At 50.9% G+C, this 139,674-nt stretch overlaps 4 protein-coding genes and 1 long non-coding RNA gene across 15 annotated transcripts in view; 4 read left to right on the top strand and 1 right to left on the bottom strand.

The window, feature by feature from the left end:
* SEZ6 (seizure related 6 homolog) overlaps positions 1-41,821 on the top strand; it is a 72,208-nt gene extending 30,387 nt beyond the window's left edge. The window contains exons 2-17 of one of the 2 annotated variants that reach the window (XM_038376137.2): positions 7,225-8,052; positions 9,155-9,285; positions 23,148-23,340; positions 28,504-28,689; positions 29,118-29,286; positions 31,111-31,277; positions 31,421-31,615; positions 31,897-32,035; positions 32,413-32,609; positions 32,864-33,058; positions 34,039-34,230; positions 34,633-34,830; positions 35,380-35,418; positions 36,315-36,432; positions 36,770-36,872; positions 37,348-41,821. In XM_038376137.2, coding sequence (XP_038232065.1) covers positions 7,225-8,052; positions 9,155-9,285; positions 23,148-23,340; positions 28,504-28,689; positions 29,118-29,286; positions 31,111-31,277; positions 31,421-31,615; positions 31,897-32,035; positions 32,413-32,609; positions 32,864-33,058; positions 34,039-34,230; positions 34,633-34,830; positions 35,380-35,418; positions 36,315-36,432; positions 36,770-36,872; positions 37,348-37,380 — 3,083 coding nt within the window. In that variant the 3' untranslated portion in view covers positions 37,381-41,821. The remainder of the gene's footprint in view (positions 1-7,224; positions 8,053-9,154; positions 9,286-23,147; positions 23,341-28,503; positions 28,690-29,117; positions 29,287-31,110; positions 31,278-31,420; positions 31,616-31,896; positions 32,036-32,412; positions 32,610-32,863; positions 33,059-34,038; positions 34,231-34,632; positions 34,831-35,379; positions 35,419-36,314; positions 36,433-36,769; positions 36,873-37,347) is intronic. The other variant, XM_038376138.2, reaches the window with a different exon arrangement.
* A 4,353-nt stretch (positions 41,822-46,174) lies between these two features.
* PHF12 (PHD finger protein 12) lies at positions 46,175-91,319 on the top strand. 2 transcript variants are annotated; one of them, XM_038375490.2, is made up of 15 exons: positions 46,177-46,340; positions 46,572-46,753; positions 66,631-66,703; positions 71,433-71,820; positions 72,632-72,752; positions 73,919-74,051; positions 74,821-74,985; positions 76,358-76,519; positions 78,290-79,100; positions 82,059-82,187; positions 83,623-83,766; positions 86,174-86,272; positions 86,985-87,067; positions 88,521-88,659; positions 90,155-91,319. In XM_038375490.2, the coding sequence occupies exons 1-15, from the start codon at positions 46,275-46,277 to the stop codon at positions 90,487-90,489; spliced, it is 3,030 nt and encodes a 1,009-aa protein (XP_038231418.1). In that variant the 5' UTR covers positions 46,177-46,274; the 3' UTR covers positions 90,490-91,319. The 2 variants fall into 2 exon arrangements, with proteins under 2 accessions (XP_038231419.1, XP_038231418.1); XM_038375491.2 differs by lacking the exon at positions 83,623-83,766 and having other exon boundaries at positions 46,175-46,340.
* Positions 91,320-94,388: 3,069 nt separating this feature from the next.
* On the top strand, positions 94,389-99,037 carry DHRS13 (dehydrogenase/reductase 13). Its single transcript, XM_038376175.2, has 5 exons — positions 94,389-94,768; positions 95,863-95,981; positions 96,775-96,898; positions 97,143-97,454; positions 98,264-99,037. The coding sequence occupies exons 1-5, from the start codon at positions 94,642-94,644 to the stop codon at positions 98,524-98,526; spliced, it is 945 nt and encodes a 314-aa protein (XP_038232103.1). The 5' UTR covers positions 94,389-94,641; the 3' UTR covers positions 98,527-99,037.
* Positions 99,038-100,408: 1,371 nt separating this feature from the next.
* Positions 100,409-135,574, top strand: FLOT2 (flotillin 2). Of its 9 annotated transcripts, none has more exons than XM_038376174.2 (12): positions 108,477-108,524; positions 111,919-112,000; positions 113,809-113,890; positions 119,558-119,648; positions 127,402-127,525; positions 127,946-128,064; positions 128,561-128,674; positions 128,785-128,904; positions 130,413-130,627; positions 130,889-131,072; positions 131,389-131,538; positions 132,049-135,574. In XM_038376174.2, exons 1-12 carry the CDS (start codon positions 108,492-108,494, stop codon positions 132,085-132,087), a joined length of 1,353 nt encoding a protein of 450 aa, XP_038232102.2. In that variant the 5' UTR covers positions 108,477-108,491; the 3' UTR covers positions 132,088-135,574. The 9 variants fall into 9 exon arrangements, with proteins under 9 accessions (XP_043355140.1, XP_038232096.1, XP_038232098.1 ...); XM_043499203.1 differs by lacking the exon at positions 119,558-119,648 and adding an exon at positions 117,304-117,394; XM_038376168.2 differs by lacking the exons at positions 108,477-108,524; positions 111,919-112,000 and adding an exon at positions 100,478-100,624.
* LOC122456951 lies at positions 106,903-112,991 on the bottom strand. Its single transcript, XR_006276146.1, has 3 exons — positions 112,951-112,991; positions 111,955-112,115; positions 106,903-107,461 (listed from the first exon to the last, which is right to left on the bottom strand). It is a non-coding gene; the product is annotated as an uncharacterized LOC122456951 (long non-coding RNA).
* Positions 135,575-139,674: the final 4,100 nt, after the last annotated feature.

Below are 139,674 nucleotides of genomic sequence, written 5' to 3'. Positions count from 1 at the left end.
CCAGGCCAGCGTTACATAATCGGCGCCTGGCTGGCCCCATGTCTCTGCTGACAGCCTCTGGTACACAGGATCCGGCGCTGATGAGGTTGCAGGGGTCACAGAGTGAATCTCTCCTGATGGGGTATTATTAGCATTTCAATTTATTTACACATTTTGCTGGAGCACAAAACACCCATTGAGAAGTTACATCTCATTATCAGAGCCATCCAGCGAGCAGCAGGAGCAAAGTTATCGCAGCCATTTAGAGCGGTGAGGAGAAAATAACCCACTCGGAGAGAGCTGAGCCGAGCAGCCAGCTGATTCCGGAGCTGGGGGCAGCATCCACGGGGTGGAGTGCCAATGCTGGCACCAGAGCCCTCTCCCTCCCTAGGGCTGGCACCGCCAGGACAGCACCAGTGCACCCTGCTGCCCGCTCTGCAAGTGTGTCCCCTGCCCTGGGGAGATGGGGCCGTGCAGCTGGCACCCCTATGTTGGCACTGGTCACTGCACAGCTGCTCCATGGTTGCTGCTGGGCTCCGAGACCCCATGGGACACGGCCTTGTTTTCTGCCCATCTCCCCCAGGTTTGGTCACACCCCGTGCAGGGCTGTGGCCACACAGCTCTCTGAGCCTGGGGTCACTGCTGAATGCCCGGCCCGGGACAGGCAAGTTCCCAGAAGCTTTTGCAGGTGGCTGAGTCCCATGGGGCCACTCGGGGCCCGGTGACAAAGGGGAATCTGCGTTGGCAGGCTGTGTTCACGAGCATGCCAGGAATCTCTTCCCCATAGATCCTACCCCCTGGAGTGGGGAGCCATTGCAGGCAGCAGTTAATGAGCTGGTGTAGGGCTTGGGCTGGAGTGCTAATCCCCTATTAAAACCTAAAAAGGGATTCTGGCGCCCTTCAGTATAAACTCATTAACTTTTATGGTATAATAAATGGATCCTATTAAAAAATAATTCTAGTCGTGCTGGGTGCAAGTTAACCTCTTAGAACTTCTGCAACAAGGCATATTTCTCCCTGCTCAGGTGGAGAGATGGGGAGCAGGACCTCTCCCGTCCACTACTGTGCAGCGAGGCTCCTCTGGTGCTTTGGGGACACGCCCGTAGGGCTGCCCGCCGGCCCCAGGGGCGCATCCCCGCCCCCGGTCCTGGAGGCCGCAGATCGGGGCTCCCTCTTGCTGCTACCCAGCCCTGCTCTACGTGCACGTGGTGCTGGGGGCCAGCATGCCAGCAGGTGGCCTCCGGACACCTGGGTTCATAGGGGGCCTTGCCATGGGTAAGCAGAACACCTGGTGCCATTCAGTGGGTTAATGATAAAGTAGGAAGGGATGTAAATCTGGCTGTACCAGGGCAGGAAATGGCCCTGCGCTAGCTGCTCCTCATGTCTCCTTTGACAGAACTGGCAGTGTCAGGGCCTGGGCTGGGCAGGTCTGGCGAGTCCTGTGATCCCAGAAGTGCCTGGAATAACAAATGAAAACAGGGACCTGGGGGGAACCTTGACGCGTTCTGGCCTAGGGAGATGTTCTCCACAGCCAGCATCTCCTGCAAGCCCTGAGTGCTGTGGGTTGAGGGGCGCTAGCTGGGGTGAGGGTGAATGGGATTAAGATAGCATGAGGTGCTGAAGGACTGCATTGAGCGGGGAAGCCTGGGGCTGTGATAGTGGGGATGGGGCCGTGGGTCAGGAGTAAGGGGCACATGCAAAGCTTCAGGGCGGGGAGCCTTTTGCTGGCAGCCCCCACCCACCCTCTGAGCATCAAATTCAGCAGGACTCAGGAACTGGAGCAATAACTTTTTTCCCAATCTTTGAAGCTAAAGCCTCTTCAGTCCCTTCAATGTGGCAGTCACATGGGGATTAATCCTTGAAGGACCCTGTCCTTGGTAGCTTTCAGTATAATTACCTGCTAATTGACAGTATCGTGTCATCAGTGCTGCTGCGTGGTGTAAGCACTCTGCCAGGATGTGCCCTGTACGCTAACGTGGCCTGTCTTGGTGCACATGCCACCTGGCCACCTTGTGCCAGCCTGCCTCCGGCAGACACCAGCCGTGTGCCACGTGCCAGGCCCAGAGCAAGGGGCACCTGACCCTGCGGCAGGGCCCTCGGGACATGGCTGATCCCTGCTGGGCACGTCCTTGGCTCTCTCCGTCCCACCTAGGGATGCCCTCCCTGGGAGCTGAACTCTGATGCAGCCGTTAGCTGGCGTCTCCTGCTCCCCTCTGGCACATGGCACAATGGCCCCCCGCCACGCCCACCCTGGCGTGCATCTGCCACTTCTCTGGTGCTGCCAGGCCTGAGGGAGCTGCGCTAGGCAGTGAGGGGGGGGCAGGAAGTGGCTGAAGGCTGCCTGCTCACTCTGGCGTGGGGGTGAAGGGTGTGGGAGCTCCCCGTGACGTGGCACCAGGAGCTCCCAGCACCAGCGTTAGCTCCTCGAGCAGACCTCTTCATCCTCCTGGAGTTGGCATTCAATGCTCCTGACCAGTGTTAACACCCTCACCGGCGTGCCTCAGTCATTGCCCCGCACTGGGGACCTGAGAGCCACAGCAGGCCCCGCTGCATCCCTACTCCCGGCCTGAGCAGGGCAGCTGCACTCCCCTGCCGGCTCTGAACAACCCAACCCAGGCGTGACCAAGGAGCAGGCGAGAGATCGCTGAAGACAGGGCCTGAGGCCTGGCGAGGGCCCATCTCACCCCGAGCAGCCGGCCCTGTGTGAGAGGGGCTGGGCTGACCTGGGCCTCAGGCAGACAGTGCAATGTGGTTGTGACCCCCTTTAGCGCATGATGAATGCCCTTCCTGTTGGGAAAATCAAGTGTTCTCTACTCCCCAAAGCAATCTCCCTGCTTGTCTGGAAAGAGGAAACCATTCAGCCACTGTTTACGTAGGCCCTACAATAAGTCTAGTGTTGGGTGCTCTCCGGGCGGCACTGGTGTCACCAGGGACCACACGGCTGAGCTGTGATGTCTTCTGTAACGGGGGAAGGGGCATTCTGAGAGCTCTGCCCCCCCACCCCCGGTAAGGTGGGGCAGGGCATGTGTGGGAGCCGTCCCCAGGAGATGGGGTCACACGGCAGCTCTCAGGGCACAAGCGGTGGGGGGGGGGGGAGACACAGGGAGAGCGAATTCGCCAGGGAGCCATGTTCAATGGCTCATTAGACTGATGAAAGCCTTTTCTCATTTAGTCTAAATACTTTAAATGGCTTCACACACAGGTTATTTGCATAACTTAGGAGATAATGTGCAGGGAGGGCCGCTAATGAGGCTGCGGTGCTGGCGGGAGGGGAGCACACCTGCCACACAGCCGTACGGGCTGCCCTGCCCGCCCTGCCCCATGTGGCTGGTCCGGCATGCAGGCCTGCTTGCCTAATGTCCCAGCTGCTGGAGTCAGGTGACGGGGGGAAACCTTGGCTGGCATTTTGGAAATGAGTGCGTTTCCAGCCCTAGTGCTGCGGGACAGCTCCTGGAAACAGGCCCTGAGGCACCAACCCAGGAGCAAAGAACCAGATGTGGTTAGAGTTAAAATCTCCTGACATCAGGGCTCAGCTCAGGATCTGTGCAGGTGGGGGCTGGTGGTGCCGGGTAGGAGTGGAGGGCAGGTCAGCCCATTAAGAGCCCCAGCTGCTGGAATAGGCTATTTGAAGACATGGGCATAGTTTGGGGAGGGCAGGGGGAGTTGCCCCCCCCAACTGCAAGCCTTGGGCAGGTGTGGAATTTGCTCCCCCATGTGTGGCCCATTGGCCTGACTGGAGCTGCCCCCCCAAATATAGAAGTCAAACGAGGCCTATGCTTGAAGGCCGCTGCTCCCCTGGGGCTCCTCTGGAGGGGTCAGAGGGGAGCGGGGTAGAAAGCCCTGTGTGAAATGTTGGCCCAGCTGCGTTCCAGCGGCCCAGAGCTGTGTGTGTGTCCGTGTTTCCCAGTCTGTGGCGGGGTCCACCGAGTTGCACCAGACCCAGCTCTGCCCACAACAGATGCCCTGGACATCAAGCCGGAGGATGGCGGGGCTGTGGTGGGGCCTGTGAGCAAGCCGGAGGGCAGCGGGGCCATGGCAGGGCTGGGAGAGAGCAGGAGGGCGGCGGGGCCGTGGTAGGACTGGGAGTGAGCAGAAGGGCGGCAGGGCCATGGTGGGGGCTGGGAGAGAGCAGGAGGGCGGCGGGGCCATGGCAGGGCTGGGAGCGAGCAGGAGGGCGGCGGGGCCATGGCAGGGCTGGGAGAGAGCAGGAGGGCAGCGGGGCCACGGCAGGGCTGGGAGAGAACAGGAGGGCAGCGGGGCCATGGCAGGGCTGGGAGAGAGCAGGAGGGCAGCGGGGCCGTGGCTGGGGCTGGGAGAGAGCAGGAGGGCGGCGGGGCCGTGGTAGGACTGGGAGTGAGCAGAAGGGCGGTAGGGCCACGGCGGGGGCTGGGAGAGAGCAGGAGGGCGGCGGGGCCATGGCAGGGCTGGGAGCGAGCAGGAGGGCAGCGGGGCCATGGCAGGGCTGGGAGCGAGCAGGAGGGCAGCGGGGCCATGGCAGGGCTGGGAGCGAGCAGAAGGGCGGCGGGGCCATGGCAGGGCTGGGAGCGAGCAGGAGGGCAGCGGGGCCATGGCAGGGCTGGGAGCGAGCAGGAGGGCAGCGGGGCCGTGGTAGGACTGAGAGTGAGCAGAAGGGCGGCAGGGCCATGGCGGGGGCTGGGAGAAAACAGGAGGGTGGCGGGGCCGTGTGCGAGCAGGAGGGCGGCGGGGCCATGGTGGGGCTGGGAGCAAACAGGAGGGCGGCGGGGCCGTGGCGGGGCTGGGAGCGAGCAGGAGGATGGTGGGACCATGGTGGGGGCTGGCAGGCACAGGCGTGAGTGCATCCCGCTCCGGCACTGGGGCTGCCGATAGTCAGGGTCTCACCGCTGCCGTTAGATGTAAGTCTCCGCTCAGAGGCTGGGCCAGTGCATTTGTTAGCTCCCGGGCCCAGCCCCAGCTGTGACATGGGCTGCTTCATATTCCCCTGCCTGCAGGCTGCAGGCCCCTCTCCAGAGCAGCCTGCCTGGCATCCGACTTTCCCGGCACTGGCGTCTCCGTGGCCCCCTGTGCTGCCCGCCCTGTGCTCCCTCTGCCTGCAGCAGTGAGGCCTTCATGAGGCTCGCCCCAGACTGGGGTGAGGAGCGGGGCCCTTGGGAGAGGAATTCCTGCCCCAGGCTGGGGGTTGGGCTGCAGAGCTTTGGCCCGCCTTGCCGGCTACAGTGCCGCTGGCTGCACCTTGGGGTCGGCCCTGCCCCTCCTCTGGAGCTCCCGGGGGCCCAACCTGTAGTGGGTGAGACAGGCAGGACTCAGCCCCTACAGGGCCCCCAGCTGTTGAGTGGTGACGCACTGGGCCTGATCCTGCCAGGCACTGCAGCTGGGAGTAGGGGAAACCTCATGGCCCATGAGCAGCAGCTGGGCCCGGGAGCTGAGGCTAAGCCAGTCTCAGCTGGGAGTCACCTCCCGTTGCCCTGGGCTGGCCGGGAGCCCCCTCCGTAAGCCAGTAGTGCTCTCCTGCCCCTCTTTGCTCTAACCTTCAGCACAGCAGGGCGAGTGGGGAATGGGAAACACCCATGCCCCTAGATGTGGAACAAGCTGCAGCGTCCCATCCATTAGCAAGTGTTGCACTGCTGGGCATGTCCCCCCGGAACAGCCACATGCAGGGTAAGAGTCCCGAAATGCTGGCCAGAAGCGCCATCTCCCCAGAGCCGTGGCAGCACCCATCGGCCGTGTGGCAGGGCTGCCGAGCCAGCTGCCGATTGCACAATCAATGGTGTTCCAGCTCCAGTTCTCTTTACCCAAGAACACACGTCCCCCAATAAAGTCGTCAGCTTTATCGAAAGCGATTGGCATCTCCTCTTAGATACCGTTCTGCCTCGCTGCTTCCGCTCCTCTGCCGGCTGCCAGCCCCTCCTCGCAGGAAATGGGGAGGTCGTCTTCACAGTGCCCCTGCCTTGCCTGCATGGGGAAGGGGCTGGCTCGCAGCAGGGCTTGTCTCAGTCATGGGGGTCAACTCAGCTCCTGTCCCTGGCCCCTGCAGCTGGCCTGGGACGGTAAGGCCTGGAGCCTGTCTTGGGTAGGAGAAGGAGCGGTGTGGGCACAGTTCTGGGACAGTTACTCAGCTGCCTGTCCTCTGTTGCCAGTGTCCTGTCCCCTCCATTCTCCAGGTCTGGGCTCAGGATACCAGCCCCATGTAGGTCCCCCAGCCTGGCTGCACGATGGAGCTGCTGGCTGTGTGCACCAGGGCGATAGTTTGGGTCTGCAGGATACCGGTGCCAGGGCTAAGGGCTGAGCACCTGAGGCCCCTGGCACCATTGCAATATGTGGGGCACTGGCTTTGGGCTGGCCCAGCTTCAGAGACCAGGCTGGGCAGGGCACACAGCCAGCGGGAGAGTGAATTCTGGGGAGCCTTCAGGAGCCTCACTCGGGGCCTGCTCGCGGGGGGAGCTGAGATCCAGGGTCCTGCCGGGCTCCAGCTGCACAGGAAAGAGGTGTGCTGGCTCTTAGAGAAGCTGGGGCCTTTGGTGTTCCCAGCAGGGCTTCAGTTCCCCTCCCCGGGGGCCCTGGGCACAGTGCAGAGGCCAGTAGCTCAGTTTGTTTAGAAGCTGGCAGCCCAGGGCGTGTGGTGTTGAAGCCTTGACTGCAGGCAGGAGCAGGGCAGTGCAGGGCCTTTTGGTGACCAGGGGGGCAGCTCTGCAGACCCCCCCATGCCTCTGGGAAGGGGAGCAGCGAGGCAAAACAGTATCTAAGAGGAGGCGCCAATCGCTTTCGATAAAGCTGACAACTTTATCAGGGGATGTGTGTTCTTGGGTAAAGAGAGCTGGAGCCAGAACATCATTGACTGTGCAATCGGGTGCAGTTCTGAGGGCACTGCGCTAGGGGGGGACCTGTTCCCCTCCGAAAATGGCATCTGTCCCCCCACAAGCTTGGTGGAGGCTTGTGGCTGTTGGCAGCTGCTGAGGGAATTGGCAGCCGGTCTGAGAGCACCACCCAGGCCAGCATGGGGACCTGGAGGACTCAGGGTGCTGCCTCAGGTGGCAGCCAGTGTCCTGGGGGTCTCCTGCTGGCTGGGCGGGGGTGTTCTGAGCACCTGGGTGCCTCCGAAGCACCAGCTGCTACCCTGTGACTTGCCACAATTGAGCCCCTTGGGGGTGGTGGGGCATGATGCCAAGGTTCATATTGCCAGGCCTCTGACAGCCCAGCTCCCCGCCCCTCCCTAGCCCCTTCCCCCTTGGCCACCCCTGTTCTCAGCTACCTCTCTCCTCCTTCCAGACTTTGCCTCGGAGGAGCCGAACGTGGTGGGCCAGAAGGCAGCCGGGAGCTCTGAGGCTGAGGGGGACCAGACAGTGCCCCCCACTCCAGACGAGCTGGAGGGCGAGGTCCACTTTGTCACCACGGCTCCCACGCTGACGCTGCTCAACCATCACCCGCTGCTGGAGGAGTTCCTGCACGAGGCCCTGGTGAAGAAGGACTATCTGAGGCAGGTGCCCTTTCTCACCTGGGGCCTGCGGGGGCCAGGCCCAGTCCTACCCGACGTGCCAGGGCGGATCACCCAGACCCCCAGGGCCAACCTGCCAAACCAAGATGACCTTCCAGTGTTTTCTGACCTGACCACATCCCTCATGGTGCCAGCCACAGCCCCCGTGACCATGACCAGCCCCACGGCCCTAGTGGGAGAGAAGGCCAAGGCCAGAGATGCGGAGAGGACCCCAGAAATGGTCAAGCCAATGTTCACCGAGGAGCTGCTGACCGCGGCTGCAGGCCGCGTGGCCGCATGGGCAGAGCCCCAGCCAGCCGGCCCAGAGACCAACTCCGCCTCTGTCCTCACGGAGCCTCCCGGCACCCCTGCGCCTGCCATCTCCCAAACCGCCCTGACCAACCCCGGTCTAGCCACCACCGACATGGTGACCAGCAACACCACAACCGCCATCACCCCCACAGCCTGGTTTGTCTCACCGCAGGCACCTGGCCCAGCGCTGCCACGGGCCAAGGAGCCCGAGACGGAGGCTGCCACCACAGCCACGGTTTCTGGGGATGACGAGGAAACCACCACAACCACCATCATCACCACGACGACCATTACCACGGTGCAGGTACCAGGTGAGGGCACTCCCACCCCAGCGGTGACCAGGGGCACCGGGCCAGATCACCTGCTAAAGCAGGGGTGGGAGTGGGTGCAGGGTCTTCAGAGAGAGCTGGACCCACTTTTGAGGTGAGGCTAAAAGGGGGCTGTTGGCAGTGGGCTGTCCGCGCAGGGCAGTCGCGATACATCGGTGACACAAGGGAAGCCGAGGAGGAGTTGGGCACAGGTCTGACTGGCGGCATCGTTCCACACCCAGCGCATGGCAGGCACACAGCAAGTGTCTCACCACATGGCGGGGAGATGGTCACGGGCTGCCGGAGACACCAGCTACCTCAGTTGGGAGCCAGCTCCCACTGGGACGGGGCTGGTGGGCACCCATAGGCTGAGCTGGCGAGCACCCCGTTGGGGCAGCCAGGACAGCTGCTGTCCAGGTATGGAACGGCTCTAAGGATCGAGCTCAGCTGCTTTGACCTCTCCACTAGCAACACTCAACCCCCAGGTTCCCAGGGTGCGCGGCCCAGTGGGAGGGGGCGGCTGTTGCTGTGGCATGCAGCCCCTCCTGGGTGGTGGGCCTGTGACTGTGGCCCCACCAGGAAGGGGGCGGTGGGAGCTGTACTGGAGATGGGCCCCACAGCAAAGCAGGATTAGACGAGACCTGTGCCCAGTCCATGCAAGTGCTCCCGCCTTTGCACCCCTGCTAGACCTGGGCCCAGTTTAGATGCACTCTAGATGGAGGCCAGTTTAGCCCATGGCCTCTGGCCCAGCGCAACAGTGTGAGTGTGAAATGGGGCGTGATGGCAGCAAACCCAGAAGCTGGGGACTTGTCCTGGGAAAACTCGTATCTAAGGAGATGGGGTTGGTGGGGGAGGGAGGGTACAGGCTGCTTCTGGCCCTTGGTGGGGTACTGGGGATGAGGCTAACCAGGGGTTCCACTTCCCTGGCTGGGCGTGAGACCATGAGCCACCCTCTCATCAGCACCAGGTGTCCCAGAGACTGGGCTAGCGAGAGGAGGGGGCGAGGATGCTAGACCCCATCTGGGGGAGGAGGGGTGGAATAGGCTGGTGGGGCAGGGAGCAGGCATGAAGTCTGTCTGATCCCATGGTTTCCTCTTGTCCCCAGCTCCATGCAACTGGAACCTCACTGGCCCCGAGGGTTCCTTGGAGTCTCCGGAGCCAGTCAGTTCTCCCTACGACAGCCTGGACTGCACTTACACCATCTCCGGGTACCCCGGCTACGGTGTGGAGATCAAGGTCGGTACCGTGGGCTCCTGAATGCCGCATTGCCAGCTGGGGAAGCTGTGGGAGACCCTGCAGCCCCCAAGTCCCTGAGTGGGGAAAAACACCCACATGCTCGAGGCCGGGCCACGCAGGGGACGGGAGGGGTTTCTAGGCCGTGTGCGTCTCACTGCGCGAATGGAATCCTAGTGAAGTGCCTGCAAACCGCCAACCCCCCAACCCCCACCGCCGCCTTTCGCCCCACTGAGCCTTGTGCTGGGAACGCCCCGATGGAGCCCGCGCTGAGCACCCTGCAGCTCTCCTCCCCCACAACAGATGGCACTGGTGATACCGGGCAACACTCAATATGCAAATCTCTCTGCGCAAAGCATGCTAGGCCTTCCTCCTCACTACCTGGCAGGGGGCATCTCTAGCTGTGGGACAGGGAGTTGGGCCATGGTGCCAGGTTGGAGGGGCAGGGCAGGCCCTGCCATGGCTGCAGGAGTGAGTAGCATGGGCACCATTGCAGGAACCAGGGTCACCCAAGGCTGTGTGGGTGGGGAGGATTTTCACTCTGGGGGTTAGGGAAGTTGTTTCTTTTGGAACTCTTGCCTGGGCACTGATTGCAGCTGAGCCCTGTGATGCCAGGCAGGCAGGCAGGCAGGTGAGGGAGGGTAGAATCCCGGGCAGTCCCTGGGCAGGTGTTTAGTATTTCATAGGCAGGCCGACTCTCCCCATTTTGAGTCTGAACGGAGCAGGGTCACTTAACCAGTGACCTGGAGAAGTTCAGGGCCCCCGCTCCATGATTCATAGATACTAAGGTCAGAAGGGACCATTATGATCATCTAGTCCGACCTCCTGCACAACAGAGGCCACAGAATCTCACCCACCCACTCCTATGAAAAATGAAAAACCTCACCCATGTCTGAGCTATTGAAGTCCTCAAATTTAAAATGTAAAGACTTCAAGGAGCAGAGAGAATCCTCCAGCAAGTGACCCGTGTCCCATGCTACAGAGGAAGGCGAAAAACCTCCAGGGCCTCTTCCAATCTGCCCTGGAGGAAAATTCCTTCCCCGACCCCAAATATAGCGATCAGCTAAACCCTGAGAATATGGGCAAGATTCACCAGCCAGATACTACAGAAAATTCTTTCCTGGATAACTCAGATCCCACCCCATCTAACATCCCATCACAGGCCATTAGGCCTATTTACCATTAATATTTAAAGATCAATTAATTACCCAAATCATCATACCATCTCCTCCATAAACTTATCGAGTTTAATCTTAAAGCCAGATAGATCTTTTGCCCCCACTGCTTGCTTTCCGTTGGAAGGCTATTCCAAAACTTCACTCCTCTGATGGTTAGAAACCTTCATCTAATTTCAAGTCTAAACTTCCTGGTGGCCAGTTTATATCCATTTGTTCTTATGTCCACATTGGTACTGATCTTAAATAATCCCTCTAATATATTTATATAGAGCAATCATATCTCCCCTCAACCTTCTTTTAGTTAGGCTAAACAAGCCAAGCTCCTTGAGTCTCCTTTCATAAGACACGTTTTCCATTCCTCAGATCATCCTAGTAGCCCTTCTCTGTACCTGTTCCAGTTTGAATTCATCCTTCTTAAACATGGGAGACCAGAACTGCACACAGATTCCAGGTGAGGTCTCACCAGTGCCTTGTATAATGGTACTAAAACCTCCTTATCCCTACTGGAAATGCCTCTCCTGATGCATCCCAAGACCGCATTAGCTTTTTTCACGGCCATATCACATTGGCGGTTTATAGTCATCCTATGATCAACCAATACTCCAAGGTCCTTCTCCTCCTCCGTTACTTCTAATTGATGCGTCCCCATCTTATAACTAAAATTCTTGTTATTAATCCCTAAATGCATAACCTTACACTTCTCATTATTAAATTTCATCCTATTACTATTACTCCAGTTTACAAGGTCATCCAGATCCTCCTGTATAATATCCCGATCCTTCTCTGAATTGGCAATACCTCCCAGCTTTGTATCATCTGCAAACTTTATTAGCTCACTCCCACTTTTTGTGCCGAGGTCAGTAATAAAAAGATTAAATAAGATTGGTCCCAAAACTGATCCCTGAGGAACTCCACTGGTAACCTCCCTCTAGCCTGACAGTTCACCTTTCAGTAGGACCCACTGTAGTCTCCCCTTTAACCAATTCCTTATCCACCTTTCAATGTTCAGATTGATCCCCATCTTTTCCAATTTAACTAATAATTCCCCATGTGGCACGGTATCAAATGCCTTACTGAAATCTAGGTAAATTAGATCCACTGCGTTTCCTTTGTCTAAAAAATCTGTTACTTTCTCAAAGAAGGAGATCAGGTTGGTTTGGCACGATCTACCTTTTGTAAAACCATGTTGTATTTTGTCCCATTTACCATTGACTTCAATGTCCTTAACTACTTTCTCCTTCAAAATTTTTTCCAAGACCTTGCATACTACAGATGTCAAACTAACAGACCTGTAGTTACCCGGATCACTTTTTTTTCCTTTCTTAAAAATAGGAACTATATTAGCAATTCTCCAATCATACGGGTACAACTCCTGAGTTTACAGATGCATTAAAAATTCTTGCTAATGGGCTTGCAATTTCAGGTGCCAATTCCTTTAATATTCTTGGATGAAGATTATCTGGGCCCCCCGATTTAGTCCCATTAAGCTGTTTGAGTTTCGCTTCTACCTCAGATATGGTAATATCTACCTCCATATCCTCATTCCCATTTGTCTAGTTACCATTATCCCTAAGATCCTCTTTAGCCTTATTAAAGACTGAGGCAAAGTCTTTGTTTAGATATTGGGCCATGACTAGATTATCCTTAACCTCCACTCCATCCTCAGTGTTTAACGGTCCCACTTCTTCTTTCTTTGTTTTCTTCTTATTTATATGGCTATAGAACCTTTTACTATTAGTTTTAATTCCCTTTCCAAGGTCCAACTCTACTCGACTTTTAGCCTGTCTCACTTTATCCCTACATGTTCTGACCTCAATAAGGTAGCTTTCCTTGCTGATCCCTCCCATCTTCCACTCCCTGTATGCTTTCTGCTTTTTCTTAATCACCTCTCTGAGATGCTTGCTCATCCAGCTTTGTCTACAACTCCAGCCTATGAATTTTTTTCCCCTTTCTTGGGATTCAGGCTTCCGATATCTTCTGCAGCTTTGATTTAAAGTAATCCCAGGCCTCCTCTGCCTTTAGATCCATAAATTCTTCAGTCCAATCCACTTCCCTAACTAATTTCCTTAATTTTTGAAAGTCAGCCCTTTTGAAATCAAAAACCCTAGTTGCAGATTTATTTTTGTTAATCCTTCCGTTCAGTTTGTACTGAATTAGCTCATGATCACTTGAACCAAGATTATCCCCTACAACCATTTCTCCTATGAGGTCCTCACTACTCACCAAAACCAAATCTAAAATGGCATCCCCCCTAGTCGGTTCAGCAACTACTTGATGAAGGAATCCATCAGCTATCGCATCTAGGAAAACCTGAGCCCTATTATTATTACTAGCACTGGTCCTCCAGTCTATATCTGGGAAGTTGAAGTCTCCCATGATCATGCAGTTTCCATTAGTATTTACTTTATTAAAAACATTAAAAAGGGCTCTATCCATATCCAAATTGGATCCCGACAGTCTATAGCACACCCCTGCTTGGTCCAGACCACCTTGTCTGGCTTTCCCTTCCTACTAAGCTCGGTGAGGGGAGATGCCAGGGAGCTAAAGTGGGGCACAAACCTCTGGTAGTACCCCACCATCCCAATGAAAGCCTGGACCTGCTTCTTAGTCTGGGGAGCGGGCCAGTCCTTGATTGCCTCCACTTTGCCCGGCTCCAGCTTTAGCTGGCCACCCCCTACCTTGTGGCCCAGGTAGGACACCTCTGCCATCCCCACCTTGCATTTTTCCGCTTTTATGGTCAGGCCTGCATCCTGGAGACGACCTAGCACCCTCTTCACCTGGGACACATGTTCTTCCCAGGTCTGGCTAAAGACACAGATGTCGTCAATTTACGCCCGAGCAAAGCCCTCCACCCACCTGAGCAACTGACCCACCAGGCGCTGGAAGGTGGCAGGTGCCCCTTGAGGCCGCAAGGCAGGACCAGGAACTCAAAGAGCCCTATTGGGAGGATGAAGGCAGACTTTGACCTGGCCTCTGGGTCCAAGGGCACCTGCCAGTAGCCTTTGGTAAGATCCATGGTAGTGAGGAACCGGGCGCCTCCCAACTTGTCTAGGATCTCATCGGTCCTAGGCATGGGATAGGCATCAGCCATGGTAATGGCATTTAGCTTCTGATAGTCCACAAAGAACCGGATTGCCCTGTCCTTCTTGGGGACCAGCACCACGGGTGAGGCTCAAGGGCTGGAGGATGGCTGGATCACCCCTAAAGCCAGCATGTCACTGACCTCTCTCTCTAGCTCCTGGGCTGTTTTCCCAGGGACCCTGAATGGGGAACACCTGATGGGCGGGTTGGCTCCCGTCTCCACCCAGTGGACGGCCCGGTTGGACAGTTCCACTACATAGTTCATGTCGTTTACCTGTCTGATGACCTTGAAGGGGCTGTTCCAGGCAGCTTGTTCTTCCTCACGGGGATGAGGAGCATCACCTGGTCCCCAGTGGCATAGGAGCAAGCACGTGCTGAGCGGTCGTACCAGACCTTCTGCTTCCTCTGCGCCCTTGCTAGGTTTCCCCTGGCCAAGACTATGAGCTCCACAAGTTTTTCCCGGAAAGTCAGGACATGCTCCACCACTGATTCTCCATTGGGAGAGGCCTTCCCCTCCCACTTGGCCCTCATCAAGTCCAGGGGTCCCCTCACTCTCCTCCCATACGGCAACTCGAACGGGGAGAACCCTGTGGATTCCTGGGGCACTTCTCTGTAGGCGAACAGCAGGTGGGGTAAATACTTGTCCCAATCCTGCGGGTGCTGGTCCATAAAGGTTCTCAGTATCATCTTTAGGGTCCCATTGAACCTCTCCCCCAGGCTATTGGACTGAAGGTGACACGCCGAGGCCCAGGTGTGTTGGACCCCACACTTCTCCCACAAGCACTGGAGCAGTGTTGACATGAAGTTAGACCCCTGGTTTGTAAGGACCTCCTTGGAGAACCCCACCCTGCTGAAAATGGTCAGCAGCGCATCCGCCATGGTGTCTGCCTCGATAGAGGACATGGCCACCGCCTCGGGGTAGCGTGTAGCGAAATCTACCACCACCAGAATGTATATCTTCCCCGACTGGATCACCCTGCTGAGGGGCCCCACTATGTCCACGGCCACCTTCTGGAAAGGCTCCTCTATGATGGGCAAAGGTCTCAGCAGGGCTTTACACTTATCCCGGGCCTTCCCCACCCTCTGGCAGGAGTCATAGGACCTGCAGTGCTAATGGGCTGCATCAGAGACCCCGGGCCAGTAAAAGTCCTGCAGCAGCCACTGCCTGGTGCGCTGGATGCCCTGAAGCCCCGCAAGGGGGATATCGTGGGCCACGTACAACAGTATGCGGCGGTACCTCTGGGGAACCACCAACAGCCTCCTGGCTTCCCAAGGTTCAGCTTGCCCTGAACCAGCCCATTCCCGGTACAGGAATCCCTTCTCCCATAGAATCTCTCCCGGCGGTTCTCCCCCTGAGATCTGGCACTGCTGTGGCCAGCCAGGGCCCTCAGCTTCTCCAAGGAGGGATCCTCCTGCAACTCCGTCTGGAATTCAGCTGCTTGATTTAAGGGCACAGCCCTGGTTGGTGATGCCTCAGTTTCCCCAACTTGGGACGGAGGATCCAGTCCGTCCCGGTTGAGCCCTACCCTTGGTACCTTGGTCCCCACTTTTGGGATGTCCTGCGTCCCTTGCTTGCTCTGGCTTTGGGTAAGGACCAAGGTGCTCTGAGTGCCATCCGGACAGTTCTCCAAGTCATTACCCATTAGCACCTTGATAGGCAGGTGATCGTGCACCCCGACCTCTTTGGGTCCCTCCTTAGCCCCCCATTTCAGCTGTATCCTCGCTACCGGCACCTTGACGGGGGGCCCGAACACTCCCCTCAGGGTCATGTAGGCATCGGGCACTAGCTGGTCTAGGCTCACCACCTCAGACCGCGCCAGTGTCACCTCAGCACCTGTGTCCCAGAACCCCTGGATGCTCCTTCCTCCCACCCTCATGGGATGATGTGGCAATCATCCCCCGGGGCTTGTCCCACGCTCACCCGGTGGATGGAGTACGGGTGCTCTGGACCTGGAGCCCCGCCTTCCCCTGCGGGCCTGGCCTGGCCGTCCCCTCCCCCTGGCACAGACCTTTGATTGCGGCCCCCGGGCCCGGTGGTGCTCCCTCTCGGTGGACTCCCATCAGTTGACACCCCATGGGTTTTGCTTGGCTGCCATTTCCTTCATCTTCAGGCATTATGCCATCTTGTATCTCTTTTGGCCACAGTAATTACATTTCAGGTCCCTCAAGTCCCACGAGGGGGGTTGGCCCGCCCTGGCATTCCCGGGCACCCCTGAGTTGGGCTTCCTAAAGTCCCACCTTGGAGAGGGCTCTGGGTGACTCCCCTTCTGAGTCCCCGATATGGGTCTCCCTCCTGCCCCTGATCTGCTGTCCACAAACTCTTCTGCCAGTGCCCCCACACTGTGCAGATCTTTGGGCTTCCGGTCCACTAACCACATCTTAAGATCTGGAGGGCAGATGTCGCACAGCTGCCCCAATCCCACCAGGTTATACACATCCTGTGTGATCGTGGCTCCTGCGCCAGTCCTCCACTTGAGGAGATGTTCCCCCAGCAGGTTGGCGACCTCCTCGTAGGTGATGCCTGAGGTCTTGCATACACCCCGGAATCGTTTCCTGTACGCCTCGGGGGTCAGGTCAAATTTCTGCAGCAAAGCCTGTTAGAACAGGTCATAGTCCCCGTCTCAATACCATCCATTTGGCTGAATGCCTCTATGGCCATGGGACCCAGAAGGGGGGTCAGACAGCGGAGCCTGTCTGCAGGGTCAGTCTGTTTCAGCTCACAAGCCTTCTCAAAGGCTGTGAGATAGGCATCAATAGCCCCCCCCTCCTTAAACCAAGGCAGCAATTTGGTGTCTAGATTCCCCACAACACTGGCATCTCGGGCCCTTCCCCACTTACCCCCTGGCAGGCCCTCTTAGCCTGCCACTCCTCCAGCGCCAATTCGTGCTTCTGCTGTTCTGCACGATTCTCTTGTTCTTTCTTTCTGTCCACCAGCCTCCACTCCTCCAGCTCTAGCTCCTTTGCTTTCAGCCCCAGCTCCAGTCTCCGCAGCTCCTCCACGGAGGAATCCAACTGGGGTCCCCCTGTGCTGACTGGGTCTGACAGATTCCTGCTTGCTACCCAGACTGCCCCCACAGCTGCTCTCCAGCCACCCCGGGAGATCTCTGGGGTCTGGAGCCTGTTCCTCAGACTGGTCATTTTCTAAAAGCTGAGCCATCAGCTGCTCCTTAGTGAGCCTCCCGATGCTCAGCCCTCTCTCCCTGCACACATCTGCCAGCTCCTCTGGAGCTGGTTATAGGCCATTTCCAGGCCGGTCCCTTTCAATACCCTCGTTCTATCGCTGGCAGCCACTCACTGCCAGGCGCCTGTGCTCGCAGCTCACCGTCTACAGGGTGCATCCGCGAGCCATCCGCTGCTACCACGTTGTCACGGACTTGGCCCCATGCGGTCCGTAGGGGGTGCCCCTTTCAGTGCGACAGCCCTTCTCCGGGGGCTCCACTCGCTCTCGGGGTTAAGCCCCTCCACCTCCTGGAGCCACACCGCTCTGAGCCTTAGCACACCTGTCTCTCACCATGGGCCCCCTCAGGGAGTCCACTCGCTCTGGACCCTCGGGGCCTCCACCCCCTGCACCCCGAAGGGGGTGATTCAACCCTGTTCTCTAGACTAGAGTGACTTCAGCCAGCATAAAACAGGAGGGTTTATTGAGCATTGAACACGTCACTGGAAACTCTCCGGGCCTCAGGCCTGGCCTCCCTCAGCCCAGCATGTCCAAGTCTCCCCTGCATCCAGCTGGGCTCTGCCTGCTCCCTCCCTCCAGCCCAGAGCCCCCCTGCTTCCCAGCTGGGCATCTGATGGCACCGGCTCCAAGCCCCCCTCTGTCCATTGTCTTCTCTCCAGGTAAACAGGGTTGTAAACAGGGTCGCCTGGGCCCCCTCTCCTCTCTCCGCAGCCCATTGACCTCCCACTGGCCAGACCCGGCTGGGACGCCTGAGCTGGGCCTCCCGGTCACCAGGTCACCTGTCGCTGGGGTCTCCATTCTCCACGCCAGTGGCCGGGGTCCCAAGTTCCCTCGCCGGTCCTCTGTACCAACCAACTCCCTCTCCCATCCCCTCGTTAAACCCGTAGCACCTAGGGAAACTGAGTCCCACCGTCTGCATGCAAACCATAGGAAAACCAAGAAAATCCCCCACAGGAAACAAGGAAAAGCAAGAAACTCCCCCACTGCATCACAAGGCCGTTAGGCTGCCGCAGGTCTGTGGAACGGAGACAGCAGCAAAGGCCAGCCCTGCTCTGATGGGGTCTGTGGTGGGCCCATGGCCCAGCGCTCCAGGACTTGCTCTCTTGGCTACGCAGAACCACCTGGGAGGGAAACACTGGCTGGCGAGCGTGAAGGGACCCCCAGGGGGAAGAGCAGGGGACCTGGGGTGCAATTGAGGAGCTCGGCCAGCAGGAGGTGGCTGCAGGGGGGCTGGAAATGCCACTGAGGAGCAAACCCTCTACCGAGGGGCATGCGAATGCTGAAAGGCCGCAGCCGTGCTGCAGAATGTCAAATCAATGCACGTGGTATTTGGCGACATTTGAACAATGTACCCCAGCCCCCATCCAGCCCCCCTCCTGGGGCCTAATTAGATCTCGGCAACAGCAGAGCTTTCAAACTCCATATTAATAAATAAATAACCCCGCTGCCTCCACCGGCCACACAGGCTCCATCCCTTGAGCCAGGGTGGTGCCGCGCCGGCTGGCCAGGCTGAGCGGGCAGGGCGGCGGCACCCGGAGGAGAACAAGGCAGGCTCTGCTTGCCTGGGGCTGGGCGTTGTGGACCTGTGTCGCACTCCAGCTCTAAGCCAGGCTCTGGTTTCACATCCCACAGACCCAGGCTGAGTCGGCCCACAATCAGCCAGCATCCTGAGGGGCTGGGGAGGGAGATCAACCCGTGGTCTGGCCCTGGCCCGTTATGGCAGGGTGAGCCCAGTGCAGCACTGGGGCTAAGCCGTGGGGTTGGGAAGCTGATCGCCATGGAGCCAAGTGAGGAGTTTCCCACCTCCCCGTGGTTCTCCATCCCACGGCAGTTTAACAGCCTGGCAAGGAGCTCGGCACGGTGCTGGCCCACACACGGCTGTCCAAACCCTTGCCACCCGGCAGGTACCTCACAGTAATTAGCGGCACAGAGCGAGAATGTGCGTACCGGCACTGCTCTCCATTACCGTGTAGCGTTGCTTAATTAACATCATTAATATCCGATCACCTCCTAATGAGACAAGACAACAGCTTGGGGTTTCTCAAGATAAGTGATGATGTCATCCCAGCAGAGAGCTGCCGGGAGCCAGGCCTCGGGGCGTGGAACCTCCCCGCTGGCCCCAGGGAGGTGGGGATGGACACTAGGGACTGGGGGCTGGTCCTTGCAATGTGTGTGTCGGGCTAAATGGCTTCCCCCCAGCCACAGGCCTCGGGCTTTCCGTGGCTACTGAACGGGATGAAATGCCACCTCTACTCCCCAGCCACCTGCGCCCCACCCCCAGGCCCTACCGGGGGGGCGAGTCCCAAACAGGCGGGGGTTGTTATATTTTATAACGATCCATTCAAATATAAACTGTAGCCAAGCAACCTCAAGGTTAAACCTTCCCAGGATTCCCAGCAAGCTGGGAGCCTGAGCCCCCACCCCTGTGAGTGTGCAGATGCCCGCTCACCTCCAGCAGCAAGCGAGCAGCTCAGAGCTGGGCCGGGTGGGACTTAGGATGGCTGGGTCTAATTCCTAGCTCTGGGAGACCTTGGCTGAGTCTCTCTGAGCTGTGGTGCCCCCCTGTAAAGCAGGGGTGATCCTGACTCCCAGAGCAGGGGGATGAGGCTTGGAGACTGCGGCCATAGGGCTATGGGGGTACGCGGAGTGAGCATGTGGCATAGAAGAGGGGCAGTGGGGACCGCTCTGCTCTCACTGCTGGCTGGAACAGGCCCAGGGATGTAAACGCCCAGGGATGCTGAAACCATTAAAGGGAGAATGGAGCAGTTACCTGCGTTCGCCCGGACGAGGCCGGAGGCGGTAGTGCTCCACCTGCGTCTGCCCCAAAGCTTGTCTATGTGTGGGGCGGATTGGCTGCTGCCCAGGGCCCCTGTCCAGGACACTGCCCACCCCAGCTGGAGTTTCTGAATTTGCAGAACAATCACGAGAGAGAATTCCATTTCCTCGCCCGTGCTGGGCAATCTGTCTGCATTTCCACACTGCGTGGCTGAGTGGCAGCCATGACCGCGCCTGCTGCAGGAATCCATGGTTGCTCTAAGTGAATGCGATGCAGCTTGACTGAGAGCGCTGGACAGGGCCTGGTCTGTTCTGCCTGGGAGGGCAGCCGCGTTCTCGCTCTCTTGGGAGGACCGGGGCTGCCTTAGCCCTTGGAACTGGGATGGGGAGGTGCACGGAGGCTCGATGGGATCGCACTGGCCCAGAGGCAGCTACGAAACCCAGGCTGAGGCTCTCTGTGCCCTCTGGGTGCCCTGCCCCAAAGGTGGACAGCTACTTGCGGGGAAGGCATCACATGCACTAAACCAGCGTGAGCTTGTGCCCTGGCCTGCACCCAGCTCCCATTGCATAAACCAGCTTCCAGCTGTCCTCCCATCCGGGCCACCTCTGCACCAAACGGTGCCCAGTGTGATCCAGACCGGTGTGAAAGCAGTTCAGTTAAAGCTGGGCTTAGACCATTGTGGGAACACCTCATGTGGGTGGGCTGCAGGCTCTAGCCCGGTAGCAGCCCCCTGGGGCCGGGGGCGAGCTGCTCTACTTTGACTGCTGCTGAGTCACGTGGCACTTGCACGGCACCGCTGGGGTTGGCAAGCAAGAGCCCTGCAGCAACCTGCAGACATGCAGCCAAGCCCAGGCTGGCCTGCAGCTGCAGCATCCTGCCACGGAACCCTCTCCTGGGCTCCTCTCATTGCTGCTGAGTGTGTGTGTGCACATGTGTAGGACTGTGTGCGTGTGCACATGCATGGGGGAGTGTGTATGAGTGTGCATGGGGGGGATCTATGAGTACGTGTGTTTTTTGTGCATGGAGTTTATGAGTGTGCATGTGCCCCTGCCTGGGGGATCTCTGAGTGTGTGCACACGGGGGAGGGGGTGTTTGTGTGGTGCCCATGCATGGGGGAGTGTCTGTGTGCTGCGTGGATCCTGCTGGAGGCTCCCTGCTCCGCTAGCTCGGTGGCTGGGCCCCTCTCTCCAGCTGGCTGCATCTCTTCGCCATCTGGAGCTCGTTGGGCTGGCGGTTCTCCATCTCCTGCTGGCCGGGATCCATCATGCCGTGCCCAGAGCCTCTTCCCCGGTTCTCATTGGCTCTCGCCTGCCTGTTAAGGCCAAGGGAGTGAATGTGCATGTCCCCCATGAGCCGTGTGAGACTGACACGTGCCATTCCCAGGGCTGCCTTCCTGCCTGGCATCTGAGCTGCTGCCCGCAGAGCCCCCTATTCCTGGGAGCACCTGCAGAGGCTCTTCTGGGCTCTGCCCACACTCTGTCCCTGCATGCTGGCTGTGGGTCCCCTGTACTGCTGGCACGAGCAGTCGTTGTCCCTGGGAGCGGGGGCTGCAGGCACCAGCTCCACTCCCGACCTTGGCCTCCCTGGGGTTCCAGTCTCTGGTGCTGCTGCCCCAGGAACCAGTGACGGAGATGTGGTTTGCACCCGGGCAGCTCTCCCTGCTTTCACTGGGCCCGTGCAAATGGTGTCTCCACTAGGGGTTTGCAGCAGGCGGGTACCATCTGTGACCCGTACCTACCGTGCATGCGGGCACCACTGCAGCCCCAGTGACTGCCCTCTCCCAGGGCCAGGCCCAGCATGAGCCACTGCGTGTTTTGTCTTCAGGTGCTGCATGCTGTGGCTGCCCCGGCTGCAGGGTGTTCTGTGCCCGGGGGATGGGCCCCGTGGCCTCGGCAGCCCGCGGAAGGGCCTGGAACCACTGTGCCCCGTTCCAGGGGTGACCTGGAGTCTCCAGAGGGACAAGCCACCCTCCTGTCCATCCAGCCACACCCCTGGGCCTGGGGCACCCAGCAGTTCCCTTTGGGTCCTGTCCCTTCACCCATCCCCCAGCTGCCATGCTGGCTTAGGCCCCGATCAGGGAGATCCAGGATCTGCCCCCAGCAGTAGCTAACCCCGCGTTCTCAGACAGTGCCCGGGGCCAGTCGCCAAGGGCTTCCTGGAGGGGCAGGGTAATGGAGGGGCCCATAGTGCTGCCCCCTTCCGTGGCCAAGCAGAGGGGGCCCTCGGAGGCCGGCTTGGCGCTGTGCCCCATGCACTGTCAGTGATCACAGCTCCAAAGCTCTCCGCTGGGACAGCCGCCAGTTACCATGGCAATGGAGCGAGGGCGTATTGCCACTGAAAGGCTGCTTGCGGGAGCTGGCGCGTGTGCCCCTGGGGAAGCTAATGGCAGCGTGGGCAGCACCTGCCAGGGAGCAGCACCCACGTCCTCCTGGCCAGGGTCTACTGCAGCAATCGGGCCATGACGGGGCCTAGCCAGGGCTGGGCCAGCTCCAGCCCTGCCTGCTCGGGGTTGGGAGAAACAGCCTGGGGGTGGCATGGCTCAGCATGGAGCGGGATCCGGAGGTTAGAGTCGGGGTGGGGGGACCGGGAGCCAGGACTCCTGGGTTCTGTCCCCAGCTCTGCTACTGCCTGACACTGTGTGGCCTTGGTGAGTCCCTGGTCTCTGTGCACTGGGATGGTGGGGCTGATCCTCTGGTGGGGCAGGAGGCCCCAGAGGTCTCCAGCACTCTGAGACCCTGCAATTAAAGATGGCTCAGTCTCTCCCCCCCCCACCAATGCCACATGGCAGGGCCGTTCTGTCCTGGCTCCCTGCCAGGCATCTCTCTGGCCCGTAAGCCCTGGGAATCACTAGCCCTGCTGCCACGGGTCTCTGCCCAGCGCTGCCATGGATACCGATGGCTCTTCTCAATCGCAGGAGCTTCGCCATGGTGCCGCTGGAGCGTTGCCCACTGACCTGGCCCAGTCAGAGCCCAGTGTCGGGGCCGGGGCCCGCTCAGCATCGGAGCAGGGCACAGCGGGCAGCTCTCCTGCAGGCTCTGCCCCCTGCCCGCGGGCCCGGTTCCAGCCCACGCAGGAGCAGCACTTCGAGCGCCACCTGTCCAAGACATCTCCCAGCACCGAGACTTACGGGGCTGCTAAGTATGTTTGAAAGCTGCTGGTGCCATTGGCCCTGCGCAGACAGACCTCACCGCTCGCTTACTGACTGTGGGAAAAGGCGCTGAGAGAGACATGCCTGCCTGGCACTGGGGTTCTGGGGGGCAGCGGGGGTGGGGGGATGTGTCGGGGGAAGATCTGGGTGGGGATAGGCACATCCCCTTCCAGAAGAGGAGACAGGCCCCCTGGGCGTGAGCGCCGGCCTCTCTCGGGGGCAGTCTGGGTGACTGCCCACCCCATGGAGCTGGCAGACCTGGCGCAGGAGACGGCTGTGGGCTGTCTCTGGAGCCCGGCAGGTGTGGGGCAGCTGGCCAGGTGACTCCCCCCAGGCTCTCAGATTTAGCTGGGGGGGGGGCAAGCCAGCCCCCTGCTGTGCCAATCGCCCAGGCGGGACCAGCGGAAATGCCAATGGGGGAAGTGCCCCTGCTCTGCCCTTGGGCCAAGCACATGGGCTGGCAATAACCTGGTGCCCCACTGACAATGCCCCTTCCTCCCATAGGTCCTGAACATCAGCCTGTCGGAAGGGGAGACGGTCACCGTGGAGACCTTTGGGGGTGCAGAGCCTGTCGTCCTGGCCAACGAGTCCTTCCTCATGAGGGGCCAGGTGATCCGCAGCCCGACCAACCAGGTCAGCGTGCGGTTCCGGAGCCCCGAGCCCACCAGCCCCGGCACCTTCCACTTCCACTTCCAAGGTACGGGCATGGCCTGCAGAGCCACGGTCCCTGTGCCATCCTGCCCCCAACATGCGCCAGCTAGACATGGCCCTGCCCTTGGTGCCCTCCTGCAGGCTCACCTCGTTCCTTGGTGGGGCGCAGCAGGTGACACAGCTGCTCCCGCACTGGTGGGCAGAGCCCTGCCAGCCGAGAGCTCTGGTGCTGCAGCAAGGCTGGGGGGCATGATGTGGTGCCCTGCGCCATAGACCCAGTGCCCCAGGAGGCAGCCCCACACCCGGGAGAGGAGTGCTGCTGCACAGCAGTGTGGGGGCTGCTCCCAGGAGCTGATGGGCCTGGCAGGTTTGGGAAGGGGACTGGCAGCCAGTGTCTGGCGGCTTGTAGCTGAGAATCCTTCGTCTCCAGGCCATGTGCTGGGGCCAGAGGCTACCTGGCTTAGCACTGGGCCAGGCATGCCCCTGCCCCTGGCGAAAGGGGGCCTGGCAGCTGAGGCTGGGGAGGGGCCCTTTCCCCTCCCATGGAGCCAACCTAGAGTCCCTTTGTAATGTGGGCGCACTGGACATGTAGCACGGCACCCCCCGTGGCGCGTGACTACACAGAGCACAGCCTGGCATCCCACCTGGGCCCTTGGCACTTCATCTGGGCTAGGAGCGGCCAGGTAAGCTCTGGATAAGTGTGGGTCATATACACTCCCACACCCGTTCCTCCCAGAGCCCCCTCCTCCTCCTCCCAGGCCACCATGTCACCCTTCTCCCCCCACAGCCTGGGGCACCCAACAGCATCTCCCTCCCAGGATTTGGGGAGTTAGGCCCAGCCCTGGTCAGAGTGCGCACCCATCTCACCCGTGCCCAGTGCACAGCATGGCACCATCCTGCCAAGAGTGTGTCCGCAGGGCGGCCCCTGCCCACTCCCCTGTAGGTGAACCCCTGTTTCCCTGGCACAGCTGCAGCCAGCTAGGGCCAATTAGCCTGTTTAAAGGTCTGGAATTGCTGGCAGAGTTAATCTGCGACATCGCCAGGTTAAACGGGCACCAACCAGAGAGACGAGCTAATGGAGAGATAATTGGTGTGAGCAATTATGGGCTCATTTAACATAATTACCGGCAAAGTTAGGCCCCTTGTTGCTGATAGCAGGGCGGAGCCTCTCCTCCTGCACGGCGCCCACATGCCACAGGGCCAGCCAAGGGACATGCCTCCGGGGAGCCTCCTGTGGGGCTCTGCAAAGGTGCTTGTTGGCGGGGGAGCCAGCCACACACCTACAGGCTGGCCTGGAGCTCAGGGACTTTCTCCCCTGCTCCCCACCCCAGGCTTGGAGTCCGGCAGTGCCACTATCCTGCCCTGAGCACCTGTCTCCTCCCTTGCCCTGACCTCTCTGCCACATTGAGCCCCCAGTGTGAATCCCCCCCACACCATATGCAGCCCCCTCATCCCCAGGCTCAGCATCGCTCCCCACCCACCAGGTGCTCCGTGTCTCGCCCCTGCCTGGCTGATGGCAGAGCTGGGCCATAGAGCCCGAGGGAGCCAGCGCTGAGACAGCCGATAAGGTGGGAGGCTCCAAGGAACATGGGCTGAAGGCGGCTGGGCTGCATGGCTCACTAGGGGTTCCCACCATTGACATGGTGCCCTGGCCTGGCTGGTTGCCACGCGGGGGCCTAAGGGAGAAGCTTGGGGGCTCTCGGCTCTGGCGCTCATGTCACAATCCCCTGACTGCCCCCTCGCTGCAGGCTGGTGCTGAGGCCATGGCCAAGGGAGCGCAGAGGGGTCATGCCCTTCAGCACCAGGCTCCCGGCACCTCTCACCAGAGCAGCATTCCCATGGGGGTGCCACCCCGCAGCCCTCCTGGAGCTGGATCCCAGCAGCAGGGATGAGTCAAACATGCCAGCATTGGCTGGGGGACAAGGGCAGTCGTAGGGTAGGCCATGGGGCATTGCAGGGCAGAGGGGTGGGTGGGGGCTGGGCAGGCTTGGGGCAGAGTCTCTGTTGTTTGAGCTCAGCCCCCCCAAAAGCAGCCAACCCCCAGGTGGAGATGCTGTAGTGTCATGGGGTTGTAGCTACCAGCATAGATGTGGTCATGCAGGAGTCACGCAGATGGCTCTTTCTCTGGGTTCAGGCAGTGCAAACGCTGGGCAGCACGACAGGGGCAGGGTCTGGCAGAGAGTGGGGGTGCTGGAGTCCAGACCCCTGGGACGTGTTGGATCTGGGGGGAGCCCATGGCTGGGCTATCAGGGGGCTGCAGGTCAGGATTGAGGGGCACTGGCAGAGCTCAGTGGGTTTCGGGGATGGGGGAGCCCAGGGCTGGGCTATCAGGGGGCTGAGGGTCGGGATTGAGGGCCACTGGCAGAGCTCAGTGGGTTTCAGGGATGGGGGAGCCCAGGGCTGGACTATCAGGGGGCTGAGGGTCGGGATTGAGGGGCACTGGCAGAGCTCAGTGGGTTTCGGGGATGGGGGGTGCCTGCTTTCCCATTTCCCATGGTCCTTTGTCTCCTTAACCTGCCCAAAGTTCCTCAGCAAAGCAATACCCCCCAGGAGCGCTCAGCACTGGGCTGGGGGGTCTCTGTCTGCACCAGAATCTCCTGGGAGGGATGTGCTGCCCCCCCGACCTACCCTTACTCACCCACATGCCTGGTGCCGCCCTGACGCTATTAATGGGAAAATAACGACAGATTGTGCCGAGTGCGTCCCTTGGCCGGGGTCGCCATGGCAACGTGCAGCAAATTAATGGGAAAAGCTGCACTTCACGCTCCTTTATTTTCTTGTCTGATGGACCCAGCCCCCTCCCCACCCCGGATTCAGAGGGATTCTGGGTACAGGTAGGGGCTGGGCATGACTCAGTCACTCCCTCTGGCCAGGTTGTGGTACCGCCCAGCCAGATGCCCAGGTACCCCAGCCCCCCTCCGCAGGTGCTTATGGCCGCGATGCAGGGACTCCATGAGCTGAGAGTCACCCTTGACTCCCTGACAGCAGGGTCAGGCCCTTGGCTACTGAGAGCCCTGGGCTGGCTACCACTGGCCATGGCGCCCATCCCTGCTCCCTTCCCCTGCTGATTCCCACGTGGGGAGCTCCTAGGGAAGGTGCTGGACTGCTTGTGACCCCCCCCAACAGTATGGTCTCACCCCCCCCATCACCCGCAGACACTGCACAGTCAGGGGCAGCCCCTGAGTGCGGGAGTCTGGGCTCTGCTGGGCTCGGTCTTCACCTCTGCTGGCTGCCAGGGTGTGCAAAGGGACACGGGGTCCTGTGGGGCATCACGCTGGTGTGCAAAGGGGCCCTGGCGGGGCATCACACTCGCATGCAAAAGGACCCAGGGCCCTGCCCTTCCTCTGCACTAGAACTAGACTTTGCTCTGCCTGGCGCTGGTGCTGGCTTGGTGGAAGAGCTGCTCTTGGTGCTCTTCCTGGAGTGCCCCCGGGATCCTTCGCTCTTCCAAATCCCGCCTCCGCCCCAGCTGAGGTCAGGCTCGCCTCTTTGTGACATCACAGCTTGCTGCTGCGGAGATGGAGTGACGTCACAAGCAGAGGCGGTGAGCTCACTGGCGGTCAATGTGTAGCCTTGAGCCACAGAGGCAGGTCTGGGAAGCAGCGACTGCCCGTGGCAGGAAGATTTATGAGCAGTGTCCCCTCTGTTACACTGTGGCTGTGCCCGGGTGTGTGGGCAATGTGAGCTGGGTACCAGAGGGGGAGGGGCGCTGCATCTCCAGCCATGTTTGTGGTCCCCCAGGGCAGCAGCGTGTTCCCTCACTGTCAGCTGCCTTTCCCACCCCGCTTGTCCAGCACCCTTCGGCCAGAGTGGAGATGCGAAGGTGCTGCCAGCCCCCCTCTGCTCCTGCCCCAGTCATTCCCTGAGCACCCCTGGCCTGCACAGAGCATGGGGCTGGGTTCCCCTCTGAGACCCAGTGTGACCTGGGCAGATTTCACCTGCATTCCCCCACCCCTGCCCACGCCGTGCAGCACCACCTTCCCTGGGGCAGCAGGGACTCTGGCGATGCCAGCAGCCAGGCTGTGCAGCCCCATGGGAGCAGCCCGCTTAGTCTGGACCCATGGCTCCTGGGGTTCCCAAGGCATCAGAAGGGGCAAAGGACTCCTGGCGGGGTGGGGAATACCAGCTCCCCTGGCAGAGGGGCAGCGAGGAGTCTGGCTCCCCGCCTGCAGCCTGGCAGAGCGGTGTTCCTGGGCAGGCAGCACCTGTGGGCAGGGCTGGGCCTGGGGGCTGCACCCCTCTGGCCAGCTGCCTGGCCATACAGAAGGATTTGCTGCCACCTGCCAGCTGGGATCAGGGACAACACCCGTGTCCGACCCATGCCTCTGTAACTGTGCCCACTGGGTGCTGCCTGGGCAGACAGGGCAGGCTGTGTTTCCAGAGGCTCTGGGTCTCCATGCAATGGGGGGACAGGAGAGAAAACAGCTCAGCAGCTGGGTATTCCAGGAGGAAAAGCCGACCTCCTTCCACCCCGAGTTCCTGCCTGTGGCTCTCAGAGAGAGGGCATGACACCCACACTGTGGGGCAGGATCCCTCTGATGCCCAGCTTGGCATAGGTGCAGGAACTAGGGGTGTGGAGGGTGCTGCAGCACCCCCAGGTTTTATGCGAGGCTCCACTTCTGGCCCCCCCACCCAGGGTCCTGGCTGCCGGCCCCACTCCCAGGGGCTCCACTCCTGGTCCTGCGCCCGTCCCCAGCTGTGGTCCTGGCCTCGGCCCCCTTACTCCTGTCCAGGTCCCCCCCTCCCAAAGACATGGCCCTGCTCCCGGACCCAGCTCGGGGTGGGAGGATTTGTGAATGGTAAGGGGTCTGGCTTTTAGCACGCCCACTATTAAAAGTGTTCCAGCATCACTGCAGCCTGGCATGGCCATGTGCTGCAAAACACCCAAGTGCTGTGGTGGCACCCTCTGCCCTGGGTCAGTGCTGTGTGGGGCAGTGGGGGGGTGACAGCTTGGTGCCCTGGGGGGACTGGGGTCAGTGGGGTGCAACCATGAAGCAGGGACATCCATTCCTCCCCACAGGCACCAGGCGCCCGCCTCCATGGGCACCAGGCATCCATCCCTGTGGGCACCAGATGCCAACCCCCACTGGGACTGGGCACCCACCCCCCAGGCATCAGACATGCCAAGCCAGGGAGCACATCGCTCCAGCCATTCAGCCTGCCAGGCCCTGCCATTAAATGCCCCTCTTTCTCCCTTCCTCCCTACCAGCCTATCTGCTGAGCTGCAGCTTCCCCTCCCGACCGGCCTACGGTGACATCTCCATCACCAGCCTGCACCCTGGGGGCAGCGCCCACTTCTACTGCACCACAGGGTACCAGCTGCAGGGCTCGCCTGTGCTCACCTGCCTCAACGCCACCTGGCCCTTCTGGAGCAGCCGGGAGCCCATCTGCGTGGGTGAGTTGGGGGGAGGGGCTGCCCAGTGCTGCCGGATGCCCCACTGGCTGGGCACAGGCCTTGCCAGAGCAGACTTAGGCTGCTCACAAGGGACGTGAGTTTGGCCTTCTCAGCCTGAACCTGGCCCCAGACCCCAGCTCCTGATTGGCTGTCTCCTCCTAAGAGAGGGTTCTGCACCCCAGCACCTTCCCACAGGCTATGGGGTGCCCCCTAAGCACTGGGCATGCTCCAACCACTGCCCTGCAGCTGCAGCCCGGCTCCTGGCACTGCCCTCTGCCCAGTGCTGCAAGGCCAGGCAGTATCTGGCCAAGGGCGTTCTGATGGGGGCAAGCCAATCGGCCTGCCCCATCTACGATGCCCCCGCCTGTGCAAGCCGTTGACTGGCAGCCATGTCCCCAGTGCTCCTAACCCTCAGCCTCCCCTTGCAGCGGCCTGCGGAGGGGTGATCAGAAATGCCACCATTGGACGCATCATCTCGCCCGGCTTCCCAGGCAACTACAGCAACAACCTGACTTGCCACTGGCTGCTGGAGGCCCCCAAGGGCCAGCGCCTGCACCTGCACTTTGAGAAGGTCTCGCTGGCTGAGGATGATGACAGGTGTGGGGCAGGGAGTGGGGCCCGTACAAGGGAAGGGCCTATGAGGGTGCAGCCTCAGGGGAGCAGGGTGAACATGTCTGTGAGGTCTGGGGGGCTAGAGCTCCCCTGCAATACTGTGTAGGACCTTGCAACATGTGTTTGCAAATGATGTTGATTCTGAAACCCACCGATGGCACATGCCAGAGCAGCTGTGCCATTGAGGCTGCCCTGCTCTCTGGTTGGGGCTCTAGCCAGCCCTGATGGACAGTGACAGGTGTTGGGGCTTTCACCCCAACCAGGGGCTCCCCTTCGACTCTCCATGCCTGAGCCGGCCTTCCCACTGAGCCCCCTTCTAGGAGAGGGGACAGAGGAGATAACCCAGGGCACCACAGCTCCCCTGTGTGATGGATTACCCACCCTCCAGGATGCCACCTGATGTACTGAGGTACCACTGAGCCCTCCTGTTCCACCAGCCTGGGCTCCCTTACACTGTCCTGCTGAGCCAGGCCCTCAAGCTTCCTTAAGCACACACAGGTAGGGACACACCCACGTGCAGAAGGACACAGATGCTGAAATCAGCACAGCTAGGGAATTGCCCAGCTCTCAAGTGCACACCCCCTCTGGAGCGCAAACCCAAAACTATAGCGTCTTGTGCAGCGCAGAGAACTATAAAGCGTAAGCTCATGAAATTTGCTCCCTTCCTTTACGTGGAGAGAGATATTCAACAGTTTTCCCCCACCCCCAGTTATGAATTCCACAAACTGGTTTTAGTGAAAACAAAAACAAGTTTATTAACTACAAAAGATCAATTTTAAGTGATTATAAGGGGTAGCAAACAGATCAAAGCAGATTATCCAGCAAATAAAACAAAAACAAAGATAAGCTTAAAATACTAAAGAAGCTGGTTACAAGTAATAATTTCTCACCCTAAATGTTGATTTAGGTAGTCTGCAGAGGTTCTTGAAGGCAAGCTGCTGTTGCTTGCAGTTTAAAACTCCAGGTATCCCTTTCACAGGCCAAACACCTTCTTTGCCTGCGCTCAGTCCTTCTCCCCCGTGTGTTTGTTGCTTAGGTGTACGCAGCAGTCATGCTGGGCATGGATTCAGTGAGAATGACCCTGATTATCTCTCCCTTGCCTTAAATAGATGTTACGTATGGCAGGAATCCTTTGTTTTCCAATGTGGTTCCCCCCTGCCCTGCCCCATCCCGTCCAGTCCCTTCGGTGGGAAAATACTGGTATTCTATCATGGAGTCCAGTACCAGGTGACTTAGTCACATGATGCTGCAGTGTCAAAGCAGCCATGAGTCAGAGGTTGTTTGTAGCATCCCAGGAAGGTGGGAGATTAGATCTTCAAAGACCTATTGTTCTCCCTAATGGTCCATTGACTTGTCCCCAGCTAGCCAGCCAGACTGATTGCATTCTGTCTGGGGGGGTGTTCCCTAGGTGTAAACATTTTTGTAGTACAGATGTATAGTCAATATTCCTAACTTTAGATACAAAAATGCTCCATGCATACAAATAGGATAATCATACTCAGCAAATCATAACTTCCACTGACATCTCACATGCCTTATCTTGCACAAAACATATCTTAGTGATGCTATAATCATATGATAACAATATTTCTATAAATAATATGGGGTGTAGTGTCACCCCTGCACCTGTGGTTTTTGCCCTCCTGCCTCCAGGCATCAGCCGTGCCCCTCGTCTCCCCGCGTTCTCCCGATGCACACAGGGGCCTCCTGCAGGCCAAGCCACAGACCCCTAAACCCCAGCGGCCACACCGCAGGGATCTTCCAAGACCTGTGCCCCCCGCAGCTGGTACTGTGACCATTGCTGTGCAGGCTCATCATCCGGAACGGGAACAACATTGAGGCGCCGCCGGTGTATGACTCGTACGAGGTGGAGTACCTGCCCATCGAGGGGCTGCTCAGCACCGCCCGCCACTTCTTCCTAGAGCTCACCACCGACAGCAACGGCGCCTCCACCGGCGTGGCGCTTCGCTACGAAGGTAAGGCCTGAGACCCCCGCAGGGAGCATGGAGAGACGCCTGGCCCAGGGTCCTGGAGAACGAGCCCTGTGCTGCCAGGGAGCCGCGGACACTGTGATCCCGGCCCCCTTTGGCAACGTTAACCCTCTGCCCCCTGCCCCCAGCGTTCGAGCAGGGGCACTGCTATGAGCCCTTCGTCAAGTATGGGAACTTCACCACCAGCGACACCACCTATGCCGTGGGCACCACCGTGGAGTTCAGCTGCAACCCTGGCTACACCCTGGAGCAGGGCTCCATCATCATTGAGTGCGTGGACCCCAGCGACCCCCAGTGGAACGAGACGGAGCCGGCGTGCCGAGGTCTGTCAGCTGAGGCCAAGCCAGGCTGCAGGGGAGGGGGCAGGCAGGTGCCTGGGGGGACAGACCAGCTGAGCCAGGGCAGAGGCCCGCCCAGCCAGAGCAGGCAGGGCGCTGTTTCCCTGGGCTCCCAGGCCTGTGCAGAGCGGGGGCCCAGGCCCTCCACTCCTCCTCCCTGTGCTGCTCGCTGAGAGGAAGGGGGGCTGCTGTGAGGCCTCCCGCCCCGCAGTTCTGGGCTGCGGGGGGCAGAGGGGGCAGGAACTCAGTGTCGTGTGTCCCTGCAGCCGTGTGCAGCGGGGAGATCACAGACTCAGCGGGCGTGGTGCTGTCCCCCAACTGGCCGGAGGCCTATGGCAAGGGCCAGGACTGCATCTGGGGCCTGCACGTGGAGGAGGACAAGCGCATCATGCTGGACATCCAAGTGTGAGTGTCAGGGAGGTACTGAGCCAGGCATGAGGGGGAGCAAGGGCCTATGGATTGCCCCTGGGCGATCACTGGGTGTCCTGAGGATAGCTGGCAGAGGTGTGAGCCCTGTGGGGAACCCCTCGTCCCCTGAGTCTGCAGCCAATTCTCCACTGCTCACAGTGAGAGTCTGGCTGCAAAGGGGCCGGGGCCGGGGCTGGGCTCCCTTTGCCCCAGGATGGTCTTGGCTGAAACCCTCCTAAGTGAAGTCCACATCCACACAGCCCCACTCATCCGAGGGGGAGAGTCCCCTCTAGGGCCAGGGCCAGGACCAGCTAAGCAGGGCTCTACAGGTCCCCTCCGCAGGGCGTCTGCCCCAGCCCCCTCTCTCTCCCCAGGCTGCACATTGGGAAGGGTGACGTCCTCACATTCTATGACGGGGATGACCTGACAGCCCGGATCCTGGGCCACTACACGGGCGCCCACCGCCGCTTCAAGCTCTACACGGCCATGGCTGATGTCACCATCCAGTTCCAGTCAGACCCCGGCAGCGCTGTCTTTGGCTACCAGCAGGGCTTCGTCATCCATTTCTTCGGTGAGGGACCCCCCACCAGCACTGGGGAGAGAACCCAGGAATCCTGCCTCCCAGTCCCCCCTGCTCTAACCACCAGCGCCCCCCCCCAGAGCTGGGGATAGAACCCAGGAGTCCTGCCTCCCAGCCCCCCTGCTCTAGCCCCCAACCCCTCAGAGCTCTGAGCACCACTTGCTGTGCCCTGCGCCATGCCCTGCAGCCAGCCTGTGGGGCCAGGCTCCTGTGCTGGCAGCAGTCTCACTTGGCTCTCCCTGCAGAGGTTCCACGCAACGACACATGCCCCGAGCTGCCCGAGATCCCCAATGGCTGGAAGACCACATCCCACCCTGAGCTGATCCACGGCACCATGGTGAACTACCACTGCTACCCCGGCTTTGAGCTCGTGGGCACGGACCTGCTCATGTGCCACTGGGACCTGACCTGGAGCGGGGACCTGCCCACCTGTGAGAGAGGTGAGCTCAGGGCCCGGGCCATTGCTGGGGCAGGCTGCACCACACAACCGCATGCCCCAGAGACTGCCCCGGGGTTCCCCTCCCCGCCTGCCCTGCCCTCTGGGGCTGCCCCCTAGCGCATGCTGGAGTTCTGGCCCCTTTGCACCAGTGTCGGTTGGTCGGGCCCCCTGCTATCCAGGGGACAATCAGCTGGCCCGTCCTGGGCCTCCCTCAAGCACTGGCTGCTGCTGCTGGAGCATAGGTTGGGAGGGACCCCCCGTCTTTCCCAGTGACAGCGCCTTGTCTACCCCGTCAGCTCCGAACCAGGCTCCCAGCTGGGAGGGGTGAGTGGTGCTGCCTCCCAGGCGGCAGGTACTCATTAGGGTGGGGCTGGGTACAAGATCCCCCAGACCAGAGCCCTGCCAGGATGCCAACAGTCGCCTCCCCCAAACAACCCTGCACCCCTTTGTGCCTGGCTGCCTTGCTCAGGCCGGCTGGGACAGGCAGGCTTTGCTGTGCCGAGAGCTCCCCCTGCTGGAGCTCTGTGCCCTCAATGCCAGCCCCATAGGCCGGACTCTCACCTGCCCATTGCAACCCTGGGGCAGGGCTCCGGGCGCCCGGGGGTCTGGCTGTGTCCCTCTCTGCGGTGAAGAGGGGCTGGTGGCCTCGCCCTGCCGGGCATGGGTGGCAGTGCTGGGAAGAGACTCTAGGTGTTTGTGCTTCGACCACTAGCCACGCTGCCTGCCACGGCATAGCTGGGCAGGCTGTGTGGGCTGCAGCCTCCCCCTCCCTCCCAGCAGGAGCAGTAACCAGTTCTGGGCTGCCACCCCCACACCCCACCCCCAAGCAGCTTCGCTTCCCCTCCCCCCACACCCTGCAGAGCTAAGGGTCACTGCTCCACTTGGCTCCAGCCCTCCTAAGGCCCTGAGCCGTGCGGGGAGGCGCCTCCCCCTTGCCCCTCAGCTTGGTGTGAGTCTCGCTGCTCTCCCTCCCCTGCACAGTGACCTCCTGCAAGGACCCCGGGGACGTGGACCACAGCCGCAGGATCATCTCCAGCTCCAAGTTCTCCGTGGGCTCCACCGTGCAGTTCGTCTGCGACAAGGGCTACGTCCTGACAGGGGGCGGCCTGCTGACCTGCCGGGACCGCCAGGCCGGGGGCCCCAAGTGGAGCGACCACCTCCCCAAGTGCACCCGTGAGTCCGAGCTCAGCCAGCGGCTTCCGTGGGGTCCTGCTGCTCCAACTGGCTGTCTGGGAACCTCTCCGCAAAACTGGTCACAATGCATCTGGCTGCTTGTCTCCAGGGTCGGGGAGAGCCCTGGCCCTGCAGTCTGTGCTGGCACCCTGAAGCATGGGATGCTCGGGAGGGGGGCACTGCATCCCATTGGGCTGTCCCCCAGGGCCTGGGCCACAGCCTGGCAAGGAACTGCCCGCCTCCCAGCCCTGGCAAGAGTTCCCCAGCAGTTGGGCCGGGCTGAGCCCCATGAGGGAGGCTCCCCACAGCCCCCAAAGGAAGCTCCAGCCCCACACCGAGCCCCTGTGCCCGCGGTTGAGCTGCAGGTGTGTGTCTCAGTCCAGCTCCATTCCACGTTTGCAGCGGAAATATATGAGCCTTGCCACAACCCGGGCGCCTCAGAGAACGTCATCCAGACCCCGGAGAAGAGGCTGTACCAGGCCGGGGCCACCCTGCGCTTCTCATGTGCCACGGGCTACGTGCTGCTGGGGGAGGGGAGCCTCCACTGTGTGCCCGGCCACCCCTCACAGTGGAACAGCTCTCCTCCCATCTGCAAGGCCGGTGAGTCTGCCCTGGGACTGGCAAACAGTGTGTGTGGCCCAGCCAGTCCCCGAGCCCCTGGCCTCTGGTATCTCACCTTCCCTGCAGGGCCCTCCGCTGTGGGGCACAGAATGGCCCTCTCCGGCAGGGATTGCCTTGTGGTCACTGTGCCCTGGGCATGCCAGCTCCTCCCCCGCCCCTTCCACGACTCAATGGTGAGTGTGCAAGGGACACAGCCACCCCCTGCCACTGCCAGCGCTAGCTTCTCCCTGGCATTGCAAAGCTGACTGTCCCTTCTCCAGTCTGACTCTAATGCTCCCGCCCCACGGCGCAAGGAGTATGTGTCCATGTCAGCCCCACGCTGGGCCAAGCCGTTAGCAAAGCACTGGCCACAGGCTCACACTTAATAACCACTCTGAGCTTCAGCTGCCCTGCCTGGGGCCAGCACGTGATGGGGCCCTTAGCTCTGCCCTGGTCCCCAGCAGTCCATGCGCTGGACTCCTGCCCCCCTTGCTCGACCCAGCTGCTGGCCCTCCTTCCCGCCTTTCATTCTTCCCTCTCTTCTTCCAGCTGCTTATGATGAATTTTACAGCAACCGCAACCTGGACGGTAAGAACACAGCGAGCAGCCCCCTCTAGCCAGCATGCAGCCGGGGTCCTGGTACCCTCAAGCCCTCAGTCTGGCTCTCAGGCTGCCATGCAGGAGGGCCAGGGGGTCCCTCTGGGGCAGATATAGGGCAGGGGCCTGAAGGGGGGTAGCCTGGGAGCCACTGGGGCCGGGAGACTGGTGGGGAGAGCAGATGACACTGAACCATCGGGAGTGGTGGACATGCAGAAACACAGGGAGTGATGGCACTGGTTGCGGGGGGCAGCTGGGTTGGGCTCACTGCTGGGGCCTGCTGGGGCAGCTCTGCCCACAGGGATGGCTCACCCAGCAGGGGCCGGCCCAGGGAGACTTGGCAAAGGAGGGATCAAAGAGGGGGTTTGGGTGCAGGTGGGGGTGCGGCTGGGCTTGCGGGTGGGGGTGCCAGTGGGACTGGGTGCCCATGGGGGAGGGATGGGGGTGCCAGTGGGAGTGGGTGCCCATGGGGGTGCTGGTGGGAGTAGGTGCCCATGGGGATGCGGGTGGGAGTGGGCGCCCATGGGGATGTGGGTGAGAGTGGGTTTCCACGGGGGTGGGGATGCAGGTGGGGGTAGATGCCCATGGGGGCGGGGGTGGGCTGGGCTTAGAGTGAGCGCAGAGCCAGGATGTGGCTGCCCAGCAGGAGGTGCCGTTTTCCCTGGGAGCGGGGGGAGGCACACCAGGCTGGGTCCAATGTCCGCGCAGGGCACCTGTCACTGAAGCACATGGGGGGCGGAACCCCAGTGCCCTGAGAAGCGGGGTGCAGGATCCCCACCGAGCTGCCCAAAGAGTCTGGTTTCATCCCTGGTAAATTCTCTTCTTCCCTTGCCCGCTGCCCTGGTCTCTGTACCCCTCCCCGATCCCTTTCCCCGTCTCTCCCGCAGTTGCAAAGGTCTCGCCCTCGGGGAACCCGCAGGAGGGCCCCAACGTCGCCATCGCCATCTTCCTGCCAGTGCTGGTCGTGGCACTGCTCATTGGAGGCATTTACCTCTACTTCTCCAAGTGAGTGCCTGGGGTGGGGGATGTCTGCCTCCTGCCTGGCCCCATCTGTCCCAGCCCTGTCTGCCCCGGGTCCCTCTGCCCCCTGTCTGGCCCCATCTGCCCCGGCCCCGTCTACCCCCGGCCCCCATCTCTGGCCCCGTCTGCCCCTCACCCAACCCTGTCTGCCTCCTGCCCAGCCCTGTTTGCCCCTGCCCGGCCCCATCTGCCCCCCAGCCCTGTCTGCCCCTGCCCCCCAGCCTGGGTCCCATGTTCTCTTGTCTTCCCCCTGCCCAGACCTGTCTGTCAGTGCCAGCCCTGGCAGCTTGGGTCACTGTCTCCTCGTCTTTTTCCCCTGCAGGCTCCAGGGGAAACCGCCCCTGCAGCTGCCCCTGTCTGGTTCTCACCCCTACGATCACATCACCGTGGAATCGGCCTTTGACAACACCGCCTACGAGACAGGAGTAAGTACTGAGCCCCGCTCAGTCGGGCCCCTCCAGCCCTCGGGCCACACAGGGCTGTTGGCAGCTTGGCCCCAGGTAAACCCAGGTGCTTGGGGCATTGCCGGGAGCTGGGGGTTGGCTTGGCCCTGATTAGAGGGCTGAGAGCAGCTGTGCAAAGGGGCAGCCCCATGCACCTCCACTGGGGAGTGCCCTGGGCCCTTGCTGGAACTGCCCCCAGCCCCCCTGTATGGGTGTGGAGCCGGAGAGGGGTCATTCTGTGCAGCAATACCCAATCCCAGGAGGGGGCTGCAAAGGGAGCCCCAAGGGTGGGGTGGAAAGGTGGGGGGAGAGGAGGGTCGCTGCCCCCCAGGAAGGGGGCGGGAGGAAGGGAACGCGTGAGGGGGATGGGGGGGGAACGAGTGTGGAGACGCTGCCCCCTAGTGGGGGTGGGTGGAGAACGCCCTGCCAGTGCTGGCAAGTGTCCAACCCCCTGCAGTCTGTTTCCTTTCCAGGACATGAGGGAATATGAGGTTTCCATCTAGGCCGAGCTGAGCTGAGCCGGGAGGAGGGGCAGCCCCAGCAGCACTGTCCTCTGCCCCCCACACCGACTGGCCCCTCTGGACACCCCGACCGCGTCCTGCGGGAAGGGACTGTAAATATTGTCCCCAAGAGACTCTGCCCAAGCGCTTTCTGGGAGGAGCCAGCAGCCCTGCTCCCCTCCCTGGCCTGGTCCCTTCCTGCCGGCGCGGCCCCACCCAGCCCCAGCCGCCAGCCCAGCAAGGTCTGTGCACAGAGAAACTGGGGGGCTCTGGGCTCCACGTGGGTGTGATGGGACCCGGACTCGCGGTCACACCACATGGAGCCGTGCACAGGACCGGCCAGGCCAGGCCAGAGGCAGCCACACAGCCTCCTGCACCTGCCCACAGTGGCCGGGGATAACGCTGCACCCAGGGGCCTGGGCGCTGCAGCCTCCTTCCCATCGCCAGCCTGGCCCAGCCCAAGGAGACTCTTTCTTCCCATGAGCCTGTTCAGCCCCTCATGTCCCAGGCGCTGAGCTGTAGCTCGTGGGGTCTGAACCGGGCCCTGCGTACTCCAGGTGTGAGGAGCCCGCTGCCGAGTCGGCTCTAGGGCCTCAGCTTCGCCCTCACGCTTGTGGAGAAAACTGAAAATCTGAACGAGTGTCAGTGCCGCAGCATCACCTCCCCGAGTGTGCAGCCAGCCTGAGCTAGCTGTGTGCAGAGCTGTGCGCTGCCCCGTGGTCTCCGCCATGTCCTAGGACTTCCCAGCTGGCAGTGTGCATGCCATGGAATTGGACGTTCTGCAGCTGCTGTCTCCTGCTCCTCAGATGGGGCAGGACGGGATTCCAGTACCTGCTCCCCGTACCGCTCCCTGGAGCCAGAGCCGAATCCTGCCTGCAGCTAGCCAGCCTGGATAACAGTGCAGCACCCTGGGTCTGCGGAGCCAGGGAGATGAGCTGCTGAAGCCAAATGCAAGTTTGCCCTCCTCTGGCACATACTGGATGGTGCAGCAGATGGAGGCTCTGAGCCTGGCGCATGGGAGCAAAACACCCAGCCCTGGAGCTACTCAGAGACACATTTTGTACCTCAATGAGTATTTGCAACTCCCCACCCTCCCTCTGTGTGCATAGCAGGGGTAGCTGAATGCAGGGTATTTCATTAGCTCATGGTCGTAGGCTAGAGGAATGCTGGTATGGCACTATGTCCCTGGGCACACGGTGCCCTGAATATCAAGCACTGTGTCTTCCTGTGTGAGACACCTAAGTCACCCCCCAGGAACACAGCCCGCCCCTGCTGCCAGCCTCCAGGGCCAGGGTAAAACCGACATTAAAATTAGAATTCTGTAAAATCAACCTGGCCCACTTCCCATGGACTAAAAGCTGGTAGGTAATAGGTCTCCAGATGTCACTGTAGGTGGGGAATCGTCATCAAGCAGGTGTGTCCAGTGGGGCAGTTCTTGGCCCTGCGCTATTTAACATCATCAATAGACAACATCAAATCATCACCAATGACGTTTGCAGATGACACACAGCTGGGGTGTGGTACACACTGAAGAGGCCAGGTCACTGCTACAGAGCAGTGTGGTGTGCTTGGTAAACTGTTTGTGAATACGGCTACATGTCAGCATAGAGGGACAGAGCCTGCAGGCCGTGTACAGGCTGGAGGACTTGTCATGCCAAGCAGTGACTGAAAAAAGCGTTTACCTCTGTGTGTGGCCCTGGTGCGACTGCTACTGGAATCCTGGGTCCAGTTCTGGGGCCCACAATTCAAGAAGGATGGTGATAGCTTTGGGGGGGCCTCAGAGAAGAGCCCCAAGAACGTGGAAAGGATTAGAAAACCTGCTTCATAGAGAGAGACTCACAGAGCTCAGACTATTTAGCTCAGCAAAGCAAAGGTTCTGGGTGACTTGCTCCCCGTCTAGAGGTATCTATGTGAAGAACAAACGTTAGATCTTCTGTGTAGCGGAGGGGCGTCTAACCCGGGCCAGTGGCTGGAAGCTGAAGCTAGGAAGTTCAGACTGGCACAAGTAAGGTGTAAATCATTAGCAGTGAGAGGAATTACTCATTGGAACAACTGACCCAGAGCTGGGGCGGATTCTCCATCACTGACCGTTTTTAAATTAGGACAGGCTGTTTTTTTAACAGCTCTGCCCGAGGGATTACTGGGGGCGGGTCTCAGGCTTGTGCTATACGGAGCTCAGACTGGTCACAAGGGACCCTTGTGGCCTTGGGATGTAGGAGAAAGCTCATATGGCCGGGCCCAGACACCCCTGCACTCCCTTTGCGTGAGCAGCAGCAGGCCTGCATCTTAGCTGAAGTGTGCAACAAGCTGCCATTGCAGCGGGGTTCGTGGAGGAACTGTACGTGGCTTAGAGTGGGGGCATCCCCAGCCCAGGAAGCAAGCCCCCTGCCCGCCACCCGGTTTAAAGGGGAGGCCTGAGCCAAGCAGGAAGTGGCTGCAGCCCAGATTCCAGTGGCCCTGGCTAGGGCCCAGCCTGGACAGAGATGGGTCCCAGCCCAGTGCAGCATGTGCCGGTACCGGCCGTCCTCTGGGCACAACGGCTGCAGTACTCCTGCCACGCAGGTCATAGACGAAGTGGCGGTAACATGGGCCTGGGCCAAGGACCCAGCAGCTGGGGCAGGGACAGCTCGAACATGCTCTGGCCTAGCTGTCCTGTGGTCTGGGGAGGGCATAAAGCCTCAGCGAATGCTGACCAGCAAGGGGGTGGCCCAGGTGGGTTTGAGTGGGCAAGCACAGGGCAGGTCTCTTGGCCTGGCCCTCTATGGGATCCGCAGGACTACAAGGCTCAGGGCCTGCAGAGGGGGCAGCAGCGACCCCAGGCTGCAGCTCAGCCCCAGAGCTGGGTCTCATTGGGGGGAGCCCCCAGCTGCCCAGCAAGTGTGGGGCACTGGAGAAGCGTCTCCCCCACAGGCAGCCCAGGCTAGGTCCAAGCCTCTCCCAGGTTGTGAGTGGCAGGCAGGGTGTAAACTCTCCCACCCAGCCCCAGAGGGGGCATGTGATTCCAGGGGCTCAGCAACGGGCTGAGAACTGACAGCCCCACCCTGAGGTGGCATCTCCATGCAGTTGGGCTCCACTGTTGGCGTTGGTCTGCCAGCCCCCAGCGGGTCACACTGCTTCCCCTGCTCACACCAGCGCCTGCCCCCAACTAGCGCGGCTGGGGACGGTCACAGACGAGGGCAGGTCACTCAGCATGCGGTGGCTGCTGTGAGCATGCTGCAGCAGCCAGGCCTGTGGCCCTGCGGGGGGCACTGTCCAGCTGAATGGGCAGCCATCCTGCCTGGACGTGAATCCTGCTCCGTGGGCTTCGGGGCACCTTGGGTGCCCACGTGAGGCAGCCTGAGGGACCCCCCCTAAGCCTGCCACTAAGCTCCCAGGACGGTGACCTCCAGCCCCACGCATTGTCGGTCACTCCCTCCCCTGCCTGGCTCTGGGCAGGGCTGCCTGGGGCATGGGAAGCAGTGAGGGCAGGCATTGAATATTGAGCTCCCCAGAGCCAGCTCAGATCCCTGCCAGTTAGCCGGACCCTGGCTATGTGCACAACAAGCCCTGGGCTCCACCAGCCACTGCCAAATGCCCGGCAGGAGGCAGATGGGGTGTGGCACCACCTTGGTCCCATGTGGCCCAAGGAGACCCCTGGGGAGGTCTGGGCCCGGGCAGGCGCTGGTGCGGCAGTGTGGTCTCTGGATCCAGGCCCAGGCCCTGCAGGAGGCAGGGGCAGGGAGACATTTTCTCCCACCCAGGTGCACCTGCCCAGGTCCAGCTCCCATTACTGTGCCCAAGATGCCATTCTCCCTGAGGTGGTGGCCACAAGTCTCAACCAGCTCCAGCCTTCAGCCAGAATCCTCCTGGCCCCCCGGGGATCTAGCCCAGCCCACCCCCCTCTGCCTCACGGGCCCTTCTGAATCGCTGTCCCATTGCTGCAGGGATCCTCGCATGGCGTCAGGACAGGAGGGAGTGTTTGGCTGCAGCAGCTGCTTCTCAGAGAGCCCTGATGGGGCTTTGAGCAAGAGGCCAGCCCAAGCGCCAGGGCCCCTTGCCCACCAGCCCAGGCGCAGGGCGTGCCATGCTGTTCTCTGTGAGAAGGGAGTGAGAAGCAGGCTAGGCTGGGGAGACGGACAGGACAGGGCGTCCCACCAGCAAGGGGCACCGGTGCTGGAGGGATGGGGAGCCCCGCACGGTCTCCATGAGGGGCAAGAGTGCTTGTGCAGGGCAGTGAGGTCTCGCCCCTTGCTAGGGAAAGGAGGGCTTAGTGCTGCTGACCACCGACCCAGCCAGAGCCCCTGGGCCTGGCGAGCCCCAGCCTGGGCAGGAAGCTTTTCATGTGTAAAATGTCATGTAGAGTCGGAGCTTTCTGCCGCCCAGTCCATCTTGGGGAGAAGAGCCAGGCTTTTCTTTCAGTTGTTTCCTTAATAAACTGGTGTTTTAGAAGAACCTGCTCTGTGTGGTGGTGCCTGTGTTCCTGGGGCCTGCAATCCCTGAGCACAGGGAACCTCCTCGCACCTTCTTCCCCTGGAACGAGAGCGGCAGGCGGCCTGAATTCTCTGCCTGAGCTGGGGCGTCCTCACCCGTCAGCGCACCCCCATCCCAAAGAACCACCTGTGTGCGTTGAGGGCAACCGCACTGAAACCCCCCGGGGCGATGTCTAAACCTCACTCCCTGCTGCAGACGTACTCAGGGTCCCACCACACCAACCACCCCTGGCTGGGGAAATTGGGCAATGTCCTGGATGGAGCAGGACGGTGTGAGCTGAGCTCCGGGGGGAGGGAATGGGAGGACACAGGAGAAGGACAGCCCCATGGGACCTTTCCGGACCCCCTTGTGTCCCTGTAGAACATGCACTGGACTCAGCTGGGAGTGCAGCCGCCTGCTTCCACTATGGTCAGGGCTGCCGTGAGCGTGTCAGGCCCGTGCTCCAGCTCTTCATTGGCGCCCAGTCAGCTGCCGATGCCAGGGAAGACTGCCCCAGCTCCATCCACCCAGAGTCAGATTTCAGGCTATGAACCACGTGCCAGCAGCACACCTTTGGGAGCATGCAGATCCCAAAGGCCGGGGGAAGCGCGTGAGTGCTGGAGACCTGGGTATGGACAATCTTCCAGAGGGGATCAGGCGAATCCAAGCCTGTCTGCAGGAAACGCTGCAGAGCATTCCTTGTCGAAAAGCCCTTTCCACGGATGTAAAAAGGCCCCTTGCAGCCCCCCCATCTGCCAAATTAAATAAACCACCCCCAAACACCCTCCCCCAAGCAGAGGTTTTTCTCCAAAAAGGCCAGCATGCCAGAGACTCCATGGAGTACAGGAGATCAGTTCTATGGACCGGGGCTTGTACCATGGGCTGGACTGCAGGAGAAAGGCCAAAGACAGCTAGCTACGGCCAGGCCCCTGAATTGGGCAGGGCCTGCTCAGCACCTGGACGAGCCCAGCTGGGATGGCCAGAGGGGTGCTTACCGGGTTCCCACTGTTCCAGCACCAAGTGGCTGCCCTGCAGCCCGAGGCAGTGGGAAGCTGAGCCGAACCTGCCAGGAGAAGCCAAGCCGATGTGTGGGATGGGGGGGGGTCTGTTTGATCCCGCACCCTCCTCTTGGCCATTTGCCCCGCTACACCGCTGCCCCCATCCAGCTGCCAAGTAGGTAATATTGCTGCACCCCCATGTCACACCAGGCTGTGACTTGCCCCACCTTCGCCCTCACCACCCTGGACTTGGCCCATAGCCTCCCACAGGACTGGCCCAAGATTTCTCCAGGGTCCACCTGGCTCCTGAGCTGTTTGAGCAGCTGCTCGCTGAGCGCCTACCCTGCCTGGCCTTGGCAAGGGTGCCACTCCTGCGGTGCCCATCAGCGTCAGAGAGAGCTGAACGGCTCATGGGCGTTGACTCCCCGTTGGCAAGCACACTGGCCTCCACGCACAGGTCGCTGAATTGCCTCGCTGCTGCCTGCCAGGGAGTCACTGGGGATCCTCAAGAGCACAGACCCCCGGGTCGTCCTTTCAGTCCCCAGAGCTTTGCCTGAGGTGGGTGTGTGGTGCAGGGGCTGCTTCATTTGATTTCTCGTGCCTGGAGAACTGAAACCGCACGCTGAGGAAGAAAAGCAGGTACAAGCATTCCTGGATCCTCCCTGGCGCCATCACAGAAGCCAGCGGCCAGGCCGTTTGAGTTCAAACAATAACTGGGGGGGTTGGAGCCTTCTCACCAATTCATCCCTTTCAGGGAGATAGCGACTGGCCCAGTGCTAATCACAGAGAGCTTCCTGATAACCACAGGGAAAGGCAGCTCTTGCCCACCTCTTGCCCCTAGCCACAGCCCTAGCTGTAGCAGCCAGGTGCTCGGAGCAGGATGCAGCCTGTATTGCTGCAGTCCAGGCCCGCACTGTGCAGTGCAGCACCCGGGGAGGTCACACCCCGCAGCAGGCCCAGACACAAGCATGTACCAGAAAACCTGCTGCACGCAAGCACAGCTGGGCTGCGGGCCACCCACAGCCACGCTTCCTGCTCAGGCTGCTCCACTCCATAGGTTGCATTTCTTTAGGCATAGGCAGAAAGGTGATGAACCCACCACAGTGACCGCCCCGGGGTGACACCCTGTATGTAGCAGCAGGAAGGAGGAGGGCAGTGGAAAGGAGCGAGATTCTGCTTATACCTACGGATCCTGGTGCTTGGCGTGCTGGGACGTTAAATGGGCTTGTGAGACAATATTGCACTGTATAGTCTCCCTGCTGGAGTGTGACGGTGGCTCAGTAACGCTGATGCCCCAGCACTCAGTCGAAATGACAGCCCAAGGGAATTCAGAGGCCACAAAGCACAGCATTCCAAGGGCTTTTTGGCCCATAAGCATTTTAATCTGAGGAATCTTCAGAGCAATGACATCCGTAGCGCTTAGCACAGAAATCACAAGCATGTTGTGCAAACTCTGCTAGCAGCACCTGGCTCCAAAAAGGCAGCAATTCCCCAACATGTGGTGTGGGGTGCAGCTACAACTGTGTGGCATTTAACTCATCACAGCTGCAAGCAACACAAACTGAAGCTACTTCTGCTGCTACTGTTAGTCAGTGGAAGCCACTTCCTCCTGCAGGCACGCACGGACAGGAAGCCATGCAGGGCTCAGAGCCCAGGCCTGCTGCTGAAACTCATCAGAGCTGACAGTGGAAGAAAGTACAACAGCAAGGCCAGGGGGCCATTCCCCAGCAACTCCCCTGGACATGACATTCCATGTCAGGCACGCTGAGATCACTGCATGTGGTTGTGGGTAGGTGAACAATGAAACCAGGACACAGCCATGGAAGTGGGATTACACACACACACACCAGGCCGCGCAGCTTATTCATGCTTTATCCACACGCTGTCATTTGGTGGGCAGGAGGAAGTCTGAAGCCACATTAAAAAGAAAGACGGCAAAGGGCCGGGCTGTAGCCCAGCTGGCTGTGGCTGGCTCAGCCCAGGGCTACGTATCGGTCCACGGCTGATGTCACTGCCTGCCCTCACCAGGGCAACTCACCTGCCCTCCCCACTACAGACGGGCTCTCAAGCACAGGGCAAGGTTGCTCATGATACACGCTTGCTGCCCACACTGGAGCGGTTCTGCGATAAAAAGACGGTTTCAAACTCTCTCCCCCTCCCCTGACATGTTTCTATTCCATCTTCAACCCCCTCCCCTTGGACACCAGCCCATCTGCACTAGTCAGCGTTGGGGCCCAGGCCAGCGTCTGACGGGCACGGGGGGGGCAGTGAATACAGACAGGAGTGGTCCCTACTTGCACCATGCTCCCCAGTGCTGCCAGGCTGGCAAAGCCATGGGCACCCCAGCCCCAGGGCACTGCTGCCATTTGTGCCAGCTGCCCGGGCTGCGTTTTTCAGACACAGGCCCCATAGGGCGAAGGATGGGACCGGGCACCCCCCAGAAGAGAGAGGCCGGGTGCGAGGTGGGCACATGCCAGGGCGATGAGACAGCAGGGCGGCAAGAACACAGCTTTATGCTTCGCCTGTGGCTCCACCCTGAGAGCTGGCTGGGCCCCTCTTTGTACAGCGCCGAGCACAGCGCTCCGCCCCCTGCCGCCCTGCGGAGCGCGCCGCCTGTCGGCACGCCAGACCCATTACAGCTGGGCCGAGCTTGCCCACAAACGGAGAATTTACGCATGCGCGTGGAATGCATGGGCAGTCTGAACTGCGCTTGCGCGGGGATAGAGCGGGGCGAGGAAGGGTTCCTGGCCGGGCCGGTCAGACTGAGTCTGCGCCGGAACTGGGCTGGAGGGGGGTCCGGTGTGCGCCTGCGCGGGAATGGCGCCCCACTGCGTCACGCCTGGGCGGATGGGGGCGCCTATGCCACCTGGGAGGCGCCTGCGTGGTGGTGTCCGAGCCAAGCTTGGCTGCGCCTGCGCGTGGAGTGGCGAGGTTCCGGAGCCCGACCCGGGCGGGCTGCGCCTGCGCGCCGGTGTCCGGGCCCGGGCGGGCTGCGCCTGCGCGGCGGGGGTGTCCGGGCCCGGGCGGGCTGCGCCTGCGCGGGGTGCGCGGTGGCGGGGCCCTAAGCAGCCAGCGGCGCCTCCTGTGTGTCTGAGGCGGAGGGAGCGGAGCCCAGCCGAGCCCGGAGCCCCTGCGCAGGTCCCGCCCGACCCCCGCCCGTCCCTTCCCCGGCATGGCACTGGGCGCGGGGCCCCCCGCGGCCTCCCCCGGGCCCGGCAGGAGGAGGACGGGGAAGCAGCAGCGGCCCGTCGGATAGGCCGAGCGCCGCCGCCTCCCCCGGGGCGAGGGGCCCCCGCCCGCCCGCCCCGAGCCGCCCCCCGCCCGCCCCGGCCTGAGGACCCGCCCGCCCCCGGAGAGCGCGCGAGGAGCCGCCGCTGCCCCCGCGGAGGGGCCGGGGCCCGTGGGGCCGGGCCCCCCGCCGCGCCCGGGCTGGATGAATGTGGGGCAAGATGGAGACCAAGACGATCGTGTACGACCTGGACACCTCCGGGGGGCTGATGGAGGTGAGCAGCCGCCGGGCCGGGGGCGTGGCGGGGGCCGCCGGGAGCCGGACCCCCCGGCGGGGCCGGGCCGCCGGGAGCCCCCGCTGCCCCTACAAGGACGCGAGGAGGGCCGGCGCCGGCGCCGGGGCCGGGCCGCCATGCCCGGGAGGAGCCGCGGGGGCTCGGGCGGGGTGGGGGCCGCGTCCCCGGGCTGGGCCCAGCCCCTCACCGCCCCTCTGTTTGTATGTGCAGCAAATCCAAGCCCTGCTGGCTCCCCCGAAGAGCGAGGACGGGGAGAAGAGGAGCCGCAGGCCCGAGAAGGAGGCTCGGCGCAGTGGCCGGGCCACGAACCACGATAGCTGCGATAGCTGCAAGGAAGGAGGGGATCTGCTGTGCTGCGATCACTGCCCGGCCGCTTTCCACCTCCAGTGCTGGTAAGGCCCGGCCGGCTCGCCGGAGCCGTCGTGTGCGAGAACAAAACCCGGCGAGGGCTGGGCCCGCGGCCGCCAGCTAATCCGGAGCAGCCGAGGCGAAAAGTCCCCGAGCGCCCTTTCCACGGGGCTCAGCGGCTCGCTCGGGTGCCTGGGGGGGGGAGGAGGAGGCGGCGGCGGCTCCTCGTCTTTGTGGGTGAAGTGCCGAGGCGCTGCGGAGCCGAGCGGCGGTCGAGGAGAGGCGAGAGGAGGAGCCGTGCTGTTGGTCTGCGATTTGCATTGCCTTTATTGCATGCCCCCGGGGCTTCAGCCTTGAAGTTTCTCTTCTTCCCGCTCCATCTTCAGGGCTGCCTTGCTTGGGGATCCCTTTGGGGCTGCGATGGGTGGGAAGTCGCCTCTGCTTCTCTTGGACTGGCCTGACATCGCTGAGCGCCTCAGTGCTGCTGCGGCTGCTGGGAATAATGGAGGTTGCTGTCTCTGTGTCTCCCTGCTTCACTGTTTACAATATGGCGACCTGCCTTTAAATTATATTTTTATTCTCAGCGCCATTTTGGCTGCATATAGCACTTCCAAACCCTTGCACCGTTACTGTAGTATTTTGAATACAGAAGTATCTTCCCAGCGTTGATCCAGAACTCTAAACTGGAAAATTGACACCCCCTTCCCCCCCCTTTATTCCTTTTTCCTTCCTCCCGTCCTTTAGACCTGCCTGTTCCATCTTGTAGGAGTGACCAATACGAATTCAGGGACAGCTTGCCAGTAGTTTTGTGCTCTTGTTGCTAATCCTCAGTGGTTGTTTGGAAACGTGTGCTTTAAAGCATAGTGGCTGCTGTTTGGGGGTGGGGGCTGGACCTTTGGTGCATTACCGGGAAGCCTCCCAAGCTAGTAATGAAAAGCAAACCAGCAAAGTCAGGAGATGTCTGAACTTCAGTTTCTGCCCTGAGAAGTTATTTTTTGCTTCTGTGTGAGGAGCTCAGGTGCATCGAAAGCGAATTTGCATATATCTGTTCAGCAATTGACTCAGGCTCATGTGAAATTCAGACAGCCAAAGTGAATAATGGGATGGGGGCGGGAGCAGGGCAAGTCAGAGCAGTGAAGTTCTGGTGAATTGGTATTCTTCCTTGGAGAGAGATTTTTAACCACATTCCTTATTGTCTTTCATGCCTCGGATCTTTGTTTGCTAGTTGTTGCTACTCGGCTACAGTTGTCTCCTTGTGATTTTAGCTGAATGGTTGTACTTTTTTATACGGTAATTGCAGGTCTTAGAGCACTTATTACAGTGATTACTGATACGGGGGAAATTAACCATCTGGTCAGAATTCTGTAGGGAGTGTCCTGTTACCATTCTGTAGACCTGTCTACCCAAGACAAGAAGCTCCATTTTTATAATTCATGATACCATCATTTCTACCTGGAAGAAGTTCCCCGGGTAGTTTTATTATATAGAGCACTTAAAATCTGCTGGACAACATTGGTTTTGGTTTTTGTTTTAATCTGTTTACTAATTAAACAAGGTAGGTGAGGTAATCTTTTATTGGGCCAACTTCACTTGGTGAAAGAGACAAACTTGGGAGCTTACACAGCTCTCCTTCAGATAGGTGTCGTTTTAGGATGGGATTGTTTTATAATGTAGGGCTCAGTAGTTCAACACAAACAAGTTTAATGTTTTACGTTAGGATGCTGTTGATATAAACTGACCCTGGTAAAATTGAATAAAGTGCCTAAAATGTTAAGCCTCCATACAGTTTTGAGTCTCATTTGTTGAAGCAGGATAGTTGCTAGAAACCTTGAGAATTTTTGGGAGAGAAAATGGTCCACACGCAGTTTCTCACTTACTTAAAAGCTGGTTTCTGTTTCATAAGTCAATATCTCCTTTATAGTCATGGAAATATTAGCTATGCATATACTTCATGATTTAATTTGGCAAAAGTTTGGGTTTTTTTAATCTTCATGGAGAAACCATGGTAATTTTATTCAATTTAGAGACTTTTGTGAAGTGACCTTTTTCCTACAATTGACAGAACTAAATTATCCCCAACTGATTAGCTACTATTTTCATGATACAAATACAGGGCCCTATCCTTTAAGCCCTTTCTCACTTAAGTGGTCCCGTTGACCTCAATAAAACTGCTCTCCAGGGTAAGGGGTTTGAAAGGTCAACCCCACAGTTTATGCAGCCACAGTATTCAAATAATTTTTGGCTTAAATTTGTTTTAACTGGCTTTTTCTTCAGCAGAAGTAAAGGATGGGCTGCTTTCCTGTTCTCATTTCCAAAGGCTTGCATACCAGTTGGTAAATGCATGCAAATGAGACAAGTTACCTCAAAAGGACACTTGAGTTTTGTCTTTACCTCATACATCTTGCTTAAAGTAAACTTCCATTCCATTGGGCATGAATGCAGTACATGCATTTCCTTGTTGTTCTGCAGTGTTTCAATAATGCTTCCTTTAAGTAAATTTAAACAGTGAATATAAACTTAAATATACCAATTTATAGCCAACTTGTGAATTCTGCTAACTGTTTGAGGCATCTTCCAGGCATTTACCTCAATACTGTTTTCACTGTTCTAAAACTTTCTTTTGTGACAGTGAGGAAAACAATATTTGACAATACCTAGTTTTTATTTAGAGCTCTTCAACAGTACACCCTGAAGCACTTCACCAAGGAGATCAGTACCATCTATAAAGGATAGGGAGGGGAAGTGGCATAGCTGAGAACCTGTCTCCCTAATTCCAGTCCAGTGCACTGTCTGCTAGGTCACACTGCCTCCCACATATACAATACTTGTAACTTGCTTGCTACATTATTGTACCTTGATTAGGTAAATACGTGTATATCTCCAAAGCAACAATCTACATGTTTTAATTTAATTAGGAAACAAAAATTATTCAGTGTGGTTATCTGCTTCCATAGTCCATGTTAGTCTGGCGGGTGAATTTTTACCCATGTTTATTGAAATTAATTCTGTAATCTATTGTGTGCGCTTCGAAGATACGTTCCACTAAGCAAGTCTTGAAATATAATCCAGGCAGGTATTGTGGTTCCATTTTTGGTTTGGTTTACAGTGTCTGGGTGTTCACGGGAGTACTCCAGGAGAGAGAAGTCCTTTGTTTTGTTCTTAAGCATATCTTGACTTCTACAGTATTTCCACACATTTGGAAGCCAACTGAAAAAAGATGATCGCTTTGAATATTTCCAGGTCGAATTACAGTATATTTACCTGCCAATAAAAGAGTAGTTTTACCCAGTTCTTTACAGTTACAAGTGGGTTGTCAGCCCCAGAATGACTTCATGTGGATGGAACAGTTTTCTGATTCATCTATTATGAATTTGTCCACTCTTGTAATCTTGTCCAAGAAAGATCATAGTTTGGGGAAAAACCAGATAAAATCTATATTTTCTTTGCTTACATCGGAGTTCAACAGCTTTGTTGCAAATAATTTGGATGGGATAATAGTTATGGAAAATTTTGTAGTGGCCTTTTCGCTAGATTACCAATGACACTGCATCTTCTGTATTCAGATATGTTGACTGTTCTTCAGATTTTAAATTTTGCATAGAATGCTTTTTCCACTCACCAGCTTTTTCCAAGGAAGTTTTATTGGCTTTTAGCTTTTAAAACTCTGGTTTTGGTTATGAAGCTTGCATACTAATTTGTCACACACTAATATGATTGCTATGAATGCAAGTTATTGAACAATTCTAGAAATAATGCAGTAGAGTCTTTTCTTGAATCTTATCTCACAATTCGATTCCAAGGGGGCTTTTGAGCTGGGATAAACTATTTTAAAATGATCCAAAAGCAGTTTTCTTGTTTAGTAACTTTCTGTACTTATCTTACCCCCTTCTTTTAGATGCATGTAGCTATTATAGCTTTTTCTATCTCCTCTTTCCTGCCTGATCCGTCAGTAAACTCATGATCCTGTGCTTAAGATCAGTCTACAGAAATGATTGTGATGTCAAAAATGCCATATGGCTTTTCTGAAGGATTAAGCAGAAAGTGATTGAGAGGAAAAGCGCAGGTTTAAAACAGGTAACTAGTAAAAAAAAAAAAAAAAAAAAATGGCAATAGAAGTTACAAAACAAAGCAGGTGAACTGACTTTTTAAAGCAGTGCTATTAATTTTTCCTAGTGTGAAAGGAGCTCTCAAATTACTGAGCCATAACATTCAGTTAGATTCTCATTTACAGTTGCCTGTTTGTCTGGCTCCTGAGTACAAGGTTGTTAGTATACTGAAGCAACTTAAGTTGTCTTAAATTAATCAACTTCCTTTTGAAGTGAATACGGCTCTTTACATAACAAAACTGACACATCAAAATTGTGAATCTCTTGTGCCCCCTCCCAAGATTTCCCTTCATTGACTATTGTTCTGAACCAGATGAATTTTGTGGCTGTCACAGGATAAGAGCACTGTCTGCTAGTTCCATCAAACATCTTTGCAACACTTGCCTCCCCATGTTTACATTTGGAGTGTTTGGCTCCATTTCCCCTTTCTGACTTGGCAGTCCTCTGGCGTGCTGTTGTTGAAGAATTGGAGTAACAGAGCTTGCTAAGAGAGGCAGATGAAACTAAACTAGCCTCAGTTTTGCATATTTTATTTTCTGAGTCACATCAGTTGACAATTTTCCATTCTACATGTGAAATCTTTGTTCAAATGCTATGACATGAATAACTTTCTATACCTCATTCAGATTTAGAATTCTCTTGGCCTATCCCAAGCTACCATTCAATCTAGTTGATCATTTAGGAGTTAATTTTGATTTTTCACTTTTGTGTCTGATTCCTCCCCTTCTCTTGTTTTGTGTTCGACTGAAGAAATCTTTGAGGCATCCAGATTCTGAGCTGCTGCCTTAATTTCAGTGATTTAGTCTTTTAATGGCCATAAAAATAGGTGCTCTTGACATCCTGCCGTAAGGTAACTAACTCTCAGCTAGGTAATAGTGAATTGGACAAAGTTTAAATACACTTCAACGCTCCATGTAAATGAATGAAACACCATACTGAAATTACTAATAATTTTAAAAAGGCTTAAAAAATTGGCTCTTAGTAGGTTTAAAAGAACTTAACATTTAAGTTTGAATGTTTACTATCAAAACTAGATCCTCCTTTTATGTGAACAATATACTGGCAAAATCCATCGTTTAAAAGGTCCTTGAAGTAAGCCTGGAATACAGAGACTTGGACTTTAAATTAAGCTTCTTTTTGAGCTCATAACTATTAGAAGAGACCATAATATTTTAAAGTTACGTAAGAAAACAACTCGTGCTATTAACACCTGTTTATCTTTAAGTTAATAAAATATTTTAAATTAATTCACTGCTTGCCAAATTTTATGCTTTAATTGCATTTGGTATTTGGGTGGTGTCAGAAGCAAAGTGGAATGTGAGATATTAAAGTTAATGAAAGAAGCAATTGCACTGGTCTGGTTACTTAATTAAAAAAAAAGTCATTCTTTATGTGCCTTTAGACACAGTAACATGATCAGCCATAGCAGCTCTGCTAAGCTCCCTTGTTCAACTTTGGTTTTGCTTTTTTAATTTACACTGAGGCTCTGAAATGCAAAGCCATAAAAGTTCAACTGTAGGAATAATGCTGTGTGCAGAACTTAGAATTTTCTGGAGTTTGGTTTGTCACAACTTAATAAACTGAATTTTTTTAATGTAATTCAGGACTCTTAAGGTATCATTCTCTTCAGTATGTGGGTGCATGCTCTTGTAAAATCTTCTTATGGTTGATTTAACATGCACACAGTGAAGTGTGCCTGCCAACCAAACCATTGGTTGCTGCTACTCTCAGAACTGGACCATAGTAATCAGGTTTCCCAGTCATCAGTGGGGCTCTGTCAAAAATCAATAAGATGTGCTATAATAGCTGAACTTAAACATGGTTCCTTCACCCGCCTCTGTATCAAATGGACTAAACTTATTAGAAAAGGTATTGAAATTACAAGTAAAGTTGTTTGAAAGGTACAGGATAAGATCACTGATAAAAACTAAAAAGGCCTGTTACCCTGCCTAGGGAAAAATATGCTTTGATTTTGAACTGTAACTCTTAAACATTTTGAAAATTGTGATCATCCCTTTTTACTGCTGCAGTGAAATCTGTGTTTTAAAGATGCTGCATCTTGCTGAACTATTCGGTTTAGTGAAGTTTTTTTTAAAGTAACTCTGTGACTTAGTTTTAATCCATTGTTCTGCTCAGTAGTCACCCATTATGGTTTTACCTTCTAGCTGCCGTCTTCCAGCATGTTATCGCATCTATAGGTGTGGCTCATGGGAGCGTTTCAGAATGTGGAAACATCCTCCCAAAGGATTTCTACTACCTAGAGGCACTTGCTTTAGCAAGGAGATTTTAATTGGATTTGATTTCTGATCGATAATGTTCACTGGTTAATGACGGCTATGCAGATCTTAAATATTACCTATAAAAGTTCTTTGACCTTAATTTTTGTTACCTTGTGTTCTATCTGCTAGACTATATACCTAGGCTCAACACTGCTGGGGAAAAATATCAAGACGGTACGGTCGCCTGCAAGTTTTATATGGCTTGTTTTACGCCCCACTCTCTTAGACTCCCGCAAAAAGGAGGGAGGACAACTGGTTATGGCCCAATGCAAATTCATAGAGGCCACAGAAATCATAAAAATACCCCCAAACTATGATCTTTTAAATATTTTTTTTTTTAAATGGAAGATGTCTGCAATGAAGTCTTTAATACAAAGAAAAAAAAAAGTACCCTAGCTAGTCAATTTCAAGGACAGAATGAATTTTCCTAACACTTCTAAAATTCATGCTGGACTATAAATTAACTAAATTAAGATGTAAAATTAATTGCATGCAAACCATGTGAAATCCAATACTTTGCCATTTATACTCATGAATTTTTTAAAAAGTTTTTTATACAAGGCCCTAGTTATATAATAAAGGGTTCCTCTGTTTGGTACTGATTTAGTAAGGGAGAAAATGAGGGGAAAAACATCATTTGCTTTCTTTAGAGGTGGGATAGTACATCAGAAGTTTTAATTCTAGGCACTTTTAACAAAATATGCATGGTGCTATCACTGTTACAGTCTGTACTGGGGAGCATCTCAGTTTGGGGAACCTGACAGGGATGTGACTGAGCCTGTTACACCAGTGTGTGCCTCAGGCCTCTATAAGTGAATTGTAATTAAGAAACTGTGGTTGTGTTGACTAGAGCAGAAGACAGGATATTGGGCTAGATGGACCATTGGTCTGACCCAGTATGGCTGTTCTTGCGTTCCTATCTGTGTGTAATACCCTACACCTCATTTGCAGGGTACCAAGCATGTGGTAAATTACAAGAAAAGCATATTGTCAGCCTTCAGTTGTAAGAGCCATTCAGCACAGGTATTGACGTAATAAAGGCAGCAGCGTTGGTTTTGCTGCCCTTCAAGACATCCCGTAAGCACACACACACATCTTATAGTTTCTTTGTTTCTAGACTGAGTCAGTATGTGATGCTTTCTTGACTTTTCCTGTGTTCTAGGAAACCTGATCCTTAATCCTTAAGTCAATAATGACTAGCAGAAACCTACTGTGAAGAAAGCAGGCATTAATTTCCAGAGTAGGAAGGAAAGTGTATCTTTTGAAACAAAGTCCTCAGTGCATTAGGAACCTTGTGGTAGCAAGGGATCATAAGAACAGCCATACTAGGTCAGACCAAACTCCATCTAGCTCAGGATCCTTATTCCAACAGTGGCCAATGGCAGATGCTTCAAAAGAAATGAGCAGAACAGGGCAATTATCAAATGTTCCATCCTCTGTCGCCCAGTTCCAGCATCTGGCAGTCGGAGGCTTTACACAATAATACAATAGAAATTCATGTAAGATCTAGCAGTTTAAAAGACCAATCCAGGAAGCAAGTTTAGGCGTGTGAAAACATTAAAGTAATTCAGAATATAATGTGGCTTTGTTCTGGGGATGTGAAATTCTTGATCTGGCCTATGTTTAAACTTACAAACTCTAGAATGGCACAGCTACAGCTATGAGAGGCAGTAGTAAATCCACCCCCTTTGACAAAAGAATTCTTTTATCAACATAGTGGTGTCGACACCAGGGCTTAGTCTGGCTTAACTGTGTCTTGGGGATGTGAAGTTTTCACAGCCGTGAGTCACATATGTTGGTCGACCTAAGTTTTACGTGTAGATCCGGGCCCAGAATAAGAAAGTGTAAGCAAGCATCTTGCCACAGTGAGTTATTGGCTAAACTGTATGTGACTGAACTATGATTCTGGAGTACTTGGCACAGTCAACCTATCAAAGAGCTTCTTGTGTTCTTCCCCAACCAGTAGTTCTCACCATGGCTTTTGCCCAACTTCCCTTGTAGACTGCTGTGTGATGCCGAGGGACTGTAGAATTAAACACCACTTAGAGAGAAAAATACCTTGCATGTCACCATGGATCATAATCTTGTCAGCACACTTGAATGCAGTTGTAGCTGTGCAGGTTTGTGTCTTTGCTGTGTATAACTAGTTCTGGTGGGGGGGTTTTCCACCCTTAACATACTTTTTACAAATTGACTTTCCTGGGAGGTGTTCAGTGTATCATCTCAAGAGTATAAAAGGCAAATATTTTAACAGCAAGTTGGGAGGAAATCTAGTGCCTGAACCTGACTTGAGCCTTTTCCACTGATGTCTACTGTGCATGAGTCACTTTTTGAAATAAACTAGAATGAGCTAGAGATTGAATTTAGCAGTGGCCTGAGGACACAACAGGCCAAAAATTTCCCTGAGCAAGTAGCCCTAATCATTATAAAATATGTGCCTATACAGGCTGACTTTCTGCTGTGTATTTTTTTGGGAGGGGGGGGAAGAGATACTGTGTTAACTACCCTTAGGATTTCCTTCCACCAGGAATAGTAACAGGAGCAGGATGTGAAAGGGGGGTAGGAGGGGGAGGTTTGTGCCTATGTTTGTATCTTTTTGTTCTTTTTTTTAAAAAAAAAAAAAATCTGAATGTCTGGGTGGATTTTCAGTTTTCCTTTTTTAATCTGCTTGGGTTTTTTAATCTAGTATTTCTACCTGGAAAAATTCTGTGGCCAGCTGAAGGTCTGAAAGAATATAAGAATGGCCATACTGGGTTAGACCAAAGGTCCATGTAGCCCAGTATCCTGTCTTCTGACAGTGGCCAGTGCCAGGTGCCCCCAGAGGGAATGAACAGAACAGGTAATCGTCAAGTGATCCATCCCCTGTCACCCATTCCCAGCTTCTGGCACCAGAGGTTAGGGACACCATCCCTGCCCATTCTGGCGAATAGCTATTGATGAACCTATCCTCCATGAACTTACCTAGTTCTTTTTTGAACCCTCTTAGGCCTGGTCTACACTGGGTGGGGGGGATAGATCTAAGATACATCGACTTCACCTATGCTATTCTTGTAGCTGAAGTTGCATATCTTAGATCGATTTAGAATCACTCACTTCATGTCCTCGCAGCGCGGGATTGACGGCCGCTGCTCCCCCATCGACTCCGCTTCTGCCTGTCGCCGTGATGGAGTTCCGGAGTCGACAGCAGAACGATCAGAGATCGATCACTACCCGCCGATCCGGCAGGTAGTGTAGACGTGGCCTTATAGTCTTGGCCTTCACAACTTCCTCTGGCAAAGAGTTCCGCAGGTTGACTGTGCGTAGTGTGAAGAAATACTTCCTTTTGTTTGTTTTAAACCTGCTGCCTGTTAATTTCATTCGGTGACCCCTAGTTCTTGTATTATGAGAAAGAGTAAATAACACTTTCTCCACAGTAGTCATGATTTTATAGACCTCTGTCATATCCCCCCCTTAGTTGTCTCTTTTCCAAGCAGAAAAGTCCCAGTCGTCGTCGTCTTCTCTTCTCATATGGCAGCCATTCCATACCCCCCATCATTTTTGTTGCCCTTTTCTGAACCTTTTCCGATTCTGATCTTTTTTTGAGATGGGTCGACCACATCTGCATGCAGTATTCAAGATGTGGGCTTACCATGGATTTATATAGAGGTGATATATTTTCTGTTCTATTATCTATCCCTTTCTTAATTATTCCTAGCATTCTGGTCACTTTTTTGACTGCCTCTGCGCATTGAGTGGCTATTTTCAGAGAACTATCCACAATGATGCGAAGATCTTTCTTGAGTGGTAACAGCTAATTTATATATATGTTGGGATTATGTTTTCCAATGTGCATTACTTTGCATTTATCAACATTGAATTTCATTTGCCTTTTGGTTGCCCAAGTCTGTTTGGGACTTAACTATCTTAAGTAGTTTTGTATCACTGCAAATTTTGCCACCTCACAGTTTACCCCTTTTTCCAGATCATTTATGAATATGTTGACTAGGACTGGTCCCAGTACAGACCCCTGGGGGACACCACTATGTACCGCTCTCCATTCTGAAAACTGACCATTATTCCTACCCTTTGTTTCCTATCATTTAACTAGTTACCAGTCCATGAGAGGACCTTCTCTCTTATCCCATGACAGCTTACTTTGCTTAAGAGCCTTTGATGAGGGACCTTGTCAAAAGCTTTCTGAAAAATCTAAGTACACTCTTATCCACTGAATCCCTCTTGTCCACATGCTTGTTGATCCCCTCAAAGAATTCTAGTAGATTGGTGAAACATGATTTCCTTTTACAAAAACCATGTTAATATGGATTGTGACATGTTGTGGTGACGCCTGAGAGAATTTTGCTTTTATTCAAGTTTAAATAAAATAAAACAAGTTCTAAACATCTAGCTAACTAAAATACTTTGGAGAAAAGCTCTATAAAAATTCAACATGTCTGCTTCATTGTAAGGGCTCAGAACACTCAATATACACTTCTGTCTTGTTAGCAAAACAGAAGTTCAGACTTGACATTCCTGGTATTTCTAAGGCTAAAAATCCTCAAGCAAATTAAAATATTCCCACCTTGAAGATGTATTCCCTTGATCATTCCATCTGAGAAATGTTGAGCAGATATAGAGGCCCAGAGATGAGCAACAAAATATTAGAAAGATGGAAAGGTTTCTGTGTGCGGAGAGATTGAAAGTTAGACTAAATAATTTTAAATGTAAATTAATAATCTCTTCTAGAGATGAGGCGAGGGAACATAACTTGAGGTATGTAAAACAACAAATAGTTTAGCGAAAGCTAAACAGACACAGCTGTTTACTTCTCTCCTTGATTAAGAACAAGGGAACATACTTAAAAGCAAACAAATTTAACTGGTAAAAAAAATTTTACATAATCTGTGGAATTAATTTCAGTAAGAGATCATCATGTGCTTTGTAGTTTTCCCAAATGTCCTTGATATGTATATGGGTAAGCAGAGCATCCACAGTTACATTGGCTAGGATGGCCATAGCCTCATGCCTCACAATATAAGCCATCAACCAGAAAGACATTTCATAGGAATGGCAATAGTGGACAAACCAATGGTCTACCTAGCTCAGTATCCTGTCTTCCAAAAGGGGGCGGTGCTAGACATTTCTGAGGGAGCAAACAGAACAGGGCAATTTGGGTGATCCATCCCATCACCAGGCCCAGCTTCTAGCAATCAGGGGTTTAGGGGACACCCACAGCATAGGGTTGCATCCCTGACCATCTTGGCTAATAGTCATTGATGAACCTATACTCCATTAACTTAGCTAATTCTTTTTTGAATCCAGTAATATTTTTGTCCTTCACAGCATTTCCAGGCAATGAGTTCTACAGGTTGACTGCGTTGTGTGTAGAAATATTGTTTGTGTTCTGATGAATCTGTAGATTAGATACTGTCCTGTCATTTTGGAGTTTGGGAATTTTTTTAGTGTTTTTTTTTTTTTTCCAATCTGTGCAATATTGATGGGTGTCTTCTTTTCTTCCCTTTCCCCTTCCCTTTCTTCCCTGACTTGACTGTTAACCTCTTTAGGGGAAAGAGCACCTCATCACGCTGTATGGAGTTTTAAGTTCATCACAAACATTAAGAATCTTATGAAACAGCGCATTTATTTGCATGTGATTCTGTAGGCTTGATCAGCACACTGTTTAGCCTTCTGTATGCATATGCAATATTGTATATCATATTACATTACATCTGTGTGTCACTTTTCATCTCAAAGGATTTCCAATCACTTTGAAAACTATGTAGTGATAGCTTCATATAACACGCAAGTGCACCCTACTCTGATAATATTAAACACTAAACAACACTTCAGGACAAGCGGAGAAGAACACTCCACGTCTCTGAAACAGCAGAGTGAATTTTACATAGCCAGAATGTAACTACCTAAGTCGGAATTTTCCTGAAGTAACCCTGTACGTTTATTTTTGCAATAAGGTGTTCCTGAGGCTTAACCTCCGGAGTGCCTGTCCCCTGGGTGCTTTCTCCAGACTTTGTCACGGAGTTTAACCATCTGCATTAGTTGAGAGTTTAAATCCTTGGAAGGCCTGCACCAATCCAAACTCTGCTAATAACTCAAGGTGAGGAATGGGGGGAAGCAAGGTGTTATAGTTCCCGCTTCTGTCATTGAAAACCTTGCATTCATATCTTCACAAATGAAATGATTGTGGGACCATACTCCAGTGGATATCTGTCCACACCCAATATTTATCAGACTATTTGATATTAACAATTGCTCCCAGGAGCGGAAGGAAGGATTGGGATGTTTGGTTAAAGCAAGAGCTCATGTTATGCCAGTAGTTAGCCAGCACTACTAGTCCCTTGCTTTCATGAGCACAGGAATTACAATATCAGATCAGACCCGCAGATGGTGTTTTTTGCTCTGTGACAGTGGCAAGTGTTGGATATTTCAGAGGAATGTGCAAGAAACCCCATAGTAAACAGTAATGGAATCATGTGTGCGTAGTGAAGCTTCCTCCTAAACTCTTACGTTCGCCCTCTGAACTAAATGGTCCAACTCTCTTCTTTCTGTTCACATGGAAGTGACCCCAGGCTTCTGATCTTTGTCCATTTCTGAATCTTTTGTTTTCTGCTGTACCTTGCAACTGTGTGACCCAATTGAAAGCAGGACTCCAGGGGACGGGATAATCGGTGTAATATTTTTAGTCTTCCTTATACAATTCTCTTGACTGCCGTTGTCATTGAGCAGAAGTTTTCATTGATATATCCCCAATGATGCTTAAGTCTCCTTACTAACTGGTATTGATTTAGAGCCAGCAATGTGTACAAATAGTTTAAATTTATTCCTTCAAATTATTCCTCCCAATGCATATTACCTTACACTTGTCATGATTGAGCTTTTTAATTTTCCCCAAAGTATTAAGGAGGGAAATATGCAGCTTTTCTACAGAGGAAAGTACCCAACCTCTCCAGTGGCTGTCCTTAAAATCCTGTCAAATAAAACATATTGAAAAATGTGGTGGTTGGATTTAAATTTTACAGACTTTACCATATCACGTTTGATACAAAAACATCCACTTAAAGTCTGATCAGGCCCAAAGAATACCTTGTTCCTGAAACTGTTATAGTAAAGATATGTTGGAGCTCTGATAATTCTTAGGAGGAAATCGGTACTGTGTGTTTTATCCAAAATTTGGGATGCACTCTACATTCTGACATTTTGTTTGTGGGAATTTTGGATTCACTATAAACATCAGGAAGCTGACAGTTTAAAGAGAGCCCAAACTTAGATCCTACATGCCAAACGTCGTCTGTGTTTAAAAAAAACAGGTGGATCTCCATCTTGGGGTTGGAATAGCTTAGATATGCTGTTTAATAGCTCGATGTAACACTTTTATATTGCTGAATCATCTCCTCTCATACTTCCTGTTGGAGAGATTCTGGCATTATTGGGGTGGAGGGGAGGAAGGGATTGCAATATTTCCTAACTATGTCTTAAAGATACTCGGTCTCCATTTCCTTTTTTTTTCCCCACAGAAGATAAATCAGCAAACTGTTCCTTGGCACAGAAGGTCTATAGTAGGATGGTAAGAGAGCTAAGATGGGCAGGGATTTTGACTAGCTGCAGTTGTTGACTTGTTTGTTCTTTGTGTAATGTATTGGCTTCAAACGCTTTGCTCCAGGTGTCCTTTCCCTGGAGGGCTTTGGGGAGCAGCTGTGAATAGAAGTGTGTAACTTGGGCACAGTAAAACTGTTTCAAAGAATTGCAAATTTGTAAATGATGCAACTTTCTATATTTCTCAATGGGGCATTTGTAATAAGCTGGCACTCTGGCTAGTTTCCTTGTTAGAGTTTTAGTTATGGCCATATATTGGGAAGCCAATAAACCTTGTTCTCTATGATGTTCTTAGAACAGCTGTAGCTGCATCCATCATTAGAATAAGTCAGAGTCCACATAAAGGCTTTTCACTCTTCTGCGTTTTATCTTGCTGGCAAACCTACCCACCAGTGTCTTCCAATATAAGCCTGTCAGTAAATCCTGCTACATAACTGGGAGGCTTTAGGAAGCGACATGAGTGAGCTGAATGAAGGGGCTGCTGTGAATTTTTTCCTTTTGTGCCCAGTTGTTTCTGTTAAGTTCTGACTTTTCCTGTGCACAAGAGAAAACTCCAAGTATGTCTTTACACAATTCATCAACATAAAAGTCTTGCAAGAAAGTTTATTCAGACATTGAATTCCAAAGTTCTCCACTCCGTTATTAAAGCATGATGGAAACTGGCATCTGTTCTCTGCCATCAGCAGACAGGGAGCACCCTCACTGCAGGTTTCACAAATGGTCTTTTTCAGCAAGGTGCCCACCAGGAATGCCAATTGTAATTAACTTGTGTTTCTAATGCAGTCACAATCGGTTCCTTTTGAACCAAGCATCTTACACTTGCACCGTTGAAATGGCAGATCAGAGAGGGTGCCATTCCTCTGAGCATTTGTTTTCTTTACTTTTGCTGACCTCAGGAAGTGACAGTAAGCATAATTACAGGATTTAGTCTAATACCAGCATCAGATGTATGTGAGCTCCAGAGTGTGAAATTGAAAAATAAAACAGCTTCATTGCTTGATGAAAACTCCTAATATACAGATCACTTTGGGGGTTTGTTTGATTTCATGATATCCATTTAAATAATGATTTCACCTTCGTAAGTGAGGGTTTGCATCATGTACAGTATATGGGAGATAGTTTTAGAGACTGGTAAAATGATTCTTGTATAAACCTTATATTGTGAAAATGGGTTTCAAAAAAGATACTTAGTATAGAAAAACCATGAGATTACTATCTGTATAAACAATATTTAACACCTTTTTCTGTGGCTTGTGTAATCTGTTCTTTGCAAAGGTAGAGCCATGAAAATCTTTAGTTCTCTGTGGGACTGACCTTTCAGGTGCGTTTAGTCTGTTAACTTTGAAAGTCAGATTTTATATTTCTCAGGGCTGTCTTCCTTTTGTCTTAAGTTCTAAAATGTACATGTTACACTGAGCAGACAGATGCAGGTCGCACATCAATAACCTTCCACGTTATGTCAGTGTTGCTGCACCATTTTGCTTGCATGTCATGATAAAAAGGAAAAGTCTCTGAAATGGAGGGCAGGCTCTTGTATAACTATATGTGGTACAATTCCATATTGAAAAGCAAATATATTATGTGTAATTGATAATTAAGTTGGTGCTGTTCAGCAACAGATCCTGCTGGCAGCGGCTTCATCTGTAACAAATATTAATGCTCTTGAGGTTTGTGTTAATAAGTGTATGAAAAATAGAAGGCAGAAAGCAGCCATGCTGTGCACAGCTCAAAGTAGAGTTTGGTGATATGGCAAGAACACTGACTGCTGTCTTGCTTAAATATCTTACTTCTTGTATGCCTGCTGTAAAGGGGTGGGGAATATGGTCATAACTAGTTAATTAAAATTGCACACTTAACTAAGGTACATTTCCTTTGTGTTAACCTGGTATAGTGGCTTTTTCCTGGCTCAGAATACAGCAGTGCAAGAACAGTATTCATCCATCTTGGTTAGTATAGTGTTCTGTCTTGATGAGCAGTAGTTCATTAACCTCCAGGACCAGAATCCGGCTTTGGCGCATTGATTGCCGTAGCTGGGCCCCATTGGAGGGCAAAGTAAATTCAGGAGTAGTTTGATATTGAAATGTTGCAGTTGATCTGAAATGGCAGCTTTGTTCAGAGCGCCTTAAAATGAGCATTCTGTTCTAAAGTATTGTTTTAAAACTAGTGGTTTTACAGACTAATGCAAGATGTATTAAGTGACTTTTTAAACAAAACTTGTATATCCATATTCATAAATACATACATGAAATATTTTGGTTTTTGAAAAATCATAAAATGAAATCTATTCAAAATCATTTGTCCTTTCTATCACTCCCTGGGATCCATTGCACTATTCACTGTTCCTTTGTAAAAATATCTAAGATCAGGATAATGAGTTAAAATAGCCTGAAGTGTGTCTGGCAAAATGTGTGTTTCTGAATTGGCATACTAAACGTATCTTAAAATGGGGACAGGCCTGTTCTGTGGCAGAGTTGGGCATGTCTGTAAGAGTGCTTTTTACCACCTTGTAGTTTTGGAACTGCTAATTTAGTTTTGTTCTTTTGGGGGGGGCAGGGAATCAGCAAGATGCCCCAAAATAAATCAGTGGCTTCTAGCTATGTTTTTTAAAGAACTCTTAAGCCAGTGGGAATAAAGGATCCGAAGCTGTTGCTGAGGTCACCTCAGAACTTGCAATTAATCCAAATGTTAAGAAGCATATTTGAGATAGTTGTTGCTGTTACTAAGGTTCCTGTTAACAAAACATTAGTTTATTTTGTAAAAAACTCATAATTTCAGCCACAAGTCTGACACTCTGTCACATTGTCTGTGGTTGAAAGAGAGGTTTTTGGTGCATTGTCTTCCAAGGAGCTCGATCATCTGTTCACCTGAGACCTCCAGGAAATGGAAGAACAAGGTCTAGGTGTGTTTCACTGTGCATTCTAGAAATATAGTACTCTAGGTACCTGAAGCATAGGCCACTAGGAATGCTTGACTTTTGTTTCTCAAAATGGCTGCCAGATGTGTTGCCTCTACTGAATCCCCCTGTGTTTTTTGAGACCAGAAATGGTGGTTACCACCACTTCGGAAGACTGAAGGAAAAAGGCAATAAAAACCATCTTAGTACCTGTGCAACTAAACATACAGAATGTGAACCTGACAGCGTCAATGCCTGTGGAAGACTGTGTGTCAGGATGTTTGTAAGCCTTACCCAATGTATGCTACGTCCTTGTTTGAAAAGAGGAAGTCTGTTTTATAGGTCAAACTTAGAAGTTGAGGCCGGACCCTGTGCCTGGGACCCGCTGCTAGCACTGGGGTTCTCTATGGAGAAAATACCTACAGCTTCAGAACGTATGGTGGCAGACTCACTGAAGAAGCTGATATCCAAGACATCTTTAAAAAAAATTTGTTTGCAAAGACTAACTTATAGTAGAACATCTGTGACTTTGCTAGCTTTATATTGGCTTGTCTAAGTGATGTCACTGAGCCTTGTAGTAAAAAGGACTTTCATGAATTATAGAAGAACAACTTGACTAGCAGTCACTCATTTCAGGCCTCTGCTATTTAGTGATTGGTATTTAAAGGCTAGTTAATACTAATGTAGTAATTGGCTCTTCTGTATTGCCTTGTATCAAAAGCTCTCAAAGCACTTGACAAAATAAGGCGCCAGTCCCTTAAGTTCAGGTACTTATCTGGCCCCCATTACTGCAGTAGCTGAGCTCCTCAGTCTTTTAATGGGTTTATCCTCACCAGACCCTGGAAGGCAGGGATGTGCTATTCTCCTCGTTGTACAGATGCAGAACAGGCACAGAGGCTAAGAGACTTGCCCAAGTCTCCCACTTCCTATGCTAGTGCCCTAACCAGTGGATTTACCCTCTGTAGGAAAGAGGGATCCCTGGGCTGAAGTACGTATTGCATCATTGGAGTTTGGCTAACAACTGCAGTAAACTTGTACAGAGTTAAAATACAAATAAATACACTTTGAAAACAAACTACATGGAAACAGTCCTCTGTTTATCTGACAGCAGTTCGGTTTCCTCTGTGACAGTTAGTGATCTGATTAAACCATAACTTGTGCAGGAAAAAAGATCTGTTGAAAAATTACCTTTTTAAAAACATTAACAATATAAATGTCTTGGGGGGGAAAAAAGATTTTAAAAAAACAACAACCCTCAGACATCTCTTATGCTGTTGTAACACTGAGAGAAGGCTGGAGAAGGGCCAGATTTCAAAATCCCACTGTCCGTGGGGGTGGATGAACTTTGCCCCCATCACCCCTTGAACTGGTTTGGTTTAACTTGAGTTTCTCATTTAGATGTGGGGTTTTTTTTGTTTTTTTCCTGTGCCGCCTTATGCTGATTTTTGTCAACAAATCTTGCAAGGGCAACTTTTATTTCAGTTCAGTTTTGATATGTATTTGTAATTTATAAATTTGTTCACATTTATTACTGATGTGAGACTAACTTCCACGCCCCTAAAATCTTCACAGTTTTCCAAATTCTCTGCCACGTTTCCTGCTTCAGCCAGCCTGTCTGCTGGTTCTTCTGTATGCTTTCTACTGGAGCTGCTCATGGCCACAGTCCAGGATCCTAGCAAATACTTTTATACAATTCTGTTGCTTCCAGAAAACTGAAAGAATTGTAGTTAAGCCATATGAAAAGGGTTTCCACTCTTCCCAATCTGTGATCAAGCAGTAACTTTGTAATTCTTTCACCCATGGCCTTATCACATAGACAGGAAGGAGGAGTGGACGAAGGAGATTAAAATATAGTGGGAAGGAAGGCACAGAATATGCTATTCCAAGGAGTATAGACTTATACTGCATACATGAGTCAAACATCTCTCAGTTTTGGAGTTATTCTTGTTGACATGGTGCAGTATCTGTTCATTAATGGCCAAGGGCTGATTCTTTTGAGTCAGACAAATCTTGCGCTCATATTCAAGTCAAACTGCATATATCATGCATTGGTGGAATACCAGGCCTTATTATGATTGATAATTGATTGATGCAGAAAATGAATGTGTTTTGCTGCCTCTTAGCTGATTCTAATGTACAGGTAGGTATAATGCATTGCCTCTTCTCTTTCTGGGCAGGTGAGTTTCATGGCAACAACTCACTTACAGCTCACAACTACACTGGAGCTGGAGGTGTACTTTCCCAGTTGGGTAAATGTACACATACTAGCTCTTACTGAGTTTGTGCACCATATAGAAGTGGATCCCAGAGGCAGGGTGGGCTAGCGATTCCAAGCCTAATCCTGTCAAGGACCCTAGGCGTGTACAGTAGTTGGGACAGGGAGTCCATCCCACCATTCACACTACCTTTACTTTATTTTTAGTGTGTTACCCCACACTAGCTTTGATATGTCTCCTCAAGCTGGAAATTACACCTCCAGCTCCAGAGTAGACACCCTCAGTTGAAAAGGGATCATGGCTGTAAACTAGAAGACAAATTCTGTCACTTGTTTTGGGGAATTTTGATGTAGTTCTTTCTTGGACAAGAATCTGATCCAGTCTTATGGCAGGCTCTAAATGAACTTTAAGACCCCATTGTTCGAATTATAAAGGTGCATAGGTGTATATATTTAAGGGCAGTGAAACTGGCATCTATTAATGCAATGACTTGTATGGCACCAAAAGTGTAGTCTGTTTTCTTGATGCAAAGGATGGGGCAAGCACCACAGTAGTGGAAAATAAGTGCTTAATATGGAGGGTTGATTTTCACAGCAGAATATTTTAAAGTGGACGTGAGTTTTATAATTAGATTATAAGATTTTATAATTTGCTTCATTGGTGATAGAAGGTTTATTATAAAGAACTGCCTACCGAGGGAGCACAGTCCATGAATCTGAATAAAATGGAGAAGACTCCTGGCAATGGAAACTCTCAGAATTATTCTGGGCCAGCTTGAAATGTTCTCAGTGTTGCAAGCTGAAATCTGAAAGTAAACTGTGTCTTGTATTCCTCTTGTAGTAACCCTCCGTTGAGCGAGGAAATGTTGCCTCCAGGGGAGTGGATGTGTCATCGCTGCACGGTGCGCCGAAAGGTAAAACCTCTTAACCAAACAAACTCAGTTCTTTGTGTCCCTCTTCTAAAATGTTCACTCTGTATTATTTTCAAAACGTTTCACTCATATGAGTCTGTCTGCACTTTTTCCCTCCCACCAGCCTTTCTTTTCCCACCCCCACAGACACAGATACAAAACCTTGGAGAGTTGTGCTCCAGTATGTCTGAGACCGTGGAATTGCAGAAAGTAAAGTGAAGGTTAGACAGCTTGGCAGAGCAAAGAGGTTTTGATTACGAATAGGTGCACAGAAAACTCTAAGCAAGTCCCAAATTCCTGTACTGACTTTTACTATTAGAAATCACAAAACTGAACTTAAATCCAGACTTACAAACATTAATTTAGTAACATACCCTCAGCAAACAGCAATTTTCCACATTAAATCTTGTACAGGAAAAAACAAACTGCACTAAAAAAAATCCCAGAGGGAATAATTCTGTATGGGCAAAGGAGATGGACTAGTTGTGACTTAATGTGGCTTCCCATCTTTAGTGTCTGATACTTTTATGGCAGTGCCTCATGATTCTGGCTAGTAAAAACAAAACAAAACTCTGACCCCACAACAGTTTCCATAGCAACAGACTGAAATTACTGTGAATTATGACTTCCTTATTTGTAAGAACAGGATGGAGAGATGATTGGGCAAGATTGTGGCTTGGTTTTTTGACATGCTATTTCCCAGGAAGCTCTCCTTGCTAAATGTAAACATGATTTTTCAGCAATGACGTCTTCAGACTGTGTACCCAAGTGTTTAAAGAGATTCTGCACCAAATTATCCAGGAAACCATTCATATGAAGTGCCACACAAACTCACCTCTAACACATTCTTTTTTCCAACTTGACACCTTTTATCATGGTCTCTTGCTCCTGGCAAATCACTTGTGATGCTTTTGTACCCTGAAGACAGTAACACTTCAGAAACTTGTCTCAACAATAAAAAGGTCGGCTTAAAAAGAGCAATGGCTTTGCTTTCTCTACCTCTTTTCCTTCTCTTTAATGGGCTTAGCCCTCAATTTTTGCTCATTCCAGCACCTCTCACAAAAAAGAAATACTGCTTCTGAAAAAACTGTATTGGACAAAAGTCTGTTTTTCTGGTGGCTCAATTTTTTTTCTCTGCTCCTGATTTTTCCTGGGGTTTGGTTTTTGTTGTTGGATTTTTGTTTTGTTTTTGAGTGGGATTCCCCTCCTTTCCTATGTTCAACTGTCTTTACCCATTTTCTCCCTTGGAGTTTCATGTGCTGCACGTCTCACAGATTTAATGTAGATTGATGTGAATGCTAAGTCCTTAAACTGTGCTGATGCTGCCCCTTGTGACTCATAATAAATTATGCCCATTGCTCCTTCCAAACTAGGAGCACCAAGAAGGCTGGCTGGCTAGAGACCTCAAAATTAGAGTTGTCAAGCAATTTTAAAGAAGTAATCACAATTAAAAAAAAAAAAAAAACCATTCAAGTATTTTTGGATGTTTTCTACATTTACAAATACATTGATTTCAGTTACAACATAGAATGTAAAGTGTACAGTGCGCACTTTATTTTTAATTACAAATATTTGTGCTGTAAAAAAACAAAATAAATTGTATTTTTCAATTCACCTCATACCATAGTGCAGTCTCTTTATAATGAAAGTTGAACTTACAAATGTAAACTTGTAAAAATTGCATTAAAAAACAAAAAAAGTAAAACTTTAGAGCCTACAAGTCCACTCAGTCCTACTTCTTGTTCTGCCACTGACTCAGACAAGCAAGTTTGTTTACATTTGCAGGAGATAATGCTGCCCACTTCTTGTTTACAATGTCACCTGAAAGTGAGAACAGACATTCGCATGGCACTGTTGTAGCCGGTGTTGCAAGATATTTACGTGCCAGATGTGCTGAAGATTCATATGTCCCTTCATGCTTCATCTACCATTCCAGGGGACATGTGTCCATGCTGATGATGGGTTCTGCTCGCTAACAATCCAAAGCAGTGGAGACCAATGCATGTTCACTTTCATCATCTGAGTCAGATGCCACCAGCAGAAAGCATACTCCACACCTCGTCCCTCTCAGATTTTGGAAGGCACTTCAGATGCTTAAATCTTGGGTCGAGTGCAGTAGCTATATTCAGAAATCTCACATTGGTACCTTCTTTGCGTTTTGTCAGATATGCAGTGAAAGTGTTCTTAAAATGAATAAGATGTGCATAGTCGTCATCTGAGACTGCTATAACATGAAATACGTGGCAGAATGCAGGTAAAACAGAGCAGGAGACACATACACTTCTCCCCCAAGGAGTTCAGTCAAAATTTAATTAACACATTATTTTTTTAACAAGCATCTGTGACGAAGTGGGACTGTTCTTAATGTTTCCTTGGAATATTGTAGGAGTGCCTCAGTTTCCCCTATGCATTTCTTAAGTCTCTAAGTTGTGGGATAAGGGGGTGTAATCGTTGCAGAGCAAAGGGCCAGTGTACATAAATGGCCAGCACACTCTCTCCTGGCAACTGATGGCCTGGGCCCTTCCCCCCTGCAAGGTGAGAGCTAAAGGTGTTGGAGAACAAAGGAATCAGGTGACCTCCTGGCCCAGGAAAGGGACAAAGCCCAGAGGAGGAGTGGGTGGAGAGTGAGTCAGTTGGGGGCTGGCTGGAGATGAGGAATGAAGTGCAGATGTGGTTGTCTGGCTCACTGCCCCCCAAAATAGACCCGGCTGAGAGGTCCTGTTCTCTGTACTTACAAGCTCTGTTTTATACTGTGTTCCTGTCATCTAATAAACCTCTGTTTTACTGGCTGGCTAAGAGTTGCATCTGACTGCGAAATTGGGGTGCAGGGCTCTCTGGCTTCCCCAGAAGCCCAACTGGACGGACTCTCTGTGGGAAGCGGACGGAGGGGCAGAGGATGCTGAATGCTCCAGGGTCAGACCCAGGAAGGTGGAAGCTGTGTGAGCTGCTTGCCCTGAAAACAGTCTGCTCACAGAGAGGAGGCTCCACCAGAGTCCTGACTGGCTTCGTAGGGAGCAGTTCCAGAGCATTGCCCGGGGACTCCGTGACCGCATCATCAACATAGAAGCATGTCTTCTGGAATGGTAGCCAAAGCATGAAGGGGCGTACGAATGTTTAGCATAGCTGACACACAAATACCTTGCAATGCTGGCTACAAAAGTGCCATGCGAATGCTTGTTCTCACTTTCAGGTGACATTGTAAATTAGAAGCTGGCAGTATTATCTCCTGTAAATGTAAATAAACTTGTTTGTCTTCGTGATTGGCTGAATAAGAAGTAGGACTGAGTGGCCTTGTAGGCTCTAAAGTCTTACTTTGTTTTGGAGTGCTGTATGTGACGCACAAAAATCTGCATTTGTAAGTTGCACTTTCACTATAAAGAGATTGTTTTATGATATTTGTGTGAAGTGAATTGAAAAATAGTATTTTTTTATTTTTACAGTGCAAATATTTGTAATAAAAATAATATAAAGTGAGAACTGTACACTTTGTATTCTGTGTTGTAATTGAAATCAATATATTTGAAAATGTAGAAACATCCAAAAACAGTTGTTAAACAATAGAATGCCAATTTAAATTTAACAGTGCGATTAAAACTCTGATTAATCACGATTAATTTTTTTGAGTTAATTGCATGAGTTAACTGCCATTAATCGACAGACTACTCAAAATTAAACCACAGTTGCTTCCCAAACGCCACATTTAGTCTCCTGAAAATTTTATGTATTCCATGTTCCTTTCCCTACTCCCCCACTTGATTATGGTGGCTTTTAATTACTTTGTTTAATCCCGGCGGCTGATTCTTTGTACTAGGCATAGTGTGGGCGAACACTTCTGCGAATGTACTTGAACCCTTCTGTGCACCAGCCTCTGCTATTGTAGTCCTTAGCTTCCAGCGTTGATCTCCTTCCTTACCTGCAGCTCCCCACAGACTCTCCTGAGCAGAAGTGGCCAGTTCTTGTGTTAAGTTGGCACATTGCAGTTTTTACTTTTTATGTGCTCTCAAGTAATCGTTCTAATTCTTTTCTCGTTTTTGAGCATTCCTGCTATGAATGGACTCAAACACTGCAAACCCTGCTGCACTGTATTAGGCAGCAGAACGCTCCACTGTGTATTGTTTTAAAACAGTGGTTCTCAAACTTTGGTACTGGTGACCCCTTTCCCAAAGCAAGCCTCTGAGTGCGGACCTCCCTCCCCCTTATAATGAAGTGTTTTTCATTTATATTTAACACCATCATAAATGCTGGACGCAGAGCAGGGTTTTGGGTGGAGGCTGGCAGCTCGCAAGCCGCCCATGTAATAACCTGGCGACCTGCAGTTTGAGAACCCCTGGTTTAAGAGGTGTCATTGGTAAATATGGTCTCCCAAATACATTGGTTGGTTGACCTCTTGAGTATTAATTTGGAACCTGATGCCACTAAACATGTTGTTCGTGTCCAGATTGGATTTGAATCCAAGTCTCCAGAGGTGAAAGGCAAGTAGGTTAACCTCCTCCCACGCCTGGCCGCTCTAACTGCTTTAGTAGTAGTTTGATTTAGTCACACAAGCAATAACCAAATTGCTTTTATTGGCTTAAGGCTAAATGTCATGGTGAGAAACTATTGCAATAAATGTCGTAAGCTTTTGTTCATATAGCATTTCTGAAACCTGTTCAGTCTTTACTTACGTATGTATCAGGGCCAATGTACTTATTTATATGCACGAGTGGTAAGTGTGGCTCTTCATGTTATGCAGAAGCGAGAACAGAAGAAGGAGCTGGGGCAGGTAAATGGATTGGTGGACAAATCTGGGAAAAGGACCACCTCCCCCACAAGTGACACAGACCTGTTGGACAGGTCTAGCACCAGCATCAGGGCAATTGCACATGCCAGGATCTTGGAACGGAGAGCAAGTCGGCCTGGCACTCCTACATCTAATGCCAGCACTGAGACTCCCAATTCAGAGCAGAATGATGTAGATGAGGACATAATTGATGTGGATGATGACTCTGCCATTGCGGAAATGGACTGTGGGCAGCCCCAGCTGAAGCGACCCTTTGAGCTTCTTATTGCAGCTGCCATGGAAAGAAACCCAACCCAGTTCCAGTTGCCGAATGAACTGACCTGCACCACAGCACTTCCAGGTGAGTAAATATTGTCTACTTGCTTAGCTTACAGGTCAGAAATGCAACTGGTGGTTGCAAAAGTGCTCTCTGCCTTCTCTGTGCTCTTGTTCAATTTATGCAAGTTTCTACTGACATGTTTTTCTAATTCTGGCTTTGATGCCCCCTCCGCAAGTAGATGATGCGGGTGTACACTCTCCTTCAGCTCCTCTTCAGATGTGGCTGCTTCACTAGAACAATAGATGAGTTTTTTTTATTTTGCTCCAGGGCATGCAGCAGGACTTGGAAACCTGTTTAATAGCAAAATGCCGGACTGGCCGGAACTTCAGTAAAGTTTAACAGAGTAGTGTACAGCTGCTCTCAGACGCCCTCTGCCAGACCAAATGACACTGGCCGGAAGATTTTACCAGCCAGAGGAAGTCTCCTTGTATTTTGTTAGTATTGTTAATTGCCAAACTTTTATTCACTGCCATTGTATTCCTGGAATAGATTTTTCAGACTAAGTAACAAGCTGATAATTTGAAAACTCACTTTAGCCTAGATATTGTCTCTGACTAAATCGAGGTGGCTGCTTGCTTTTTTGGCTCTAGTTTACAAATGACTGGCCTGCCTTCATTTTATTTTTGTATTCCTCATCTCCCCTTCTTTTAAATTGTTACCAGATTTAAGTCAGGGCTGTGGTGCCCTAAGTAGCTTTGCTAGCCTCTTCCTAGATAAGTGTGTTTATTTCTGCTAGAGATGGATGTGTATATCCGTTTGCTTCAGTTACAGTGATCAGAATGGGATCTCTGTTACACACAAATAATGCAAAACCTTTTAATTTTCTTTTCAGGGACTAGTAAGAGGAGGAGGAAGGAGGAAACCACGGGAAAGAATGTCAAGAAAGCACAACATGAGTTAGACCATAATGGTCTGGTTCCCTTGCCGGTGAAAGTCTGCTTCACATGCAACAGGTACCCAAGTCTCTTACTTCTGGGAGATTCACTTGGTGTGGGTGAAATTCTATTGTTTGTGAAAAGTTTGGCATTCTCTGCTTAAATACCAGTTTTGATCTTAAAAGGCATTGGATGAGTCAAAATTGTGTAGTAGTGAGTAATTTATGGTGCATGTAGAGAGTGTTAAGAGAAAATAACGCTCAGAAACAAAAGGCAGAAAATCGCTGACAAAGATGCATGCCACCAGATTATGCAAGGGACACTCAGAAATGGTTAATCACAGAATCACAGAGCTAAATATTTATGCAATCTTGGGTTGCTGGAATAGTGAACCATATCCATGAATTTAAGTCCCAGCCCCAAAAGTCAGTTTAATAGTCTAAATCATTTTATTGTGGAAACTGAATCACAGTACAGCTATGCTCAGTGTCGTCTTTCACTCTAAGTGAGCTGTGAGAAGTGAGGAGGAGCTTCAGGTAAGCTTTAAAAAAAGAAACCTACGATGAAGCTGATGGCTTCATTAAATGAATTGTGTGTGGCTGGGAAGAACAAGCGTATTTGAAAGAGACCCCCTATCTCATGTCTGATTTGTTTTGATGGCCTCTTCCATCTCTCTGAAGTAAAAGTTCTCGGTGCAACATAATATACCTCTCTGAGGAGTGGAGTAGTTGGGAATAATTTAACTCCCTGGAAGTTGCTCTTAACGTCCATGAGTTTCCTTGGTAATGGGCTTACTGGCCAAAGCAGTAGTGAATGAGAGCAGCTTGTTCAGAACTGTTTATGCAGCTTCTGTGGAGTGCCTGGGGAACAAAGGACACTGCTCCAGTCCTACCCAAAGGATTTTACAATCCAAGGCCCCCATCCTGCATTTGGATTTGCATGGGCAGATCTTTGTGCCCATTTGACTTCAGTCCAATAGGACTCCACACAGATCAAATTACACCATTGTTGCCTAATTTTAGACAATAGCAACAAATAATTCAGGGGAAAGGGAGGATGAGAGCTACAGTAACTTTATTAGGTTACATAAATTGTGTGACTGGGGCCACTTTGGTCTCTTTCTAATTATTGGCTACAAGTGATCCATCTCCTCCCACTTGTAGCATAGGAAGGTGGTGAGCAACATTAATTTTGATTTTCTAGGAAATAATAAAAATAGCAGCTGTTTCCCTATTTCTTTGCAGGAGTTGCAGAGTGGCACCTCTTATTCAGTGTGATTACTGCCCCCTCCTGTTCCACATGGATTGTCTTGAGCCCCCTCTTACTGCCATGCCCCTGGGCAGATGGATGTGTCCAAATCATATTGAACACGTGGTGGTAAGTTTATAATAGTAAATGGATGTTAAAAGGACATGGTCAGATTCAATTTTATTAACGGACTAATTTTAAAAAAAAACTTTGAAAAGAGTTTCTTGCTTCTCCATTGGTATTTCTAAGGATGTTTTCAACAAGCAATAAACTGACTATACACAGTGTAAACAAACTGAAGAAGTAGAATGTTGATTTTGCTAATTTTCTTTGTTATAGTAACTGTTTGTGACTCTGAAAAGCTTGATTTTGAGACAAAAATATGATCAAGTTGGCAACCTCTGGAAAGAAGAAAAGCTATAGACAAAATGCTTATATAGAGAAGTTATTTCTCCATAGCTCTCAGCTTCTTCATAGCAAAGTTCTAGAACTATCCCCCCAAAACCCCTACCCTTTTCTGAATAAGGAGTTCCTGTGAATCAGCCCTCTGTTCCCTCTGCCTCAAGTTGGTGGGGACTATTTTATAGTCAAATATTCATTGTACTGATGGCTGGTATCTAAATACTTGTATCAAGAGACCCACTGTTTGTGAGATTAGACAAGCAGACATTAATTTATTGGGCCACTGAAATATATCTTCTTTCAATTTTTATAGAGTTGTACCCTCTAGAAGAAACAATTTTATATATTTTTTTTTATTCATAAACATAGAGCACTAATGCTGAGCTGATGGTATGGTGGTACAGTACCAACTGACTGTGAAAGAGGCAGATATTTTTTGGAACAGGTATTGGGATCTGGCATCCTAACTGTGCCAGTATTATATCTGATCTTTCAGCTGAACCAGAAGAACATGACCCTGAGCAATCGGTGCCGGGTTTTTGATCGGTTCCAAGACACCATATCTCAGCATGTTGTCAAGGTGGATTTCCTGAACCGAATCCACAAGAAACACCCTCCCAACCGCAGAGTTCTTCAGTCAGTGAAGAGAAGAGGTTTGAAGGTAAGTGAAAACAGGAAACGTTCTGGAGAACCTTGCTTACATGTTTTAGCGTAATAAAAAGGCAAATAACAGGCCTGCCGCAGTGTATGGATTATCAAGGCTTTCTCTAGTCTTTGGTGTGTCCGTAGCAGGGCTAGGAAGAAGTGACGACAGCACTTGATCTCAAACTTGGGAGTGGAGTACTGATGCTTTCCGGTAGCTACATTTAGCTATCCAGCCTCCCAATTAAGTAGCATTACACAGTTTTGCCACTTGGTGGCAATTACACATCTTTCAAATGCAACTTGAAGAAATGCTGTTGCCTTTCTAGTGAGTTGCACTCATGCTTCAAAATTGGAAGGTTTTTAAGTTGCTAAGAGCTCCCTGTATTACTTATTTGTATATGAGATGAAAGCAAGCATACACCATGCAAACCATCCTGTTTTTATATGCTCTAGAATGTGTGAATATTTTTCTGCAATCACAACAGGTCAGCTAGCTTAACACCCTACTTTTCAAGAGTCACTGCTGCAATTTAAAGTTAGTAAGGTTTATAAATTAAACTCCTTTGAGTAGTAAATTTAAATACATTCTTGGAACAAGTTGGGAAGATAGAACAAAATGTGAGGGAATCTTTACTAGGACCTCCAGGCTAAAACTAGATACTTATCTGTCTATGGGGGATGGACAAAGGATTAATGGAATCAAAGTTGCCAGGACAGAAGGTATCCTACTAAATGCATGGCTCAGAGCTGCAGAGTTGAAAGCATTGCTTTTTGTCATGTACTAATTTAGAGAAACTGAAAAGTTCTTTAACCTACCAAGCATGGGGTCCAGGCTTCGGATTTCTCCTGCAATGTTTGAGGTGGCTAACTTCTAAAACAGAGTAGAGATATGGAGGAACTGCTTCTGTAGCAGGTGCTGAAGTCAGAAGAACTAGCGCTACTTCACGTGTTCTAATTTGTCAACAAAATACCTCACCCAATCTAAATGAGGCAGAATAACTCCATATAATGGGTATTTGATGCTAAATAAATGTATTTTCCCCGCTCTTTTTATTTTGTTTGAATGGATGCATTCATGCTACAACCAGTTCACTAAGGGCTCAAGTTCAGACCTGGTATAAGCAGGTGAAATTCCATTGACTTCAGCAGAGTTGTCAACTTAAACCAAGTCTGCATATAGCCCTGAAACTTTCCTATTTTCTGATGTCCCCCTTTCGTATTCCACTTTGCCACAGTGCTGTCCGGTGTTGGCACAATCTCTGGTTTCTTTGGCCTGGAAATCCATTGGCTAGTAGTAAATTTGAACAATACTTGTTTAGAATGACTGTAGTTTAAAGGCACGCACCTGTAATTATTCTAATGTCTCATCTTCCGTCCTGACAATTCAGGTTCCTGATGCGATAAAATCTCAATACCGGTTTCCACCCCCCTTACTTGCACCTGCAGCAATTCGGGATGGTGAGCTCATCTGTAATGGGATCCCTGAGGAATCCTCACAGAAGCACCTTTTGAACTCTGAGCACTTAGCCAGCCAGTCAGAACAACAAGAGGTAAACGATGGCAAACGTTTTGAATCTATAGCTTCTCTGTGGTGCAAAGACCTCTTTGCTGTGCATTTCAGTTAGATATGATCAAAGTATCTTTTTGAGTAGTAAGTCTAGAATATGTGCAGTGATGACTGTTTCTTCTTTCTCCTCCCGTGACCTGTCACAGCTCTCGTTGAACGCTTCCTCTTGGCCACTCCCCAGACAGCTGTGAGGGAATCCAGCTGCTGGATTGTGTGTTAAGCCTCAAGTCTGAATGGAGCCTATGCAGTGTTGTTATCTCAGCACTTCTAGGCATACTTCTAGGGTACAGTCTGTCCCCACCACCACCACCAGGTTGCTTTGTTCTGCTGCTGGCACCTTTCCACTCTCCAAATCCCAGCCCCCTACCAACAAGCTGGGGGAAGTGATGTCTCCCAGCTCCAGCCTCCTTAGTATAGCTATTGGATGATCAGAGTACCAGTTTCAAAATCCGTTGTCCCTAGACTGTCTATATCTTCATTTCCTGTCAGCTGATGGTGGATACTCTATATCATGCACTGCTCCATGTCTGTGTATCAGCCAGCATTCCTAAGATGTACAGACACGTTCTCCTCATCGTCACACCTCCCACACAGAGAGAAGGCTCTTTTTAACTGGGTCTGGGGAAGAGTGATGAGGATATAATGCTTGGTGTGATTTGAGTGTTTACATTTTTGTCATGTGGCAGAGGGAAATTGCTTTCTCCATTTGGTTGTGTAAGACTGGTGGAGATAACTAACTTGTATGTTAACATTAATGTTGCTGGGTGGCTTTTGTAAGAGTAATGTGAGGATACTCGGAAGCTTTGTATGGGCATATTTAATGTCAAATCTGAATGTTATACCTCCTATGAATTCTCTTGCTGGGTTACAGTATTATAAGCCACAGATCCCTTAGCAAATAGCGGTCTACTCTCTAAGCCACTCTGTCATCTGTTAAAAGATTGTGACAAGATGAGTTGGTCCACAGTGTGAGTGGTGTGAACTTCAGTGGAAGGCAATTGCTGCGTCTGTGTATGTGTCTAATGTAGGGACTCCATTCTGTTCTGGAAGTGAAGGATGCATGGTGATATGCCTTTTGGCCAATACCCATCCTTTGTTCAGAAAGTGCCTCCGAAGCTGGTAATGTCTGCATGCTGCCTTCGGAAACCTTGAAGGAATTCAGAGTTCAAGTTTTCTCCTCCCCCAATCCTCGTTGTTTAAATAGGTTCTCTGCCCCGTTCCTAAAAAAGCTTCTGTACAGGAAGCCAAAGTATTTCTTCAGTCTGTTCCAGCTTTCTCTACAGAGTCATTTGGCTGGATGCACTCTAAGATTGAGAGAAACCCATTTTATAGAAAGGCCAGAACTGTGTTAAAGTGGAATCTGTTTGAATCTTGTAGCAAGATGGAGGTAGAATTTTGGGCATAAGGCAGACTCTCACTGTAACTAGCTTGGATTTGGGCAAAATGTTTGTCTTGAGAATCAATGTGATTGATGTATATTCTGGAATAGATGTAAATCCTATATAGCAGAGGTATAGTGCTCTTAACCACCTGATTCTCCATTTGTATTAGAACAGCTACCATGGTTCCATAATATATCTATATTTAGTTGTCTTGCTGTGGTGGTGAACTGCCTTTCCAGGAGCGGGCAGAGCGATGCTGGAAAAAGTGACCTGCTTATTTGGGTGGTTGAAGCGGGTGTGTGCGCTGCATGAGTGACCAACCTGTAGTTGTAGCCTGTGAAGCTTACCGACGTTTTCTTTCTTTTTTTCAGTGGCTCTGTAGTGTTGTTGCACTCCAGTGCAGCATTTTGAGACATTTATCTGCTAAGCAGATGCCTTCGCTTTGGGACTCTGAACAGACAGAGAAGGCTGATATTAAGCCTGTTATTGTGGCAGACGGCTCAATCACCAACCCTTACCAGGCAGCTGACAAGGCACTCACACCTTCCCTTTATTCTGTGTCATGCACCTCAGGGATTACCACCCAGAATTCCTTGAGCTCTTCTCAATCCCAGCAGGCTTTACCACAGGAAGATGTCAATTGCAGCTCTTGTATGGATAAGTCAAAGAAAGTATCTTGTGGGACTTCTAATGGGCCAACAGCCTCTGAAGTTAAAGTAAATGGTCCGCATTTGTATGGTGTTTCCTCTGAACCTTCAGCACACTTGACTGAGTCTCAGAGGCTAATTGGCCCAGGTAATACAATACCTGGGCTGTCTCAACGACAAACGTGGGCAAGGCCCCTCACACCCCCAGCAGCTTGTGGACTTCTGAATCACACAGTTGGAACTGTCGTGAAGATGGAGAACATAGCAGGACCCGTTTCTTGTGCACAAAGGGGTTCTGCGCCAGTCACAAGTATGCCTGCTTCCATACCAAGCTCTTGTGCCAGCCTAGAGACCACCAGCACTTTGCAAAGAAAGAATGTCCAGACACAGATAGGCCCCCCACTGACAGCAGAACTGCGATCTATTGGTTCCCCTTTGACTGCCACTAGGGCTCTTACTCCTCCACAGGCAACGGGAGATGGGATCTCTGCCATCAGATCCACACACAGATTCTGTTCACCAGCACCACCTTCAGGTGAGCATCTGATGGGGAGGTCTGGGCCTTCCAGCTGGCAAGTGAGTGTTTAAAAATCTTTCTTTCAGAGCATGAAGTGTAGTAAGTGCAAGGAAGCGAGGCTTCCCGCAGACATGGCACAATGGAGAAAAAGTTAGGGTTAGCATTGCCCACAGGTCCTGAAGCAGAAACTGGGCCCTGTGCTGGGTGTTGCCAATTGAATGCAACTCTGATGGGAGGAGCACTGTGCTGCTTTCTGAAACAGGTGATCCCTTGGGGGTTCAGAAGGAACTGGGAATTCTGGAAACACACTGTAATTTAAACTATGCAGCTGCTGTGTTGCTGTCACAGTTCCTATTTTGACAACTGTAACAATAAATTTGCTTTAAGAAGGTGGCTGCAGTTTCCAAATGCATTACTTCAAATCTCTGCTTTAATGTTCTGTTAGAAGCAGGCACTCAAGGCTATGGAGATCATAATGTGTGACCCCTTTCATTTGTTTGCAAAGACTGTATACAAAAAAACCCCCAAATCCCGAGTGTTAGTCAGGAAATGCCACAGTTAAGATTTCATGTACAACCTCAGCTCCACCCTGGTTCCTGTGAATTACAGTAGTCTTCTGTCTGCTTTTTGCACAACCTTCGATGTGTTTAGCATCTTGTAATTTTGTCCTTCTGAATGAATACCCAAATCATGAAAGTTTATTCATAGGATAGTTCTGTTTAACACTAGGTTTCCTGTATATGTTCTACTTATCAAATATAAAGTTTACAACAGTAATAGTGAAAGTTGGCTGGCATAGTGCATGCTGTTCAGTGAGCTTTGTAGTTAACAGCCTCCACCCCGAATTGCACCAGTAATGTCTGTGCTGCTAATTGAAAAAGAAATGTACAGTACTATGGACACTGACAAATATACTAAAATGTATTCCTTAGGAGCAGATAACACAAAATATTAAGTCCGAGATATGCAGACCCATTATGGCAATGCAAATAGTGAATCTTCTTTTTGAATGATAGAGCTGTTTAGAAAATTGCAATTTTTTATAATTGCGGAATGGGATATTTTCTTTCTTGTACAGAGGAACAGCTGAATCAGTTTTTGTCAAGCTTCAAAACAAATAAACCAACACCTTCACACTCATTTAAGCCCGGAAAATTAGTGTACAACATAAAGATTCAAAAAGCCATGTGCAACTGAAATGAAGCCATTAAGGACATGTAACACTCACTCACAATGCAAATTGTATACGTGGCAGTGTTCCCAGTATAGTTCTATGGGGCAGGGTGGGTTCAGAGCCCAAGTTTAAGGCCAGAAGGACCACCAGATCATCTAGTCTGACCTCGGTATCGCAAGCCATCCAGCACCTGAACACTAAACCCAACAACCAAAATGAGACCCAAGTATTACAGCCCCCAGGCAGAGAATAGGAGGGGTCGAAGTACACCAGTGGCCAAGCCCTCTGTAATGGCAGGGAAGTGATTGAGATACCCACATAAGTTTGGTTTGTTAAAGTGCCTTCAGTGCACTTAAAAATAAATATTTTTTTTGAGCTAGTGAGCATCCAAACAGTTAGTACACACAGTGGGGAGAGCGAGTGCTTAGCTGGCTTGAGTATTATCTTAAAAATCCCTGGTATGAGTGATGACAGATTTTACTCTGAAGTAGCATTAATGTAGAATCTATGCCCATGGCTGCTGACCATCTTAACCGCACTTGTGCACAAAGGAGAAAGCAAATGCACAGCTGCTGGCTTGACTGTTGCTTCAGCTGGAAGCACAGGGATGGGGAGGAGGGAAATTTTACCAAGTGGAAAAGAGACCATATTGATATGGAGAAACATTATGTTCAAGCTTCTAAGAGTTCAGCAAAGCATGGATAATCCTGAAAATTCTTCTAAAAGGATGATGTCGGGTCAGTTTGGGCCCAAACTTTAGATTTTATAAAATGCAAACCAAAGCCCCACTCAGCTACCAAGAAAACGTCTGTAAAATTAAAATTAAAAAAATCCTGTGATAACAAATGTTGGTGGAATGTAGGTTTTCCCCTCCAGTATTTTCTATTCAACTCATGCTGCATCATGCTAGAAAACAAGTGAATGAGCCTAAACTAAAGAGAAACTGACGTTGGAAGTGAAAAATAAATTATATTTTAATTCTTGGTTCTAGTAATGGAAGATTATGATGATCTAGATAAGGAAAAATTAATGTCCCTTTGAAACTCAGTTAGTATTTCTCATCTAATTCTAAATAGATTATCAGGGAGAGGCAGGAGATTTGGGTATCTGAGGCATGTGGGTGTGATTTCCTTCACTGCTATGTAGTTCTGAAGCAGACATTTTACAAATGTCACAATATTTTAAGCAGTAGGATTGCAGTTTGTGAATGAGCTAAAGTCGTGTGTGCGTATTACTACTTTGTTACATTCTCACCACCCAGGAAAGAGCTTTCAGACTTCCACAGTACATATGGCACTTGTGTTGGCAGTAGCAGTTCTCTAAAACAAGTTACAGAAACATTCATCTTGTTTCTGGTTAACCAAACATTTCTTACCCAAAATTCTGCAAATGTATAAAACCCAACACAGAAAAACTGCTCACAAGATTTCTTCCCTCTGGGTCCAGTGAGATTTGGGTTTCAAGCTGTTCCCCAAACACCTTACAGTTCTGCTCCACAGGTCATACTTTCAGGATAACGTGACTTCCATCAGCAGATGGTAGAGGTGCAGGAGCCCGTGGAAACGGAACTCAGTTAAGCCGGCTAGAACTGCTTTGGGAAAAGGTGTGGTGCTATTTAGAGCCCCTTTCAGGAGGTGTGTTGGGTCATGAGAAGAGTTATTCCTCTTTTCAGAGCATGGCTACTAGCAAAATTAGCCAAAAATTTTGTGCAGATTGTAAATTAGAAGTAGGAGTTGAGGGCTCATTAGTGGCTCAGAAGTGACTGTGCATATTGACGTTGCTCTTCTCTCATGTCTCTCTAGATGGTAAAGTCAGTCCCAGCACCGTATCCATAGGAAGCTCTTTAACTGTCCCCTCATCTTTCACTTTAAACTCTGCGGCTATGTTGGACCTCACCAGCTCTGTGAAAGCATTAATGGATGGCAATGGCGGTGAGTAGTCGTTGATTCTTTTTCTGTCCAGAGCTGCTGTGTATATCGGCCGAGAGGGAAATGGTCCTTTCCTTAAAGCATTCACTACCCTGCTAAAGGAGAGAGTGACTTTGGTAAAGGGGACCTGGGGTGTGGACATGTTACTCTGGGTGAATAGGGGAGTGCCCCATTCCTGTCAAAATCATGGGTCTCATTCACTTCCACACCTTGGTACTTGGAGTGTTTCACCTTGTAAGCTTTGGGGGTGTCTGTCCAGAATGTTGGTGTCCAGACCTGTTGCTCAGTGGAATTCATATGCTCAGACCCCCAGCTTGTCCATGTCATGATTTTAGCTGTGATCCAAGGACACTTCCCTCACCTTTTCTGAGGCCAGTGATTGCAATTCTTTTTAGGGTCACCAGTCATTTGGGCTGCAATATTGTTATGGGTTTGCCTTCAGTTACATCTTTCTACAGCTACGTTTTCTGCCTTTGTCCCAGAGCCTGGTACGTCTTCCTCTCCTTTTCAGTGGGATAGCAGGAAACCTGGATTCTCATCAGGGTGACTTACTGAGAAACCAGAGGACTGCTGTACAGTTCTCAACTTCATTATCAGTCTGTTGCTTGTGATCCTTCTCTATAGCCTTTCTTGCACTGTCATTTTGACCCTCTTCCCTTTGGCAAACACCTGGCTACTAGTCTTGGCCTCCTGTGTTTGCAACAGGACTCGCACTAGCCACCATGGCTCTGCTGCTTTTACTCGCTCTTTTCCAGTGACATTGATGTTGAGACGGCTCTTGAAAGAGGTTAACTAACTTGTTCATGAGCACAATGCAGATCTTTGCAGGTCCTGATTAACTGTCCTCCTTGCTGGTCGTTATCAGCAACAGTGATCTGTTTTGAGATTTACTTTTTACCCAGATAGAGATTTGTATGAATTTCCCCTCTTAACAATTTTAAGTTGAACCTGCCATGAAAGAATGCGACCCTGAAAATGAGACTACCGCTCCTAAGGAGTTGTCATTTATCTGTGGGATAGATCTAGTCAAGCTTTTTTCCAACCGGGGTGTAAATTTGAGTCTCGCAAGAAGCATGCCCCATCTCTGCTGCCCAAAAAAGCCTGAAATACACGTGGCCTTTCTGTGTCTCTGCCCACATGTGGAGTCTTCAGCTTTTTCCTAGCCAAAAAAACGCAAATGTCCCTTTCCTGTCTAGACTGCAGCTCTCCAAGATTACAAGTCTTGCTGTCCATACATGCTGCTAGGGAAGAGAATGCACTTAGACAGTAATAGAGCACCCAGTACTTTCGACTCTTGAGGCTGCAGAGTTTTCCCTGACGGCGTTGCTGCTGACAGAAGCAAATGGCAAAACTTAGGAGCAGGACAGTTAAGCCCTCAGCAGATCAAATGACGCCCTCTCTGTGAATAACTTACTAATTGCTTTTTATTTATTAACAGAGATTGAGATAAATATGCTGGATGAGAAGCTAATCAAGTTTCTGGCCTTGCAGAGAATACAGCAGCTCTTTCCTTCCAAAGTTCAATCCGTAGCGAGCAGTGTCAGTTCCCATCAGTCGTCTCCTTTGGCAAATCACATTGAAGGTAAGAGCAGCCCTAGAATAGTCTCTTTACATTGAGCTGTGGTTTTTCTCAGCATACCATGCCATCAGACTATCATCCAGAGAGATTCTCTCTCTCCTGGTATTTGGAAGTCACCCATTTCATCTCCTTCCTTCCTTCCTCTTGCCCCTCCTCTCTGGATACTCTTCGATCAGAAATGTTCCTCCACTTCTCCTTGTTGAGCTTTTGGCAAATGTGGTAGGAAAAGGAGCTTGCTCTCTCCCTGCTGCATCACAGCAACTCACAACCATGGATGTTCTGTTTCCTGTAATTGTGGGGCTAAGCCAAGTTGTACCAGTCTGATCTAGCAAAGAAGAGAGAGGCCCAGCTTCCTTCTCTGGCATGTTTCCAAGAGGCTCAGGGATCTGGGAAGCAAATGAACAAGTGTGTTTGAAGTCCTGCTGCCTTCTTTTTGGAGATGGAGAAAACTGGTTTGTGGGCTTGAAAGAGAAACCTAAACATGAGCAGGAAAAGCAGGGGCATAGAGTGAGGGTGTTACCTTTTTAAAATCCATGGATTTCTTCAATCCAAATTGGTAACTGCAGAGCAAAAATTGCAGATATGTTCTCATTCTAAAGAGTTGGAAACTGTTACCTCCTTCGCTTATAAAATCTGCCAGGGCCTGAGATCAGGATTCTGCTTCCTTTGCTATAGTATTAGTATCACTAACCCATAGAACTGCGTCAGGTATGCAGCTTCCTATTCCACTGTTAGGGTTATCACCAGTTGTTAGGAAGAAGTATAGATTCCCTGAGCCACATCCATTTACCTTCAGGAGTAAACAAGAGTTGTCCTGCGGGAGCTGGGTCCTGCTCTCAGTTGGTCTAAGCCTACGGAGGGGTACAGTAGAAACAGAGATGAGATCTGTGGTAGTGCACTATTGGCTGTATCACAATCTTGACTTGCCCTTGGCTCAGCTCACCTGGTCATTTCAGGCTGTGGCATTGCAGCATGGATTCTGAATGTCTATCAGTAACTGTCTCTTTCTTCTAACACTTTTGGAGCTAGAGGCAGCTGTGGAACTGCACAGGGCCAGCACTGGGATTAAATGATGTGGCCAGCAGACACTTGTAGAGCTGAATCTTCGATCATTGGCACCAACTATCCTAGGGGAGATCAATGGCTAGGTTCCCTACCTGCTTTCTGTCTTTTTGACCCATCAAACTTCAGATGCTTCCCCCTGTGCTAATTTTGACTTTTTTATTTTGTTTGTTGATGGGACACTTGAGACACAACTTCTGAGATAAGCCCCATTGGCTGATCTGTACTAAGCAGGCCCTAGTTACTGTCATCCAAAGCAGCCAAATGTAGAAATGATGTGTTGGGAACAGTGAAGCTTTTTGGCACGTTTCATGCTGAAGGTGCCACATAATCCCATGGAGAGTGTTCTTGACATCAGTGTTGAATTCCAGACACACACATTTTACATTTTTTTGTGGTTTTTTGACCACTCTTTACTAAGTTTGTAATCTGCATGCTTTGTCAATTTCAATTCTTTTCTTGATGTGAAACTGTCCTGGAGATGTGTGTGGTGGGGAGTTAGGTTAGACTGTGTGTGGGTTTGCATGGACAGGAAGAGGGCAGGTACTGAGCCAGTCAAACCTAGACCAGGTTGCCATTTGACTGCTATGTGAATGACCCTTATGTGAAACAAGATGGCAGCCTGCCTGTTCCGGGTGCAATGGGGATGTGATCTCTGTGTCCATGTAACCACTGGGTCTTTGTCGGCAGCCTCAGTAGTAGGAAGGTCCAGGATTGACTGTGCTGTGGAGACTGAACTAAGATTTAAACTAGTTGAAGAGAGAATCCTCCTCCAACCCCAGCCTTCCAGCTGTAGGAATTTTAAATTGATCCCTGGAAAAGCTTGTTCTGCATCTACCTGTGCTTTTCTCAGGGGTTAACTAGCAGTTTTGTCTCTAGGGCTGCCGACTTCGCAGTTTTTGCTAGCTCCAAATTCAGTTTAAAGGGACACCATCTTAAAGGAACTGGAGGACAACAATTCAGAAGACGTGTGCTTTAACACTTCATGGTCCTGGAACTGGAAGAGATGAGAGAGGGGAAATAATGTCTCCTCAGTTTGTTTCCTATGTCCATGCCCAGTGTCATTTCCCCTGTGTAGTCACGTGGCTTATGTGGGTCTTTCACATAGCAATGGGGGAGAAAAAAATTCTAAAAAGTAGCAAGATGTTCCTGTAAAACCACAACAATTCGTCGGGGGTAAGAGCTGAAACTATTTCCAATTTTTGTCCAGATTTCAAGTTGATAGTTTCCTTTAAAAATTATGCATGAGCCCCAGAAAGTCCAGTAGGGGGAACACTTAAATCTGGTAACTTTATATAACTATAGGCAACCTATTCAGTAGTATTCAGATCTCACTTTTGTCTTACAGTGCAAAGAAAGGAAGTGCAAGCTCGGGCAGTGTTCTATCCCCTAATGGGCATAGGAAGTGCAGTGAACATGTGCTACAGAACCCTCTACATCGGGACAGGTAAGTGACTTCTCCTAGCTGGGGGCTTGCAGAATCACAATGAAAAAATAACTTTCCATTTGTTTTTTCAACTTTTATTTTGTTTGCACGTAGACAATCCAAGCCATAATGCACTAAAGTCACCCCAGTGGAAGTGCATGCAGCTCTTTGGAGAATGCCATGTTGGGGCCAGTCATTTTATCCTGGGATTCTGGAATTACGTTTCTCTTGTGTATTATCAGGCAACGTGTGCAGGAAAGCTCACTTAGATGTCAGGACACTGTGTAACTGGCATAGCTAGGTGCCTGTAGCCCAGATTTGATAGCCATTGTTTTAGGATGGGAGTATTAACTCTTGATACCACATAGTCTAAGAGATTTGGCATTAAAAAGTCACCGCTATCCTAGGCTCCCCAAGTTGGTTTCTATCTGGTAACTGCTAAGAAGGGAGGTTAATGATCATTCTGGGCATTTGCCACTCTTGCCTCAGCCTGGAGCCCCCTAGCACACTGGAAGGGCACAATAATGCTGAAATGGTTTTCTGCCTTCCCCTGCTTAATCATACAGCCAGAACCCTGAGGAAACCTTGTTCTGTGGCTTATCTCAGCACTGTTCACCAAGATGTGAGAGCAGATACTAAGGAAGCAAGCCCCCAATGTTTAATTCTCTTGCTCTGTGCTGCCTGTGCCAGCTCTTCTGAATTCAGTTGAAATTTGTCTTCCCGTCCGTTGCAGGAGCTGACATGGATGTGTGCCTTACAAGCTATGGTCACTGTAACTATGTGTCTGGCAAACATGCCTGCATATTCTATGATGAGGTGAGTGCTTGGGCCTTTGGTTTGCCACTTGCTCAGAGATGGAGATGAAGGCATCGGGTTGTCTTTCTTGTGTGGAGCTCCTTTGTGGGCTGCAGAGTGAGAGCCAGGCTTGTACTAGAGTTAAGGTGGGGTCAGCATTTACTGGTAACCCTCTTTCTGAGGCAGAGAGATCTGCTGACAAGTTCCCTCAGGGCAAACTCTCTGGGCTGAGTCTCTGCACATCCTTAATCTGTTTTCAGTGTCAACATCCTTTTTGAAGCGTGGGCACCAGAACTGGATACACTAGTCCAGTAGTGGTCTCATATTGCCCTATAGGGTGGGAACACCTCCCTACTCCTCAGTATATGTCTATGCTTATACATCCAAGAATCCCCCTCTTAGTCACCGTGTCAAACTGGGAGCACATATTCAGCCAAGTCCTCTTCAGAGTCACTGCTTTCCAAAATCATTCCCTGTCCTCTACGTGAGACCTGTGTTCTTTGTCCCCAGATGTAGGACTTTGCCTTTGGCGTGTTACACATGCTATTCACATGAGCCTGGCTCACGCTCTAGAATTGACATGTCCCTATCATTATTTACTACTGCCTGAGCAGATTATTTGGTAATTACTATATGAGCACATCCTTGCAGGAGCCCACCAGAAACACCCATTGGGCGGATAATTCCCCATTGACAATGACTTCGCTATCCCTGTTAGCTAGGTTTTAGTCCATGTAATGTGGGCTAACAAAACATTGTACTTTTAATGTAATAGCAATTTCATAACTTGATCCTACTCTGCTGTGACAAGATCTGGTCAATCCGCTTCCCCCCACTGTCGGGCGGTGTGCTGGGGGCAGGGACTCACTCGTACCTGAGTGTCTCTAGAATGCCAGGCACACCAGAGGCAGTGTGTTTAATCTCGGGGGCAGTGCCTTGTGCCTGGAGTTAGTGTTCACAGCTGTGCTGTTGACCCCCTGTGAAGGGAGGGCTGAGGCCTGCTGTTTTTCCAGCACTGTGTATGTGCTCCGTTGTTTGGGAATGAAGTGTTGTTCACTAGCAGACACTCTTTTCTGGTTAGACCCCTTGGTAGTGTAGTGAGCAGCACACAGTGGCTAATGTGAGGGGTCTGGCCAAGGATTAGCAGGTGGGGAATTGGGTTCTGTGCAGTACAGCATGTTCCCAACTATAGGAATCTCATTCAGAGGGTTGACGAGCCCACAACTGTGTGAGCAGTTTTCATTTGCTCATTTTGCATTCTGTGCAAGATCAGCATGCAAAGCATTCTGGGTAACATGCATGCAGCCAGATGCCATGAAGTCTGACTTGCTGCCACTGCCTGAAATGGCGTGTTTAGCTCGGTAGGTCCTTCCATCTGAGCAGGAATGCAGTACAGAATGGGGTCTTGGGGCTTTCTGTCCCATTCAGAGCCTTGCCTGGGTTACATGTGAAGTTTCTCTTCCTTCCTTCCTAGAATACAAAACATTATGAGCTGTTGAACTACAGTGAACATGGGACGACTGTGGACAATGTTCTGTATTCATGTGACTTCTCGGAGAAGACTACACCCATTCCTCCCAGCAGCATTGTTGCCAAAGTGCAGAGTGTGATCAGTAAGTTATGCAAGAACATGTTCCCTAAAGGGAGATGGTGCCCTGGTCTCCTGCTGCCAGAGGAGCCAGCAGTGGGGGGAGCAGAAACTCCAGCTTGTGCTGAAGTACCGTATACAGAAGGAAGGGGTCTCCCCAAAGCCCAGACTTGCCCATCAGCTACACAGTATAACTCTCCTCTCTGAGCTCAGCCGCTTGGGACAACAAGTGCTTTGAACTACAAATACCTGCTTCCTCTAATTAGAGTTAATTCAGACTTAGGGACCCTTTCCTGACACCTGTCTCTCTCCTGAAAACGATCAATTCTGAGCTGGAATCAGATGGTCTCCGTAGACTTGATATGTAGATTTGCCTCTGACCAATGTTCCCTCTAATTTTTTCGACCCATGTATGGAATAAATTTTGGTATGTGCAGATGTGTGCCACCAGTAGAAACAAAAAACCTAGATATAATGTATATTTTTAAAAAGTTACAATAGGGACAGTTACTCCCACCAGGACAGGTTAGGCATTTTAGAACTCATTACTCAAAGAATTAAATTTAAGTGTAAGAGAAATAAAAATTATGAAATGCATAGACCAGTCAAAACACTAAAATAACATACTTTGAAAGAATAAAATTACAGAGAACATACGTGCATTGCAGGAAGTACCAAGTAGTAACAATAATAATACAAGTATGTGTTGGGAGGCGAGTGTGGAAGAGACTGTGTGAGAGAGAGAGAAAGAGAGAGACACGGCTGCTGGGGAAAGCTGTGCGCTGTCTCTTTAAGACACTCACTGAAAGCTCCTGTGTCTCCCCGCCCCAGCTCTGTGGAGATGGGATATGCGGACAGGGGGAGGAGGAGATTGTGATTGTGTTTGTGTGGGAGAGAGAGACTGAGCTGGCTGCTGGGGAAATCTCAAACAGTGCACTGTTTCTTTAAGAAAGGCACTCTGCCACTCCCCATTCAGACCACAGCAGCTCTGCGTCCTCCTGAGCTAAGCTGTCCCCTCTGCCCTGCACTGTAGAGATGGAGTACAGTGGGAGGGAGACACCCTGACAGCACCCTCTACCTCTGCCCCCTCTCCCCCCTGGCTCTGCACAGCCAGCAGGAGGGTCCCGGGAGCAGCTTCAGGATGGAGCAATGTGGGGGAAGGGGCACATGCTGCCAGCTGTGCTCTCTAATCAGCTGGGTGACATTTGAATCTTTCCTACGTGGCCGCCCAAGCATGCAACTTGCAGGAAACACAGCCTCTGACCTGGTCCTGTCAGGGGCTACACTCTAAGCATCATTATCCACCTCTTTATCCTCCCATTGCTTCACTCCTGCTGCCCACCTGACCTCGTGCCCTTCCCACAGCTGGGCCTACATACAGGCCGCTGAGAGATCCCTGCACCCAGGGGCTGGCCGCACTCTGAAGTTGCTGGTGATCATGTGACTGCTGCACTTGAGTGTGACACTCTCTGGATGGGACACTTGCCCCGGCCTGTTTCTCATTTGCGTTTCTTTTCCAGAATGCCACAAAGGCAGAAAACAGGACGAGGAGCCGCACGAAGAAGCAGTTGTGATGAATTCCCAGGCACAAGGGCAACACCGGAAACCCTGCAATTGCAAAGCCAGCAGCTCTAGTTTAATAGGAGGCAGTGGGGCGGGGTGGGAAGGAACAGCCCTGCTCCACCATGGCAGTTACATCAAACTGGGCTGCCTGCAGTTTGTCTTCAGCATCACTGACTTTGCGACCAAACAGCCCAAAGGGGACACTGCCTTAGTACAAGACATGGACTTGGAGGAAAAGCTCTCTCTGAAACCCCACCAGGTGCCCGTGCTGCGGTCCAACTCCGTTCCCTAGGAGCTGAGGCAGAGCCGGAGGGGAAGAAAAGCCCTGTCCTGAGACTTCTGCAATGCAAAATGTACAAACCAAGTTGGGATTTTCTGTCGGCCCAGAAACTGTTCACGCGCCGTTTGCATGAAATGAAGAACGTTTCACTTTTTTAATTATTTTCTTCTTTTGCTCAAGTTTTAGGGGCATTTGCACATATATTTGTACTATACATTTCATTTTAAAAGGAAAGCTGCAGCAAGAGGAGGACGTGTCAGAGTGAGGAGGGGGAGGGGCGGGTGCTGGCTGACTTGGACTCTCTCTGACAGATCGTTCCCATGCAGTTGTAAAATAATCAAAAACTTGTTCTATTTTGTGCCAGTGACAATAGTTTTATATTAAAAGAGAAAAATACAGTTTTCATACAGCAAATCTATACAATATCATTGTTTTATTTAATGTAAAGAAGTGCTATCCTCCTCCCCAGTTATTTTACCCCTTCCCTCCCTGCTATGGTTGCACTACAAGTAGCTACTGTGTATTATGGGCAATGAGAAATGAGTTCTTTTCCTGCTGTCCATCCTGTTTTATTTCAAAGAAGGAAAAGTATTGGACTCTGTAAATACATCCGTGATGGCATTTTCAATGTTTTAAAGCTGTGTACAGTGCTACATGTGGTATGACGTTGCCTCAAACTGTCTATTGTAGCAAATCGTTTGTCGTAAACCTGTTTGTCTTTTTTGTTCTATGCCACCTCCCTACCCTCCAGAACAGCTAGTTCCGATGTACATAGTCATTGTAATGTTTTAGACTTTACAGAAAGTTTCCTGTATTCTGTATATAAAAAACAAAATACGTCACCTCCTGCTTTCGACTGTCTGTCCTGACTCTGTAAACACAAGCAAGGATCTTCAAGAGCATCCCAAGGCAAAACCCAACCTCTGTGAGAAGGGCTTCCAGGCTGTGCCCAGGAACAGCCCTGGTCTGCTCTTCTCCCTCTGCTCTGTCCCAGGCCTCCAGGACCAGGGTGGCTGGGGACAAAGTGAGCTCCCAGGGGGAATGAGGCTTCTCCCGAAGAATGGAAGGTTCGAATACAGGGTGTATCTGTGATGGCCTCTGTGGCTCCTCCTTTGTTCTTGACCACATCAGTGCCATGCACTGGCCGTGTGCACCCCACTCTGTACAGGGTATGTTCTTAGAGCATCATGCTGCATAGCAGACTCACTCTGTTGGCACTCAAGGTTTGTAGCTATTACAGGGCGGGAAGCTGCTCACACTCAGCAGCCTTCCCCTTCACTCCTGGCTCTCCTGCCCTAGAGCCGCTCTCTGCTGTATTTTTACTGTTTTATACTCGATGTTCTGATCTGGAAATACTAACTCTTTTTGTACAAAGACGGAAGGATTTGCGATCTGTTCCAATGGCATTAAGTCTGTATTAATAAACTCTCATAATACTATTGAAAACAGAGCAAGAACCACACTTGCACCCTTCTTTTTTCCCCTCCCACCTGCAGTTTGGGGCTCAGATAGCTTCTCACCCTCTTCAGACAGGAACCTCCTTGGGCAGGTTGTGAGGCCATGTCCCCGCTGCAGGAAGGCTCCTGGGCCATGACTTCACTTGTACCTTAGGGTTACACCTGTGCTTACCTCCTGAGACCTGTGAGAGAGTGGATTGGCTAATCACTAGCCGCAGGGAACATGCTCCTGTGTTGAAGGCTGTGCCAAAATACCAGAACTTACTCAACATGTTGGCTCTGGTTTCTTGTAGCTCTCGGGTGCAAAGCGTTTTAAAGCCCTGCATGAATTTAGCCTCAGGTACTGGGAGATGAGGGTTTGTTTAATCATCTTCAGCCATAACCCGGGGCGGGGGCGGGTGGTAAAGTAAATGCTAAGACTGTAATGATTTGCTCTGGTACCCTCCAGCCATTGATCTCAGTGCTTGGCAAATGTCATTTCAGCCAAACAGTCCTTCAGCAGAGGAACTTCTCCTGGAGCTGGTGAATGTTCCTGAGGGAGGTTGGCATATATGCCCATGGGATGCACCCCTTCTACCTGTCCAAATGTCCCCCTGAAGCAGCATTTTCTTCCCTCTGTCCCTTTACCCTCTGCTCCCCCCCCCCCCATTTATTCCACTTAAAATCATAGGCGGCTGGCTACAACTCCCCCCAGAGCCTGGCAAGGAGGTTTCTGGAACTGGCTTGCTCACGTCTGCTGGCTGCTGTGCACCCCTTCTCTGCAGCCCCTGGCTACTGCTAGCCCAGCATGCAGGAACCGAAGGTAAACACTCTTCCTCCCCTCTGTGGGCTCACCCCCTTCTCTGCTTGTACTGCCCAGTGGTGGAGTTGAGCTGTTTTCTCTAGTCCAGTGTTTGCCAGGGATCTGATTCCAGTGTCTTTCTACTGCCAGCAAGCGGTCCCTACGCACATGGGAGACCTTCCAGGTGAGTAACTCCTGTCGCTGCCACAGAGCTATTGTGTGGCCATGAATGGGGGGGCCCTGCATGATTGGGAACAGGAGGCGTTTGTCCAATTGTCTGTTAGGATGGGCTGGGGGACAATTTTGTGTTCTTGGACACAGAGAATATAGGGCTCCTAGGTCTGTAAAGTGAAATGCATGTCTACGGGGCTAGATAACGAATCATTTCAAGCCCCCATGCCTGCTCTGCTATTTTAGTTTTTTCATATTAGGATTTTGTCCCACTGCTGGGGTCTTAGTTCTCTAGCAGACTCCATAATCAGCATCTCTTTGATGCAAAACCATGAAATAAACCTATAGTTCAGAAAGTGAATGGTGGTTCTAAGCCTGTTGAAACCTGTCTGTGCACCTGTCCATGGCAAATACTGACCCTACAGCTTATGGCCCTGTCCCTAAGCCAGCTGGGAGCACGAATCAGTTAATGTTTGTTAAAGTGCTGCTGCAGGGGTGCCAATCAGGTTTTCAAAGGTGCTGAGCCTCCACCATGCCCACTGCATTCATGGGTTGTTGAAGAAAACAAACATACCATCCTTGCTGAGCTGGGTGACAAACAGGTTTCCTGTCTGGGGGAAAATTTTGAGATTTCAAAACAATTTTCCATCCCAAATCAGGACAAAAATTTGATCTTGAAAAATTCTGCATACTAAAATCTGAACCTGCTTTTGGACTGGGCCAATCGAAAGGTTTCATTATCTAAATGTAAATTAATGTATGTATCAATAGGGTTGCAGCCTTGTAGCACTGACAAGGCTACACCACTATTGATAAAAAGAAAAGGAGTACTTGTGGCACCTTAGAGACTAACAAATACTCCTTTTCTTTTTGCGAATACAGACTAACACGGCTGCTACTCTGAAACCTAACACTATTGATATTAGTGTTAGATATTAGACCCACAAGGTGGGCGAGGGGATATCTTTTATTGGACCAGCTTCTGATGGTGCAAGAGACAAGCTCTCGAGCTTATGCAGAGCTCTGGTTCAGCTTACGCAGAGCTCTATGGAAGCTTGTGTGTCTCACCAACAGAAGTAGGTCCAATAAAAGATACCACCTCACCCGCCTTGTCGCTCATCTATCAAGTCATTTCAATCAAAACCTGCAACAGGTTTGTTTAGAAAATGCTGAAACAGGATGTTTGAGAGCTTTGACACGTCTGTCGCCGCTTGTTTGAGCTGGGGGACGAATGGAAACCAAGGCTTTCCTGCAAGCAGGTTCGGTTTTGACAAATTGGCTTTTTTGGACAAAAAATGTTGATCAGAAATTTCCCAGCCATCTCGAGCTCCTTGTGTAAAGCCGAATTCGTGCCCTGCAGGCTACGGATCTGCAGGTGGCGGTGTTGCCAGCAGATAGGCTGTATTTCAGCCAATCTCACGCTATAAAGCAGAGGGCCCAGGCCGAGTGGCCTGAAGCCATGCCTGGATCAGAGCCAGCTTCAGAACCTCACATCCTGGGCGTGAACTTGCGGAGGTTTGGCCCAGGAGGCTTGCCATAGCTTTGCTGCATGCAGAGAACAGCCCAGGAAAGCTTTCATGCAATGTGGAGCAAGTGACCTTTGTCCTGGTCCTTCCCTGATGCAGGTTCTGGCTCCGGCCCGCCCAGGAGCGCAGCTCGGCCTGAAAAGTGAATCTTGCAGCTGGAGGCACCTGTGAATTGGCTGCAGCCAACGGAAACCTGCTGCTAACCCTGTTCGCTGCGCCCCAGGAAGCCATGGCCACAGTGCTGCTAGTGCTTGGGCTGCTCCTGGGCCTCTACGCCCTCCTCTATTACAACTGCATCAAAGGGGCCAAGTGTAGGGCCCAAACCAGCCTCCGAGGGAGGACCGTGGTCATCACAGGTGAGGGGGAGAGGGGACAGGTGCCTCCAAGGATGCTGGGGGGGCTACCTGGCCTCTGGTAGAGACTCTTTAAAAGTGGGAAACCCCCTTCCCACCCCCAGCTCAGGACAAGGACTCTGCTTCCCATGCAGCACATTGTCTCCTGTTGGCAGAGCACACGCTGGGTGCCAGGCCCAGCTCTGCCTTCTCCCTCTAGGCCACAGATGTGAGCTCAATGCATCTGGCTGGAGCTCCCAAGGCTCCTGTCAAGAGTTGGGATTCCAGCAGACTTGACTCCGCTAATTGAGACAGATCAGAATCACCTGGGGTCCACCTTTAGTCCAATGACCAGGGCTGGATATGTGAGATGAATGTGCAGGCAGCCCCACAGCAGGGTTATGGGATAACCTGCCCCCCAGTGAAGTCTCCTAGCCTGGAAGAGTTTGAGCTTGGCTGTGTGCTGAGTTGCTCTTTCCCTCCCCCAAACTCTTGTCTAGTATTTACTAGTCTAATCTTAGATATGCATGATAACCATAGAAACAGCCAATCCCCCATTGGCTGTGGCTATCTTTTGGCCTCAGCAATGTGCTGTGGCAATGAGTTCCACAGTCTATTGATCGTAAGAAAAAGAATTTCTCTGTAGCATTTCCACACAGAACATTGCAAATGGATCCTCTAAATGTGACTTTCAAAAAACAAAGCTCCCCAGGCAATTTCAGTGAGAGGAGATTTGGACCCTGGTGTCCTTGGCAAAGTTCTCTTCTCCTGGTTTGTTGTGCAGGGGTTGTGTGCTGGCTGCGCCCTCCTCCATAAGAATGGCCTTATTGGGTCAGAGCAAAGGTCCATCTAGTCCAGTATCCTGTCTTCCAAGAGTGGCCAGTGCCAGGTGCCCCAGAGGGCATGAACAGAACAGGGAATCATCCAGTGATCCAGCCTGTCTGTCATTCCCAGCTTCTGGCAAACAGAGGCTAGGGACACCGTTCCTCCCTAGAGGTGACTGGATTTCAGGCAGGCTCTATGAATTGTTTTGAGAGGGAACACAGTGCTACCACAACTCAGAGCTAGGCTGCTCTTGGTCATCTCCTTGTGCCCAGCTCCTTGTTCTGCTTTTCCAGGGGGAAACACTGGGATTGGGAAGATGACGGCCCTGGATCTGGCCCGGAGAAGAGCTCGCGTCATCCTGGCCTGTCGCAGCAGAGCGAGAGGAGAAGCGGCTGTCTATGACATCAGGCGGGTGCGGGCTCTGCACTCCTCTTGCTTCACTCATATGGATGCAGTCTGAGCCCCAGAGATGAGCAGTCCCTGCTATATGGCAGGCCTGCACTGTCACGAGATGCTGCTGAACTTTGAGAAAGGCGAGGGTCCACCAAGGTTTAGGATGGAGCATACCCAGGGAGGTGCAGAGGGCAGTGGTACCAGCTTGGGGAAGGTTTAGGAGCCCTGGTAGATAAGCAATAAAAGAGTTCCCTTATTCCCAGGAGAGGAAGCAGCATTTAAGGGCTCTGCTACTTCCCAGTGAGGCGAGAGGCGTAGGTGCCAGCTCTGGGTGGGGAGTGGAGGGCTGCAGAGGTACTTGCCTACAGAGAATGCTGGCAACGGGTTTGTGCACATTCCATGGGCCCGGTGAGCCCCATTTCTATATGCAGGGAGCTAACCAAGATGACAGCATTCCCCAGGCTGGATCCTCTGACTGCCCCAGGGATGCCTGAATTCCCCATTTACCTGCCCAATTGGCAATTGAAGCATCCGGTGTGGCCTTTCTCCATCCTGCTTGGGTGCCTCAATGTGGGCTAGCTGGCTGCATGGTGCCAAACAGTAACCACTGCGGAGCCTGCAAAAAAAACATGCTCTGGGGCTGGGTGCTCTGAAGGATAAGCAGCTCCCTCTGCTAGTTCCTGTTTGCAGTTTGCCCCGTGCTTCAAGGTGGAAATGGGACACCACCTTCCGGGTCGCTGTCACTGGTCTGGAGCCTAACTGCCCCAGGCATCACTGTGGCCTGCAATGAGTGCCTCCCCCTCTTTCTCCAGGAGAGCGGGAACAATGAGGTTCTCTTCATGAGTTTGGACCTGGCCAGCCTGGACTCAGTGCGAGCATTTGCAGAGACTTTCCTGAGATCTGAGCCTCGCCTTGACATCCTGATCAACAACGCAGGTGGGAATCTCATTACCGAGCCTGTCACCCAGCTCCTAGTGGGGCAGGGATAGGTAGGTCAGGCCCTGAGGCTGTGCTGAGGAGGTTCTGGGGGAGATTCCTGGATGCTGATGTTGGGGTGATGACTCTCTGAGGTGGGGTATAACACAGTGTAGGCTGGTTTTGGCTTGCAGGACCCTGTCGGGTAGAGAAAGTCCTGGACCAGAGATCACTGCTGTATATTGGAGCTTATTTTTCTCTACAGGGGTTGGAGCAGGTGGCAGGAAGAAGGATGGCTTTAACCTGGTCTTTCAGGTCAACCACCTTGGTCACTTCCTTCTGACTCACCTCCTCCTAGAGCGGCTGAAGCTCAGTGCACCGAGCCGCATGGTGATTGTGGCCTCCAATGCACATCGATTGGGGAAGATAGACTTTGAGACCCTCCATAAGCCAGTGGAAGGGATACTGCAGAACTTCCAGGCTTATTGCACCAGCAAACTGGCCAACATCTTGTATGCCCGAGAGCTGGCCAACAAACTGGAGGGAACCGATGTAACCTGCTATGCTGTTCACCCAGGTGAGCATGGGTCCAGCCTTTCTCTGGGGATGTGGCTTCCAAATCCCAACAAAGTTCCTGAGAGTTATAGATCAGAGCCTTGCTACTCAAGAGGTGAAGTTCAATCCGGTCCTGTTTGAGACCTGTCTCAGGACAAACTGGCTACTAAGGACGATAATTTCTGATCTGGGTTAATTTCAGATCTCCCCTAAGACAGGTACTCAAGCCCCTGGACTCCTGCGGCTCTTCCCTTTCACACTGAGCCTCCCACCCAGTCAAGGAGGATTGGTCAGCAATCTTAATAAGAGAGGCAGCTTTCTAATGAACCAAAGTTACTCTTTACCCCCAAGGCCGTGATCCCTCATTCTGCATTTTGCCCTGCCTGAAATTAAATTCTTTCCTACCTCTCCAGCACTGGTTGGAATTTGGGTGGGAGGGAGGCCAGAAAATGGAACTGGTATTTGGAGGAAGCATGATGTACAGATTAGAAACCATTCAACACCCTACTGTGCAAGTCACTTTCTTTGAACTGTCCATATGCTTAACCCCTCTTTGCATCAAGTTCCTGTCAAGTGAGTACTAAGAGAACATAAGAACGGCCATTTCGCATCAGACCAAAGATCTGTAGATGGTTCTCAGAGAAATGTACTAAGAACCAAACCCAGTGTGCCTGCCTGGATCTCATGTAGTTTTTGCCTTCTCTCTCTCTCTCCGTCTTCACTGGCACCATTGCTCTTTTTGCCTCCTGAGTAAGACACCCTCCTCCCAGATGAGGGATGTTTCCTGTACATTCCAGTCTAACTGTAGCTGCTTCTTTATTTTGCTTTCAGGGGTCGTTAACACTGAACTATTCCGCTACATTCCGATCTGGCTGTGGCCATTCTTTGTTCCCATCTCCTGGCTCTTCTTCCGAGACCCCACTGATGGAGCCCAGACCTCTATCTACTGTGCCACACAGGAGGGGATTGAGATGTTCAGCGGACGGTACTTTGTGGACTGCCGGGTACAAGATCCTAGCCCCCAGGCCCATGACGATGCTGTTGCCAAGAAGCTGTGGGAAGTCAGTGAGAGGATGGTGGGTTTGGCTGCTTAGAATGTGCTATCCTCTCACCCGGAAAGCTATGTAGGGACCATAGACTGGAATAGCAGTGGCTGCTGTAGGGGTAGGATTAAGGTGCATTAGGAAACTGGGAGGGCCTCAGACTGGCAAGAGAGAGGCAGAGCTGAAAGCGAGGCCTCAGATACATTAGAAGTTACACGGTGGAAGCTTCCATGGCATCTAGGCTATACCAGACACTGGATCCAACACTGTAATATGAACATGTACCCATCTTTTTAAGAAGCAGGATTTTCTTTACACTGCATCTAACAAATAAGATTGTGAGAGCTGGGATTGCCACTCTGAATGTAGGTGCCTTACCATACCCCCGTGTGTAAGGATGATGATGTGGGTTCTGCTGGTGCTATCCACGCTCTCATTTCTCTCACCTCAAGCCCTGTTTCAAACCCAAACATTTTTAATAGCATTTTCTATAATTATATCAATTAAAACACAATGAAAATAACTGTTTTAAAAGATGAATTAAAACACCTCCCTGAGCATGCATCATTTTCCCCATCCCACTTTGTCACAGTAGCCCAAATCCTTACCTTTCAAGAATAGCACTGATGCCTAACGCTAAAAAAGTTTCCAGTGGGGCAATTGCCTCATTCTACGGGATCCCCAGTGCAACTGTTTCATGAGGATGTTTCTGTATGTAGCTGGCCAGCTGTGGTCTACCTTCTAGACCTGCAGAGAATTCCTGGGTAGCAGGTATATGTTTGCCAAGAAGTTTTGGGAAGGCTGACATTCAAAGGAAGTCTAAAGATGTTCTGGGCACAATGCTAGCCATGACAGCTATGTGCACGGAGAGACAAAATGCTGGTAAGTCCTCACTGCACAGGGGCAAATGGGTGCCTCCTCCACCGAACTAGCTGCTGAGTCCCTCTGAAGGTGTCCTGGCTGCAGCAGGCAAGTTATGAGAGTCATTTAAATTCTGTGGGGGGGGGGGGGGAAGAGAATTCTTGCTTAAAACTGGGTGAATTAACATGATTAGAAAACCCCTTTAACACTGAATGGCGATATCGTTTAACACTTTTCCCGGTGTTAGCTGGTCACAGAATGGGGGATTGATGGAAAAGACCACAACTGTGCCAATTACCCTGAGCTGCCAATGGGTGTTAGGGAGGGGGGCAGCTGAACGCTACTTAATGAGATGTACAGGCCCCCCAATGATCGTCCCCATCTGTCTCTGCTAGCTCCTCCCCACCCACAGGGCAGCTGGTGCCAGACACGACATCCAGCCCAGTGCGGCACTGAGGACAGACCCCCCCAGCGCGGCACCGCCTGACCGATACCCCCCAATACACCTAGTGTGGCACCGCCTGACAGACCCCCCCCACCCCCCCCAGCGCGGCACCGCCTGACAGACCCCCCCCAATACACCTAGTGTGGCACCGCCTGACAGACCCGACCCCCCCCAGCGCGGCACCGCCTGACCGATACCCCCCAATACACCTAGTGTGGCACCGCCTGACAGACCCGACCCCCCCCAGCGCGGCACCGCCTGACCGATACCCCCCAATACACCTAGTGTGGCACCGCCTGACAGACCCGACCCCCCCCAGCGCGGCACCGCCTGACAGACCCGACCCCACCCCCCCCAGCGCGGCACCGCCTGACAGACCCCCCCCCACACACACACAGTGTGGCACTGACAGACCCGACCCCCCCCAGCGCGGCACCGCCTGACAGACCCCCCCCAATACACCTAGTGTGGCACCGCCTGACAGACCCCCCCCACCCCCCCCAGCGCGGCACCGCCTGACAGACCCCCCCCCCCACACACACACACAGCGCGGCACCGCCTGACGGACCCCCCCATCCAACATGGCGGCTGCTCCATTTCTCCCGCACGGCGCCAGGTGCCACGCCCCGCCCTCCATCCAACATGGCGGCCGGGGTCTCTCCCCCCGCCCGGGGCGCCCCTCCCAACATGGCGACTGCCCCGAGCGAGTTTCCCTCCCCGGTGACGCGCTTCCGCGGGCGGGGCGGGCGCTGCGGCGGAGAGTCGGGCGGGGAGGCGCCGTTGCTGCCGGCGCCATGGGCAATTGCCACACGGTGGGGCCTAACGAGGCGCTGGTGGTGTCAGGTAGGGGCGGGGGGGCGGCTTAGGCGGCAGCCCCCCGGCACTGAGGGAAGTAGGCGGGGCTTGGGGGCTCCTGTAGTGCGGGGGTGAAGGGGAGGCGGTTGGGGGGGTCCCGGTACCTCTGATGGGGAGGGGCCCCCCAGCTCTGCAGCTAAGGGCGGGGCGGGGCGCGGCGCGGCGCGGCGGGGGGCCCAGGACTCTTGGCTCCCCCGGGGCAGGGCCAAGGCGCCGGGTGTGAAATGCCTCGGGAGGGGTTGGAGCCTCGATGGCAGGGACTCGGGCCGAGAGATGCATGGGCTGGGCCGGAACCGAGGTCAGGCCCCCTTTCCTCGGAGCCACAGACTGGGGCAGGGCCCAAAGGGAAAGAGTCTCATTGGGTCTTCGGGGGGGGGTTTCCGTCTTTCCCCCGCGGGCGGGCGGGCATGTGAGCGCTTTCCCTTTGCCACCTGGGAGTAGCAAGGGCTGTGGCTGCCCTTGCCCATTCAGTAGCCTTGGTTCCCATGCGCCCGTTTACCGTTGCTCTGCTAGTGAGCTTCGTTTCTGTAATTCATCAACAGCGCTAGCACCAACAGAAGCGGCAGGTGCCTTTTTACTGTGTCTCCTTAGAGGAGGGATCGCCCATGTGACGATTATGCCTTTCCCTGATTTATGCTACGGTTGCAACTATAAAGTGTGCGCAGTGAAGGACAAGGCCTTAGTAGGAGAGGTCTGGGGCCTGGTTCTATCAAAATGTGGAGTTGTATGAAACGCCAGTACGTGATGCTGCACCCTGTAGGTATGACTGGCTCCGTGGTGGTTATGTGGAGTGGGTGGGCTGTGGGCAAGAGAAAGTTTAGGGCATCTACAACTAATGTTCAAAAAGAAAAGGAGGACTTGTGGCACCTTAGAGACTAACGCATTTATTTGAGCATAAGCTTTCATGAGCTACAGCTCACTTCATCGGATGCATTTGATGAAGTGAGCTGTAGCTTACAAAAGCTCATGCTCAAATAAATGTGTTAGTCTCTAAGGTGCCACAAGTCCTCCTTTTCTTTTTGCAAATACAGACTCACACAGCTGCTACTCTGAAACAATGTTCAGTTGCTCAATATGTTCTCAGTCTACATAAATTCTCTTTGTCAACACTGGGTTCGTGATGGAGTTGATGGCTAGGTTTGGTGATTGGGACTCTGACCTTCAAATCTTAACCACCTTTCCTCCTGCCTTGGAGGAAACAAATGTTTGGGGTTACAAAGGATACATTATGATTATAAGGCTGCTCCACTCCCATTGCTGTGTATCTGAAACTACGTCATCATGGTTTGCAAGCCAGTTAAATCAGTCCCTTAGCCTGAAATCTCCTGCAGGCGGTGGCAATCACTTCCAGTTGGTCTATTAAGCAATCTGTAAATCTTTCTCAGAGGACAGGCCTGTTACAGAGCCTAATGAGTTGGTCTTAATGGGTGGTTCAGACATTCTAAAACCTGCTTACAGGTACAAGAACAGTATTTTACAAATAGCAAAGGAATGGGAATTATCCTTTGTTTTTTTAAATTTGGCCATTAAACAAGTTTATTTTAATCCCTGATTAGTTGCTATTTTTTTTTAAAAGCACAATATAATTATGAAAGCAGCAGTATATAAACTCTGAATCACAAGGCATGGCAACAAAAATCTGTGGTATCCATTAACACCCCCAAACTATGTATTTTCCCATAGCTCGGCCCCAGTGTGCCTAGGATAACCCATCAAATGCAATCGCATGGTGAGAATTTTGGGGGGCTCAAAAAAGAATAGATATTCTTGTGGAGGATGGGTACAGCAATGACTATTAGCCAAGATGGTCAAGGATGCAACGACATGCTCTAGGTGTCCCTAAACCTCTGACTGCCAGAAGCTGGAACTGGATGACGGGCTGGATCACTCAATAATTGCTCTGTTCTGTTCATTCCCTCTGAAGCATCTGGCATCGGCCACTCTTGGAAGATAGGGTATTGGGTTAGATAGACCACGGGTCTGACCCAGTAGTATGACCATTGCCATATTCTTCTATATGAATACATCAATCCTGGCTATAAAGGTCTGTTCTGTATTCCATACCTTCACCAAAGATGGCCTTTGTATTTCACTACCCAGCATGCGATGTGCTATGCGAACACCTGCCTGTTTCCTACGAGCACTGTTCTGTGCTCAGGGAACAGGCTGAAAGAGTCGGGGGTGCTTATGGATGCCTCATTCTTTCTGGGTGCTTTGCAACAGGTGTTCAGTCTGGGGCCTGCCTGCACGGTTGTGACTGTGCTAATAACCCTTTGTTTATCTGGGTGTTGACTGGTGGGTTATTAGCATGCCAGGGCAGAGCATTCAACGGTTAGGCTTCCATGGATGTTGAGCAACCTCTGGGGCAGAGGTAAAATGTCTGTAAATGCAGAACTTTATGTCCGTTTTGATTTTCATCCTTGCTGTGTGTAGTTATTAAGATCACAGTCAAGAAGTTTTTGTGTGTGATAAACTAATATTAGAACATGTTATTAACAGGGTTATGTTCTGCAGTATTGGGTTCCCTTACTAATACTGGTAAAAGAGGTCACTTACTAGGGAGATGACTCAAATATTTTAATTGAAAAGTTTTTTTAGAATAAATCCTTGACTCTGTTAAGGAGGGAGTCTCACCATATGCCGCTTCAGGAGTGTAGCTTTCTTTCAGTGCTTTTTATACTGACATACAGTACCCCAACAAGCAGTCAGCTCTCTGTAACTTCTGTTTGACCAGTACTACCCTCTGCTTGATGGCCTTATTTGGAAATCTGATTCCAAGGGCACAGGTCAATGGTGAGTGTTAGTGCTTTTTTTCCAACTCTGTGGTAATTTCTCTGGGTTCCTGTTAAGCCACATATTGGTTATAAAATTACTTCTGGGAACTTTTAAACCCAGACTTGAAGTTCTTCTGTTCCACATTTGAAAAATTATTCAGGATTTTCTGTGGTTAGGTTCTAATTTAACCTAAGGACGGCAGCGTGCTATGGGACACGTCCGTGTGAAATCTGTCCCAGAACCAGGTGTCCAGTACTCTCCATGCTGGCCATTACTAAGGCTATGGCTTCTCTCCCAGGGCACTGGTGCCATTGAAGGTTTTCAGGAAAATGCAAAAGATACTTTATCTAGACAATCAGACAGCAGTTCCCATTGTGTAAACAAATGATACTGACTGCACTGTCAATGTTGGGTTTATTTGGCTGGCTTATTTTACGTCCCTGAATTTACACTATGCGTGGCTCTCCTGCACTCTGCCAGTCATAAATTGTGATCCTGTAATATTTACACATAAACTACATATCCTTATTGTTACTAGATATCTTACATGAGCAATCTTTAAGGTGTGATTGCAGTCAATAAATAACATCAAATGTATCTGCTTACCTTACTTGCATGTCTTTACTCTGCTTGTCTTGAGTAATCTGGATTCTATTCAGTAACAAAATGGTCACCTATGTTTGGTGGCAGACCGTTTCTTGTATGCGTTGATGCAAGACCCAGAAGGATCAGCCCCGTTTTCCTTGAGAAAAAAAAATCACCTTTTTGACTTGTAAACATCATTATGATATGCAGGTCACAGAACAAAGATGGACTCCCATGATTTTCTGACTAACCGTGCTTTAATTCCCTAGCTTTGTAGACAAATTAAAAGTTTGTAGGCATGGTATAACAGTAAGGGGGAACAGGCAGCTCTGGCTGTCTTCTCTGCATGGGAGAAGTTTTACTCTTGTCTGTTTTGCCTTTGGAATCAGATTTCCACATTTGTATTCAGAATATGTGTGTTCCTGAGAGTGAAGTTCTTACACACCTCATGCAGGGTTAGCTGTTTAAAAAGTCTTTAAAGAAATGGGTTTCCATTTTCCCCTAAAATCAGAGTACCATGATAATCTGTTTAGTTTCATAGATGTGATTAACCAAGAATCTTGAACTGTGACTGGATATAGTTCTGGTCTTTCCTTGAAACCTGTTTATTTGTTACTGTCCAGTATGCAACCTCACAGCCTGTCAAGGTGGATTGCAGTGTGACACTAGCCTAAGCCAATCTTTAATACTGTTGTTCAGTAATTACATAGAATTGGGTAATCTGCATTCTTCCAAGGAGGCAGCACTGTAGCCTTTTGCAACAGATGGAACCCGAGGTTTCCTTTGTCAAGTGCTTGTTACGTCTCCAAAAGAGTTGGAATAGCTTCTCTGCACGTGTGGCTTGCTTCACATTGCCTTAGGGCAGGGGTAGGCAACCTATGGCACGCGCGCCAAAGGCGGCACGCGAGCTGATTTTCAGTGGCACTCACAGTGCCTGAGTCCTAGCCACCGCTCCGGGGAGCTATGCATTTTAATTTAATTTTAAATGAAGCTTCTTAAACATTTTAAAAACCTTATTTACTTTACATACAACAATAGTTTAGTTATATATTATAGACTTATAGAAAGAGACCTTAAAATGTTCAAATGTCTTGCTGGCATGCAAGACCTTAAATTAGAGTGAATAAATGAAGACTTGGCACACCACTTCTGAAAGGTTGCCGACCCCTGCCTTAGGGCTTTTCCCTTTAGTTTCCAGGAAGGATTTAGTGTGAGCTTTTCATGGTGTAATGTTGCACACCTTTGTTATGGCTTGTAAAATTCAAGCCATATGTTGGATTTTTTTTTTTTAACAAGGCCTGATCTATATATAGAGTTGCACCAGTTCATTTAAAGGTGTGTTTTGAACTCAATTTAGTTAACCCAGAGCAAATGCTGTGCAGACACTGTATAGATCAGGTTAAAACTGTCATCAGTTTAGCTTGTTACTGGTGCTAGCTAAACTAGTATAGCCAGTTTTTAATTAATAAGTGTCCAAACAGGAGTTTGCACTGGTTTAACTAAATCCATTTAAATTAATTTTTAAGTTGATACAACTTGTGTATAGACAAGGCTTAACTCAGATTCACACTAGTGCTTGAGATTCTGACACTAATCTATGCCTAGACTCTGACTTCACTGCACATGAGTTTCTTTATGCATCTGTTGTCCAGTTTCATTTTTTCTCCTCCCCATCATTTAATGGTTTAAATTGCAGAAGGGACGTCTACCTTTGGGCCTCAGTGGGTTTGTCTGCTCTGCAGCTGGAAGTGTGCTATGTTTAGTTTGCTAGCATAAGTCTGTCAACAACTTATGTGGGGAATATTTCTTTTCAGCCACAGGCACACAGCCCAGCAGGTACGGCCACCTCTGAATGTCCCCTTAATAAAATTACCCTATTTCAACCAGGTGACCCTGAGGAGTGACCATCCAGGAGAGCTTTATGGAGATGTCCCTGGAGGATTTCCGCTCCATCCCCAGGCAAAGTTAGCAGACTTTTCCAGTAGCTGTACTGGTCGCGAATGCATCCCAAGTCTTCTGGGCAAATTAATCATTAAACATGCTTGCTTTTAAACCGTGTATTTTATTTACAAAGGTACACTCACCAGAGGTCCCTACTCCATCTGGTGGGTCTGGGAGCCCGCCTTGGGTGGGTTCGGAGGGTACTGGCTCCAGGTCCAGGGTGAGAAACAGTTCCTGGCTGTTGGGGAAAACGGTTTCTCCACTTGCTTGCTGTGCGCTATCTTCAACCACCACCTCCTCCTCATCTTCCTCATCCCCAAAATGCGCATCCCTGTTGCGTGATAATCCATTGACGGAGTCAAAGCACAGGGGTGGGGTAGTGGTGGCTGCACCCCCTAGAATGACATGCAGCTCATTATAGAGTCGGCGTGTCTGGGACTCTGACCCCGAGCAGCCGTTTGCCTCTCTGTTTTTTTCATAGACTTGCCTGAGCTCCTTAAGTTTCACATGGCACTGTTGCGGGTCCTGTTATAGTCTCTGTCCTTCATGCCCTTGGAGATTTTTTTCAAATGTTTGGGCATTTTGTCTTTTGGAACGGAGTTCTGATAGCACGGATTCGTCTCCCCTTACAGCGATTAGATACTGAACCTCCCGTTCGGTCCATGCTGGAGCTCTTTTGCGATTCTGGGACTCCATCATGGTCATCTCTGCTGTTGAGATCTGCACTCACCTGCAGCTTGCCATGCTGGCCAAACAGGAAATGAAATTCAAAAGTTTGCGGGCCTTTTCCTGTCTACCTGGCCAGTGCATCTGAGTTGAGAGCGCTGTCCAGAGAGGTCACAATGGAGTACTCTGGGATAGCTCCCGGAGGCCAATACTGTTGAATTGCGACCACACTACCCCAAATTCAACCCGGCAAGGTCGATTTCAGCACTAATCCCCTAGTCGGGGGAGGAATACAGAAATCGATTTTAAGAGCCCTTTAAGTTGGAAAAAATGGCTTAATTGTGTGGATGGGTGCAGGGTTAAATCGATCTAACGCTGCTAAATTTGACCTCAACTCGTCAAGTAGACCAGGGCTTAGAGCAGCAGCGCAAAGGGCCTTTTTCGATCTGCTGGAGGAATTTTCTGTATGTAGACCTGGAATTAATCATAAACCCTAATTTGGTTCATCTAACCTCATAAGAAATAGGCCATCTAGTTTTGTTGTTTCTGGGAACACTTCTGACTTTCATGCAGGATCACTTCCCTCTGCAGGCTCCAAGCCGGAATACTGCTGTCTGGCATGAATCCTCCCGTGGTAATATAGCTGGCTGTATTCTATTGTGCTGGAAAAGGCACAGTGGATGTCTGTAAATTATAGCCAAGTAGCTGTGAGACCCAGACTTGAAGAGAAGAGGGGATGTTCTAGCTGAAATAAGACGTTTCTCTGCCAAATCGCATTGTGCTGGGGTTGGTTTTCCAGATTTGCAAAGTTTTTCACATTGTTGATTTGTTTCTGTTTTTTCACTTGATCTTTGGGACCTGGGAAGCAGATGGCAAGATTGTAAATAGGAAATTAGCGTTTAAAGCAATTAGTTCATGCAGCTCATTCTTTTACCACCAGAGTATTCTACTGTGCCCAGATGTACAACTTGTATTAAAGAACCTATCTGGCAATTGACTCCCATTAGTAAATTCAGATTGAATCTTTCTAGAAGAACTTTATTATAACTTTCCGTATTTAATTTCTGCTTTGGACACTATTAAGAATGATTTTACTAAACAGCACTACATGGCACCAAATCTGGTGTGCACAAATGTAACTTTCTGTGCTTTCTGGTGAGAATTAGTAAGGGTGCTGCTGCTCAATTAGGAGAAGATTCTAAGTAGGATATTTTCTTACATTGTCTGTGAAAGAAAATAACATCCTTTTGAAGGGACACATGCTGCCATTTCTGCTCAGTGATAAGTATGGTCTGGGAAGCAGAATCTATCCAGAACATTGTGCAATACAGATAACAGGCAGAAAATGAGGTTAAGAAGCGGCAGACAGCATACATTCTGAGAGTCTGGCTGATGAACTGAGCAAGCCAGTCTCCTATCCTCCAAGAGATATTAAATGACATTACTTTGAATCTGTTTTAGGAGCTGTCACACCAATCAGCTTCTCTGAGGGCTTGTCTTCAGCGGCACAGCTTGGACACTCCCTACTTCCACAGAAGGGGTTTTTCTAATCCGTCTCTTGCAACCCCGATAGCTAGGTCAACAGAAGAATTCTTTCATCAACCTAGCCGCCTCTTCATGGGTGGTTAGGTTAATCTAACTGCGGCACTCAGGATACACAGTGTTTCACAGCCCCAAGTGACATAACTAGGGTTGATCTAATTTTTAAGTGCAGAACAGGCCTAAGCTTTCCCGCTGATTCAGAGGAATAGTCTTCCAGATGCCATGCAAGTTGGCAGGGAGCTGTTGTCTTGGAGGTGGGAGAATAATGCACATACAAGTAGTGATCAAAACAAACATCTAAGCTAGTGGCTCTTAAGCTCACTGGCTTCAGGTCTTAAACCTGAGCATGGCAAAAAGAGTTACTGGAAAAAACACAAAGTTCATAGAATCATAGAATCATAGAATATCAGGGTTGGAAGGGACCCCAGAAGGTCATCTAGTCCAACCCCCTGCTCAAAGCAGGACCAAGTCCCAGTTAAATCATCCTAGCCAGGGCTTTGTCAAGCCTGACATTAAAAACCTCTAAGGAAGGAGATTCTACCACCTCCCTAGGTAACGCATTCCAGTGTTTCACCACCCTCTTAGTGAAAAAGTTTTTCCTAATATCCAATCTAAACCTCCCCCATTGCAACTTGAGACCATTACTCCTCGTTCTGTCATCTGCTACCATTGAGAACAGTCTAGAGCCATCCTCTTTGAAACCCCCTTTCAGGTAGTTGAAAGCAGCTATCAAATCCCCCCTCATTCTTCTCTTCTGCAGACTAAACAATCCCAGCTCCCTCAGCCTCTCCTCATAAGTCATGTGCTCTAGACCCCTAATCATTTTTGTTGCCCTTCGTTGTACTCTTTCCAATTTATCCACATCCTTCCTGTAGTGTGGGGCCCAAAACTGGACACAGTACTCCAGATGAGGCCTCACCAGTGTCGAATAGAGGGGAACGATCACGTCCCTCGATCTGCTCGCTATGCCCCTACTTATACAACCCAAAATGCCATTGGCCTTCTTGGCAACAAGGGCACACTGCTGACTCATATCCAGCTTCTCGTCCACTGTCACCCCTAGGTCCTTTTCCGCAGAACTGCTGCCGAGCCATTCGGTCCCTAGTCTGTAGCGGTGCATTGGATTCTTCCATCCTAAGTGCAGGACCCTGCATTTATCCTTATTGAACCTCATTAGATTTCTTTTGGCCCAATCCTCCAATTTGTCTAGGTCCTTCTGTATCCTATCCCTCCCCTCCAGCGTATCTACCACTCCTCCCAGTTTAGTATCATCCGCAAATTTGCTGAGAGTGCAATCCACACCATCCTCCATATCATTTATGAAGATATTGAACAAAACGGGCCCCAGGACCGACCCCTGGGGCACTCCACTTGACACCGGCTGCCAACTAGACATGGAGCCATTGATCACTACCCGTTGAGCCCGACAATCTAGCCAGCTTTCTACCCACCTTATAGTGCATTCATCCAGCCCATACTTCCTTAACTTGCTGACAAGAATGCTGTGGGAGACCGTGTCAAAAGCTTTGCTAAAGTCAAGAAACAATACATCCACTGCTTTCCCTTCATCCACAGAACCAGTAATCTCATCATAAAAGGCGATTAGATTAGTCAGGCATGACCTTCCCTTGGTGAATCCATGCTGACTGTTCCTGATCACTTTCCTCTCCTCTAAGTGCTTCAGGATTGATTCTTTGAGGACCTGCTCCATGATTTTTCCAGGGACTGAGGTGAGGCTGACCGGCCTGTAGTTCCCAGGATCCTCCTTCTTCCCTTTTTTAAAGATGGGCACTACATTAGCCTTTTTCCAGTCTTCCGGGACTTCCCCCGTTCGCCACGAGTTTTCAAAGATAATGGCCAAGGGCTCTGCAATCACAGCCGCCAATTCCCTCAGCACTCTCGGATGCAATTCGTCCGGCCCCATGGACTTGTGCACGTCCAGCTTTTCTAAATAGTCCCTAACCACCTCTATCTCTACAGAGGGCTGGCCATCTCTTCCCCATTTTGTGATGCCCAGCACAGCAGTCTGGGAGCTGACCTTGTTAGTGAAAACAGAGGCAAAAAAAGCATTGAGTACATTAGCTTTTTCCACATCCTCTGTCACTAGCTTGCCTCGCTCATTCAGTAAGGGGCCCACACTTTCCTTGGCTTTCTTCTTGTTGCCAACATACCTGAAGAAACCCTTCTTGTTACTCCTGACATCTCTTGCTAGCTGCAGCTCCAGGTGCGATTTGGCCCTCCTGATATCTTTCCTACATGCCCGAGCAATATTTTTATACTCTTCCCTGGTCATATGTCCAACCTTCCACTTCTTGTAAGCTTCTTTTTTATGTTTAAGATCCGCTAGGATTTCACCATTAAGCCAAGCTGGTCGCCTGCCATATTTACTATTCTTTCGACTCATCGGGATGGTTTGTCCCTGTAACCTCAACAGGGATTCCTTGAAATACAGCCAGCTCTCCTGGACTCCCTTCCCTTTCATGTTAGTCCCCCAGGGGATCCTGGCCATCTGTTCCCTGAGGGAGTCAAAGTCTGCTTTCCTGAAGTCCAGGGTCCGTATCCTGCTGCTTACCTTTCTTCCCTGCGTCAGGATCCTGAACTCAACCAACTCATGGTCACTGCCTCCCAGATTCCCATCCACTTTTGCTTCCCCCACTAATTCTACCCGGTTTGTGAGCAGCAGGTCAAGAAAAGCGCTCCCCCTAGTTGGCTCCCCTAGCACTTGCACCAGGAAATTGTCCCCTACGCTTTCCAAAAACTTCCTGGATTGTCTATGCACCGCTGTATTGCTCTCCCAGCAGATATCAGGAAAATTAAAGTCACCCATGAGAATCAGGGCATGCGATCTAGTAGCTTCCGTGAGTTGCCGGAAGAAAGCCTCATCCACCTCATCCCCCTGGTCCGGTGGTCTATAGCAGACTCCCACCATGACATCACTCTTGTTGCACACACTTCTAAACTTAATCCAGAGACACTCAGGTTTTTCCACAGTTTCGTACCGGAGCTCTGAGCAGTCATACTGCTCCCTTACATACAGTGCTACTCCCCCACCTTTTCTGCCCTGCCTGTCCTTCCTGAACAGTTTATAACCATCCATGACTGTACTCCAGTCATGTGAGTTATCCCACCAAGTCTCTGTTATTCCAATCACGTCATAATTCCTTGACATCACCAGGACCTCCAGTTCTCCCTGCTTGTTTCCAAGGCTTTGTGCATTTGTATATAAGCACTTGAGATAACCTGTTGATCGCCCCTCATTCCCAGTATGAGGCAGGAGCCCTCCCCTCACAGACATTCCTGCCTGTGCTTCCTCCCGGTATCCCGCTTTCCCACTTACCTCAGGGCTTTGGTCTCCTTCCCCCGGTGAACCTAGTTTAAAGCCCTCCTCACTAGGTTAGCCAGCCTGCTGGCAAAGATGTTCTTCCCTCTCTTCGTAAGATGGAGCCCGTCTCTGCCCAGCACTCCTCCTTCATGGAACACCATCCCATGGTCAAAGAATCCAAAGCCTTCTCTCCGACACCACCTGCGTAGCCATTCGTTGACCTCCACGATTCGACGGTCCCTACCCAGGCCTTTTCCTTCCACGGGGAGGATGGACGAGAACACCACTTGCGCCTCCAACTCCTTTATCCTTCTTCCCAGAGCCACGTAGTCCGCAGTGATCCGCTCAAGGTCATTCTTGGCAGTATCATTGGTGCCCACGTGGAGAAGCAGGAAGGGGTAGCGATCCGAGGGCTTGATGAGTCTCGGCAGTCTCTCCGTCACATCACGAGTTGAACAACTTGCAAGCAATTGAGTCTGTGTTTTACCTTCAAAGCCTGGGATGTCCTAATAATCCTGAGCCAAAAGCAGCAGGTATTGTCCACAGCTCGGGGGATTCCCCCTGCAAGAACTCAACTTTTCAGCTTGTTTTTTTAAACTGTGTTGCTTTAGAAGCCTGAAGCATAAAGTGCTTTTGAGATAACACTGTCTGTGTAAAAGAGCCAAGTTTGTTATAATAAATTATTCTGCTTTTGAAACAGACACCTTCTGCCTGTTGGATTTCAATATGGCAAACAACAAACATTTTGTAGTAAATTTAATAGGATTTATATTGAAAAGTTGCCTTCAGAAAATAACCTTATGAAAAGAGCTTTGAGCAGAGGGAGAGGGGCACTAGCTTCCTGATTCTACAAAGAGAAGGAGTTCACATCATATTTACTGTAAAATATTATTTGTGGTTCTGTATAGGAAACAGGGTATCCAGCTAACCCACTCTGAGCCCTGGCAGGATTTCTTCGCCCCCCGTTTCTTGGAAAGGATTTTTAATTTTTATTTAGTACTGCAAATATACGTGGCTTTTTACAGGACCTGCCCTGAAAATCTCTCTGAGGGCTTTTCTCTAGCACCCGTTGCTGTAATACAAGTGCCAAGGCGTTACAGTCTAACTCAGAGGTGGGCAAACTTTTTGGCCCGAGGGCCACATCTGGGTATGGAAATTGTATGGCGGGCCATGAATGCTCATGAAATTGGGGGGTGGGGAGGGTGAGCGCTCCAGCTGGGGGTGCGGGTTCTGGGGTGGGGCCAGAAATGAGGAGTTCAGGGTGCAGGAGGGGGCTCCGGGCTAGGGCAGGGGGTTGGGGTGGGGTGGGGGTGAGGGCTCTGGCTAGGGGTGCAGGTTTTGGGGGTGGGGAGGATGGATTGGGGGTGCAGAAGGGTGCTCTGGGCTGGAATCAAGGGGTGGAGGGTGGGAGAGGGATCAGGGCTGGGGCAGGGATGAATGGGCCGGAAGTGGGACAGGGGTGCAGGCTCTGGGCAGCGCTTACCTCAAGCAGCTCCTGGAAGCAGCAGCATGTCCCCTCTCTAGCTCCTATACAGAGGCATGTCCAGGCGTCTCTGCGCGTTGCCCCATCCGCAGGTGCCACCCCTGCAGCTCCCATTGGCTGTGGTTCCCAGCCAATGAGAGCTGCGGGGGCCATGTGTGGGGCAGAGGCAGTGTGCACAACCCCTGGCTTCCCCTTCGCATAGGAATCGGGGGGGGGGGGGGGAGGAATGCTGCTGCTTCTGGGAGCTGCGTGGAGTGGGGCCAACCCCTGACCCCGCTCCCCAGCTGGAGCACCGGAGCAGGCAAGTCCTGGACTCTGCTCCCTGGCGGGAGTTCGAGGCCCAGATTAAAATGTCTAAAGGGCCAGGTGTGGCCCCTGGGCCGTATTTTGCCCACCCCTGGTCTAACTGTTGCAAATATGGTAGTTGGGTCAGCACTGAATGTACAACAACTTCAATGGTGAGGAGAGCAACATATAAGGGGGCTTCAGGAAAGATGTTCTTCATGTCCTGTGGATTAGCATGCATTTAGCTCACCTCTACCATTGCAGCAGTCGCATGTTGTGTCATTACAGAAAGATTGGGGGAAACTAGCAGAATTAATTTACTCAGCCTGTTCTTCACCCTCTAGGGGTAGAAAGGCCAGTATTATAGAAGGCTGCTGTTTGTCGGAGAGCTGCTCTCTGCCTTTGCTTTCCCAGGAATTGAGCCTGCATTTTCTGCTATCTTGCGATTCACTATTGTGGCTCGTCATTGAGTGGAGAGCTATTTGGAAGCAAGTTTTTATTTTTAACTCGCCTGGGGGAGATGGATCTGTGTGTGTAACTATAACATACTTGTGCTTTCTGCTTGTGCTGCAGGTGGCTGCTGTGGCTCTGATCTAAAGCAGTATGTGTTCGGAGGCTGGGCCTGGGCTTGGTGGTGCATTTCTGACACACAAAGGTAAGGAGACCTCTCTTCTCTTGTTTGTGTCTTTTGGGAGGTAAACCTTCAGGCTGTCAGCAGTACCTTTCGGAACATAGAATTGACCAAACATGATCAAACCATTGGTCCCTGTCAAGCCCAGTACCCTGCCTCCAGCCATGGCCAATATTTGGTATTTCAAAGGAAAGCTCCACGCCTCCCTATGGTGCCTCTAAACAGTTGTGCAGTGTTGTAGTAGGCGAAGTGATAGGAAGGAGCTGAAGATCCTTTTTGGCCCTTGAGGAATGTCCTGAAGCATGAGATCTAATTACACTCATATAATGATGGCCTTTTAGGGCTGCTCACACCTGCACAGCTCTCTTTAAATCCAGCTGTGGAATTTAGCCTCTGACCATCTTGCAGCTGGGAATTCCAGGGAATGAAGGTCTTTGTGGTACTTCAAGAAATATTTCCTGCTGTTTCAAATGTACCATCTATTAGTGTCGTCCTATTCAAAATAGGACCCACATAACCTGGTAGTCTCAGGACAATCTGGCTCTCGCTGCATGCTCTGTGTAGATTATTTGCACAGAGATGCCCAGATACCATGGTGAATGATAGAGAGAGTCTGCTTTCAGCTGAAGTATTCTTCAGACAGATATTGTGTGTCTGCATGCCTCCTCCTTAAAATAGATTTTATTTTTTCCAGATACCTCAAAATCAAAGCAAATTGAGGGCCCATGTCTATGTTTAATGTTAATGAATTTATTTTTCTTTCCACATTGCTAAAATCAGTCAGTTTGGGTGAACTCAAGAACTTTCAGTTGCTATTCCCCTTGAGGGAATAGCAGTAACAGGGAAACAGCCGCTGCTTTGCTAAGAGGATGTAATAGAGGTGCTCTGTAGTGGGGGCTAGTTTTCCTTTGTGGCCAGTTTGGTTTGTCTGTCAGTAAGTATAGAAGCTCTGTTGGGAGAGCCATATGTCTGACTGCTACTGCCTAGCCGGTCTTTCTGATAAGGGTGCTGGTGATTTGCCGGTGGCACTGAACATACAGGGGGAGGGATGGAGTGAGGAGCAATTTTCTTCTCCTCTTATTCAAGTCTATTTTCCTAAAGGTATGCAGCCCTCTGTAGTTTCAAAAACTAACCGTTACTTTGGGATTGGGCCCAAATTTCTGTTTAAAACCAAGGGATTTCCTTTCTCTCCCCAATCCCAGCCATGCATTTTGCTTGCTGTTTATTATTGCTTCAGTCTTTGAACTAACATGCTGTGATAGTAACTGCTTAGTCTGCAGGTCCATGGGAATGTCACAATAAGTAACACAGTGGTAACATCCAACTGACCTGTGTGGGGTTCCTCTACACTTACAAGAATTAATAGGGAAAAGGAGAAAGACGAGACTTTTTGGTTTTGCAATAAGAGTGAAGGCCAAATGGTTATAGTTAACCTGCACTGGCTGGCCTCATCACTTGTTCTCTCTTTTGATGTTTTGCCACTGTCAGATGTAGTTAGCATGTTGCTGTCCTCGCTGTGTACCTCCATCGTAATAGAAATGACACATTATCTTAGATGCCCTTCACCTCGGGATAGCCCTGGGCCACCTAGCTTGTGGGCATAGCAAGCTCTCATCTGATGCTGTTTGCAAATGATTCACACCACCTGTACAGGTTTCTCTTTTGGTGGCTGCCACACTAGGCTGTTACAGTGCCAGGGCACTATAGCACTCCAACCGCATGTCAACTAATGCTTGCGTTTTAACAGACTTTCTAGTAGCGCTCGTGTCAGTTGGGAGAGTGAAGAAAAGCCCAGCTGTGGTGTGCAGCACAGGAGAACTGATGCTTATGGTATGGTGGTTTTTCAGTGGTGTCAGGCTTTTCCCCTACACCGCTTCAGAAGTCTAACGCCATGTGAGCGTTGGGAGAATAGTTACACTTTGAACAGATGGCTCCTGTCCTTTGTGTTTAAATGGTTTCCTTTTTAAGTTGCTTGAGAAAGCCCAAAGAGAGGATCTGACACATCATTTGCAGAAGGAATAAACTTATTCAAGAGGCCTGAGGATTTGTCTAAAGAGTTAAAATGTGGGGTGGCTGGAGGGCAGGGAGAGATTGTAATTTACTAAATGTTTGTAACTAGTTAGTACGATGGGGCCTTTAGGTGTTGCCACAGTATAAATGTTAATCTTTTACTTAAAAAAAAAAAGTCTGGGCTCCCAGGTCATTCATTACAAGAGGTGCATAGGCTTAGGCTATGTCAACACTGTGCTTTCATCAGTAAAACTTTTTTCGGTCAAGGGTGTGAAAAAACACACCCCTGCCCAATGAAAAGTACAGGTGTGGACAGCGCTTGCCGACAAGGCTACCCCTCCTCATTGGAAGTAGTTTTATTTTGTTGGCAGTCTCTCCTGGTGACAAAGAGCGGCTACGCTGCATACTTTACAGCTGCACTGCTGTAATGTGTGCAGTGTAGACATAGCTCTAATTACACACATAGAGAGCTCAGAGGCACCTTACCAGACATGCCAAGACCTGAGTGCAGGATCTGATTCTTCTTTCAAGAGCCAATGACCTCCTGAGTAACTCTTAAGTGCAGTGTAAGTAATGAAGCTTCCTGCATTACCATTTGCCCAAGGGAATGAGACTTTCCTTCTCTTGAACTGGAAAATCTCCTCTGGAGGATCAGTCAGAAGGGAAAGCCAGAACAGCTGCAGATATTGCACAGTTATCGGAGTGAAGCCCTGCTGGTTCTGAACGGGGAAGATGAAGTAATATTTAGTGCTGGTCAGAAAACAGAATGTCCATCCCATAGAAAATTTTGAGGTTTCATAAAACATTTCATCCTGATTCAGGACAAAAATTAACAGCCTTGGAAGTATTCTGTGGACAGAAATTCTGAAATTTCAGATGTGGAGGCCTGGAATGGAATGTTTCAGCACATTGGCAGCAGGCTCTTGTCAATTTCACTTTCTCCTGGCAGGCAGAAAATGATAAGAGCCTTCCAGGTGGGGACTGTCACTTCATGTTCCTAGTGGAAAATTGAATTTTTTGGCAAAATTGAAAATTCCCTGAAAAAAATAATTGATTTTGCAAAAAGGGCACTGACAGAACATTCCGGAACAGCTGTAGCAGCAATGTCCAGGTGGCAAGAAGCTTTTGTTTTGCAGAATATCTAAATGCAGGGTTCACAGCCAGAATTACAGAGCAAACCGTGTTGCATTTATACAATTTAAATAAAGCTACTAAGCAGTGGCAACGCCCACGCCCCAGGCAGAGAGAGACTGGGCTGTCTCTCTGCTTGGCAGCGTTAGCGACTCAGGAGTGGGCAGCAGGAGACGTGGAAAGTGATGGGGGAAAATTAAAACCTGAAAGTCCCGTCTGTCCTTTGCATTGTGTTGATTATTCTCTGGTAACTGCTTTGTGTATTTGCTGTCCTACCCTTATTTATCGCTGCTCAGACTGTCTTTGGAGGTTATGACCATCCTCTGTCGCTGTGAGAATATTGAGACGTCGGAGGGGGTCCCACTGTACGTAACAGGGGTTGCACAGGTAATAACCCTCCAGCTTCCTAACATTGTGTCTAACCTTCTTCTCTCCCTTCCATTTTGTGCAACAGCAGCAGCAGGATAACATAAACACTAACTTTTCCTCTAGTGGGACAACAACTGGATCTCAACACCCTCCTCTTTTGCCCCCTTCTCTGGTGTTTGCCTTCTGGTGCACTCCATAGCTCTGTAGGTAATTTAGAGAGATGCTACTGACGTATTCCAAATTCAGGGCCAGGCTGGCTCCTTTCAATAATGCTGCAGACATTCCCTCTTTCCTGTGAGGGCACTGTCCTCATCGTGTGCCATGTAAGAACACAGAGCAAACCGTGTCCAATACTACATGTCAATCGCAAACCCAGGTCAGACTTATTTGAGATGGGAGGGGCAAATTGTGATGTAGGGTTTTTGTTGTTCAAGTTAAAGCTGTGTGTGGAAAATTCCTAATGTGACTGGCTCATTGACTTGTTCCCAAACTTGTGCTGTGAGATTAAACCAAATCCTTCTATTTCCCACATGGCGGTAATGCCCATCTTGAATGTTGTGTTTTAAAAGCACAGTATGGAAAGAGCCCATCTTGTTTTGCTTCACATTTGACTTATGTTTGTACGGTGCCTAAAACATCTGTGTAAGTGCTTATTATTTATCAGTGAGTTTCCTTCCACTGGGCTGAATCTTGGACCGCTCCAAGGGCTCATGTACGCTAAAGCTACAGCAGAATCGGGGACTCATTACCATATTTGTTATAGTTCATAGCGTAGATAGGACAATTAAGTGTTCCCTAACACAACTACTGCCCTGTGTTACCTGTTAAATATAGCTATAAACTTGCCTGGTAGAGATACCCAGTTGTATGCACTGTACAGCAGGATCTGTGTAATCAGCTCCCATGCTGCATGCCAGTTTAATTAGGGTGATTGCAGAGTGCAGACTCAGTGCAGTACATTTGAATGATTTCACAGAATGGTAAAGTGGCCTGTTCAGTGGATACTGCTGCCTACTCATATCTCGTGTGTGAACTGATGTTCGCTGATATAAACCCTCTGACCTGTGCCTCTTTGATTTGATTCAGAGCTGGTTTGTAGTGGCTGCTAGCCAAGTCATACTTACTCTCCTATAATTGTTTCAAAATTCCAATGCCTTTTATTATATGTATCTACATAGGAGACTGGGGCACACACACAGCTCTGTGGTTCTAACTCCTGACAGGCAGCGTCCTCTGTTCTTCCAATCACTGACCGTCACCCTCCTACACACAGGGCTCTCCCAGTGTACTTTGGTCCTAACTAGCAGGACTCCACTGCAAGGATTGGATTGATACAGCCCAATAGCGTAAATTTCCTGTTTGTTTAGCTGATACTGAAGAGTAGTCGTGGCCCTAGAGGATCAAGGGCTCTCCGTTTCCATAAGCTTTGAGTCACTGAGGAAATGGGAGACTGCTCGGATGCCTGGAGCTGCCCTGAAGCAACAACCTACATCTGGATTAGAATTACCAAGCTCATACACCCAAAGTGGGGCGGCTCTCAGTCCTGGGCTTCATATCCTGATTATCAGGACATTAGTTATTTAAAAAATCAACTCCTGTCTTGGACAGTGAGACTGGGAAGGATGACTGCAGGCCAGGATGTCTTTAAAATGTACTTGTGACTCTTCTCTGAGCTCTTTCCCTAGAGTACTTCTTGATAAATGTCTGAGCCTAAGGGGTCTGCACAGGTATTGTGGTATCTGTGTAGCTACTCCAGTTAGAGAGATGAAATCTGGCCCGGTGTTCTTAATCTGATACTGTACTTTTAAAACTAGTGACACTGACCAAGCAGATCATATGCTGTCTTTTTATTGGGCAACTTGTAATATACAGACTTTCAGATAGAGGGGTCTTTGCGGGTTAGCCTGTAACTTGCTAGTTAACTCAGTAAAAGGGAAGGGGTCACATTATCTTGTTCAGTCTGGCTTCCCGGCCTTTCTCTGTTTAGAAAATGTCTAAGCATTATTTGAAAATCTTACTTTCTTGGCCAAAATGACCTTTCTAATTATGAACCGCGTCACTGGACAGCATCCTTTACATTACCTATAAGGAGTGTGGCAGGTAGCCTAGGGCAGGAGGTACAGGGGAAAGGCTGACAGTGTGTTACCTGGAAACGTGCAAATGTTCTACGTTTTTTGGCAGGATTTCCCTAGAGATAATGACGTTACAGCCCAGGTGCGAGGACGTAGAGACGGCGGAGGGGGTAGCTTTAACTGTCACAGGTGTGGCACAGGTACAGTAACTCCAAAACATCATTTCAGGAATGCATGCCTCTAACCTACCTCCTAATTTTTTCCTCTTAAAAGGTTGCTGTAGTCCAGGAACAGAGGTTATCTGCTCTGAAATGAATTCTTGTATGACAACACTGTCCCTGTTGTCAGTTCATACTACAGCATGTCCATGGAGTGAGGGAGGGATGTGACTTCTCCCACCCTCCACAGAATCATTGCTTCTTTTCCAATGTTCTGTCTCATTCATTCATGCAGCATATGAGGTGTTTATTGATGACGTGACCTACTTCTAAAAGCTGTAACATACCACAGTGCCCCTTGAGCTCTGTCATTTCCCAGAATTGAACCATTTTGTTCTGAAATCACATCCTGTTGCTTTGCATTGCCTAGAAATGTAAGTAGCAAATGGCCTTAAACCCATGAAAGTCTACTGCCTTGTTCTAAAGTGGTGTGCGGAATGTTGTCTTTATAACAAACATGAGCACACTGGCATTTCCAGACTGTCATGCGCAGCAGAATGGGTGTATGCATGCCTCAGTCATCAAATGATAACCTGTATCCGCACTGATGCTTCAGAGAGTATAGTCATGGTTAGAACACAGGACTGGGGGTCAGCAGATCTCTTCCAGGCATTCTGTATGGCAAGTCAGTTAACCACTATCTGGCTCTGGCTCTAAAATAAGAATGGTACTGAACTACCTTTCAGGGGACAGCAAATTAATTCATTAACATCTGGAAAAACTCTTGAGAACTTCAGATGGAAAGTGCTAACACAATGTAAACTGTTGTTAGTTCTTATATTTCAGTCTTAGCAAATCATTAATTTCCACTTGACTGCTAACATGTTCACATAACCACAGAATTTCTTGCATATTGGGCCAAAGTGAGGACCAAATGCAGGTAGTTGTGCACTTCACATTGTGGTTTCATATATCCAGAGACTCTTTTCTGTTTTCATAAACACTGTCTAAGTAGTCAACCCTCACTCTGATCTAATTCTGCAGCATTCTTTCCTAGGAAACCCTGATTGCCAGTGGCTTTACTGTGGAAATAGTATAATGGAGAGCTGACTATGATACCAACTGATTCAGCGTTTGCTATGACACATGCTGCTGAATGTCCCATTTTAAACTCCAGTGCAGAGCTCACTTGATTTATTTTGTATCCTCTCATAGCACTCATTGCTCTTTGCTGCCAAAAACAAGAACCCCAATAACAAATGTATTGCTGTCTTCTGGATCAAGAATTAATTTTAAGGATTTGTAACTGTTCGGGGTGTAATTGTAAAGGAATCCATTGGTCACACGTAGCTCATATAGGTTTTAAGCATGGGGTGGGGAGACCTACAAAATAAGACAAATATTTCCATAACTTTATGAAGTTCCAATAGAAAGGCTTTTAAAGTAAATCAACTTTTTTCCTTTGTGTTGCATTGTTCCACTGCAATATTGTACTAGTGCATGAAGATAGAAAATGACACTGAGAAGAAACCAAAGTGGAACTGACTAGTTTGTTTGCCTTCTCCAAGGCATGCAGCAAGCAAACAAAGGATCTTACTAGGGAAAAGTTTGATGCTTTGTTTTGATACTCTAAAGTGTTTGTAACATAAATAAGGACACTCTTCAAAAAGAATGTCCCTGGGCAGTGACCCTTTAACACTGGGTAGCACATCACTTTCTGTGTTACTGGGGTGCTTTGGGACACACTGGTATTGGCAGTATTGCTCTGTACCTCTTCACTAAACCCTGCAGCTGGCTGGCTTGTGCCTTTGCTCGTTTAATGCCAGTTTGTCCTGGAGGTGGCAATACGGATTGGCTAAAATGAGACTCTTTTTGCAGAGGCCCTTCGACTTCATGCCTGCTGAAAATTCCTTTAATTGTTTGAATGGTATTTGAAAAAAATCACATGCTGTGGCTGTGTCCTATATGACAGACTGGGGGTATGTGGGGGTCAAATCGTAAACTCCGTTTGGTTTTATGATGCCATTTGGACTGTAAACTTCCTGTCACTTATGTATTGTGACCTCCATCCAAGACATGTTGGGAAAACGAGTATGGTTCTGACAGGAGCAGTCTATTCTGGGCACCATGGTTTGCTAGGGTGTGGGACACCTCCTAGAGGGTATTCCACTCTAAATGGTTCTTCTGTACAGGAACAATAGGTTTGCTGCCAGGAGGACTCGCTACACACCAACCTAAACAGGCAGCTGGGACAGCTGCAGTTTCTCCACTTGACCAGTTAAGAAGGGGGTTCTGTGAGCTCAGAGGCCTTGTGACCGTTGCATTCAAAAGACAAGGCCAAGCTGGCAGGAAGAGTTGCCTGGCCTAAGGATGCTAACACCAAAGCCAGGCCACACAGGAGTGGTGAGATCGAAGTGGGGGGTTGCGTATGGGAGTGCTTCCATAAATCTGTAACCCTTCACTTTTTAAGAATCCAGTTAGTGGTTACAGCGATTCTTTGGTTGAGCTGGTGTTCCTTGCTTTACTGCCACATCATCCCTGCAACCAGAGCTCCCACAGCCAGGTGGACCCTGGAGAAACGTGTCTAAGCAGCAGAGGGTTTGCGGGGGGCTGAGGCACTGGTTCCAGGGTCAAGGCAGCTGGAGTTCAGGGTCCCTCTACCCAAGAGGGGTGTCAGATATGACGTCCATCTCTGGGAGTGCACCTGAGATCCAGAGCTAAAAGCAGTGTCCCAGTGCTGAAGCACAAGCGGTTCAGTGACTTGATTGCTCTGAAATGGCTCTTTTATAAAGGGAAGCTGTTGGAAGACGCACATTGGAGGTTAATCTTGGTTCGTGCTGTGCATTCTACTGCCGAGTCTGCACAATCGTTTGTGGTATTTGCAAGAGTCCTTGTCTAAAGCCCAGGCTGAATATGCTAAGACAGCTGGCTTGTGCAGGGACTCTGCATTGTTGTGGGGCCTCATAAATGGCCCTTGCGACCCCCTCTTGTGTGAAAACCACAGATTGCTCTCTTGGAAAAAAGGCAATCTCACAGCTGGAGTACTGCATGCAGGTCTGGGCACTCCATCTCAAAAAGGATATATTAGAATTGGAAAAGGTACAGAGAAGAGCAACAAAAATGATTAAGGGTATGGAACAGCTTCTGTATGAGGAGATTAAAAAGACCTGGACTGGTCAGTTTAGAAAAGAGACGACCCAGGGGGAGCATGATTTGAGTCTATACAATCATTAATGATGTGGAGAAAGTAAACAAGGAATTGTTGTTTTACCCCTTCATGTAACAGAAGAACCAGGGGTCACCCAATGAAATTAATAGTTGGTGGGTGTAAAACAAACACAAAGAAGTTTTTCTTCACACAATCACAGCCTCCCTGTGGAACTTGTTGCCAGGGGATGTTGTGAAGGCCAAAAGTATAACTGGGTTCAAAAAAGAATTAGTCATTCAGGACAGGTCCATCAATGGCGGTTAGCCAAGATGGTCAGAGACGCAACCCAGGCTCCAGTTGCCACTAAACCTCCAATTGCCAGAAGTTGGGACTGGACAACAAAGGATGGATCACTCAATAATTGCCTTGTTGTGTTCATTCCCTCTGAAGCATCCAGCACTGGCCACTGATGGATGCATCCGATGAAGTGAGCTGTAGCTCACGAAAGCTTAAGCTCAAATAAATTTCTTATTCTCTAAGGTGCCACAAGTACTCCTTTTCTTTTTGCGAATACAGACTAACACGGCTGCTACTCTGAAACCTGATGGAAGACAGGATACTGATCTAGATGAACCATTGGTCCAACCCAATATGTCATTTTCATATTCTTATGACTCCAAGATCACTTTCTTGAATGGTATCAGCTAATTTAGACCCCATCATTTTGTACATGGAGTTGGGATTGTTTTCAAACGTGCATTACTTTTCACTTCTCAACGTTGAATTTCATCTGCCGTTTTCTTGCCCAGTCGCTCAATGTACTGAGATCTCTTTGTAACTCTTCACAGTCAGCTTTGGACTTAACTATCCTGAGTAATTTAGAACTGTCTGCAAACTTTGCCATCTCCCTACTTACCCCCTTTTCCAGATCATTTATGATTAGATGTAAGGGTTGTTTCAGAGCACTGCAGTGCCCTTTCCTCTCCCAGCACTAAGTCTGCACCCTCTGCCTGGGCAGTGTGGTTGTTATACAGACAAAACTGCACAGGATCATTTCAGGGGACAAGACAAGATGTCATGTTTATTATAACACAATATGATTTATGACCAATAACTAATATCTCATACCTATGTGTATATATACACACACACACCCTCCCCCCCCCAAATTTTATGCAGCTGCTGTATAGTTACCAGTCCTGAATGTAGCTTGAGTTCTTGGCTTGGGTTCGTAGCTTGTGGCGGCTAACTGGCCAGGAAAGCCAGGCACAAGGGAGGGCTGGGTCTCTGTTGGGCATGCACCGATCTCCTTCCATGTTGGCAGCAGATTGTTACCTTCCAAAATCTTCCATCTCACCCATCCTTTTTGTAAGCTTTAGTTTGAATCCAGTCTATAGGTCTTGCTGTGTCACGCTGCCTCTGGGTTCGGTGTGATGGATCACTCGTCAATTGCAGACATGACTTTCAGCCTAAGACCTGCTTTGATGTTTCTTCAATTGTATTTTTGTTCTTTTCTTTTTAGGGTGGACTCTTCTTGCTTTGTCAGGGCTGTTGTCTGCATCTTCAGCCATTGGTGTTTACACTTTATTTCATCAGGACAGTCTGGGGCTGGAGGTTGATTCCATCATCCATACATACTTCATTCACACATCTAAACTAAACTAACAAGATTACAGCAGGGTTTTGCAAAAATGAAGTGAGCATTTTAAATTGGAGTTTGGGAGAAGTTAAAATGAAGTTTGGGTTATAACATGGGCAAGTGTAAGGAATGGCAAACAGTGAACAGAAGTTACAATATAGACAAGTACAATGAATGACAGTGAGCAGAAGTTACAATGTTGTAGCAGTGCAAGTTTCAGTGATTTAAGCAGCAATTGGATTGAAAGTGAAACTCAATTAGCCAGTTATTGGGGTACCTGGCTTTATGAATGAATGTAGTTTCATTCATAAAACTTTACTTATGAAGTTATATTAATTGAGTGAACAATTAAAAACCATTTCATTGATCAGTTCTACATGCTGAAGCCCTGAACGTTGCTCCCCTAGGTGGTAGGGTGAGAATCTAGGAAAACACATCCAAGAACTTCTGCAGCTGTGCCCCGGAAGTGCTTCATGTAGTACTTTGAAATTGTTGGAGGACTCTCAGCCTCAGGGCAGCGTCAGAATCTTAGCCAGCGGTAGACGAATCCATCCTCCTTGCGGTTCTGTGAATGTGGCAGCGCTGCCAAGAAACATGGCCCAGAAGGGTTTTGTTTCTCTTCATGGAATGAAGCCCTACACCACAAGATGGTCCAATTCAAGGAGCCCAGAGCAACTTGCCAGCTGCTCAAGAGTCATCTCTAAGTAGCATGAGAAGGTGCAGATGGCACGAGCTGTCCTCTGTGCAGTGGCAGCCTGCGATGCATCCCGGGGTACCCAGGGCTGCGAGGCACCTTGCTATCACCTGCCCTTGGCGTGAGGAAGCCTTGTCTGTGTGGTTGTGGATCAGCTCCCTGACTCCACCAGCCAGGCCTCACTCTGTGCAGGTTAGCAGTAGGCACACACCATCCCCAGAGCGCCTGGAGGGGGAGCACCCAGCCCCTAATTCACTGAACACTCAGTCCCTACTCCCAAAGGAATAGTACACACCACTTACTGGTGTTCACCTAGGATCACTGCTTCCCTTAACACATAGCACATAGATCTCTTCATAGTGTACCCAACACGTTTATTATGGAAGAGCAGAGATTCAAATGCTAGAAGGTAACTACACTGGAGAGATGGTTACATATACAAGAGAATCATAACAGGCTTGCTTGTGTTTAAACATAACTCACAAGACATTTCCCAGTCTCCCACAGGACAGCTTGGTCCACGTCCTTTTCCCAGCGTTTTCAGCCAGGATGGCTGTGATTCCCACCCTGCCCTTCATAAGATCAAGCTCACTGGCAACTTGTCTTCGCTGCCTAAAGGATGGTAGAGCATTTCTCTGCACCCCCAGATATACCAGCCCAGACCTTTGATCTTCACCTGAAAAGAGCCTCCCCCAGCCCTCCATTTACCTCTTCCTGTTAATTTCCTTCTGAAATCTCCACAAGCTCTTCATTAACATTTGACTCGTGTGCTAATAGACCTGTGTTATAAAACTCACAGTGGTCCTCTGGGAGAGATGGCTCCCCCTCTGGTCTGCAGCAGCCTGTTTCTAGGCACACTGCCTTTGCATGACCTGCCTTTAACTAGCAGGACTAGAGAACATCATTTTTCAAATATTACATAACTCCCGAATCTTTTTCCTACCTCCATCAGTGATTTTCGTGAGCATTTGACACAGGCTTTCAGGAGAGACTTTACCTGGCATTCTTTTAATGAACCCTGGGGATCCCTATACCACTGTGTACCCCTGTGACCTCTGCTAGTTGGCATCAGGAGATTCCATGGAAACTTCAGGTCCCAGCATGCAATGCTTCACCTTAGTAATCAGCAGTTGGCATTCACATATCCCACCATGCTATGCTCCATCTTAATCCATTTTCCATGAGCTGCAGCTCTCTGTTAACAAAAGGCAGCTACATGCTAGATTAATAGAACTCCACGGCCACGCCATTAGCATTGAGTGGCAGCAGCTGCAGCGTGTGCCTGGGGTCTCCACTGGCTAACGTACTCCGTAGGGTTTGGATTTAAACTAAGCTTATCTTAAAAGAGCATGTCCCATACCAAGAGAACCATCTCAGAGCCCGGCAGGTACATGAATCTTGAATTATCTTAATGGAGAAGCTGCTGGGAGTTGAAAGTTGTTGTGTTTTACTGCAGAGAGATTGCAAGAGAGCTTGACCTGACCAGTGAACTTGTCATGATGATTCCTTGGTCAGACCTACTTCCCCCAGGGGCCTCCAGGGGTAACTGTACCCTTTGGGGAGACGACGGTCTCGTCTCCCAGTAGTGAGCTGGACTGCCATGACAGGCTGAGCTCCCCATCTGAGCCGCTTGCAGGCTTGGCTGGCAAACTTCCTGCGATGGGCAGGGTCAGAGCCCAGCAGACCCCATGTCTGATGGCCTGCCCCAGGTGCTGTTTCTCATTCAGAATGTGACTTGGAACCTTGATTTCCAAGTGCTCCTTGGACAAGTCTGGGTTTTTCTCATTCTCCAGCGTTTGTGTTTGTGGAAGGAGTAGCCCTAGCGAAGGAAGAGCGAGAAGCAGGAAGGTAATTAAATGTGTATTGTATGTTGCTCCTTGGGTAAACCTCTCTCTCATGTATTTTGATATCTGCATGGTAATGGTGGCCTTGGTCAGGTCACCTCTGCAATATTTTTCACCTGTTAAGTTTGATTGAGTACTGTTGGCGTGCGCACTGGACCAGTTTCTGGCATTGGCCAGTGGAGTCACCTACCATCGCTCAACTGTAGTTGTGGGTTTGGAGAGGTCTCTGTCTCTGCTCTCCATCTCTGCTCACTCTGCAGCAGCCATTCCGTAGCAGCAATGACTGCCAGTACTCATTCAGTGTGTGTCCTGCACTCTTGCTGTTGGTGTTAATGATATAGCCAGGTCCCTTGGAGTGCTTGTAGCTTGGGAGGACCTGACAGCCTGGTGGCAGTGCTGCTGCTGTTGCTGAGTGCCTGTCTTCCTCTAGATTGACCTTTATCTCACTGTGTTTTCTCTCCTCTCTCCAGGTGAAAATAATGACCGAGAGCGAGCTGCTGGCTGTGGCTTGTGAGCAGTTCTTGGGGAAGAACGTCCAAGACATTAAGAATGTGGTCCTTCAAACACTGGAGGGGCATCTGCGATCCATCCTAGGTGTGGTGCAACTAACGCTGCCACTGATGTCACAGTGGCCAGTGCCTTGAATGGAGTTTTCCTTCTGTGTGTACAGCTCTCGGTAGCTGCTTCCCTCGCTGCCCTCTGGGTACTAGAGAAACAAGCTAAGCTTTTCAGTATCACTCTGAACAGCTGCTTTTCATAGTTGAAGTTTCTGGTATCTTCCTCGTCATGTGAAAATGTGAAATTGAGATGTAGGCAGGCCTGGTGAAGCCTGGGCAAATGTTTGTGCTGTCACATCCAAACCTGACTCCCCCTCCCCTCTTTTCCCAGCTCTTGAACAGCCAGGAGATAACATGGGGCCTGCTTGTTCCCTAGTACCTCCTAAGCTTACTGCCCACCTGTTGTGCTTTTCCCATTGTTTGTGCAATAGCGCTTTGGCTTTGTTTCGTTTTCCAGGCACCCTGACAGTTGAGCAGATCTATCAGGACAGGGATCAGTTTGCCAAGCTGGTGCGGGAGGTGGCAGCTCCAGATGTGGGCCGCATGGGCATCGAGATCCTGAGCTTTACCATCAAGGTACAGCTGGGCAAAGGGAACCCCACAGCTGGACAAGGAGAACCCACTGGGCCAATTGGCAATGCTTCTGGGGCAGTAACCTATCGGTCCTGACTTCTTTGGAAAGGTCTCTGTAGGATTTACAGTCTGCCTGTGCCCTGCTGGAGTTTCCATAACAGCAGCTACAGACTGGTATAAAATATGGGCCATACATTCAGTTCTCTGTATGCAAAGTGCTGGAATTCAGTGCCCCACCAGGGCCAGTCTGTAAACATAGCTGCAGTTCCCCTATCGTGTGGGAGTCACAAGGGCATTGCACAGAGAGCTCCTCAGCGTGGTAACCTTCCCCCTTTTGCATCTCTTCAGTTCCCAGACAGGCTGGCAAGGCAGGTTTGCATATCCTGGAGCGAAGCGGCTGCTTTGTTATTGTGAGCACTAGGTGCTCTGGGAAGGAGGGGTGGGGTCCGGGATGGAATGACTTGCAGTGGATGATTTTTAAGTATCTCCCTCTGTCTAGGATGTGTACGATAAGGTGGAATATCTAAGCTCTCTGGGTAAGACTCAGACAGCCGTTGTTCAGAGAGATGCCGACATTGGCGTGGCAGAGGCTGAGCGAGATGCCGGCATTCGGGTACGTTCAGCAGCACTCCTGCAAAGGGAGTGTCATCCTTCAGCTGCTTGCCAAGGCTGCTGATGTCCTCGCGTGTCTAATTGAGCGTGTGGTATGATTCCTTCCTGCAGGAGGCAGAGTGCAAGAGAGAAATGCTGGATGTCAAGTTCATGTCAGACACTAAAACGGCCGATTCCAAACGGGCCTTTGAGATGCAGAAGGCCGCCTTCAGCCAGGAGATTAACATTAAGGTGAGAGAGTCCTGCTTCCCCTGGCTGGACTTTTGACTTGGAGATCAATAGCAGTGGGTTCTTTCCGGCTGCCCTCCGGGGTCTGTGGTTAGTTGTCTTCTCTCCCTTTTTACACTGATACATGCTGAAGATGTCGCTTGTCAACCAGATTTGTAGACAATACATTCCAGGTTAGTTACAGTATTGGCAAATCCTTTGAGTAAGAAACCATAGGTTCCCCAGGCCTGGCAGCTCTGCGGATGTGTTGGATGCTTAGGGCGATGTGTACTGCCTCAGAAGGGAGGAAGAGAAATGCTCAGAGCACCTGAACTGACTGGTTCATTAGGCATGAGGTGCAAGAACAGGTGGGGTCAGTTTCCCAGTTAGACAAGTGCTGCCTTAGCCTGAGGTTCTAAGTGGAATCCAACTGGCCCTGACGTGTTCTGGTGCTTGTCAGCCACTAGCTCCTGGAGGGGAGGGGGACGAGGGGCTGGACACATGGGGACAGTCTGCTGTGGAGAAAGTTTGAGCAAACCTGGGCAGTCGCTGTCCCAGCAGAGTTCTGAGTGCTCCTCACAGCACGTTCCTCCCCTCCCTTATCGGGGGGGCTAGCTGGGACTGGGGGAGAGCGGAGTGGAAGTGTGTTCCAAGGGACAGGACGCGGGCTCCTCCAAGCCCTGCTTGGGACTAGCTGGTAGGGAGAGCACCTCGCTGTGACTCCAGCTCCCAGGATGGGACAGGGAGGATTCCCCTCAGGAGAGAGTGTCTGCTTGATTTCCCAAGAGAGCAGTTACCTCTTCTCTTCTCTGCAGACTCTTGCACTTCTCAGGCCGTGGCCACTCATTCTGGGCGGTGAGGTATTTGCAGGTCATCCTGCCTCCTCTCCGCTAAGGTCCTTCTGCTTCCCTTGCTGGTGAAGGCAGCAATGTCAATCTGTCACTGGGTCAGCGGCCAGGCTTTTCTGTTCAGTTGGGGTTAAGGGTGGGCACGAAGAACCTTTGTAAATGGACAAGTGGGTCAGGGCTGGAAATCCCAAAGTGACTTTGTGTTCTCAGTTGCAATAGCAAGGGAAGAACAATGCTGCTGATCTCCTCAGAGCCAGGTTCAGAGCTCCTGCTCCTATTACAGATGCAGACATTGCAAACTCCTAAAATAGCCCAGGGAGCTGTATTCCTTCCTCACATTGGGGAAAGCAAGGGCAGCAGCTGCTGCAAGGGGAAACTGTCACCTATAGAGCTTGCTAAGTGGGGTGGGTGAGTGAGGTTGGGAGAAAGTCTGGAATCAGGTGACCTTTGAGAAGGGGGAGTGCTGCACTCCAGCCATCCATTAATCCCTGGTGCTGGGGCAGTCACTGGAGCTCTGGGGTTGTCTAGATCAGGATGTCCAGCATCCTAAGAGGCAGATAGCACAAGGAGGGGTTCCCCTTCTTCATGCCTCTGAGGTCTCAGCTGGGTTTGGGCGGGCAGAACTAACAGCTTTGTGAGCTAAGCCATTGGAGTCCAGACTGTGCTCTGTCCCTCTGTGTGCAGACTGCCGAAGCCCAGCTGGCCTACGAGCTGCAGGGTGCCCGGGAGCAGCAGAAGATCCGCCAGGAGGAGATTGAGATCGAGGTGGTACAGCGCAGGAAGCAGATTGACGTTGAGGAGAAAGAGATCATCCGGATGGACAAGGAGCTGACAGCCACCATCAAGCGGCCGGCAGAGGCTGAAGCACACCGCATGCAGCAGATCGCCGAGGGCGAGAAGTGAGTGGCCCAGTGAGTGCAGGTGCCCAAACTCGGTCTGGCAGCTTGCTCAGAGCCCGAGTCGCACGGGAGCAAGTGTAGCTACCTTTGAGTGGAACCCTGCACTGGGAGCAGTGGGGTCCCAGCATGCTGCGCCTGGCCCTGGGGGCTCTCAAGGGCCCTTCTGAGCCCTACTGTACGGAAGCCCTGCTGCCCACAGCAGCGCACTGCTAAGGAGCGGGACTCTAGGCTCTTTCCAAGCAGGGGCTGTTTCCTTTCCAGGGTGAAGCAGGTTCTCATTGCACGGGCCGAAGCGGAGAAGATCCGCAAGATTGGTGAGGCAGAGGCGTCTGTCATCGAAGCCATCGGGAAAGCAGACGCAGAGAAAATGAAGCTGAAGGCAGAGGCTTACCAGCAGTACGGTGATGCGGCCAAGATGGCTTTGGTGCTGGATGCTCTGCCCCAGGTGAGAGGCTCAAGCGCCAGTCGCTGAGCCAGCCTCTCTGCAGGGAGGAGGCTGCGGGAAAGGTCAGTGAAAGCTTTGGCTCTGCTGCACCTGTGACTCGCACCCAGCACCTTGCCGGCGCCTGGTGGCTAAGTCCTGGGCCAGATCGGGTGCTCAGAGCCTTCCTGCAGTCAGCTACCAATGGGGACATGCTTGCAGGTGCACTTTTATGCCTGAACCTTTTTGAAGTCTGGCCAGCAAGTTTGCAAGAAGCCCCCTCCTGCTGGAAATGAAGCTCCCTGGTTCACTCTGATCTCCTTCCCGTGTGCCTCCACAGATCGCTGCCAAGGTGGCCGCTCCGCTGGCTAAAGTGGACGAGATTGTTATCCTCAGCGGCGATAATAACAAGGTGACGTCCGATCTGAACCGTCTGCTGGCTGAGATCCCCGCATCTGTGCATGCCCTCACTGGCGTCGATCTGTCCAAGGTGAGCTGGGACCAGCAGGGCTGCGCATGGAGAGCTGAGGCCTCTTTTCACTTCAGGGGACCTGCCCTTAGCTTTCTTTGTGGTTTTATTACATATCCACAACACGGGTTAGAAACCCCTTTGATCCTACCCCTCCCTATGCCCTTTGCATGTTATCGGACTGAGGAAGCTCTCCACTGCTCTGACCAACATTGCTTGGGGGGTCACTGTGCAGAGTTGGTGGCCCCACACTCCTGGCCAAGTCCTGGCTGCAATTCCTGGAAAGGAAGGAGGGAGATCTCTTCCCATGATCTGCTGTGGGGGCAGAAGAGGGCTTTCAGTGTGCCCTCCACCTCTCAGAGCTCAAACCTGTGTCCCTGATGTCTTCCCCTCTCCCTGACGGCTTTCTCCCTGTCGTCCCCAGCCTTTGTTCCGGCTGCAGAGTCTCAGCCTGAGAGCCTGGGGCTGGCTCTCTCACCTTCCGCATCCCACTGCAACACTCTTAACAGCTTCTCTCCTCCCACCCTGCAGATCCCCCTGATCCAGAAAGCCACGGGAGCCCAGGCATGAGGCCGCCAGTCCAAAGCTAGTGACGACAACTCCCCGTTCTGCATTCTTACTTCAACTGCCTTTAACACTTGGGAAATCCTTTTATATCAGAGACAATTGGAAGTTCATTTTTAAGCTCTGGTGCCTTATTTTGTAGGACCAGAATGATGCATGTTAAATTGGTCTCTTTTTCTTAAGGGGAATTTATTTTGTAAGTTTAATTGTGCGTTGTATTAGTCTGGAGTATCAATTTGAATCCTCGGTTATAATTGGGAGCTTGTCTGGTCTTGCAATCTTGGTGCCTTGAAGTTCTCTGTCCTCTGTTTGGAGCTCAGGGGCAGAGAGGCTGAGAGGGGTGAGCTGGAAGCCCGGGGGCTCAGGGAGGATTCACTGGGGCAGTGAGGAGCATGGATGGAGGGGTTTGCAAACTTCTTCCTTAAGGCAGAAGCCTGTTTCTGTAGCGCTCTCGGTGCGTGGAGCTGCTGGAAGAGAACCCTGAGCAGGACGTCCTTTTGTCTGCCCGAGTTACAAACGTGATTTAGCGAGTCCCATGTCCTTTCGTTCACAACTGCTTTTGTGGTCACCCTTTGGCTGGCCTCCCCTGTACATTACCCCCAGGGCATGCAAAGCATAGCAAGATTGCCCTGAGCCAAGCCCTCAGGACCACTCTGAGTTCTGAAGGGCCCAGTCCAGGCTGGGGGTTGAGAGAGGAGCCACCCTTGGGCGACTTCTTAGCCAATGCATGAGTCCTATCGGAGCCTGCTGAGATCTGCCCAGCCAACTGCATTGTCAGGGTGCAGGTCTCAGAGCCTGCCTGTGGCCATGCCATGCTGCAGCATATGTGGGACTTAATCCGGGGGCCATGGTTCCTCCACTGCTTGATTCAGTCTCAGAACGTAGCTGCTGAGTGGCTACAGTGAGTTCTCTCGGCAGATCTCCGCTCAGGGCCTGCCTGAGAACAGCCAGAGCCCTGGGGCCAAGTGTGTGATGAGCACTGCTCTGGGAGTGCCCCTTTCTCTCCTGGCTGTTGCCTGCGGTGCACAGTGGCATGGCTGGAAGCGTGGCGCGTACAGGCTCTCTAGTGTGTGTCAGGCAGCTGCCCGCTCCAGTGGGAAAACTGCTTGCAGCAACACCAGATTGAGTCTGTCAGTCAGTGGCATGAAGCCAGCCTACTGTCCCAGGTGTGTTGCAGACCCTGCCCTGATGCTGGGAAAGAAACTGCTCCTGTGGGAAGCCAGCTGCCATTCTGGAAGGGCCACGGAAGTCATGGCTCTGCTGGCTCCCTTTTGTACACAGCCTCCGAACGGCTTCTCTCAGCAGCCAGCAAGGCCCAGCCCAGACACCGCAGGGGGCAGTGTAGCCCGTTGGCTTCCTTCATCTGGGCCCTGAGGTGCAGCCTGCAGAGGGGTTGGGTTGGGTTGTTGGGTTTGATCTGGCTGGAGCTGTGCATGCTGGGGCCTGTGCTCTCCAGGCTGAGGATGGGGAGTAGCCAGGGTGCCGGTGTCCCCCTGGCCCTGACAGTGCAGTTGTTAAAATGCTGGAGCTGCTGTCCGTCAGCACTCCCGCTGGTGCAGGTGCAACAGGGACTGGCCGTGTAGGCACAGCCAGGGGGCACGAGGAGGGATCTGAGTGTGGTGGGGCTGTAACACCTCGCCCGGGTGGGGGCGGTTCCGGGGCTGTAATCCAAACACTGCCTGATTGTTGGTTGTTTTAATTTTGTTGAGCATGTGGCCTAGAGTCCTAGCTCCATCTCCTGCGCTCTCCCTGCCATTCCCCGCGGCTGCCCTCCTTTGGCATGGATTGCAGGGGGCAGCTGGTTCTCACAGAAGGACTTGGTCACAGAGGCAGACTGTGCAGCTCCAGCTGTCAGGCGCTGTGGATTTCAGTCCTGGGGGTCCCCTCTGAAGCTGTGTGTAAGGGCACAAAGCACCAGTTGTGCTATGTGGTGGCCATGGCAGCAGCAGGCGGGAAAGCAGCCTGCCCCTGCTGCAGGCATAGGATGAGTACCGTGTGAGGTGTCACCCGCGTCCCAACGCTGTTGTAATCCTGGGCTGCTGTATAGCAACCTTTCCTGTCCCTCGTGACTGATCCCGTTGCTGTAGGTGCCAAGCTGTGCCAGTGGCCACTCTGCTCTGCCAAAGTGTCTTCTCCTGCCAGTGGTAGCCAAGGCTTTCCACTTTGTGTCTGTTGCGGTGCCCTCTCTTGCCAGCTCCTCTTCCCCTGGTGGTTTGTCCAGCTCAGGGTGGGCACAGCAGTGCATGGGTCGCTCCCCCCAGCAGGAGAGCCTCACGCCAGGGCTCCCGGTGCTGCTTGACCTGCCTCGGGGTTGTCTCAGTTGTTTTATAGACAGCTAGCCTGTGTGGGGTGGTGTGCTGGTCTGAGTGTTCTTGCTCTGGTTGGAGTTGATCTGCATTATAGGGACCAATCCGGAAGCTTCACAGGCCCAAAGAGGGGTGGGGTATTAAACTATGGGAAACTGTACATGGCAGTAGGCCTTGAAAATGCTCTGACCTCCAGTCTCTCACGTTATCAGGTTAGCAAGGACACAGGCACCATGGCCGGCGGGCAAAGGTGCCAAGCCCATCAGCATAACAATAAAGCTGCTGGTAGTGGTGAACTGGAGGGCCCAAGGCCTAGTGCCCATAAGGCCAGTGCCCATTCTCCCCCTGCCCTCAGTCTTCACCCACAGCTCCCTGCTGTTCTGCTCCTGGTGCCTGCAGTGTGAATCCTACGCTGAAGTATAGTGCCCGCTTCTGTGACAGCCCCTGGCACATGGACGTCAGTTTCTTTCTTTGCCAAACTCAGACTCCCCAGGTCTGCAGAGGAGACAGCCTACTGCTGCCTGCAGCTGTTACATTTCTTCCTCCTCCCTACCCCGGCTGGGTCAGCAAAAGGGGCTCCGGCTGTCTTGTGCGTCCCGTGGAAGACCCTCCCTGCAGAGCAAACCTGTGGCTTTGATGGGGAATTCCCTGGTTTCCCACCATCTGTTTCTTTCCTCAACACTGTTCTGGCCCTAGGGTGGCTTGTGAAAAACTGTCCGAGTTGTGTGCGCTCTGGCAAGCTGCTACCCGTCTCCCTGCAGCTGGGAAGGTGCCTCCCTCTTTGGGAGCTGGGGGGTTAGTTCAAGTATGTGACCGGATGTGTAATGTAGAGCTGAAACTGGGTCTGGCCGGATTTCCATGGGGAAACACGAGGAATGAAGGAATGTCGGAATGTCTGGCCTCCTGGGGCTTCTCTCAGGGCTGAGGCTAGCTCTGCATCGGGAGGGAGGAGCTAGCTGGACAACAAGAGGGGAAGGGATGATTTTATCTGCTGGCTTGCGCATATGCCCCAGACGCACTGCTCTGTATATCTGGAACTAGCTTATTGCGGTGGCAGGCCAGGAGCTGACTGCTCTGTAAAGGCTGTTCATATCTGCATGTAAATTGTGCATGCCATAGTCCTGCTGATACGTTACATACTGTATAATAAAGAGGCAGCATGATCATGCTGCACTGGCTGTAAGTCATGCCCTGCTCTGACTCCTTCCTTCTCTGTCGCAGGGCAGGTTCGACTTCCCCTCAGTGCCCCCAGCAGGCTGAGGGAAGGGTCTGCTTGTCCTGTGTCTCCCACTCAGCCCCACAGCTGCTGCTGGAGTTGGTTGGAGGAGCAGGCGGACATAGGCAGTTTGCAGGGGCTAGCCTGCAGGCAGCATTCAAAGGGCCAGCCTTGCCCTGAGAACTGTCCTCATCCCAAGTCTGCTCTGGGACCCACAACTCTTCAGCTGGGCCAGGACTCTCCCTCTTTCTCTCTTATCAGGCCCAGGTGGGCAGCCTTGGGCTTCTTGCCAAGCTCGCCTGTGTTTCCTACAGGGTACCACTGCCAGTTTCAAGCTGGGAGCCCAGCCTCATACCAGCTGCTGGTAGATGGCAGGAGGAGGCCACTGTGGATGGGAGCATCACTGCACCAGAGGGGCCCCAGCTCGCATTTCACCTCCAAGGCGACCACCTTGGCCAGCCTCGCAGAGTCCATGGCAGAGATGAGGAGAATCCTGCCACCCTCGGGCCTGGGCCTGGCTCTGACTACTGAGCCATACAGCCCTCCATGTCCAAGTGGATTTACCAGGCTCCTGCCAACAAGCTCATCTTCCCTAGGTGAGTCAGGCAGCGGAGTCTACTGAGCCCAGGGGAAGCATCCCACAGCTCCACCTGCCTGCCCTTAGCCAGAGCTTCTGCTGCCCCAAAGGGGCAGTTAATCCCTGCTCCAGGCAGCACTGCCGGAGCGCTGACACCAGACAGAGCCTGAGGCTGAAATGGGGGGCAGTGCCTGGGGAGAGCTTGGCTGAGGGGCATTACACGTCCAGTGCCTGCAGCTGCCAGAGGGCAGTAACAGCAGAGATGTCAGCCCCGCAGCTGGGACAGGCTGGCAGGAGCCCATCGTACAGCACACTCTGGCCTCTCCTGGGGAACGTGGCTGTTCTGGGCTCTCCTCAGTGCCTAGCCATGGCACATGGAAACCGGGTCTGGCCCACGCTGCTCCCTGCATCAGTGCAGCCTGGCCACAGCACATGCTGGGACCTGCTGGCTGAAGGTGAGGGTAGCTGCCACCTGTTCTATGCTGACAAATTAGATGCAATCTCTGGACTCCTGGCTGGGCAAACAGGCATCCAGCTGCATTGTCCCAGCCACCAACCATCTGCCTGCCCTGAGCCTCAGTCACATTCGCCCTTCCCGGGAATACACGCTCAGCCCAGTGGTGAGCTGGGGCCAGTTCACATCCGTTTTCGCGAACCAGTTGTTAAATTTTGAAGCCGGTTTAGAACTGGTTGTTAAAGGGGTGGGGAAGCTCAGGCGGGACGGACAGGATGTGGCCCACAGGACCGTCCTGTCCATCCTGCCTGAGCTCTCGGCTGGGGAGGCTCCCATGTGAATTTTTACTGACCCGGCAGAACTCCCAGCCTGCGGCGGGTCCTTCACTCGCTCTGGGTCTTTGGCGGCACTTTGGCGGTGGGTCCTTCAGTGCCACCGAAGACCCGGAGGGACTGAAGGATGTGCCGTTGAAGACCTGAAGTGAGTGAAGGACCTGATTCTTGAGCTTCTGGCAGCTCATCACTGGCTCAGCCCTTCTAGAAAGTGGGTTTAAAGTGAGTCCCGGTCACTGTACATGGGGCTGGAGCAGCAGCACTTGCTGTCCGGCTCTGGTCAGCTGCCAGTGCTCAAGCTGTGGCCTCTGCAGCCTCTGGGCCCCACAGTGCCCGGCTAAAGGAGCAGCATGTGGCAATCAGAAGCTAAAACCAGTAAGTGTTTCTGATTTTCTATCCCTATCCATTGTAGCTACTGTTCTGCCCCACAGGGAATGGGTCCTGGCTGCCCCTGCCTGCCCTGCTCCCCAACGCACATGCCCCTGCAGCTCACCATGGATGGTCGGCTTGGTCAGGGCATCCCAATCCTGCTAGCCTTGCAGTAATGCCTGTATAGGAGAAACCCTGAAGCAGGGCAGGCCGGGTCACCCTTTCCCCTCAGCCAGGACAGGAACATCACGGGCGTGGGGTCAGGGTTGAGAGGTTTGGGAGTGGGAGGAAGAGCCCGGGCTGGGATAGCGGGGGGCACTGACAGAGCTGCATGTGGGGATATCAGTTGTCTTACAAAACCGCTGCGAGGCGTAGGAGGTAAGGGCAAAACTTGGCTCCTGCTTGGAAGCCGAGCCAAGATCTGGGTGTCTGGCAGCTCCCTGACCGAGGGACCCTGTAAAGACAAACAGCTGAACGGTGTGCGTCTGACGCATGTGGAGCTGCAGATAGTGCAGGGTGGGGACAGTTAAAACTTCCTTAAGTCCAAGCAGAGGCTGAGAGCTGGAGGACCCCTTATCTATGAGCAAACACATGGGCCTGGGCCCCTAGGCACATGCAGGGAGCAGGGTGTGTGTGCAGGCCAGGTCCTGGGGTCCTGCACCAGAGGTCCAAGCCCCTCTGGCTGCATCACCGTTGGCTGTGTGTCTTCCCCACCTTGGCCTAGTTCTGGCGCTGCAGTGAAGGTGCAGCAGTGCCTAGTGGAATTAATAGGCAGCAGGTTTAATACAAACAAGCGGAAGTGTTTTTTTCACAAAATGCACAGTCGGCCTGTGGAACTTGCTACCAGGGGATGCTGTGAAGGCCAAAACTATAACAGGGGTCCAAAAAGAATTAGATACATTCCTAAAGGATGGTCCATCAATGGCTATTGGCCAAGATGGTCAGTAACACAATTCCATGCTCCGGGTGTCCCTAAACCTCTGACTGCCAGAAGCTGGGAATGGATGACCGGGATGAGCCTTAGCAAAGCTTTTGACACGGTCTCCCACAGCATTCTTGTCAGCAAGTTAAGGAAGTATGGGCTGGATGAATGTACTATAAGGTGGGTAGAAAGCTGGCTAGATTGTCGGGCTCAACGGGTAGTGATCAATGGCTCCATGTCTAGTTGGCAGCCGGTGTCAAGTGGAGTGCCCCAGGGGTCGGTCCTGGGGCCCATTTTGTTCAATATCTTCATAAATGATCTGGAGGATGGTGTGGATTGCACTCTCAGCAAATTTGCGGATGATACTAAACTGGGAGGAGTGGTAGATACGCTGGAGGGGAGGGATAGGATACAGAAGGACCTAGACAAATTGGAGGATTGGGCCAAAAGAAATCTAATGAGGTTCAATAAGGATAAATGCAGGGTCCTGCACTTAGGATGGAAGAATCCAATGCACCGCTACAGACTAGGGACCGAATGGCTCGGCAGCAGTTCTGCGGAAAAGGACCTAGGGGTGACAGTGGACGAGAAGCTGGATATGAGTCAGCAGTGTGCCCTTGTTGCCAAGAAGGCCAATGGCTTTTGGGTTGTATAAGTAGGGGCATAGCGAGCAGATCGAGGGACGTGATCGTTCCCCTCTATTCGACACTGGTGAGGCCTCATCTGGAGTACTGTGTCCAGTTTTGGGCCCCACACTACAGGAAGGATGTGGATAAATTGGAAAGAGTACAACGAAGGGCAACGAAAATGATTAGGGGTCTAGAGCACATGACTTATGAGGAGAGGCTGAGGGAGCTGGGATTGTTTAGTCTGCAGAAGAGAAGAATGAGGGGGGATTTGATAGCTGCTTTCAACTACCTGAAAGGGGGTTTCAAAGAGGATGGCTCTAGACTGTTCTCAATGGTAGCAGATGACAGACGAGGAGTAATGGTCTCAAGTTGCAATGGGGGAGGTTTAGATTGGATATTAGGAAAAACTTTTTCACTAAGAGGGTGGTGAAACACTGGAATGCGTTACCTAGGGAGGTGGTAGAATCTCCTTCCTTAGAGGTTTTTAAGGTCAGGCTTGACAAAGCCCTAGCTGGGATGATTTAACTGGGACTTGGTCCTGCTTTGAGCAGGGGGTTGGACTAGATGACCTTCTGGGGTCCCTTCCAACCCTGATATTCTATGATTCTATGATTCTATGATGGTCACTCGATAATTGCCCTGTTCTGTTCATTCCCTCTGAAACATCTGGTGCCAGCCACTGTCAGAAGACAGGATGCTGGGCTAGCTGGACCATGGGTCTGACCTGAGGAATTAACACAGGGAGGGGTGGGGGGCTCATTTCTTTGCAGATAGAATTGGGGAGGTCA

Source organism: Dermochelys coriacea, chromosome 17, assembly GCF_009764565.3.
Source record: "Dermochelys coriacea isolate rDerCor1 chromosome 17, rDerCor1.pri.v4, whole genome shotgun sequence".
Lineage (NCBI taxonomy): Eukaryota > Metazoa > Chordata > Testudines > Dermochelyidae > Dermochelys > Dermochelys coriacea.
Note: the sequence above shows the minus strand (reverse complement) of the source record. Positions and strands in the feature narration are given on the sequence as shown.

Coding starts and splice junctions, on each gene's coding strand:
- FLOT2 (XM_038376174.2), top strand. CDS start 108,492: ATGGCAAAAAGAGTTACTGGAAAAAACACAAAG. Junction 128,675..128,784: donor AGCGAGATGCCGGCATTCGG/GTACGTTCAGCA, acceptor TCCTTCCTGCAG/GAGGCAGAGTGCAAGAGAGA. Junction 130,628..130,888: donor CAGATCGCCGAGGGCGAGAA/GTGAGTGGCCCA, acceptor TTTCCTTTCCAG/GGTGAAGCAGGTTCTCATTG.
- PHF12 (XM_038375490.2), top strand. CDS start 46,275: ATGTGGGGCAAGATGGAGACCAAGACGATCGTGTACGACCTGGACACC. Junction 74,052..74,820: donor ATCATATTGAACACGTGGTG/GTAAGTTTATAA, acceptor CTGATCTTTCAG/CTGAACCAGAAGAACATGAC. Junction 76,520..78,289: donor GCCAGTCAGAACAACAAGAG/GTAAACGATGGC, acceptor TCTTTTTTTCAG/TGGCTCTGTAGTGTTGTTGC.
- DHRS13 (XM_038376175.2), top strand. CDS start 94,642: ATGGCCACAGTGCTGCTAGTGCTTGGGCTGCTCCTGGGCCTCTACGCC. Junction 95,982..96,774: donor CTGTCTATGACATCAGGCGG/GTGCGGGCTCTG, acceptor CTCTTTCTCCAG/GAGAGCGGGAACAATGAGGT. Junction 96,899..97,142: donor CATCCTGATCAACAACGCAG/GTGGGAATCTCA, acceptor TTTTCTCTACAG/GGGTTGGAGCAGGTGGCAGG.